General features: G+C 38.5%; 3 protein-coding genes and 1 long non-coding RNA gene across 7 annotated transcripts; 3 read left to right on the forward strand and 1 right to left on the reverse strand.

Moving 5' to 3' along the window:
* Positions 1-7,933: 7,933 nt before the first annotated feature.
* TLK1 (tousled like kinase 1) lies at positions 7,934-75,050 on the forward strand. 3 transcript variants are annotated; one of them, XM_015634248.3, is made up of 21 exons: positions 7,934-8,046; positions 33,929-34,047; positions 36,342-36,413; positions 40,755-40,830; positions 43,353-43,399; positions 43,787-43,873; positions 44,947-45,036; positions 45,879-45,971; positions 47,256-47,366; positions 49,049-49,185; positions 50,476-50,664; positions 57,737-57,803; positions 61,412-61,509; positions 64,598-64,679; positions 64,937-65,028; positions 65,115-65,204; positions 65,817-65,986; positions 67,272-67,407; positions 69,864-69,975; positions 70,265-70,372; positions 73,300-75,050. In XM_015634248.3, the coding sequence occupies exons 2-21, from the start codon at positions 33,934-33,936 to the stop codon at positions 73,474-73,476; spliced, it is 2,148 nt and encodes a 715-aa protein (XP_015489734.1). In that variant the 5' UTR covers positions 7,934-8,046; positions 33,929-33,933; the 3' UTR covers positions 73,477-75,050. The 3 variants fall into 3 exon arrangements, with proteins under 3 accessions (XP_015489734.1, XP_015489736.1, XP_015489733.1); XM_015634250.3 differs by lacking the exon at positions 7,934-8,046 and adding an exon at positions 8,407-8,426; XM_015634247.3 differs by lacking the exon at positions 7,934-8,046 and adding an exon at positions 8,502-8,771.
* On the forward strand, positions 8,056-8,544 carry C7H19orf73 (chromosome 7 C19orf73 homolog). Its single transcript, XM_015633998.1, has one exon. The coding sequence runs from the start codon at positions 8,056-8,058 to the stop codon at positions 8,542-8,544; it is 489 nt and encodes a 162-aa protein (XP_015489484.1).
* A 1,454-nt stretch (positions 75,051-76,504) lies between the features above and the next one.
* On the forward strand, positions 76,505-87,242 carry LOC107207349. The gene is made up of 3 exons (XR_001522709.3): positions 76,505-77,548; positions 86,695-86,853; positions 86,922-87,242. It is a non-coding gene; the product is annotated as an uncharacterized LOC107207349 (long non-coding RNA).
* Positions 87,243-88,906: 1,664 nt separating this feature from the next.
* Positions 88,907-104,474, reverse strand: GORASP2 (golgi reassembly stacking protein 2). Of its 2 annotated transcripts, none has more exons than XM_015634252.2 (10): positions 104,351-104,474; positions 96,134-96,214; positions 95,218-95,421; positions 94,704-94,790; positions 94,117-94,247; positions 93,305-93,437; positions 93,058-93,181; positions 92,610-92,696; positions 90,631-90,726; positions 88,907-89,951 (listed from the first exon to the last, which is right to left on the reverse strand). In XM_015634252.2, exons 1-10 carry the CDS (start codon positions 104,411-104,413, stop codon positions 89,632-89,634), a joined length of 1,326 nt encoding a protein of 441 aa, XP_015489738.1. In that variant the 5' UTR covers positions 104,414-104,474; the 3' UTR covers positions 88,907-89,631. The 2 variants fall into 2 exon arrangements, with proteins under 2 accessions (XP_015489738.1, XP_015489737.1); XM_015634251.3 differs by lacking the exon at positions 104,351-104,474 and adding an exon at positions 96,636-100,552.
* Positions 104,475-110,480: the final 6,006 nt, after the last annotated feature.

Below are 110,480 nucleotides of genomic sequence, written 5' to 3' on the forward strand. Positions count from 1 at the left end.
TTTACTCCCTTTTCTATTTTCCAAACTGTTAAATGAAAAATTGAATAGAATAGGATGGATGAGAAGACCCCGAAGGATGTTACTGCAGTGCCATCCTACTCTGTCAGAAAACCATTAAATAAATACTTTTTGGGAGAAATACTTAACTATTTATGTGTCAACTGTTACTTGACTTTGTCTACACCATTTTTTGTACTGCAGGAAAAATTAGAGAGGAAGTAACTAAAGGCTTTGTTAAAGTACAGATACCACATTTACTGCTTCCTTCTTATTCAATAGGCCTGCTGCCCTTTCTAGGAAGGAAATTGAAGAGGTTTGACACAATAATGATCCTAAGATTACATTTTAAAGCCTTACTACCTAATTGTTTTCTACGTATTGTTCTCTTTATGCCTATACACTAACTGCCTAATAACCTATGACAGTATCTCTCAGAGATGCATGGTTATTTATGAGAGGTCAATGGCATTTTGTTTCCTAAGGAAGTATTTTCATCATTTCTAGTCTTCTTGGACCTCTGTTGTACTTCATGAATTCTCAAAAAACCCAAACCACAACAAAATACTCTTCCAGAACACCCTCCCTCTGCTTCCATCCCAGAATCATCATACAGAGATTATTTTATCTTTAAAGTGCTCCAGGGTAATTTTTAGCACATTTTCCTATGGAAACACAGTTTATACGGTCCGAAATACGACTAGTCAGGCCACACCATGCCTTTTGAACTTGTTGCTTACTCTCCAACTGAACTGGACTGAGTGGTTGCGGTCTCAGAGATACCACATTTCTACAGATTTTGTGAAGATAAGCAGGTAAATAGAGAGCCTTCCATGGCAACAAGGAATTCAGTGTAAATGAAACCCTGATAGCCAGCAGTGGAAAACTCACAGAAGATTGTTATGAATATTCCAGCCATAAATTTCAGCCATCCTTTTTGCTCTGGGCTAATGCAATCAGGAGACACAAGGCTACAGGGAGGCTGGCTTTGTCCACTGCTTTCTGAACTACATGTTTAAGTCATCAGGATAGGAAACTGGCATTTCTTAATATTGCTTAACACATTTCTTCCCTTTTCTGGTCTGTGTGTTTTAGACATTTGTTAAAATTAATTTCTTTGCATGTCTGACACTAAGATATTTTGTAGACACATTAGGCAAATAATCATTGAAAATTTCAGAATTCTTTGTGTTGCATTATTTGCTGTCTTTTCTTTAGATACTGGACTTGAATTTTTCTTTGTTTCCCTTAGTTTGTGTGTATGTAACCTTCTATTGGCTTTTAGGTCCTTTCCTAGATGAACTCATATAGCTTCTTTGCCTTCATCCTTTGTTCCTCGTGTGAGTTTACTATTATTTTTAACTAAGTTTTAGTCATCCGTTCTTGTTTTCACTGTTTTGCGTGATTCCTTCCTGTTTTTCAGTTAACCAAAAAGCTCCTGATGAAGCCTTTGCTGCTCTCTGTCAGTGCCTACTTTACATCAGGGTAATCTGCTGTTGTGCCTTTAATACACTTTGTTCAGTAACTGTTGGCTCTCCTGTGCTCCTGTTTCCTTATGAATTTCTTCCAAAAGATCTACCCACCCATTCATTCTGCAAGCCAAGAAAAATCCACTTTTGGAAAGCCATACTCTTTCTGTCACTCTATGCTTTCTTTGGCATCATTGATTTTATTGTTTTATGATCAGTTTTGTATTCATATCTTCCACCTTTGTCTCATTAGGAAGCATTAACCGATGAGCTAAATATGCAAAGCAGCCTTTCATCTCTTATCTCCTCAACTGTCTGAATCTCAGTACCCTGAAAGAAAGATTGATCCAAATCTGCTGACTATGGGATTGTTATCTTTTTTTGGAGGTGTTCTTGGACAGAACAAGGGATAGGACACTGAACTGAGTGGGTGTCAGAACAGCTGGAGCAAAGCAGCACCCCTATTCCCAGCACAGGGGGCATTCCAGAATGATGCAGCAGACCAGCTCATCTGGAGCTGGAAGGGAACAGAGACACAGAATCTGTGATTAGAACACTCTTATCTTAGTATCTAATATTTAATCATCTGTCAGGCTTATTGCTGGTGTTTTATGGCCAAAATTTGAAAGTCTTATACAGCAATTACAAAAACCCGAAACCAACAACCCTAAAATGGTAAGACTTTTGCCTGAAAAAAGCTTTGAGACATGCCCCATTGCTATTGGAAACCACATACAGACATGGCTCTCTGCAAACACTGTCTGTCTCTAATGGCTTAAAATCAAAGGCAACAAAATAAGCTCCAGGCAAGACAGATACTTCAGGAAAGGAGATATAAGGTGTAAAGAGTGAGACAGAGCTATGAAAGATGTGTGGAAAAGCATGAGCTTAAAAAAACATGGAGAGGAAGCCTCTGACAGATAAGAGGGGCCTGTTTACCTGGGAGCAGCATTGTAAAAGGAATAGTCTGAGTGTAGAAAAAAATTGCAGGGAAGAGCAGACGAGTAGATTGCAAGGGACATGGGAAGAAAAGTAATATAATAAAATGAAAACAGACAGATGGGAATAAAGAAAGTGAATGTAGCATCCATCAAGATTTTTTTTAGGGAACATTTAAAATTAAATTAATTTTTGTTAAAATGACAAAAGCAAGAAGATTGTAAAACTGTCCTTGATTCTGACTGGAATGTAGCTAATAATCAAAGTAGCTGGAGCTGCAGTCAAAAGTAACATTTCTATGGCAAAAAAAGCCCACAAATTCAGTTTAATTTTTGTGTTTTGTTTGATGGGAAGTTGTTTGGGCTTATTGGAGATTTGGAAAAAAATCATAGCAGAGGTGGATCACTGGATCTGACTAATGGTGATGAAATTAAAGGTATAATAAATGCAGTTTATGACAATGACATAAATGATAAAAATAGATCTGTGTTTACACAGTGTTTGTGTCTAGTTCTTATATATAGGCCTAATGTGATAATATTGTTTTCATTTTAGCTTCTCTGAATCTTCATAAGCTGGTAGGGAGGCTACTTTGCTAGTATATTATTTATGCTTGTTTTTGTTACCTTGCAACTCAGAGTTGCCAGAAAGTGCCATATTAAAAAAAATGTAAAACATGTAGTGTGGTATGTTTTAAGGATACAGCTTTAATTCAGTGAGCCTCAAAATTGATTTGAGTTCAAAATAACTTTTTCCTATAAAAGTGCTATTGCACTAAACCAATTTTAGAAAACTTTAACTGAACTTTAAAATTAATATTAGTACAATTGCAACATTCCTATTTGCTCATAAATAGAAATGCTTTTAGAGAAACAGGTGCAGAAGCTGTTCCAATCCGAGATGGTGTTCTATCACAGCAATGCACTTGCTGTCACAGTCACGTGGCATTTTACCTTGTAGTTGTGCCAAAACTGCATTCTGAATCTTCTGACCTACAGAACATGAACTGGAAGATTCTAGTCATTATCCCAACCCAGACTGGCCAGAAGCATATTGGTCTGATCCAGGGAGGGTCCATACATGTCCTCAGCTGTGTTAGGAGAAGGAAGGACAGAGTGGTCGAGCTACAAATTTCCAGCATCAAGCAAGACAGAAGACAGTATTTTTTTCCATTATGTTTTTGCAGCATATTACATTACATCTAACCTAGAAATGTCATAAATACATCATTTTGATGATGAAATAGTTTTGGCATTTTCTACACAGGCTGCTATACCAGTGTATTTATTTAGTTGCAAGAATATTTTTCTGCTATGCTAGTTGAATCAGATTGGCTACTGATGTTGGCATAATTCTAGGATGTGTGTAGGTCTTTCTATATATGGGATAGGTGAGTGCATGTGTATACATATTTTTAAGTATAAAATTCATAAATATTGGCAAATATACAGTGAGGCATACTGTAACAGCTTATGCTTTAAGAAAATACTGCCACGGGTCTATTATCCAGTGCTAGGCTGACAAGGAACTAACAAAGAATTTGAAACCTCCCTTTGACTGGCATTACAGATAATTGAGGGGATAAATCAAAGAATACTTAGTCTTGGTTGCTCTACTGTCTTGTGCCAAGTCCAAGATGGAAGAAAGCTACATGTAAGATAGATGCTGAAAGCATCAGAAGTAAAGACCCTACTGATCTCTGACTCCTGGCATTTCCCTGATTTGTAGCTGACAGAGCCTGAATTAAGTTTGGAAGCATATAGTTTAGCATATAGTTTAGAGCACATTGTTTACTATTTTCCAAGGATATTGTAATTTCTTGTAACTCTTGACTTTCATTCCTAAAAGAACCAGCCTGCTAAATTAAGTTCCTCTTCTACCTCTACGTCTTCCAATCATCTTGTGAATTGGAGGCCTTCCTTCTAACTACTGACATAATTTAAAAATTGTCTTATTTGGAACCTATATGTAAACATATGTTATTCATACAATCAGTTACCTGGTGTAGCCAGTTGCTACACCTTGGTATTGCAGTATCTGCTGCTTGCTTGAAACCTAAGCCAGCTAACAGCAAATTGACTTTGGTGGGGAAAAGAGAAGTAAGAGATATGTAGTTGTTAAGAACATGTATTATTTGATGTTATTAGATACAAATCTTTCATGAGGACACCAAAATATATTCAGTGCCTATGAATAATGAAGGTGAAGTTCTCAGAATGGGGAAGAAACTGCCATATCTCTGTAACTTATCCCACAGTCATAGCATATTCTTCCTTAAGAATATGTAAGATAAACTCAGGATTTCACGTGTAATATTTGTATTTATGTCTCTGTGTTTTCTAAAATGCATGTGGAAATTTTGCAATTGACATTTGACCTGAGCACACAGTAATCTTTAGAGATGCAATGTAGATGTCTCCAAAAACTCACTCCTGATGTAATCTTCCTTATTGTCACTATTCAGACCATTAATTCTTTTCTTTAAGCACCTTCCTTCGCTAGCTGGCAGTTAACTTCTCTTACTTCCTAGAAATTGTGAACTTACTGTGATAAAAGTTTCTTGATAAGAAATCTTGATAATTATCTTGATAGATAATTCCAGTGACAAAATTGAAAGCTCTTACAATTTTAATGCTTTTCAGGATTTTGTTGCTTACCTTTTTTTTTTAATCTTTAGAATAAGGAAAATTCCTTATGCTTTTCTGTTCTTCAGCTGTCCTCAATTAGAGAGTTACTACTGCCATAAACATTGCTAACTTTCATCTGACACATCCGTATGAGAAAAACAGCACTCAGGCTTTTCACTTGTCTTGTTCTGATCTGAATTTTGAGGTCTTCTTCCTTAGGAATTAGCAAAACCAAATTAGGAAAAACCAAATGAGTTTTCTGGCGCTTCACCTATAAGCAAGTTTTCCCATGTAAGTAAGTGTGTGGCCCCTTATTCATTGTTATCCAGAGCAATCCCACTGGAAGTTGATTTCCCTGTATATACTACTTCAAGTTATGCCTGATGTTGATATGCAGTGTTCACATGTACTTTGATAGCTGACTATTCGGTTCAAAAAAAAAACTAGAAGGCAAAGAGAAAGATTTAATATTTATTATATTAAAGAAAATAATTAGTAATACTTAGTACTATTTGAGGTGGATTTAGTATTTAACATTTTGGGCAGGGGATGCTGACTGACTGGTCACTGCTGTGAGAGAAAGGCCATCTCTCTGGCCACTGGATCATAAAGTGTAATTGCCAAATAAAGACAGGGCATTCAAGGAAGAACATTATGTACATTTAGATGCTATTTGATAAGGGAAGTATTTTGATATTTGAAATTTCTGAAAGGAACTAATGAAGGTTTTCTCTCCTGCCATAATACTATTAAATAGATAACACTGAAGCAAAATGACTTTACAAATAAAGAGGTACATTAAAATCAGTGTCAACTCTAACTCAGTAAGAAAGTAAGTTTTCTGTAAATTGAAGAGGGGAATATACCCAGCTCCATGTATTCTTGAAATTATGTGTGTTGTCTCATCTGGAGATGATCCATATAATTCACACTCTGCTTTCAGTCTCTACATCAACAACTCACAAAACCAAGAGATACAGCTCTACTATGTTACAAAACAGAGACTCAACCCATATTTTGCAGCAGGTACTGTGCTCTGCTGGGAAGTCCTTTAGTACATGCTCACTTACTCCTGGTCCCTCTATGAGGCATTTTCTAACACATGGCAAAGATCTGATTATTGTTTATAGTGTTAATGTTTGAAAATACAAAAGACACTTCAGGCATTTTTATGATATTTAAACTGCATGTCTGGAAGTAGGAAGTAATAAATGGGATCTTCTTCATGGTGTCCTGTTCCCCTAATCAAAGCAAGTAATGCTTTATTTAAACAAGAACTCTCAACTGTGTCAGTGGAATGATTTGTAGGTAGCAGTTTGTAAGCAAAACAGGCAGACAGAATGCTTCCTTATATATAGTTTTGTAAGGATAGCAGGGGTTTGTATTAAGTGGATGCAAAGGGCTATAAACAAAGAGACAATTTCTTTCACTTACTGTTTTTTACTTGGCAGATTTTCAAAACAACATGCTCCAGCAGGACACATTAATCAGGAAACAAGGTGCCTGTTCACTTATGCTATCGTATGAATTGTGGGATTATGAATATGTTTTAGTTTTAACCTAGCAAGAATATTCTATAGCAGTGGTTAAGTATTAATATTGCAGTCAAAGTGAACTAGCACTGTTTTACTTCATTCCCAAATACTGGAAATTTCCTGATGTAATTTGCTTCCATGAAGTCTGAGAAGTCTTTAGGATAAGGCCTTAAAAGTAAGTTCTTGTTGAAATATCAGATAATTTCTCTCTAAAAAAAAAATAGAAGAAAAAAACCCAGTATAGCTGTTACTAGATATATGTCCTGGAACAGACTTGTTTAGCAAGTAAATGTACTAATTTTTACTTTAAGTTAATACCAAATTGCAAGGAAACTTCCAGCTATGCTGTATACTTGTGGGAGGTGAAGAAGATCTTGGATAATTTGACAGATGTCACTTTAGAAGGAAGAGACAGAATTAGTAATATATGCGTTGTGCAGAGAACTGCAATCCAACATTAGTAATCTATTCCTGTAATTCTCAAATAGAGGGGAAAGTAGGTTAGTAGATGGCCAAGATGTCTCCACACAGCAACCACAAAATAAGTGACATGCCTGAATGATGAATATATTCTTCATATACACAAAATGCAATATATCTGCAACTTGTGATTTTTTGTAAGTAATCAAAGTCATTGTTATCCCTGTTTTATATAAAAATATATAAAAAATGTATTTACCAGTTGCACTGGTAAATTAAAAAGGCTTTGTTTTAGAAGTGACTTTCCATATATCTCACGTTCTCAGTCATGACTATGTTAATTTTAAGGAAAGAAAAACTGAAAAATTCGGCTAAGTTTGCACTTAAGTCTCTAAACTCGGGACAGAGAGGAACGGTTTGAAATTTGCCGGGTCGGCGTTGGTTCCCAGCTGGGAGCTCCAGCCTGGTGGTCGAAGCGCGTGAGGTTATGGGCCTGATGCATGGCTTCTGCCCGACTTCCAGTTCATCCGATGGGAGCTCCCGCTCCTCAGCGAAGCGGGTTGCGGCTGGCGGCCAAAGCCTTCTCCCTCGGGAGATCAGCTTCTCCCGAGTACCCCCGGGTCTCTGCTGTCCGGGAAAAGAACACCGAGAAGCGGCAGGCGCCCGAGAGCCCCCGGAGATGCTGCCTGAACAACGTTCACCTGGCCCGCGCTGGGAAGAGTCCGCTCAGCGCCGCCGCTGCCGGCCTATCTCCCGCAGCAGCGGGCTGGGTTCGCTCCGCGCGGCCGCACGCCGGGGAGGTGCCGGGCGGCGCGGCTCCGGCCCCGGCCCCGGCAGCCGCGCGTACCGTCCCCGCCGCCGCTCCCGCCCCCGCCGCCCCGCCCCGCCACCACCATGGCCGTGGCGGCGGGGCGCGGGGGAAGGCGCGGGGGTCGGTGCGGGGGCACGGGCGGACCGTGCCGCGGCGGAAACCGAGACGGAGGGGGACGCCGCGGCCTCAGGGGAGCTAGCTCCGGCTGGGCCGGGGCGGCCAACGGAGGGCCGCCCGCGGGGCGGAAGGTGCGCGCTATGGGCGAGGCAGGGAGGTATCGCCGCGGGACGGGCGTGCACGGGGAGAAGGGTCAGCCGGCGGGCGGCTGCGAGCCGGCACGGAGGCGGGAGCAGGCGGCGCGCTCGGGCCGCGCGGCGCGATGGGGCCGGAGGCAGGTGCGTGCGCGGCTGGCGCCGCTCCCGCCGGCCGCCCCTGGGCGGCTCCGGCTCGGCGGGGCTCGGCTGGGCGCCGGCGGAGCGCGGCGCTCGCTCGGCTCGCGATCGTGTTTGCGCATGACCCCTCCCCGCCTGCGCCCTCCCCTCCCCTCCCCGGCGGCAGCGGCGGCGGCGGCGGGGAAGGTTGGCCTCAGACACAGGCGGCTGCTCGGCGGCGGCGACGCAGTGCAGAGGTGCGGGCAGGTTGCGCTGGCCCCGCGCCCCGTCTCTCCCGCGCCCCGCCTGCCTCCGGAGCTCGCTCCCAGCCGGCGGCCTCCCCGCGCCGGTGTCGGGCCGGCCCCCCGGCCATGAGCGCGGCGCTGGGTGTCCCCCCGCCGCGCCGCCTTCCCCGCCGCCCCCGGCGGCTGCCGGGCTCCAGGAAAGTAGCTTGATGAGTGTCCAAAGTAGCAGTGGAAGTTTGGAGGGGCCGCCATCTTGGTCCCGGCTCTCCACGTCCCCACCGAGCCTGCAGGGCTGCTCCGCGGCGGCGGCGGCCTCCCAGCTGCACGGCGCGCCGCCCGGCAAGCCGCCCAAGGAAGGTAACCAGCGCGCCGCGGGGCTGCGCGGGGGGCCCGGCCCTTGGGGAGGGGCCCAGCCGCCGCCGCCGGAGGCCGGTCCCGGGCCGCCGGGAAGCGGCGGCGGGAGAGGCCGGTGCCCCCGGCGGCGGCGCGGGGTCAGCGCTGGGCCCGGTGGCGGTGAGCGGAGCCTCGGGCGCTGGGCGAGCGGGGCCCCGCCGCCCCCGCCCGCTCGTCAGCGCGGCGGCGCCTCGTTGTTCCCCCCCGCGCCGGGCCGCGGAGCGGGACCCGCCGTGCTCCCTCCGTCCCCGGGCCGTCCGCCTGCCGCAGCAGCTCGCGTCTCCTCGGGCGGCTGCTCGCCGCGTCCTCCCCGTAAAAGGCTCCCCTCCGCCAGCGGCTAAGTAGAAGTGCTGCGCCGGAGGATGCAGCCGCTGTTGCTGGAGGGAGTTGGGCACTTTTGGCATCATGGAGGTGGGAAGGAGAGGGGCCGACACCGGAGGTTCGTCCCCATGGGGAAAGCGCCCTCGGGGGCGGCCGGTTTTTGCGGCCAGAAGTGACAGGGCGCCTTGCGGCCGCCACGGAATGACTGCAACTTTCTCCTGTCCTCCATCACGCCTTCGATGATAATATTTTTCTCCTCCCTCCCCTGCTCCTCCCCTCTTGTGTTACACCGACAGCGACAGCAGGGTGTTGTGGGTGGTTGCAGGGAATATCTGTATGAAGGTTATGAGCAAACAAGTCCCTTCGCTGTTCCCTTTCGGGTATTGTCTGCTTTTCTTCCTTGTGTTGTGTTGCCACAAGATGTAGCAGTTATACAGCTAGTGAGTTGCTCGGCGCTTTTAGCTAAAATAACTACTTGCTCAACGCCAGTTAGTGGCGGAGGAGAACTTTTATGCACAGATACTTGCATACCGAGCAGTTGTATAATTTTAATTGATTTGCCCCAGTTTAATGAATACCATTTCTTGTAGCATCTGCAAAACGTCATCGCCCAAGCAGGAAACTTGCTAACTTAAAATAGAAATAGTTGTGAAGATGGGGAGTCTTTGTTTTTAAGTCTTCCTGTAGTTGCTTGCTTGTTTTTTGGGTTTTCTTGGGGTTTTTTTTTTTGGTTTTTTTTTTTTTTGGTTGGTTGGTTGGTTTTTTTTTTTTATTGTTGATAAACGATGTAGGGATTTGACATCCTGAAAATGTATAATGCAGTCTGGTTTCTCCATTTTCCACACCAGTAGTTGTCAGACTTGTATCACTGTGTGTCACTTTTGCACACGCTCCTGCAGGTAGATTGACATGAAATGCTCTAGAAAATACCTGGGAAGAAATTATGGTATATGTTAAAGATGCTGAGTAAAGTGGCAGGCATTTTGTGCTCATCTTCTCTGGGAGGCCAAAGCTGTTAGAAAAACGACCACCACCAGCCAAATTCTTAGTTTTAAGTTTATTGAGAGTAGGTTTCTTCACAGTTGCAACTCTTGTTATGAATATGCATGCAGGTAATACGTAGGATTTTTTTAGATGTATTTCAAATACCTGCCATACAAGCTTGAAATGATTATTGCAGTATAAATTATGTATCTATTTATTTTAACAAAAAATGGTGGTCCTTGAGTACCGCTATTGAGACAAGCAGAATATTTTTTGTGAAACTCACAATATAATGATTATGCTATTTTCATTTTTCTTTCTTACAACTCATGCTGTTGGATTTTTCTGGGTACTGTAATTTGTATCCTCTAATACAGATTATGGGGTTAAAGGTAATCAAAACCTTGTTGTTTTCTTGGTACTGTAATGTGTTGCATTTACATGGTGTTCCTGGGTTACATTTAAATTTTGTGTTCTCACTAGGTAGCTCTCTTTGAAAATGAGCGTAAGCTGCCATGCTTGGGTTTATGTTTTGCATTCATGCTTGTGGGATGTTATCAGCGCATCTTGCTTTATGTATATGCGTTTTATAGAGAAGTATCTTGCCGGAAATCAATAGGCCCTGAAATACAAATACATTAGTATGTTCATAGACATTGGTTTATATATGTGAAAGATTGATGCCAGATTAGACTAATAAGCATGGAATATTTACAGTGCAGTGTGTTTATGGGAGCCTGTGCTGTCATCAATTCTAAACTTGTGACACCTTGTGATGTTAATGGAGCTTGTGAGTTTTGGAGCAGCGCACAAGGCTGCCGGCCCATACTGGATCACAGCTGCATCGCTGCTGGTGCCAGTTTTGAGTGGGTAATATTTACCGATACAGCGCATTTGGCACTGGAGCAGAGCTTCTTTCCTAGCCTGGCCTTCTTGTTTGTGGATTCAAATCCCTTTGGTTGGCTCCTGTGAGAGTTATGTCCTGTTACCTTTGGAAGTTCAGACCTTCACAGAGTGTACCCTGCATCCTATGGTTGATCTGACCTCCCTTATGGGGGTCTGGTATCAGCTCACATGTCTCACATGGGCATTTGAAGATTCTGGTTTATTAAGAACAGAAACCCTCAACACCTTGATTTAGGAAGTTAAAAAATATTTTTTGAATCTGTAATAGGAAAAAAGACAAGCCCTGGCATATATAATGGTTACACAAATGCATTTTTTAAAAAATGGCAAGACCTTGTTGATATCAAAAGAGAACTACTTGGAAAATATGGGTGAAATTAGAGGAAAAAATATTTTAAAAATATTATATTATTTATAATATATATAATATTCTTTAAAAATGAACTGCAACATTGCAGCAACATTTTCCATTGGATGTTATCTTCTGTGTCTTTATCTAGAATGGCCTCATGGTTTTGCTGTATTGATTTGAATTTATGTTTTGAGGCTTTGAAATGAAAAGACTGGGATGGACTTGAACACAGTTACAGCTGTAGGTTTTTACTATGTAAGAACTATCTTGTGTTTGCATTTTAGTGTAGCGTGTAAATGTCTGTCGTTCTGTCAGTTGTTTTATATACCCATAATTTACGTGTGGTATATGTGGTCACTTAAGAGCCCTGCAGTAGATGTTATCAGGAATTTAGGAGGACTGTTATGCGGTATTATTTTACATACTGTATGTGTGGTTGTGTGACTAAATCTTGTGCCATAGCTCACATAATTTCAGTCACACAATTTCCTGTTTGAAGTTTCTTGACTTTTGTCTGCTTTGTGTGTAACTAAAAATATTAAAGCACATACCTGCAAAGGGCTGTTTTGTAAATAGAGAATGTTTAGGCTAGTGGTGACAAGGCAGAGTCAGAAGAGATTCCATGGATTGCCTTGGGTTGGAAGGGACTGTAGATGAAGGATCATCTAGTTCCAACCCCCTGCCATGGTCAAGGACACCTCCCACTAGATCATATTGCTCAAAGCCCCATTCAGCTTGGCCATGAACACTTCCAGGGATATAGCAGGCACAACTCCACAACTATTGGAGGGTCAACCTCTTCCAGAGTCGCACTATCCCCAAAGTAAATAATTTATTCCTAATATCTAATCTAAATCTATTCTATATCAGTTTACAGCTGTTGTTCCTTGTCTAGTCCCTTCATGCTCTTGTAAAAAGTCTTTGTCCAACTTTTTTATGGGCCCCCTTTAGGTACTGGAAGGTGCTGTATGGTCTCCCTGGACTCTTACGTTCTCCAGGCTGAACAATGCCAACTCTCTCAGCCTGTCTGCATAGCAGGGATGTTCCAGTCCCTCTGATCATCTTGGTGGCCTTTGTCTGGCTTCTTCCAGCAGGTCCATGTCATTCTTTGCTTTCCAGACTGGAGTAAAGGGGCAGAGTCCCCTTCTTTCACATTCTAGACATGCTGCTTTAGGTACAGGACAGGACATGGTTGGCTTACTGGACAGTGCTGCAGTGTCTGATAATTAAGCATAATGCTTTGTAAGTTATTTTTTGTATGTGCTGTTATCTTTCAATACTCTGCTAAAAGGAAAATAGAATGCCAAATAGAACTTTGAATTAACTCAACAGGAATGCAAATTTCAGTTTTCAAATTTGAGCCCAAATTAATAAATGATGGCAAAATGGTAAGTAAACTTATGCCATGTATTTGACAGTCTTTGAAGAAGTTATGTTATGGGTAGCAAATTTTGTCGGTGACTTTTTTTCCTAAAATTTGATAAATGTGTATTGTTTGTATTTATCATGAAATGTGGTGGTAGCTGTGTGTCTGAATACAAAGGTACAGTTTATTTCCTCCTTAAGTTTTCAGTCTAGAAAATGTTTCTAGATGCCAGGTTGTGTCTGTATGCTACATACAATATATTACTCCATGAACATGAAAGCAACCTGGATCTTTCTAAAACTTCCAGAGTTGTTTTCTCTTGTTTGCGTGTAGTGTAATACTTCAGCTACTTTATTTGCTTTAACAGGAAATTCTCAGTAAGTTTGTTGGCTTTTATCATTCAGCTGTAGATCAAAAATTGTATGGATTTGGCCAGTTTATATGGGAGCAGAGAAAAAAGGAACACTTTTTGTATTTAAAAATGTTGCCATGTTTTTACTCAGAATGAGCACAGCAATCATAGAAGGTTATTTAGGCTGGCTGTAGCATGAGCAGGTGTTGTCTGAGATTAATGTCATGCCAGTGACACACACAAATTCTAGCTTGTGATATTATTGCTGGTTTTGTTGAAGATGTGATTCTTGTAGTAAGCTGATGCTTATGCCAAATTCTTTGGAGATCTTGTAACATGTCCAAAAGAGAAATGGGAAAGGAAACCCTTTTTAATACAGATCCTTGTTTGAATCTGGTTTTCTAAAAGGCAAGTGCTGTAGCAAATAGAGTAAATTAGTCCTTGGCCAAGGACTGTTTTGTTTTAATTCTGTTTTATTCTGCCTGGAATGGAATTTTCTATTAACCTATTCCATTTTAAATGGAGAGGGAATCAATATAGGGACAGGATGTTTTTATTTATTATCTCCATTCAAATGAAATACTTGTTATTTCTCTCATTCCTCTTTCCCCCTCTGTGTTTTTTTCTTGTTTTTTCTTTTGGCAAGTAATTTTTTTCTCCACCAAGCTGAAGTAAACTTGCTTGTTAGTAGTAACTGTAGTCTGCAGTTAGTCTTGACATTTCTTTGGATTTTCTTAGAGCCTGATAATCCTAAATTATTGCAAAATACTGTTGTGACTGCTGGGAAACACTACCATATATATGTCCATCATAATCAAAGTTCTATAAAATTTTGGTACATTAAGAATTGAGATTATGGAAATATGACAGGCTTAAATAATCCTTTATACTTTTTGTGTTCTTGGTGTCAGGTTGTGTTTTGAAGTAGTACTTGCCCTCAATCCATTTACTTCCATACTAAATTTTTTGCTTCCATGCTGAGTTTTTTTACACAAGAAAAAATGTTAAGTTAGTAAATTGTTTTTATGCAGTAGAGTAGTTCCTGAACTGTAGCTAAAAAACATAAAAGCACACAAGTGGGAGGAGGAAAACCTTTATGAACTTCTTTCTGTTTGGCTTGGTGTGTTTCAGCTATAAAAGAGGAAAAGGGAAATTTGGGTTGCCAAATTGCTCTGAGAGGATATGAAGGTGGGTAGGAGAAGAAGAGTGGTCAGGGTTTCTGTTGAAAATGCCAGTACTTCAGTTGTGATCGTTGGAGAGCAGTTAAACAGAAGCTGGCCACCATAATATAACCCAGTTTTTCATGTGTTGCATGTGGAAAACTTCTAGTAGTTGCTGAAAATAACAAGGAACAAGTACTGCACTTTATGTTCAGTACTTAAGGACAAAGTTCGCTAGGAATAGGGAAGCGTTAGTGAGCATCAGAAGGTATTTTGGATCCTACATTTCCCATCATCTTGACTCCATCCTTATTGAGATGCTTTGTTTGGGATAGGAAGTAAAGGTTTGCTTTTGCTCCTTCCCGGGCACCTTCTCTCTGGAGGTCTTACTCCTCGCTTTCATTCCTGAGCAAAGCACTGGGATATACCAGCAGAAAATCTTGGCACCTAGGCTTTCCCAGGGAGGATGTGGTAGGTGGCAGGAACATGACTGTTCCACCTCAAACTTATTCCTGTAGGAAGGGAGCAGGAGGTCTTAAGTGAAGTTGGACATGCTGAAGATGCTGGGGGAAGACTGGGACTGTGTGACCTTTTGGGATGGGTCCATGCTGGAGGGATTGACTGAAATCAGAGTGGCTATATTATTAATTTTAATCATGACTTAAATCAGTGAGCAGGAAACCCTGATTAAATAATTGTTTTTAATTTTATTTTGCATTTGTGCTTAATTATTTTTCCTAAAGAAAAGTTGATTCTAATTGGTCTAATTTGATCATACCTCTTGCTAGGCAGGAGGGGACACATCTATATGCATTTATTTAAGGAGTTATGCAGCTTAGATTCTTAATATTTAAGAAACATAATTCCCCATGCTTTGGACAGCTTTTAGCTAACTTTGTTAGTTAAATAAAACTAATTCTAATTGTGTTACATACATAATAAGGAACAAATATATCCAAATGTGCTTTGCATTTAAACCAGATAAAGGAGAATTGTCAGTAGTTTGTGAAATGAGTCAATCACTTTCGGTCACCATGCCTTGCAAAATTTGGTATTAATAGGTCAAATCCAGTCACCAGTCTTTCGTGTTCTTCACTTGGAAGAGAAAGCCAGGCTTTTATGCTTTCAAAGTTGTCAGTTGCCCTTTAGCAGTTCTGAGAAAACCAACTGCTGAAGTGGTTGGACAAATGAAAATGGCCGAAGCAGTTGCTGGTGAAAGCTGATCAAGTGCTTTAAAACTCCATTTCAGGCAGCTCACCCACAGCTTCCAGTGATGTGATGGTCTGTCTGCCAGCAGAGCACTGAAGTTTATAATGTTTGAATGTATTTTACTCTTTTATGAATTTAATAGATCATAAACCTTAAACCTCACCATAAATTCTTACTGCTTCAAGCTTCAATTAAACATTCGGTGCTGAAGCGTATTTTTAAAAATACACAAAGAAAAATTACCTGCCTTGTGCTCAATAGCTTTGTCTCTGACAACTGTCCTCCAAGGATTTAGAGGGACAGCTAGTGATTGTTGATTGACTACACAACTGTGACAGGAATCTGGTCACTTCAGAGTGGGAAAGTTAATTTACTGGAGCTTTTATGTGAAACTGGACATCACAGAGAAGGTTGGTATTCCCTAGGACCACCTCTGCTTGCTGAGATGTGGCAGCAGGAGCATTAAGCAAGATATCTCACCTCATCATATCTGCAGTTTTAAGTAGGTGGAAACTTAAGGCTGCAGTGCTTTCTTTATGATGTCCTTAAGAATAAAGCATTCTGAACTTCATATTTTAAGAAACGGGGATGGTGATAAACTCCAAGTGCCTTTTACAGGAAATGAAGCCTGACCATATTTATTTGGGGGATTGAGGACTACTGCAGTCCATTTCTATGGACTTCTAATAGATCTATACCTGTACGAGAAAAATAACAAATTTTTTTGAGAAATAAAGGAAAGCCTAATGCTTTTAGAAAAATCTGTTGTGCGAAGTCACACATCCCCAGCCTTTTAGCTATTTAATTTTGTAAGTACCTTGAAGTGAAAGCATGTAGATACTTCAAGCACCGTGTCTTGCATCTGTAACTTTTGGTGATTGCTTTTTTTTTTTTTTTAAAATAAGTGAAGAAATTTCTGAACTATATGCTGGAGGACAAGAAATTGGAAAGTAATCTTACAGGCAAATATGAGTTTCATAAGTCCTGCAAGTCTGAAACAGTATAATTTAGATCCTGGTCTCCTACTGTGGGACTGTGATGCTCTTGGGATCATGTAGACTGACCAGCAGAGTTGTTTCCCATTTCTGTTCTCCACCATGGAACTCTTCGGCCTCTTGGTTCTATGGAGACAAACTCAGATGATGCTACAAATAGGATTTGTAATACTTTGTTTCACTCCTGTGGTTTAGACTAATCCAACCTGTACGCTGCATAGCTGTATTTGGTAAATACTGTTTTTTTTCTAGTTAATGCTATGTTTTCATAAGTTCCACAGTTTTGTTCTAAATTTTACAACAGTACTTTAGCCAATTTTAGTGTGTGCCCTGATGCCCTCTTGCTAACTACTTTGCCTTTCAAGGATGTTGTAGCCTATGTTATTTCTTAGATTTTTCTTAGTAAAAGTGATGAGAGAAGTAGTGTCCTTTAAGAAGTTGATATTTTCATTATAAAGCAATTGAAAATAAAATCCACACGTTATTGATAATCATCACTTTAACATCTGTAGAATATTCAAGTGTGGTGGTGGTCTAGGGAGTGTGATTATCTTTGTAAAGCAAGTATTTTATTTTAACTGTGACAGCAGTGATTATGTAGAGTGGTTTTATTGGTATTACTGGGGGTTTTGGGTATTTTCTTTTTTTTTGGCAATTCAGTTATTTCTTGAGCTGGTAGCTGTTTGGGAGTGTCTTTGATACATGTTTTAGAAACTTCTTGACTATTAAATTAATGTCATGGTTTAGTTTCAGTAGTTTTAGTCACAGTACTGAGGTTTGGTAAGAGGCTGTCTTCCAAGCTCTCCACAAGCTTTAACTTGAAAAAAGTGGAGTAATTCTTCTTACAGTACTTGTGTTCTTAGTCTTATGAGGGGTCATTATGAGGAGTGGGATTTTAATATTTTAAAGTTACAAGTAGGATTGAAATAGAGGTAATTCCTGAAGATGCAGGTGTAGAATTTAAAAATGAGATTAAAAAAGCACTTTCTGCTGCGCATGTTATGGCCTTAGTATGTGGTTGCTTTTTTGAAGGTCACTGCTTATTTAATTTACTTTTACAGTCAGATTGTATATTGTCTCTTTGTAATTAAATTGTATTATTAAATGATCGTGATACAAATAGTGCTTAAAAGGAGTTACACCAGTATTCAAACTGAAAAGCAAATGTCATGTTGGTCTTCCTTGTTAGGTGGTACTTTGGATTCTGCATCCATACATGATTTTTTTTCAGTTGCTTGCTTGATACATGCTACCATATCCAAAACATGCAAGTGGTGACTATTAAGGAAGCAGCATTTTTATATGTCCTGAATGTACACATTTTTATATATACACAAACCGTTGTCTCAGTGAACAATTCTATCATTAGAAATACTAATATTGCTGTTAGGACCCTGCCTTTCACAAAGTAGTCTCATAAACAAGCTAAATTTACACAAAGATTTCAGCTGCTTTTTATTTAAAAATTTCTAAATTCCTGTTTATTGTTACATACCTCTTAAAAACTTGTTTCATTTTTTCAAATGTGTAATTTTGTTAAATCTGATTATGATTGCAGATAGTACAAAGTTTGGCCATTGAATTAATCATGCTAGTTTTGCCATATCATGAGTTTTAGTTTTTGGTATTGTTTGCTTTTAAACAGAACAGAAATGTGTAAAGTTCACAACAGCCTGTATTAGATGATACATTAATATTGTGTTTCTTGTATTTTCTCCCTATTTGTTATACTAGCAACATATATCATAATTTGTGTACAAAATAGTGAAGCTATGACAGTGAATCTCCAGTAAATTACCCTAACAGTGACAGGGTTTGGGTTTTTCCCCCCTTTGTTGTGTGATTGCTAGTTGACCTGATTTATTCTTTTGGCTAAATCACAACGTGCTGTTCTCTGAGCCTTTCACTAGTTTTTTTCTTCCAGAGAAATGCAAACAACAGGCACCAGTTTCTGCCAGCGTCTGACAGCACCTTACTGCTGTTTCCCTTAAATCTTTCTCTTCAAGTTTGTTCAAACAGGAAAACAACAGCAACAAAAAAAAACCCCAAACCAACAAACCAACAACAACAAACCCCACATAAAACAAAAAAAAAGTATATTTTTACTGCTATTTTTACTATTTTTTTGTATCTTGTTCTTGTGGCTTTGAAATTCCATCTTTCCAAGGGAAACAAGCAATGAGGCAGCAATACCAGTGACTGTCAGATGCTGCAGAATTTTGGAGCGTGCCACCATCCCTGGGTGGGATGTGTGCTCTCTCCTACATCACCAGGTCACTCAGCCTGCCTTCTCCCACTTTCCAGTTTTCCTTCCTGACTGGTGCTGGGCACTGCAAGGGTGATCACCAGTACCATCCCAATTCTCTAAGCAGTGGTCTTCCTGCTCAGTTTTCATTTGTGCTTGCTGTTGATACTGCTGGCAGGGGGGCAGTCTTTAGATACAGGGAGTGGATTGGTGCAGTAGGAGCAGGAATCTTCTGGATGTTCGACCTCCCACGCTCAGCCAGAGGTGTGCTCAGTGACACAGTGGTGCAAGGATGTCCCCAGGAAGCTCCACCTGTGTCCCACATGCATCACCATGCAGGAGCTCTCCTGTTGTAGTGCTGGCAGCAAGGGTGAGTGCTTTGTGCACTTAGGATTTCCCAGTCACGGGCACCTGTGTCTAGAAAGACTGGAGAGGAATGAGTGTTTATTTGAGGTGTCAAAGTTGTCATCACCAGTTACCACTTGAGAAAAGGTGAAATGCAGTTTTAAGGTTGTTGTGGGTAATATTTCAAATGAGAGGTTTTTGGGAAATAACAGATGTTTCTAGTGTTTTATCAGTCTTTAATGAAATTGCTCATGCTTTTTAAGGTTTAAGTTAAGACAGGTTGTTAAAAATGCTGTTTGTTACATTCATTGAGTCATAAAATTTATTTGGTTCATTGTATCAATGATCCAAAGACAGTGAGTGGAAGAGCTTATTTCTGAAAAATAAGCCATATTTAGTGGAGTTTTCTCATTTGGTAAATAATCTTGTTAGCATGTAGTATCACAGAACGGTATTTTGTTGTATGAAATCAGTGAATCAGTGTTTCAGTTAACTACCACAATAGGTAGTGTGAGTCTCTTTTAGAAATGGAAAGGTTTTCATTAGAGACTAGAATGATGCTATTTTAACAGTTAGACCCAAACCTGCCTGATGTACTCGGTTATTTGTGTTATTTGCTACCTTGTATTTAAAAGTTTTCCCATGGTTAGACTTTATCATGTCTTGATGTTTACTGTGGCAGTGCAGGAGCCCAAAGCTCTGGCGGCTGCCAGCGGTGGTAGCTCCTGCTGAGCACAGGCAGGGCGAGGAGGCCAGCTTCCAGCTCAACCTGTTTGCTCCTCAGGGAACTGCTGTTGGTGAAACTTTCTCCTTACTGATGTGTTTTTATTCAGTTGCTTCGAATACTGCTTAAGTTCTTGTCACTGAGACAGCTAAAGCAGCAGTCTGGGGTGGGGGGCGTGGTGCATATGCTGGATACCCCCATGCACCTGGAGACTTGTCAGGGCCTTGGCCGTGTCTAACTGTAAGGCAGTGGTCTCATTTGGACTCGCTGTGTTTTCTTACTGATGGAGGTAAGCCATCTCACTGATGGTCTGGTTCTGGGTCCTCTCTTAAGTCCATCATGTGTTTGTTGATTGATGCATTCAGTTTTAAAGCATTTTCCATGTGGTTAGCTGGTGCTTAGTTACCCCAAAGTGGATCAGTCGTGTTAAATGTGCGCCAGATAAAAGACTTGCCAATTTTTCAGATGTTGGTAAGGTGTGCTGCTGCCTCCCAGTAGCGTGGTCTGTTCTGTACCTGTTAAGTCGGCTGCAGGAAGTAGGCTCCACAAAGACCGCTTTAACCATCCAAGGGATTTCATGGTACTCCCCTGCCTCTGGTGTGAGCTATTTTAAGGAGAAATCCTGCTTTATATCCTGTCAGATGGGGAGGAGAGGTTGGATTTGCTCCTTTTTTTTGCTAAAATTATGCCTACAGTGGTCCACAGAAGGCAGTGTAATATCCTTATCCCTTAAGAATAAAAAGGCAGTAGTACTGTGAGTGTTCAGGTACTTCTACGTGGTGGATGATGTTAGTTACGGATAAGTATTTTTACTGGCATCTTGAAGTATGTTTTGAACGTATACCTGAAAGTATTATTTTGTTTCTCAATTTGTGATATCAAAGACTTATAACGCTGCTCTTTCCTAATTTCTGGTTGCCCTTAGGGCTTTTACTGCATTTACGTTTTGAAGTTTTATTCATGTGATTACAGACTATGTTCCACGAGGTTTGCTTAGCCAGCAAGATAGGCAGTTCTTAGGAAGGGACTGTGTTGAAAGGAATGAAAATCCCTTCTTTTTTTTTTTTTCTTCTAAAACTTGAATGAAAGTGATAGTATAGCAGAAAAGAAAGCTGGTTTAAAATTAGGCAATGAGCTTTGGATAGGAGAAATGGCTGTAATGCAAATTTCTTTAATAATAATGCTGAGCAAAACTAAAACTGAATTTTTGACAGATGATTACATAGGATGTTTCTTTGTATGTGAACTGAGTGGGTTTTAAATTTTTAAAAATGTTCAGTACTCAAAGTTGCAACTGAATTCAGTGTATACGGTTGGTATCAACAGGCTTTGTAGCTGCGCTGTAAGCAGTAAAAAGCTTGAAATATTTCCCTCCACCATAGCCTTAAACTTAAGTTTTTTACTGATTCATGCATCATTTAATGCAAATATTTCTTGATCTGTAGAATGGAAACAATGCAGCAAGGTCCCGGAAAAATGTAGGCGTAGTCATTAATATGCCAGCTCTGCGTGTGTGTAATTTGTCTAGCCATGTTCTGAGAGTCTCATCCCTACAAGGGACTTTGAGGAAATGAGTTTGTTCCCATGTTCAGTGAAACTTGGATTGTTTAAGATGTAAATTTAAAAAAAATCAAACCAACCAAGGTTTGGTTCCAACCTGAAGGAACAGTAGCTAGTTGCTGGCTTCTCTGAGCACCGCCTAGACAAGGTGCCTCCAAGAGAAACCGGTGCACCATCTCACAGGTAGCATGGCCCTCTCAGTGTAGGGGACAGGATCCCTGTTGCACAAGCTGTGTGGTGCTGTGGTGGTTTGTGGTGGATCTTGTGATTCTGCAGTCTAAATGTCTTATATACATTATTTTTGTTTCTGTTTTTTGTGATTTCTATGCTATGGTATTTTGAAAAAGGAGGAAATCAATGGTGTTACTGGTGGTTAAAGGTAACTGGTGTTACCTTTTTCTTAAAATATTGTAGTACAAAAGCCAAAATATTTAATGTATCTTGTAATTACAATTAGCGGTGAATTTACTGTCCTAGTTTAATCTTAGAGGTGTAATGAGCTTTTTTCATGTTGGATGTTAAAATTGTATGGAGGCTGATGTTCTAGTTGATCACAGTGTAATAAGTGAAATAGATGAATATGTTCTGAAAGGCTTATGATTTGCTTTTTTTTTAGTTTCTTACTTATACCATTTTCTTTGCCATGTAAAACCAATATAGATTAAGAGCTAGGTACTGTGGTCAGCAGTTTGTCTTGTGTGCTCCAGGGAACAGAGCACTTGCCTCAGGGGTCAGTGGGCTGTCTGTACTTGGGAGATTTTGAAGATCATGAGGGTAGAAATGGCAGTAGGAGCTACAGAAGTAAGGAGATTAGGAAGTTCAGGGAATTAACAACTGAAATACACTTCTCTTAACACAAATGCAGCTTTCAGATATTAAATGACTGCTATTGTTACTCAGAAAAATAAATTTATTCTATTAAATTGTTGAGGGGTTTTGGCCTGCCTCTCTACCTTATAGGTAACTTCAAAATATTTATTTGGGGAAAAGCTGCAACATACTATATTTCTTCCTTCATAGGTTACTTTTTCTCAGGAGAGTGAGAGCCAAAAGCCCTATGGGAAGAGACATTGCTTGCTCTGTTCCTGCTCAAAAGGTGACCTCTGCTTTTAACTTCCTTTCCACTCCTCCTTCAGATAGCAGGAGCTACTGTTTATTTTTGATATGTGCAAAAGGCCTGTGCCATTTTAAATTCTTGCAGAACAGCCATTTTGTGGACTCGAGTGTTTAGAGCTCTTGGTTTGCTTCCTTATAACTGAATACTGCAAATAAAATATGTTATACTTTCTGGTATTTTTCTAGGTAGATGTTTCTTCTTCAGGACTGCTCCTGGCTTTTAGTCCTTTTCAGCACAGAAATAAATGGAGGGATGGAATGTAGTGAGCCTTTTGTTCAGAGTGGGATGCATTGGTGGGTATCACAAAACTGGTGTTATCTTGTGACCTGTTAGTCTGCATCGCCAACAAGTGACCCATGAACTTGCAGTGTGCTTCTCCCTGCTTGCTGCCTCTTCCCCAAGGGGACAGGGAGCGTCTGGTTTTGCAGCAAATGAAGCTGAAATGGGCAAATTTTGCTGCTCTCTTTCTGTTTGGATACCTTTTACACAGTTGCCTGGAAGCAAGAGTAATTGCTGCACATATCTCTACATAGATGAAGAGGGAGATGTAGAGATAGGCAGGCAGCACGTCACCCACATCTGTGCAACCCAGGCTGTTAGTTTTTATCTCTCTTGACATAATGTTGTGTTCGAGGCAGATGTTTGCTACGTAGACAGGCAGTCTTTTAGTGTTCTGCCACAGATGTCTTGCATAACTTTGGCCAAGACAATAGGTACTTTCTGTAAATCATAAATAGGTTTTTCTTACCTTATAGAGGGGTTGTAAGCATAAACTTGTCTGTGCATTGTGTATCTGTTTATTGCAGTGGGAGTAGTGCAGTGTACTACATCAGCATTGATCCTGCTCTATAGGACACTAGCAAGGACTTGTTTTGCTTTTTCTTAACAACTGCAGCCCAAAGGGATGCAATCATATTTTCTTTTAACCTTTCTTCTAACCTTGTAGCATACAGTCAGAAAGCAATGTATTTAGTGGCATCTTTTTCTTAACCAGAACACGGAAAGAAAAGTTGCTGCTTTTGACCTTGTAACTGTAGTAAATCTTCCCTTTCCAGGAAAAGACTGCATGGAACCTAGATAGGATTAAGACATTTTGGGAGACTTTAGAGAGGTTAGGATCACATTTATTTGTGCACAGACTATAGTGGACAGAGATGACAAGAAACACAAGGTGGATGTGTTAGCTGGCTATCCAGTTGCTGCCAAAACTGACAGTTGTCTGGAACAAAACTTTATTAAAAGCACTTTAAAAGAGAGCTTTGTATCTCTGATTATTCCATCACTGTAGCAGATGTTCAAGTCAGATGCTGTCATTAAAAATGAATTTTCCTGAAGATGCATTTGTTTTTCAGTATCTATATATTTGTTCTAAATGGACTAAATGCTTAGAGCAGTACTTTAGACAGTGAGAGTTAACTAGTTAATAAATCTGGTCTCCTGTGGAAGCACTTTCTTTAGCAGTGAAGAGTGCAAAATGGTCAGCGAGGATTGTGTTAACAAACCTATTTTTTTTCTGTTTCTTTGTAACATTTGGGCACTGGCAGCTTGCTATTAAGTGGTGGAAGTTTGTCTTGTTGAAAAAACACCAAAATCCTTCTGCCAAATCAGAATCTTGGTGGTTTAGAATAACATAAAGAACAGTTGCCACTGAGGATTCCAGACCTTTCAAAAAAGCAAGTAAATGTGACACTTGGGATGATACAGCAACAAATTTCAAAGAAATGGGTACCATTCCTTGTAATGCTCCGTAATCCTGTTCAGGATATCACCTGTGTAGTTTGTATATGTTCAGAGTGTTGACTTGTCAGGCTTGTTGTCATGTGTTACCAGAAACTTGAAATACCTGGTTTTAGCAAATTTTTTATTATCAAAACTCCTTATTGAGGACTATGAGTTCAGAATAACTCTTATAAATTAGGGCATTTCCAAAAGGGATATTATTCACAGTTACTACTTTCCCGTAGTGTATTTTTTATAGTGGCTTTTCTGTTTTATTGATAGAGGAGGGCTTTCATTATGAGGAAGGATATTGCAGACTGGGATTTTGACATAGGAAGTACACTCTGATCTTGCCCAATTCAGTAATGTTTATAAGAGCCTAGAAGGGATTACTGGACATGGAGAGCAGTTTTGGATGTGGGGAATTACTCTTCCAAGTGGACTATTCTGCAGTGGAGCACAGCATGTGTTTCTGTTACAGTGCCTATGAACTGATCTATTGAATTCAGTAAAGGTGTGCAAAGGAGAGGAGAGAATACAGTGATACCTGTCTTCAAAATGTAGCCTCCTAAGTGCCATTGAGGGGTGGCAATTCCAGATAAACAGTTTTATTTATTTTATTTATTTAGATCTATTAGTAATATGGAAGTATAGAATCATCAAGGTTGGAAGAGACCTTAAAGATCATCCAGTCCAACCATTAGCCTAGTGCTATCATTGAAACTATTTTATATCACTCAGATCCAGACACCGCTTAAATATCTCCAGGGCTGGTGAATCTACCACCTCCCTGGCCAAGTTATTCAAGTGCCTAACCATCCTGAAAGTGAAAAAAAAAAATTCTAATATTTAATCTGAATTTTCCCTGTCTCAGCTTAAGGCCATTTCTTTTGGTCTTCTCACTGAAGGCACCACAGAAGAGACCGGCCCCACCTCACTACAGCATTCCTTGAGGGACTTGTAGGGAGTGATGAGGTCCCTCCTGAGCCTTCTTGAGACTAAACAAGTCACTCAGCCATTTCCCATAGCACAGGTTTTCGAGACCTTTCACAATCCTTGTTGCCCTTCACTTGACATGCTCCAGTACCTCAATGTTCTTGTTAAAATGACTGGCCCAGAACTGAGCACAGCACTCAAGGTGTGGCCTCACCATGCTGGGTACAAGGAGAAATACACTGTGCGTTCTTTCAGTTGTTGTTTGTCCCTTCATTCATCACATTAAGCATTATTCAACAGACTCAGGAAGGACCTTGTCGTGGTTCTGTTGCTCATAGCAGTATTTGCTATGCTAACGCTTCCTGTAAACCATGCACATAGAGTTATATTGAAAGTCTGAGAAATGGGTAGATAGATACCATGTTGAATGTTCTGTGCTATATCTTATCTTTTTTTTATTAATTATTTCATTCTTATATCCTATCACTAATACAAAACTCCCCGACACTGCAAAAGTAATGGCATAATAATTTCTGGGGCAAGATGAGAAAAGTTTGATTGGTGAAGAATTCCTTCAAGAAAAGCTGCCAGAAGGGAAGATCTGGCTAAAAACGGACCTATTATATGGTTTTACATGCCAAATAAAACTAACTGTTGATTCATTTTCTGAATAATGAATAAAATTGAAATGAGACACAGCATGCCATTGTTTCAATGAGTATTGTGAAAAAAACAGCTTTCAGACCATCAGTATTGTTAATTTAGACTTCAGTCTTTAAAGCTGTCATAGGCATACCTGGTTTTATCATATTTTATGCTTTGTTTAAAGGTGCTCATTCAGTTGTGGCTTTTTTTTTCCTTTTCAGGTCTGTCTTTTACATTACTGTTTGTCTTTCTTGGGTACTGCACTGCACTTCAGACAGGTTATGTTTACACCTGTGCAGTTGTCGTCTGTGGAATTGAAGGGGAAGTGTAATTTCTTGTATGCAATACATAGGGGAAATACTGTCACTCAGAAATTTCTGAGAATTCTTTATCGATTCAGGAGGCCCAAGCATTACTCTTGAGCCAGGTGTGTCTTTGAGGCAATTCAGTTGTACCTCCAGGGGGCTGGATTAGTAGAGGGACTCGTCAGGAATGAGGTGTTGCCTGGGACAGGGTTGCATGCCTGGTTTAGCCCCAGTTACGACAGAAAAGACCCCGGGGATCTGTTGTCCTCTCTGTTGTATGAATCACTTGCTCCCTGAGCTCTGAATGAGCCATTCTGAGCTACCATCATTGTGGCATATACCCACTTGCATGAGTATATATTGTTGGTCTGTGGCCAAATTAAAGCATTGGTAGGCAACTTGTAAATTCATCTCTGCCTCTGCTGCCTACAGCCATCTGATGAGACACATAATCCTCAAGAGATCCCTAGAATATAGCGCCTAGCTGAAGGCAGAGAGAATTAAACGTTCTTAAATTGTTACCCACAAATGTCTCCTAGCTGGTCTTGGAGTTGGCCCAAGTGCTTTATTCATAAGTCTTTCTTCAAGGTGTTGGCAGGGGTTCCCTCAGAAACATATTTCTCTGTAATTCTCTTCTCTTTTCCAGGTTGTTGGCCACAAAATCAAAATCCAAAAACTGGCAGCGCAGACATAAAGTCTAAAGATTGTTACAATTTTTTTTTTTAAAGTTAAATAATTGATTTCTGTTGTAGAATGATTAGCAGAAAATTACTTATCTATCCAGCAGCCAAAGTTTTCTTTATTTAAGATCAAATTTCTGGACTGTTGAACTGTTGGGAAAAGTGAAATAAACAATGTTCAAGAGCTACAGTAATTTAAAAAAGATTTCTAAAAGGAAATAGACTGCTGCATCTTGGGAGAGAAGGAACATGGAATATTTTCCTGTTCTTTGGGCACCAGAAGAATTAATTTTGATTAATCCAGCAGCCTATCCAAAATGCATTTATTTGTCAACTTTTTAGTCTATGGGAAGCTGGTTAGAAGTTACGCTGTTTGGGGGTGTTTTTTCTCCACATCAGAAAAACCTTTAATTCTCTGCTTAGTATTTTAATAAGTTTCTATCCAGCAATTATAAACTGTAATCAGCATACATAAATTTATAATATTTGTCCAAAAGGCTGTCTTTTTATGTTCATATGAAAGATATTTTCTTATACTTTTAGATTTTCCACACTTGTGGAAAATTCACAGCTTTTTTAGGCCAAAATTTGGCAGTTAGATTATTTCCCTCCCACAGGTTTTACGTAGACCAAAGCCTGATCTGTCTGCTAATCATCTGTCTTTTACCCTTCAGTCCATTTTAGATTAATAAGAAAAGCCTGTTAAGTTCACCTAGGCACCTTAGCAGTGGCAGGGGGGGTGTCTGCTGTGTTATGTGCTTCAGTGTTCTCAGGTGCTGAGAAATACTGCATTTTCACTGTGCTTTAAAATGACTCTCGATTAATTAAATGGATTCTGTTTTTTCTTTACCCTAGGCTTAGATATGTCTCTCTGTCATTAGGCTTTTCTTACCTTTTATGATATTTTCAAAAGGCTAGTTTCACTTGAACATCAGGATATATTTTTATCCTTTCCTGTTTCATCTACTGCCACTGTTAGCTTCAGATACAGCTAAGGTTTTCAACTTGAATGTAGTACCCTGAACTTTTTCATGTTACCTGTTGTTTGGAGGTTACAGTAGCTACATAGTCTTCTGTACAAGAAGTTAATCTTGTTCCTTGGGAAGTCGGTGATTTTAAGCATTTCTAAACTCCCAGGGTTAAACTTTGTCATGAGCAATCTGTAGCTGTTTGTTAAGTATTTTGGAATAGCTGTCACCCTGGGGCATTGGTAAGTAGTGTCCTCTAGGCTTTGGATTGTCTAGACATAAATATAGTTCCAGAATTTTATTTTATTTGCTTTGCTTTAAATCTCAGAGATTGTCTCTTTTTCTCTGTCCTACTGACTGCTGATTTCAATTGAGTGGGAGCTTCTTGACTTCAGGATTGTGATTCACATTGGATGGTGATGTACTTCAAAGCCTTCTGCTAAGAATGGGCTATATTTTTGCTGTTACCTTGAAATTGACCTTGTCTCAAATTAAAATTGCTCGGCTTTATGCCATTATACTAGCATCTCAGCTTGATTTCTTAGCACATTAGTAATTTTCAAGGCTGTTTCCAGTTCTGATCTCTGTGATTCCCAAAACACACAGTGGAAGAGAGACTATTCAAGACATGGTTTTGCAACACAGGTCAATTTTGTGACTTTTGGGTTTGTTTTTCTATTAATTTCTCAACCTTGCTGTCCAAATGTTCTATTTTAAATGTAACAGGTGTAATTTTCCAACTTAGAAATCAAGATTTCTATTCATTCCATACAGTTTGACGTTAGTTGATTTGCCTTGCTTTTTCATTTGGCCATACTTGTATTTTAGTGCTGCCTCTGTTCCTCGACAATTTGTTCTGGGACACTATTTGCCATTGGCTTTTATAAGACACTGAAAGTATTATCTGGAAGAGACCCGGATCAGTGTTTACCCAACTACATAACAGTTTATTACCAAATAGTTTGTTCTCTTGGAGGCAGAAATATTAGCCTCATTAGCCTACTTTCCTCAAAATTAAAAAGTCCTTTCTGGTTGGTTCTGCAATAAGGAAAGCCCAGACTTTCAGAAAGATAGGGAAGAAGAAGAAAGTTGAGTGCATAGTTTGATTTGGTTTGGTCTGGGTTGGGTTTTTTCCCTAAATGAAACAAGAGAAGTGCTCACTTAAAAACAAATACATGTGGATGCAGATATGTATCTTCATGTTGGTGAACGGAGAAAAGTAGTTACGTTGTCTCATTTTTAAGAGACTGCTTAAGGATTTAAAAATCTGGGTAATTTTCTGTAGTCTGTTCTGCATTTGATATTATAAACTTTCCTTTTACCTTCTTGCTGGTAAAAGTGTGTTCTAGAATGACACAAGCTATCATACTCAATTGTTATGAAGTTAAATTATTGGAGCATCAACATAGTGGGATAAATACATATTTAAGATATTCCAAACTGAAGTAAACAGTTACTTAAGGACTTTAAGGATTACATTGCAGTGATGTTAAACAGTGGTTTCTGTATTTGAAATGGTTACTATGCTTAAAGTCTGGTTTGATACCTTTAAAGGAATCTTGATGAAAAAACAGATAAGGGAGTGAGGGCAAAAAAATCCCTGCTTTCCAGCTGCTTTTCCTGCTATTGTAAATGTGTACATGCCCTCCCTGCCTCCTTTGCCCCTTGCCCTTTTAGCTGAATATTAGTTAGAATTACTGTTCTAAAGGATGCTACTGCCATTGAGGAAGACTATATGGCACCAATATTGTAAATGTTAATGTGAAGTTTTCCTAAAAAAATGCCTCATGTAACTCTCTTACTGTGTGTGTTACCGTAAAATCTGAGTGCCTACTAGGAGCACATCAGGAAATTCAATTTATATTTGGGCTATTGTTAAACTGTCTTTTTCTATTCAACAGATAGATCTGTGTTGAAGTATTTTGCTTTGGCATTAAAAGCTATATGCATATAAATGCATTAAAGAAACCAGAACAAACCAGTTTGGCTTTCACTTAAGTGAAAGGTGGTTTGTACTGGCCTTGAATCCAGGAGAAGGGGGCCTCAATCTAATCTGGAGCATTGGTCTAAGAAGAATCTGGCTCCTGCATAATGAACTTTATCTTCATTGTAGAAAGCTGACAATGTGTGAAACTGTTGATCTTTCTTCACTTCAAAGCTGTAAATGATGACCAGATAATAAGAGTCAATTCGGGGTAATATGAGAGTCAAAGGTAAATACTGAGTTGTGGAGCTTGATTTCATATTTAGAGGAAAAGGAATAGTCTGATCTGTTAACCCTTTGTATTTGGATCTGCAATGCTGCTCTATGTAGTCTATGAGTGTTCAAGAGTATCACAAAAGATGCAGTTTTAGAAGGTGAAGAATAATTGCAGCTGCAACTCTCTGCTAAACTTATTCTACTGAAATATTAATTTTGTTGAGACCGAGCAAGTACTTGGTTAAATAAGTGGATCATTTGCAAGTATTTGTGTATTTGGTGGTGTAGAGCCTTGGGATACAGGTATAGTTGCACTTCACTGTTTTTTGGCCACTGGTTCTAAAGTGTTCTAACTACCATGGAGAATCCTTTGAAGCTTTACATCTCTGTTTTGCTAAGGTAGAGTATGATATAATGGATCATACCAAATGCCATGAAAAAGCTTGCAGATTGCTTTGCTGACTTAGAACTTTGACTTTTGACATACCCCATTGCTTAAGAAATTCTCAGAGGAATTTGGAGTTCTTTTCAAAAATATTCCTGCTAAAATCTCCTTTTCAGGACAAGATATCTATATATTTTACATTAGTTTTTAGAGAAGAGTCTCTCTATCAGTCTGATAAATTAATGTGGAGGATATCACCACTCGCCAAAAATACGAAAGTGAGAAAATGTTTATAATTAAAAAAACCCCAAAGAACTATCAGAAGAAGCATTCAGAATTTGTAGAGGTTACAAGAAATAAAGAGATGTAGCATTTTAGGACTCTTTCGTGTATTTCAGGTAACCTTCCAGCATTTTAGGACTCTTTAGTGTATTTCAGGTAACCTTCCAGGTGTTCTTTGGAAGATCATAGATGTTTGAATGGTGGTGGGTGGTAGCAATGCCAGTCTTTCTTTTCGCATTATGATAAATATGTTGTAAGTACTTGTGTAATGTGATTGAATGTCCCTTGAGTTAGTGAGTTGGCCTTCAGTTATAAGAATGACATTAGTTCAAAAAAAGAAATCTGGGTATATTTTTAGGACTGTAAGTTATGTCAGTCTTGTTGGTGTAGCAAGGCATTCTGTGAGCAGGAGAATTTATAAAGTCTAATGCTTAAAAGATATATGTCCCTTAAATTTAAATGTATTTTTTATATTTTTTTTTTAAAAAATTGTCTTATATGAAATGCCTTGAAACTGTCACTACCTTTAAAAGTAGGTACCTTGTGCTGAGACCTGAAGGATTGTACAGAGCTGTTTGTTTTTAATAAAACAGCTGTGTGTTTGGATGTGGATCATGTATTTAAATTACAACATGAATGAGGAAGGCAGTTCTTGGGATTCTTCCTGGGATTTCTCTCTGTTGAAACAAGGATTGAATTCAGCTTTTCTGTCTTGTCCTTTGAATCACAAGGATAGCAGAGTGCATGTTGCTTTTTGGTTTTGAATATTTAACAGTAACAAAACCCAAACCAAAACAACCCCCCCAACGTAATACCAAAAAACTATTTCAGCAGAAATAGTAAAGAGAATGCAGTGCGTTCATCAGTGTGTGTAGGATCCAAAAACTGAGTAGAAAAAGAAAGAGCTATATTTTATCGGAGCTGTGGGTTGTTCCTTTATGTGCTACACCACCTTTCTGAGCAGTGAGTTAACCCAGGGGTACTGTTCTCTTTAGTGCATTAGTATCTAAACACAGTACATGAGACCTGCAGTACTTCAGATGAGCCTTAGCTATCCACAGTGATTATTGCCCACATTTCATAAAACAAACAATGTAAGATATGGTAGTATCTATTTCTGTAATGTACACATGGTTTTGTAATTGCTGGAGTTACGTCAGTAATTTTAAATGATCACTGAACTTTTGTGGGCAGTGACTATCAAATACGCTAATAAATCAAAACATTGCTAGATGTGCTTCATTAAATAGTTCACTTTGCTAAACTAAAATGTTTTTTTTCAGAGTGGCATACACTGAGAAACTTCTACTGTTATAAAAAACCAAAAAATCTAAAATTTCTTAACAAATCAGTTGTGATTCATTTCTTATGTTTTTTCAGAGCAATGCTTTCCCACTAAGGTATAGCTTACATACATCCATACTGGGAAAGATATGCTGAACATGTCTGCTTTAAAAAAAATTCCTTACTGCACAGACCATAAATGTAAGAAGTATTTTTTATGCATATGAGAAGTGTTCAATTTGTTATAGAAACCTTTGAAAGCAGTACACAAGCACAATTTGGGGAGCAAGAGTTTAAAGAGGATACTTGATTGTTCTGCACTCAGCATACATATACATACACAAAAAGTTTTAAACCCAGGGAGTTTACAATCTAAAGGATGTAGAAATTGGAGAATTTTTTACTAGGCGAGTTCAGAATCAACATTACAACTGCAGAGAAGCCAGCTGCAGTTTCAAACTGTGTAATTCCCCTGTGTTGGAAAAAGAGGCCTCCAGCTCTATATATGGCTGCGTTTCGGTGTAGTAACAAAACGTGGTATCTCCAACCTGCCACTCGTGGTTTGATTTTTCAAAAGAAGGCTTTACCAAAAACACATATCATGAATGTTTCCTTACCAGCTGTTTATGTCTTGGTGTGATTTTCTTCCATCGGAAGAGGTCTGTTACCAGTTCCTGTGGTAAAGGAGCATTGACACCACACTTGCCATCATCTGCCTTCCTGTAGGAGCAAGGGCAACTTGAATTAGCCAAATAGCAGAACCAGTACTTTTCCTGCCAAAGGGGTTAGTTCTATGGCCAGGAGTGGCCAAAATGTCAGAAAGATCTGTCTAGGGCTTGAATGCTGAAGATTTTGATACCCAGGAGTCCTATGAGAAAGTGTTGTGTGACTTACTAATAGGGAGGGAAAAGCTATGTTGTTGAATAGGTTAGAATGTTTAGCTGATGGGTAGAGGCTTATAGCACCAGTTAAACTTTGAAAACTAGTTTTCACAAAAACAGGATTTCAGAAGTTTTTTTTGTGGCACCATTCCTTTCTGAGCTGCTGTGTTGTCCTGTGGGACTGAAAAGCACCAACTTGTTGTGTCTTAGTCAGAAAAAATTGAGGCTATTATACTATGTGGTACTTGAAGGATGTGCAATTGCAGTAATGCATTAAGACTTCAACATGAAATATCTTATTTAAAATAAAGCAACTGAAATGTTACCAATTGAAGATAAACCGAATGTTCAAGTAGTTGAAAAGATAAAAACACAGAATGCAGTTTGTGTAAATACGGAAGACGTATTTGTCTACATCATCTTTCAGACTCATTAAACAGCCGTAACTGATTTAAATACAAATTAGGAAGCTGCACATCATGTTGCAGCCGACTCATGTAGGCTGAGCTCATCAGAAACTCCTTTTGTTCCTGTATTTCCTTCCACCTTACTTTCCCTGCAGATGCCAGCAGCACTGCTTTACCCCATTTACAGGGCTCTGTCAAAGCCATCACCTCTGCAAGGGTCTCTGTTATTCTTAGTTCCTTTTTTATTGTGGATCCTGCTCCTTTTTTCTCTGACCTTTGGACCTCCATATAACTCTGCGTTCCTTTGCACGTGTTGAGGACTGCGATCTACCTTCTGATTTTCCTTTTTTCCCCTATAATTCCTGCTTGTTTATCTTTGGCATTGATAGTCTTAACGTTTAAATAATACAGAAAACAAGAGCATTGCAGAATGCATTGCGGAATTGGGAGGTTTTTTGCTGGAAAATACTTCGTTCCTGTCAGCTAGTTTTTAATCTATAAATAATTGCCTGGTTGGCGTATTGCATACTGCAGACTCTATGTCTCTTACATGCTTCTAACAAGTTCTAGTTTTCAACCAGAATTGACAAGGCTATTCTGATAACACAGAACTTGACACAAAATTTTTGTGATTCCTTGAGTGCTTTGGTTATTAGGTAACAGATGGTGAGTCATTGTCAAGTTAAGGGTACAAATCCTTCCTTTGCATAGGCCTGCTGTATATTTGGCTTGTTTGTGAAATATTCCACTGCAAATATTAGGAAATGTAATGAATGTATATATTTCTTTTTAGGAGCAATGGATGAACTTCATAGCCTGGACCCAAGGAGACAAGAATTGTTAGAGGCAAGATTCACAGGAGTAGTAAGTGGCAGCACTGGGAGTACTGGAAGTTGCAGCGTTGGAGCTAAAGTAAGTCCTAAAAACATTCAGATCTGCCATCTTTGAAATACTCATTTATCTCACACCATCTCATTTTCATGTGTTTTCATTTTCATGTTTCACATTGTCAATGTGATTTACTTGTAAAAGAATTGGGTTGAAAGAGGCTCTCAGAAGAATCCTTGTTTGTCTGTTATTTTGCTTTGAGATGGGATTGTTTATCCTGAATCTTTCTGTGATGTGGACATTGAATTGTTCTTGAAAACACTGAAGAATGAGCTTATACAGGCTCTTTCATGGTTTTGCTGTAGTGTACTTGTGATCAGAGATGGAAGGTTTTTCCCAGTGTTTAGGTGGAGTTGTCCCTGCTGCAGATGACCATCTACTTAGGGTTCCACTTGAAATAGACGTGGGGAGTCTGGTGTAACGTCCGTTTTTGAGGTTAAACTTTTTTGAAAATTAATACATATAGATAAATAAATAATTTCAACATTTCCAGACATGTATATCAATTTCTCTTACTTTCATTGTAGACTTCCTGTCCTTTTGTATCTAAGCCAGGATGCAATACTTGAGGAAGAACCTTACGAACACTCAATAATTACCTTCCATATATTGTATATTTCTCTTCAGTTAATACATGCGCAAAATAATTTTGTCTTTGTTGCATATTCTGTTCAAGTTACTAGCTTCAGCTTCCAAGACTAATTTCTGCAATACTACTGCCTAGCCAGAAGTACTCCATTTTTGTATTTGTGCATTTGAATATTCTCCATCAAGTATAGTACTTGATAAACTGATATTATGATGGTATAATACTAATTTTTAAGGTGTGTTTCCCTCATGACTAAATTTGCAGTGTCCTTATGTTTTAAGTACTTCACACAAACATGTAGCTTCCTGTGCTGTATTTTAGTTACTAGTGTAGATTACAGAACAAAGAACTTCATGATAGCAGACATTGATGAAATTTCTGAAGACGTGTCATGTATCGATGACCATTAACAAACTACACAGAACTGAAATTATTATATAGTGATCTTGTGTCATATCTTAATTTGCTTTGGAGAGTGACATGAAGGTAACTCACAAAACTGTAAAAAGGTGACCTACTTGTCCATTTAAACCAAGAAGTGAGTTAAATAGCCAGGGCAAGAAATGAGGTTGGATTGACACAGTGACGTTGATGCACTGTTTAATTGCCTTCTCATTATGATTGCAAAATTGTATGTTTGCTATATTTCATGCTTAGAACTAGAAACACAGTAATTCTGGCCCGTCTTTGCTTATTTATTCCTTGGGTTATCTGGTACTGCTTACTCCCCTAATTAACTAACTTATTTTAATAGCTCGGGTAGTTGCTTATAAATCAAATTACTATTTATCATTTTTATTACTAGATCTGTAGTTCTGCCGTCATTTAGCTTTTACTTTTTGATACAGCTGTTTTGGTCCCTTGCTTTGTTGCAAATTTTGCCTCATAATCTGTCTACTGCTGCATGTGTAATACATTTTTTAAAGGCATTATTGTGTTTATTGGGGTTCCTCTTCTTTGAATTTTGGTTCCCTGTGAGTCAATGTTTACCATTTCCATAAATCAGTTGAAGTCTTTTTCTTGTTGTCTGTTGTTCAGTTGATTTCAGCTGTTAGCCAAATTACATTCCACTTCCACATTCTCAGTTTGTTCTTCCAAGTTAGCCAGAAAAAGAAATTTAAAATAACTAATTTCCTTTTTCACTCCGCCATGGAAAAAATATATTTCTTGTCCATGATGCATTCCAAGATTTGTATCTCATCCAGTTTTTCCAAATGGATATTGCTTTTTGAATACTGTCAAATGCTTTGATAAATATTTGCAGAAGATGCTATTACCACTGTTTTCTTATAGATGCAGATTGTCATCTAAGACACTGTCATTCTTACCTTCTAGTCCTGTGATTTGTTACACTGTCTGTAAAAACACAATTATATCAGTTTTGGTTAATTTCTTTTATTTGTGACCATTCAGCATATCCATGCAGATAATGTGAAGTGTAGTAGCTGATCTGGACTGTGTTTGGGCAAAAATGCTTTTTAAAAATATAGTCGGTTGTCTTGGTGGGGGATGTTCAGACAAAAGCAATGGAAATTCAGAATTTACTATGCCTTGTCAAAATATCCACCTGTCAAACTTCTTATCCCCCATTCGAGTCACAAATGCTCTACAGTTAATCAGTTTTTCCATGAGAGCATGAGATGACTGTTACTTGTAACTGTGAGTAATAATAGTGGGCTATGTTTTATAATTACATGTATAATGTTGAGTATTTTATTTGTCTTGGTAGGCCTCAACAAATAACGAGAGTTCAAATCACAGCTTTGGAAGCTTGGGATCTTTAAGTGATAAAGAATCAGAGGTAAGTGTATGGGGCAGATTCATTATTACCTCAGAATTTTAATGCTAACAAGTAATATTTTTTTAATTCTACTTCGATGCCTTATTTTGTATAGAAGTTTTTAAAGTAAAATGCAGACTACTCAGACAGAAAAGAGCATAAATTACTGAAAGGGACTATATCTTGGAAGAGGAACCATGACTGGAAGAAGTCAGTTAATTTGGATTTTTGGTCACGAAACTAGCTGTTTCTGCTTCTGTTATCTAAGCAGTCATGGTCTGAGGCTGCATACAGCTTTTGGAGCTGAAAATGCTTACATAGTTTGCTGTCTTTTGTTTTATAAATAAGTGTTTCATCAGCACTGATAACTTTGACTGATCTTTGGATGAATCCTTGAAAATACTCTAGAAACTAGTTTACTATGTTTTCTTTTCAAGTACGGATTTATGCCAATGACAGATATCCTTAGTAGCCGTCATCTTTATTTGTAAAAGCTGCAGTTGTCACTGTTTATTTTCTTTCCTAAATCCAGTTTGTAATTCAAAAAAAGGATTAATGCTTTTATTATGTTTAAATGTGCAGAGCTCAGACTTCCCTTGAGTAGAATATTTTCCTCTTAGTGATGAGCATTCATATAGTTGCATTAATACTACAGCTCTCAGAATTTACCTATTTTGGGGTTGGTGAATCCCTCTGGCAGTTTTGCCTCTGTGTGTCACAGATTGTTTGGATAAGATTATACCGTTTGTAACCAAGAGTGGATTTCTAGCCTAGGCTAGACCCTGTGTGACAGTGTGTCATGCTGGAGAGATGGTTATTTGGAATGTGCTGTTGGTGGTATTTTCACATGTCAGAGCTTTACTTTGGGTCCTAATTTTTCATTTGCTCAGTTACTACAAGACACTTTTTTACTGGGCTGCCAGCAAGTGAATTTAATTGGTTCCCAAAGCTGATACCTTATAAATAAAAGTTCTGTATGTTGTTTTTCTTGTTGAAAAAAAGCTCTGCTGTGTTTTTCTTCCCCTCACCTTTCCCAGCTGGATTATGCATCCAACCGCATGGACTATTTTCTTAACCATAAGATTCTGTCTGCCTGTTGTTTTTATTCATGGCTTTTCCTAGAAATACTCTGGGTAGTGATGCAGTTCTGATGTAGGTGTGGGAATGGAAATGTGCTGCTGCAGCCTGAAGGTTATGATGCATTATTACAATTCCTTGTCAGAAAAACATGTCTGTGAGTAGTTGAGTGATCTCAGAACACTGGCTATACCTGTAATAAGTTTGTGGTGTAGGAAAATGTTATTCTACAGTTCTATACATGAGATACAGAGACAAAGCTTTTCCAAGGCATGTGAGTTTGAAAGTCTCTGCACAGTGTTTTTAATCTCAAGCCATGCTTCTGGGTAAGGATAATATTTTGTCTTTTAAATATTCTAAGACTTGTATTCTAAAATAGAAACTGGCTTCTTTTTCAAAAATGTCCCTGCACACAAATCCAGTGTGCTCCATTGCACAGTGAAAGATGAGTCTTAATGACGCTGAGTAGTGACATACATTTTCTCAACTCTTTTTCAGAAGTTACTTGTATTCACTTAAATTATAATTGTAATTGCAAGCATGTTAATCAATTTTTACAGTTCTTAAAATTACATCTGGTTACTTACATGCTAAAGTACCATAAAAAGTAAGCTGTAGATCTTAGTATTGCAAACAGGTTGTGGGATTGTTTTGTTCTGTTGATTTTTGTTTGTTTTAATAGAATGACCTTGAAGGTTTCATAGTACTAGTGATGGTAGTGTGGAAATAAGACTTGCTCATTGGGGAAGCAGTGCCATCATTTGATGTTGGAAGAGCACTGTTGTATTACAGTAGGTCCTGGAAGAAAAAAAAGTAGATATGCAAATCTCAGAATCATTCTAGCAAGACTGTCAATTTCTGATCAAACCCTGATACGTTCATGTCGTTACTCTATGCTTTCATCATGAAGTGGCACATTAAATCTGTGAATGTGAAGAGAAAACTTAGGGGAAGCACAGTGAAATTGAGGGGTAAACTAGGATCAAGACCAACATGTACGAGGCTTTGCTACTATGCCAAGCTGTGTGTGACTTCCATGTAACTTTAGAGTCTAGCATTGATTAACCTTTAAACTGTTTTATCTTGCTTATGAAATAGTAAGATTTTAATCTAAATCTTTGCTATACGTAAATACTTCGGCAGCTACAGAAAGTAGCTTCAGTCTTCATTTATCAGGGAGATACTCCCCAGCCCTATTAGTCTTCAGTTTCTTGTAATTCATATGACTCCATTCATTAAGAAGGATTTTGGAGTACATTTTCTAGTGATTGATGTTTGCTGTACATTATCATGTGAATTTTGTGCTTAGAAAAGGGGAACATGACCTTGTTGAGTAACCTCATTAATAACCTCATTAGTGTGCTAGTACTTTCTAGTTTGGAAGGTTAAATTAAACACTGAAAGAAATCAGAAGAGCTTAAGGAAATAGACATTTATGAATTACTTGAATTTTAAAACTATAAACCTCTTTAAATGGCTGGTTTTTAAATACAAGCCATAGCAGCTGGAAACTAGTTTTGGTGTGGGAAATCTTACATATTTTGTCATTAATTAGCTTTTAAACTTCTTTTTTCTTTTTTTTTTTTTTTACTACAGTAGAATGTAGCTGCAAAATTAAAAGTTGGAAAATAAGAATAACTTGAAAATGCTTGATTAATTAGTTTCAATTTAGTTTGTGGAAAGGTAACTTAATGTTACCTATTTACCTTGCAATTATTCCAAATTATTTAAGTAAAATTTCTAAACTATGCTTTCTGCTTTTAGAATCAATAGTTTTGAGGTAATTCCATTTCCAGGAGTCTTTGTTGTATACTTTGCTAATGTATGATAGCGCTGTAAAAGATGCAGATGTCAGTTCAATGAGTTTATTATAAAATAAAATATATTTAATTTAAACTTAATTTATAGCCTGATAATACAACATTTACACTTGTAAAACCTTCAGAGTTATCTTTATGAAGCTACACACAGAGTCAAAACACCAAAAATACATGGTATAGGTAAGGAAGACCTTTCTTGTCCTGCTGGTTCTTATAGACCAATAATTTTCTAGGCATCACAGGTAGCTTAAAATGGTTCTTGCCAACATAAATACTGTTGGATGTTTGTAGTAAATTTATATTTCAGCATATCCACACAAAGATTTTGGAATTGAAACGTCCTTGAAATGATTTTACTGATGGTTGAAATTAGAATGTTGATATAATTTTCTATGTTAAGAAAGTATACTTGGAGCACTAAATGACAGATACAATAAAATGATAAAATTATGGTATCATGAAATAGTGAAGCATCTTGTCTCAGATTTAGTCTGAGCCATTAAGGATCTTCGGTTTACTGGTAAAATAGTTCAGTTAATGTCTCCTATGCTTTCTCCAGTTATGTGTGGGGCACCATGAAGAATACCCACACACACAGCTGCAATGTGCTGAACAAGAGCAGCTTTAATTATTTAATTTGGATTGGGGAGACTAACTGGTTTGAATCCTCAGATCAAACAGGAGCAAATATAATTTAGAGATGCTTCTGATCACAGCCCTTTCTTGTTATCTGTTTCATACATGGTGATTGTAATTTCTAGGCAACTGTATAGAATAATTTATTCCAGGTATGTTAACAGATCTGTATTTTTTCACTTGCTTTTCTTTCTTTTCCTTGAGATAAAAGTATATAGGGAGGATGACAATTTTTAAGTGGATAGATATTAACATTTTGAGTAATTTTTGCTCTCTACTTTTTCCTGTTTTACTTTCTTTTTAATTCTCAGTGGATTCTAGAAATCTATATGGTTTTTATTAGCCTGAAAATACCTTTTGCACTTATGAAAAAGTGTAACATTATTGACTTCCTATTGAACTTTGCGTTTATGCTACAGCCGTGTGTAGAAAACACTATCAAGAATCAGATGATTACACTTAAGTATTAAGCTTTAAATCATCCACACTAAAATAGAGATCTTGGGAAAATATAGGCATAAATGAAGCAAAAATGGGTGTCCATAAACTTGGGAATGAATGAAAATGAGTAATTGCTTAACAATATGTGAAATTGCCTTTTGGGAAATAATTTAAGAATTACTTCTCACTTTGTTAACTACCTCTTCTAGCTTGTACCTGGCTGACCAAAGATCATATTATCTAGTTTAACTATGATCTGAAATTAAATCCCTGCTGAATTGTGAAATCATGTTTTATGGATGAGGATTTAAATTTATTTCACAATAATACAGCAATAATACAAATAAATAGAGTTTATGTTCCATCATGTTATTTTTGTTGCCTGTAGACTCCAGAGAAGAAACAGTCAGAACCTTCCAGAGGAAGAAAAAGAAAAGCAGACACTCAGAGTGAAAGCAGCCAAGGTAAATTAAAATGTAAATTGACTAGGTAGTGATTGCATGTAACAATTTTGACTGTTAGCCTTAAAAATTCTGTATTTTTGCTTATGTAAGATGGGTGTTATGTTTTGGATAATAAATTAGGTATTCTTCTCACCCTCCCATTTGTCACTGTAAGGGATGGGCAAGTAAAACATGGACTGGACTGGCAATTACCCAAAAGAATCATGAGCTGCTGCGTGTTTAACTCACAGCTATGATACAACTTTGTAATCTTTTTAAGAATTATAGCAATTCTTCTCATGCAAAATACTTTGTGGTTTGTATTTCTTTTCAGTAGATAAGGGGAAAAAGGGGTTACTGATTACAATATCTGATGCTTGTTTTACAGGTATATATAAAAATTGAATTTTTTTCTTCCTTTTCTGTGGAAGATTGTTGTAGTCTAGAGGGGTAGGGAAATCATGATGAGACTGATTTCTAATTTAATATTTACAAAGTTTAGTTTTTGTCATTCCTCTCTTTAGTATGACTTTTGGGTGAGGACTGGTGGAAATTTTACGTCAAGACAAAAATTCATCAGAAGGGGAGCAGAAATAGTTCTGATATGAGCTTTGTTTTTCATTCTAACAGAGCTAGAAAATATCACTTGAAATATAAAACAATGTGCTTCATATCTGGAAGTCTTCATGGTGCAGCATGCTATTAGTAGAAGAATCATGTTGTTTGATTAATTTTTTCCTAAGTGTTACTTTGTAGACACCTGCTTTGTTCAAAGAACCTGAATGAAATTTCCTCTTTTAATTGTTTTAGTAGCTTATCCTTCCTGTTACTAATGAGTGTTGAAATTAGAGATGATGAAAATTTTGGGGGACTTTTTAATATAGAAAACATTATTATAATGTCTTACAATCACTGTTTTACTGTCAGCAGCAGTAAAACTGAGTAGTCTGCACTATGATATTCTCAAGCAGCAGGCCTAAGAAACTGCAGCCTCCTGAAGTGGTACAGTACAGTTGAAGCAAAAACTCCTATTGTATTGGAAAAAAGAAACAGGAAATCAATCTCTTGTCTATTGCATACCCAGGATATTGACTTTGCAATATGTAAATTAATCCATAAATGTTGAAGAGAGGGATTGTTTAGAGCACACAAGTAACTGGAAAGTGATATAAATCAGTGTAAATCTATTCATAATTGGCTGTGCCAAAATAATTTGACATATTTCTTTAGTGCAGTTCTGTAACATGACATCAAATAGGTTTTTCTATACTGAAAAGGAATGCAGCCTGTCTCATTTAGCTGCATGAAAGCAAATTTGATAAAGTGATATATGAGAATTAAGCATGAGGACAGAAATCACTAGCAGAATTACAGAGTAGGTAAAGAATTGGCTAGAGGGAAGTAGCAGCAATATATATGTACAGTGACTGGGTAACTACTGGAGAAGTTAGCTGGGTGCTGTTCTAGGTCTAGGAAATATTTTATCTAAATATTTCTGTTAAAAGTCTTGACACAGAAAGGGCTGGCAAATGTTTCATGTTTTTTGTGTTACTTCTTAGTGACACAGCATTTTATGCAGCAGTGTCAGTACAGAGGTATATTGAACTACAGAGAATTCATCAGGACTGAAACAATAGAAAAGCTTGAAAATCTTTGCTAAAAAGGGGAAATTTAATTTATGGATCTATGGATTATGATCTCCTAATGTGCTGCAAAAATTTCTTTCTCTAAAGTAAAAGGCTTTGAACAATAGTTCATTTGCAAGATGTCTCTTAAGAGGTTGTTTGACTTCCACAGGAGAAAAACCCAGTCTTAAGATTTATTGGTTATCTTAGAGCCAAACAGAAGAAAACATTTGTGCATTCATTGGAAAAGGTATAGGTGCAATCTCTGGAATGCCACATATTTGGGTCAGGTCCTCCTGTTGAAGAAATACAATTCCTGTTAGTTCTTCTGAAGTCTCAATCTGTTTAAGAAACATTCTAATCTCATTCTCTGGTGTTTTATTTCCCTAGTTAACACTGTAAGTTACCCAATTCATAATAAGGTTAAGAGGACTGGAAATACTTTTCATTCTCTTTGCCCTCACTGTTACTGGCACCTAGGAGAATCCTTAGGTAGAATATTTGGGCATAATAACTCACCAGGAGTATATAATGTTAGTAGACTTGGTTAATTTGATACTTTGAGTTAGTTTTTGAAAAGGGGAGGGACTTAGAGCTACAGATTTGATCTGTAGGCTGAGAGATGAGTTTCCTGTTATCTAGAAGAGGTCTCGGGTTTCTGTAAAGTCTATTTTAAACTGGTTTAGGAATTGAGGATGACTTAATATCTGATTTCTCAATTAATGGAATATGTAAATCACTTTGTTTTGGCAATCCCTTAATTACCTATATAGGGACATCATGTATTACCACATCAAAGAAAACCAAGTGGTTAACAAGTGGTAAGATTTTTCTATAATTATTTTATACATAAAAATGTAGGACACGCCCACAAGTAATTTATTTAACCAGTTCTAATATATTATGTATTTATTGCAGGAAAAAATATTGGGGGACGTGGTCACAAGATAAGTGACTACTTTGAGGTAAGAATTTTGTAAAAATAGATGTTGGTTTTAAAATTTTCTTTTCAAATATCCTTTTAGCGTTTTTTTTGGATGCTACAACATACTTGGCTGTAATGGACAGGCCTCTTGAGAGGTTACTTCTTTTTTCTTTATGTTAGCTTCTAAGTATAAAACCTTGAAGTAGAGATGGCAGTCATCTCTTGATGGAGCCTGAACTAAAATACAAAACCCGTTATCTTTCTCATTGTTCTTTAAACAGCTGAAGGCTGCACTAATAAAAGGAATGCAATCTGATTTACAAATTCTGTGTACAGACGAGCCTGAGGAATGTACTGTATACATTGAGTAGATGTATAATGTATATTGAGAAGATTGACTAATTGGAGGTCTGTATATGCTCTACAGTACCAAGGTGGAAACGGCTCGAGTCCAGTGCGAGGTGTACCTCCTGCAATCCGCTCTCCTCAGAATTCACATTCCGCTCCTTCTTCTGTAAGTCTGGGAACTTCATCACTGCTGGAGATAGTTTTATATTCTAAAAATAGCAAAATTGAAAATAATCTCTATTCAAGGGGAGAGTTTTCAAAGGAATGAGTCCTGTGAAAGATTTTATTCTTCCAACAGGAAAAGGAAAAAATCAAATTAGGTATTAAAACTAAATTTTTCTATTAACACTGGATTATTTTTTCCTTACAGTTTTTTAAAATACAAAGTAAAGTGTTGAATAAATGTTAAAATGTAATGGCATCTATTCATAGGCCTCACTCAGAAGAGGAAGGGTTTTTTGTTACTTATAAGGAAACTTGGATGCCTAGCTGGGGACTTCAGAAGCTCAGTTTGCGATAAATCATAATTTTTTTTCAATAATTGATCCCTAATCTGCCTTTAAAATTCTCTTTGTTGGTCATGCTAATTCATTTTTTTCCTTCTCATAAGCACAATTTCAGTGCTCAGCATACCAACATATTGTTCTAAATGGCCAAACAAATTTTGCCAGTTACAGAAAAGATTTGTTTTCTCTGATAGCAGACCTCAGCTTTTATTCCATGTGCTTTCAATTTCAGGCATCCTCTTGGTCTTGCCAAAAATATGTCGTGTAATACAGATTTTAGAATTTGGCTTGAAAAAGGTCTCATTCACACAGACTAGGTTCATTAACAGGATTTGTGTTCTGATCTGCATTAGCTTCCCCTCTCTGGTTCTCCCATGAGAACTAAACACTCCAAAAATAACTCCCGTTATTCTTGATTTGTGAAAGCTTAGAATCAGAAAAATAAGTCTTTGTAAGACTGACATCACCTTATGTCAGTCTTGTATTGTCTTAAATCTTTCAGTCTGTTTCCCAAAAGTGACAATCTTAGTTTTCTCAGAGAATATATTGCATCCTTCCTGAACTGCAAGTGATATGTAATGCCATCCTGATAGCTCTCAGTGCAGTGCTCCAAGTAGTAGCTTGTGTAAAGATACCTTGTTTCTCTGTTCTTTGAGATGTTCCTGCCATGAGTTGTACCAAGGCTATGCTCATTACAGTTGTATCTAAGATATTTTGCTTTCATGCCTTTCAGGTCCGACAGAATAGTCCTTCTCCTACTTCATTAGCTTTTGGGGACCACCCTCTCACACAACCAAAGCAGTTATCTATTAAAATTACTCAGGTAACTTTTTCAGTAGACCACATTAGAATGCAAGGAAAAAGTAGTTATGTTTATTTCTTTGTCTTTTAACTTCTTTTAAATGCTTAAAGACTTTGAAAAGCTTTGCTTTTTAAAATTGCCAAAGCAGTTTTCTGTTAAGTCCAGCAGCTCATAATTTAAATATCTCTGGTGAGTTTTATATTCTGCACTTGCTCAGCTCCCAGTGTTGCACTTCATGGATATACATAGATGACCATGTCATCTATGTATATGGTAGGTTTTTGCTCAAGAATTTAGCTGTTGTGTGATTTTAGAATTAGAGGCTGCTTTTTCAGGCAGCATTTGAATTGACAGCTGCCATTGTCATACTGTTTTTAAAATCCAGCATTGAAGAGGAGAAATGAGATGGATGAGATGGCAATCAAAATGATCAACACACAATTCTGATGGGACTTCTAAAAGCTGAAATCAACTGTTTCGTTCTCTCTGCCTTTTCTGACATGATCTGTCTTTCACATTAGTCAGAAAAAGGTTGCTTCACCTGTTGACCAATACAGAGAAATTAATTAGTTGACATTTACATTCTTTCCCTTTTTGTGTTTTTATGAACAGTAACTTCTCAGTTGGTGATGAAATCTTTTAATAGTGTTAATGGTTTGTCCCAGCTGTTCACAGTTGTCCTCATGAAAAGGGAAAGTGATTTTGCATAAGAACTTTTCATGACACTTTGAAACACCTGAAAATAAGATTTACTGTCTTGTTGTTGAATGTTTTAAAGTAGTTTATTTCTCTGCCTAACAAGCATAAGAATAATGCTGTAGTTGTAAAAGGAAAGGATAAATATTTCAAAATGTTCTTTTTAGACTGATCTCACAATGCTGAAATTAGCTGCACTAGAAAGTAATAAAAATCAAGACTTGGAAAAGAAAGAAGGTCGTATAGATGACTTACTCAGGGTAAGTGTTGGACATGGGGTAAAGGTATTTATTCAGAACAGTAGACTGAATATGAGGACAGTGTTTTTAGATTTTTTAAAAATTTACTTAAAGGGTATAATAAGTTTTTAATTTTTGTATTTTTTTTTAAAAAATCTAAGAAGTCTATAAAATGAAATGTATAATGAAATGTTCTTCAGCTTCTGTGGTACAACTTGTTAATGATTCAGTATGTTTATAGACTTCAGAAGGTTTAAAGAAAACTGATGCTGTTTGCAGGCAGCTGATTAATTCCTTAAATTCATGGGTGGTTTTGGGTTTGTTTTTGGTTTTTTTTGGTTCTAATTGTGAGTAGCCATTATCTGTGGAACTACTATCTGGCATTTTTAGAATGAAGACAGAATCTGTGACAGAAATAATTACAGGCAATGAATAACCACTTTCAGTAAGAAAACTCTGCTATACTGTGCTAAGACCTGTTTTCAGAAAAAAAAATATTTAGGCTTATGCTCTTGAAGGAAGAACTGGAGAGGAGATATACAGAAATATGAAACAAACCTGTATTCACAAGTTGTAGTCTGTTTAGTGTTTGTATGTGTACGTACATACAAACAATGCATAAAAATATTAACCCATGCAATCATGTACTATGAAATTGTATATGTAGATTGTTTTAACACATGTTCAACAGTATGGGATAGACAACCCTAAACTATTTTTTTTTAAATTTTAATCAAAACTCTATTGTTGTGGGATTTTTAATTTTAAGTTAATTATAATTGGAACACAGGGAATTTATTAAACTTCCTACTCAGATCATTGAAACTTTTATCATTGTGAAATTTTTACTTTTTTTTTAAATTGAAGATGTTTGGATTCACATGCCTTCAGAAATCATATATAAAGATCTGAATTTTTATAATTCATACTTATAGATATAATCTGAATTTTTATAGAAATCATATATAAAGATGCTAAAATTTAAACTTCCAGTTTGAATGTAAGTGGAGTCCTCAGTGGAGAGCTGAACATGAGATTGGTACAGAGCTTTTATATAGTCTCATTATGCTGAATGCTCTGTAGTACAGAATGCAGGAAAATGTAAAGGAAATAAAAAAGAAGCAAGGCATCCTTCCATAGATAGTGACAGATCAGTGAAATTAAATTTTTATTTAGATAAATAGATGTGTTTATGGATGTATGTTCCTTAATTTAGTTAAAGTAGATATATTCATTTTCTGTGACAGCTGATTTAAAAAAACAGTGTTTCAATATATCTCTTCATATTTTGTATATATTTATTAGGCTAATTGTGATCTTAGAAGACAAATAGATGAACAACAAAAACTACTTGAAAAATACAAAGAAAGGTTAAACAAATGTATTTCAATGAGCAAGAAGCTTCTAATTGAAAAGGTAAGTTTACCGCTCCTAAAATCTTAGTGATAAAAGCTGAGAGATTGCAGTAAAACTCCATTATGCTTCCTTCATTTTCACTTCAGCTTTTTCCCATTAGTCACTTGAGATTGAGACTTCATATCTGTGGTCTCTATCTGGCAGTGTTTTTATAAACCTGAATAAGCTAAGTAAAATGTTTAGCCTTTTTCAGATCGTGGAAAATGTACCTGTTTTAATTTAAGGATTTACCCATCATAAGTAATTCAAAATAGCAAAGCATCAAAATTATGAGTTCAGTATATGGCATATTTTCTGGACAAATTGTAAGATCATAGTGGATAAAAGAATTTTTGAACATAATCTATTGTGAAGAGGAGATGGATAATATCTCTGTGAGACACTTAAGTGGCTAAGGTAATTTTTGATGGAAAATGATAACATGCCATGTTTGCTCAGAATTGATGGAAAAAAGGAAATTAAGATGGCTGCCTTCATACACTATTAATGAATTATTTTTTTGAAATTTCACACCAATTATATTTAAACTAGTAGCAATTTATTACAAGACAAGGATACCCTGTTTTTCTCTCTCTTTTTTAAAATAGCCTCATAAAAAAAAAAAAATCTTTAAAAAGTTCATAGCAAATCATGTTATTAGAAATGAAGGTACAAAAAAGTTTAAGATAAATGGCCCCAGTGCCTTTCCTAGTGCTAGCTGCTGGATCCTGCTGTCATACACAATGGCACAAAGCAAGCCATTGGAGGATTTAGGAGAGTTTTCGCACTAGTATGTTATAAATAAATTATTGCAGGTCTTTGTAAATTCCAGCATGAGGGGAATGCAGGGAGAAGATGCATCAGATCTATTGGGCATGATAATAAGTGCATACCTTCAGACTGAGAATACCACAAGCGATGTTTCCTGTGGAAGGCCCTTCTTCAATCTAGAAGTCTGTTCGTAAAAAGATCCTTAATTCTGACGACTTCTCACTTTTTTTGTTGTGTGTGTATGTGACTTTTGAGCCACAGACATTTCTTATGAAGCAAGCCTTTGTAACAATTAAAGAGGTTTCCTTGCATTAGGTGTTCATAGTGCTCTTTCTTTGAGGGAGACCAGGCAGACTCCGTCACATCCCAAGGATGTTTTTGGTAGCACTGCTGGTTCTAAGAAGGGCACCTGCTTCTGGCACTGCAAGTGGGCATCTGATTGCAGTTAAGCCTACCCACAGTGCATTGTCACACTGAGGTTCCTGCTCCAAGTCACCTTGGTACAAGCAGTAACACAGATGATTTGTCAAGGAAGTTTCCAGGCTATGTATAGGAAGTGCTTTCTTTATGGTATCTCAGTCGGTTGTAGTAGACATGTACAGATAGAATCTTAATTATATCCTCTATGATGCTGATACTCTAAATAAAGTGTTTTTTTAATGATGTAGAGCAGCAAGCTTTATAGCCAAACTCAGGGGGGTTTTTTGGTGCATAAATTGTCCTCTAGTACTGGTTCTGGCAACTGCAGATGCTTGAGTTCTGTAGAAATTAGAATAAATGGAGTAAATACTACAACATATTTTTGTTTACTCTCCTCTTATCCCTGCCTTAATAGGCTGTTGGAGGGAAAAAACCAAACCATGAGTTGTTTTATTGACTTTTTGAACACTTTAGTGTTACTAAATATGAAATTTTTTTTGTTGTTTTCTTAGAGCACACAGGAGAAGCTGGCAAGCAGAGAGAAGAGCATGCAAGACAGATTACGCCTGGGGCATTTTACAACAGTTCGTCATGGTGCTTCATTTACTGAACAGTGGACAGATGGCTTTGCATTTCAAAATCTTGTGAAGTTAGTCAATGCTATGTTCTTAAAATTCTCACTAATTGTTACTTCCCTCTAGTGGACTTTGCTATTACTAATGTTCTAGGATTGAAGCAGCTTTTCATACATTGTATTTTGCTTTGCCTTTTGAAGACTGAGAATATGGAACTCCATTAATCAGCTGAGGGAATGCTGAGGTTGTGTGTCTTTAGAAAACAGTTTAGTTTCACTTTGTTTTATTTATCTTTAGAAAAGCATTAATGTAGTAAATAAGTAGCACGTAGTTACTCAAATCAGCTCTCAGAACTTTAAAGGTAAATCAGTGTTTTTTCAGGAAGCTAACCATATATCACTGATGGTCATTGGGACAGATGAGGTCTGTGAACTTCTCCCTGGCTACATAGATGCTACCTGCACATCCTCATGGCAGCAGCTTTTCCCAGCTTCCTGCTCCATAGTGCTGTGAAGCCCGAATCTGGCAGCCTCAGATAGGGTCTAGTGCAAGAGGATGGGGGAGAGAAACCACCTGGAAAAGAGCTGCCATAGCAGGTGTTTCCCAGAGATGGGGCCAAGGCAAAGGGCTCTGCAGGACTCTGAGATGATGGTAAAATAATTCTGCAGTGCTTCCAAAGGAGTTCTTTGGTAATGAGCCTGATTCATTGGAGATACAGATAGATATATAGATAGAAGAATACATATATTTTAAAAAGTAATTCACCAAGATTTCAGCTTTTGAAGGGCAATATTTAGTCTTAGCATTATGGGATTGCTTGGGACACTGTTTTTCTTAACAGTCTTAAGAACAGTCTGTACAAGGTGTGTTTTGCATAAAAGCTGTAATCGTTTGCCATACAACCAAACTGATGATTTATTTGGAAATGGACAGATCAAATTCAGTATTTGGCCTATAAAAATCAGGTACTCTCTATTGATGGTATCAGGGGATGTTTTTTTGGTATAAAATAAGGTATCCACCAGCTCAGATCAATTCTTTTTTTCTTTTTCTAGTGCAGAAGTCATGCATAACATTTTCAAAAACAAAACAAAAAAAACCAAAAACCCCCACAAAACCCCAAAACATCAACAAAAACAAACAATCCCCCTGAAACCACCATATATTTAAAAAGTAAGTTGTGCCATAACCTTAGCAAAATTTTTCCACTTCATGAAGAACACTGGTGTTCGTTCTCCTAGGAAACATTTTCACATGTACAGTAAGTTTTTTAAAATTTCTAAATGCCTTATCAGTTAAAAAGATAGTTCTTGAAAAAATGCAAATTGATGAAACTTTAATAAAGCTTTTTTTGGGGTTTACAGGCAGCAAGAGTGGGTGAATCAACAAAGGGAAGACATTGAAAGGCAAAGAAAGCTCCTGGCCAAGCGAAAGCCTCCAACTACAAATAATTCTCAGGCACCATCTGCCAATTCTGAACCCAAGCAGAGGAAAAATAAAGCTGTGAATGGGGCAGAAAACGATCCCTTTGTTAGACCCAATTTACCACAGCTGTAAGTTTAACATTTCAATCAGTCTTTTACATAAATTCTCAGATATTGTCTCTGTGTGTTCTATTCAAATAACAGCATAAAAAGACACTCGGTATATTCAGCAGCTATATTCTCACAGAGGACTTGCTGATGTTAGGGAAATTTGCACCACTGTCTATGAAGTTGTTGTACAACTTCACTGTCTGTGAAGTTGTGGACAATTTGGTTTTGGTAAAGTCACCAGAGAATGGCCCATTCTGGGGATAGGCAATGTTCCTTATGTTATCCTGATCTAGAAGTGTCCTTATCCTGACTTCTCAGTCTTGTAATGTCATTGATACCGACTGAACTTTTCTTTATCCACATTGGTTTAAGAGCTTCTCTTCTAGTTGGAGATTTTTTTTTTTCCATATAACAGTATTTATTTAAAAAAAACCCATCTTTTTTCAGCCTTTAGTATTTGAAGACATGCCTTAAAACAAATGGAAATATCTTTTCCCCCTTTCTGAATTCTTCAACCTGTGACCAGCTGTCAGAAGTTACTGATCCCATTTCACATTTTGACTGTTATAATTTTTTATCATTGAAACATAAAAATTGAAATTTATTAAAGAACACTTTTTTCCTAGGGTCTTCTTTTTTTCCTGCAGACAGGGTATAATTCAAGGCACACAAAGATGTGTTCTTGACATTTAATTTGAATATTTTATGAAATTGCTGCTTCAAGATACTAGTTACAGCTCTTTTTGCTAAGAGGCTACAGCTGATAGAGTATCTGTTCCTAGTTTATTTTTAAGTAAAAAGTAAATAATTAGGCTTAAAAAGAGTAGCAAATTGATCTGTGTTACTTTGCAGAGTAAGCTGTGTTGAGCATGGTCCCCTGTCACCTCTCACATGTGGTGGCAGTAATTTATACCTCCGGGGATGGAGGGTATATAAATTGCTCTGCTTAGTTCTGCTAAATAAATACATTTGGACCATCCCCTTGAAGACAGCTGCATGTTTTTTGCATAATGCATCATTCTTAAAATTCACGTTGTGACGTTGTTTTACCGTGACAAAAATATCATGAAAATACAGTAGTAAGGCTGGCAATGTAAAGCAAATCTTGCTTTGCATTACTTGTGTTTTGGTAGAGAGCTGAAGAGTCATTGATCATTGTGACTCTTCAGTAATGCTTAGTGCCTGTGTTTCTTCTTAGGCCATAATTAATACTTCAGAATAGTACAGTAAATATTGCTGTTGTGTTAAAAATAATACTGCTGCGTGTTTGCATGTAATCCCTCCTGTTATTAAAAGTAACATTAAGTAACGGAAAATACCTGAAAATTCACAGAAATTTTTATTTGCTGACTCTGGCTGGTTATACTCCCATGATGTTATTGCTGAGATTTGAGAGATGATAAAATATAAATTGGGGAAGAAATACAGACAACACGTTCTAATTTTTAAGTAGAACAAGATAAATTCCTGGTAATAAACTTTGGAAGATTTTCTGGCATTACATGGTGTTAAATAATGTCCAATTTACTAAAGACTGCAAAGTTTCTTTTCATCTGGCTTAACCAGTTACATGTTAAATGACACATGAAAATGCTTGCTTGTTATGGAATTGCCAGGAGAACAATCAGAATTGTTGTTTTGTATCTAATGCTAGCAAAAATGTAAGCAGTTATTGAATCAAAACTGTGTTGCATTAAAGTATAGTAGTTCAATCATTATATAATCTAGATACGAGATTACTTGCCTGTATTATAAGCTTATAAATTTTGTTTCAGATCTTTGAGGAGATCTGTAATGCATCCTGAGATCACACAATCATTTAGCCACATTATGTTCTTAGGCCTTTACTTGAAAGGGGGTTTTTATATTTAGGATTTGTTATAACTTTGTGTTGTAGTGTTATGTGTTGACTCCTTTCTGCTTCTCAGTACAGAATTAATTATTTTGTGTATCTTGGTAAAACGTTAATTATGCACTTCCATTTTAGAGTAAATTTGTCATGTACTCTATGGGATTCTGTCCTATTACATTGCTTATCACTGTTTCTGCATTGCTTCGACAGTAATGATCTTAATTAGTATAGTCAAATGGAAAAGGTTCTGTTTATGTGAGGCATGAGGAAATGCAGAGCTGCTTGAGATTAATGAACTAAACCAGTAGTGAATTAGTACAACATACATGCCAGTGATCAAGCAGATTAATTTTAAACATATAAATTACTTGCTAGGAATTGTTACCAACAGGTGTCTTTACACTGCATTGTTTGCTTTAAAAAATATCTCCAGCTTCTGGTATTGACAAGACAAAATGTTCTATAGCTTTGTAACAATCAGGAGTACTGAAGCTTTTGCTGCAAGCAGGTGTCAACTACGTTGAAACAGACTGAAGGTGTTGCCTGAGGCATTCTTAATAAGGGCATTGTTTTAGTTTAGCTGAATATACTGCGGTCTCTGATAGGAATGTAAAAGCAGAATTTTGCTCTGAAGTTATTGGTATAATAGTGGCCAGCTTGCCAGTGTCTTGTGAGTGAATGGTGGCTTGGTGCTTCAAGTAACATGGAGCACATGAGTCTAAACACTGTCCTGGTTTTCCATCATTCTTCCCCTTTTTGTTGCCTAAGCCAAAACTAAAAGTAGTTTCAATTTTGAGAGTTCTATTTTCTACTGAGCAAAGTAATTTTATTTATCATCTTATGTGAAAAGAATAAATTTAAATGTATTTAAAGAAAAAATACTTATTTGAAGCAGAGGTTGCCACCTTAGCCCCAGAAAAAAATCTGTTTGAAAACTCTCTTCCACATTCTTTGGAGACGTGAGAGGATTCTGTAAGATTATAATGCAAGTCCCCACTTTTTGAAAGCAGCTCTTATTTCACAAGACAATTGCTTCTAGGAGCAATGTTTCACTTGGTTTAGATGGTGGAATCCTTCCTCTGCAGCTTCAGCCATTTCAGTTGTATTCACTTCCCTGTCGCCTCTTCAAGTGTTCCCAGTTTTCCTCCATGGCAGCCTGTATGCATTGTCCCAGCATGCAGTTTGGACTAGGAGAGCAGAGAGAGCTGGCAGGGTTTGTTACTGTGGCTGAACAAATGCATCATTTAGCAGGAGCATTCTGTTCTGTATGGAACAAATAAAAATATTTTCAGGAACTTTTTCAGGCTGAAGTGCCAACAATGTGTCTGGGCTCTACTGGACAAGTAAAGACAGCTCCTTTCCTGAGGCAGTCTGTTTCTAAGGCAAACATGGAAACAATGGGTGAAAAGACATCATGGAAGGTTTTTTCTTGGTTGAAGTTTGTTCATCCTTGTAGAAATTTGGGGAACTGGGGTGAGAATAAGCTTGGACCAAAAGAGAAAAACTTCAGAAACTGTAGCCAGAAAACTTGTATTGGATGTGTATATGGCTGTTCTGGAGCATGGCTGCATTCTGCTCTGCCTATGTATCCAGCACAACTTTCTAGCAGGGCAGAGATAGGAAGAGAGATGCTTGTAAATGTACCAGGCTTGATCATGGTGAAAACCAAGGAACACATGGCTAGTTTGGGTTTTTTGTCTTGTCTGTACAGACCAGTTAAAAGGATTTTGATTGTAGAAGGTTTTGTCTGCACTTGTGAGGAAGAAGTGAAAAGAAGACTGGTTATGTCTGCACATGTATATTGTGTCAAAACCTTTGAAATTTGGTGGTGAAAACATAAACCTCTGAAAGGCCTATGCTTTCTAATTTAAGAAAAAAAAAAGAAAAAAGAAAAAAGGAAGTTTTAATTGGTGGTGATCAAGCCTTTCAGACCAGGAAAGCCATCAGCTTTCTTCCAGCGTCAAGTAATAGTGGCACATCATGTCCCTATATGTCACAGGAAAAATTACGCAACATACACAGACTGTGTCCTGTACATTTTGGGGAATTTCAGGAATTTATTGCATGTGTTTCAGAGTTTATTTGGCTGCAGACAGTTAAAATACAGCATTTATTTAATAGTAATTTTTTGCAGAAAAGATCATGGTCAGGACCAGACTGCTGCCACATTAATTCATGCAACCTGTTCCCAGCTGCCCTTCCCCAGTGCTCCTCAGATTAGCCCCAGGCCTGACTATCCAGCTTAAGATGGCAGCAGCCTTGTTTCTGGTTGATGTCCCTATCCTGTGCTCCTCAGCCTTTCTCTCTCCACATGTGGTAAGGCCTGTGTGTGTCTTGGGATAGAGGAGCAACCCTTTGTGCAGGAAACTATGGTATCTTGTAGGTGCCTTGGATGGTGCTCTGAGCAACCAGATCTAGTAGGTGACATCCCTGCCCATGACAGGAGGGTTGGAGCTAGATGATGTTTAAGGTCTCTTCCAACCCAGACAAACAGAAGTTTTGTTTTTCAGAAGTAAATAAGCAAAATCCAAAGTGACTATGTCTGTGTACAGCTCTGAGTTTTATATGCCTTTCTCTGCAATGTGGTGGTCAGTAATGACAGTTTTAGATTGCTGTGAAACATGCTGTGCTTCTAATAGAGTTAGATTTGTAAGGAAATAGAAAAATGGAAAACTGTCGTTTATCGGGTTACAGCATAGAAACATGGAAATAGTGACTTTGAATCTTAATGTTTTCAATATGATGTCCAAGCTGTGCTCTGTGCTCAAGAGGGCTGTTTCAGGATTTTTTGAAAGGCAATACTTGCTAGAGCTGTCTAGGCTCTTTGTACCTCTGTGTGGACACCTCAGATTTTATAAAAAGGACCAGATTTTCCATATTATGTTAGTTTTTAAGGGGATCTTTGCTTTTAGGACTCTGAGTGTTCACTAAAAGTTCTGATAGGTCATGTCATAAACTTCATATTTTGAGTGTGTTTTACTGGGTCATAGACTTCATATTTTGAGTGTGTTTTACTGGTGATTCATCTTTGCAAAGCCACCTAAAACACTCACTCTTCTTCCTGACAAAGACAAACTTCACTATCTGTCTTTCTAGACATGCAGAACCTTTAATTTATACTGTAGACAAGAATCTGGAAATGACAATATTCAACCTTGTAAACATTGGCATTGGTCTTTTTTAACTGAGAACTTAATCCACAGAATAGGTTTCTGTTTTAATAGAAGTACTGAAAAAGTGTTTGGGATATTGTTTTAAGTCGTCTAGTGGTCTGGATTTCTTTGATAGTCCTAGTAGATGTTTTACAGCAGGAATTGGATCATTTGTTTCTTGCTTTTGCTTGGACTGTACAAAGTCCAAGTGCATTGCCAGCTTTCCTAGCTATGGAAACAGCCCCTTTCACATGTGCTTTAATGCCTCTTCTTTTAAGATGTAGTACACATTGTCTAAACCTAGAGGAGATTCTGCTAGGAAAAGATACAAATGTTAGGTCCCAAAATCTGGTAGTAAGAGACCTTTTGCCTTTCTTGGAGAGGAAAATTTCCTCCCTCCATTGCCTTCAGAATGTTGAGGGATATCTCTTGACTGTGATACAAGACTGCTCTGAATTCCAGTAAGAAAAAAAGATGCAAGGTAGCTTTGTATGACATATCTTAAAAGAAATGATTGCTTGCCTCTCAGATTCTGACAGGATGTGATGATGGGTGTTTTTGTCGCCTGAGTGTTTTCTGTATGTTACAGACCCAGAAGGCTGATGAAATAACTACGGTCTTGTGAGGCTCTTCCCAATTTCTTGAAAATTTAGATTGTGTGGTCAAAAAAAACCCCAGTAATTTCACTGAGATTTGAATCCATTGGTTGAATATATCCATTTTCTGTCCTGGTCAAACCAGAAAATGGGCAGCAAAATTCCATATTTATAACAGGAATGGAAAGAGCTCCATGAAAAGTTCAGAACTGCCAGATTTTATCTGAAAAAAAAAACCCTTTTTTTTCCTTTAGTTTAATTTAATCTAATTTAATTTTTTTATTTTTTTGAGATGCACTGAAAATGCAGGTGTTGGAATTCTGAAGACTGTGGTGAACTTGAAGTTTAAAAGGGAGGAAGAAGTCATATAGTCTATTAGATTTCTGAAAATTTTGTTGAAGTAGGTTGAGCATATGCTGTAAGAAAATCTGAATTAGTGTCCCTCATCTTTGGGAAAACTACTGGTGATTCTCAAGACATTCTAGTCCTCAAACTTGCAATATAAACAGCATGTATATAAACACCTTCTAACCTGCTTTGGATAATGATCTTCCCAGCTGATAGTTGAACCCACAGAAATATGGACTTTGTGAGAACATTTTATACTGTGAGTTTTAGCTTTATATCATGCAGGAAGTATTAGGTCTAGGCAAAACAATGAGAAGTGTAATTTTACTTTCATAGGGATTTGTGTGAACTCTTTCAAGGAGGCCATACCTCTTTCTCCTTCCCCATCCCCTGTTTCTCTTCCTCATATGGTGCATGGTTTTTTAATCTGAAGCTTAAGTCTCTTGGGTTTATTTTTTGTGTGGTTTGTCTTTTTTGTTTATCAGATGGATACTGCATGCAGTCAGTTCACAGGTTTCTTAGTTACTAATCTGTGCAAACAGTCCAGAATATCTTAATGACAACTGACTTTGAGCAAGTCTATAGACAGTGAGGGACCACTGAATTATTTTCTCAGCAATCAGAAATTGCTGAGAAAAGGAAGATGCAAAGAGAGAACAAGCAAGAGAGTCACATGTGAGTTGAAAGCTGAATTTGTGGTTTCATGCAAAATGTAGTGCTAATGAACTGGAGATGTATGGCTTTGCACTACTGTCTGTTAAATCACAGCTCAGAAATCCAGTGTTACCATTCTTGTCTAGTTTCTGAATGCGTTTGAGTTGAGAACCTAGCAGTGGATTAGCATCAGCTAAAATCTGGGATGGTGGCATGATTCAAGATGCACACAGGTAATTAACAGGCTGTCTGGAAGAATTGAAATGGTTCTGTGGGAGAGACAGTTAATATTGCACAATACCAAATATAGGCATTGTGTAAGTATGTTTTGACCCTGAAATGACAAATCAAAGATGTTCAGATGGTTCAAAAATGTACTTCTAGTGGCAGTAAATAAGATACTGGATATACTGTAGTTTTTAAGTAAAAATGCTGTTGTTTTGTTTGCCACCATATAAAAGCTATAATTACATTGCTTCATTTTTCAGTTTGACTCTTGCAGAGTACCATGAACAGGAGGAAATTTTCAAGCTTCGATTAGGACATCTCAAAAAGGTATGTTTTTTTAATCATGATGAAACTCATAAAAATTATTGCTATGAAAATGAAGAGATAGGTTGTTGAGAGCTGTGTGATTAAAAAACCTAATACTAAAATTGCTGTACTCCTTTATGCCTAATAGTGGCCTTCCTTTTGTTTCTGCATGTGCAACTTTTCATAAATGCTGGGATTACAGGGGAGCAATAATGAGTCCATCCAGTGTAACACTGTACTGGTTCCTTAAATCCTTCTAAGAGTGCTAACAGTGATGATGCCACCCATCCTGCTCTTCCCCTTCCACTTTCTGAGCTCTCGTTTCAGAGCTCGGTGAGCCAGCCAAGTTTGATGTATGGGCTTTTTATTTTTGTTTTTTGGCCTTTAAAAAGGTCCAATTGACAAGCATTGTACTTCTGAATTAATATAACATTTTCATCATCTGCACTATTCACTTCAGTTTTACCACTTGGTGTATTACCTATCATAAGAGTATATACCTTTTCTTCTTTCATGGAAAATCTGCCCTCTTATATGTCTTAAATTATTTTTGCACTCAGATACTTTATTCTAGTCTTTGACTTCTGAAAAAACTTTTTCTTGAACCCCATCATTCTACTAAATCTGTGTAGTGCTATAATTATTATATGAAGAAACTATTGCTCATTCAAGCAAAGATTTTGAGGAATAACCTGTAAAATGGAATGGCAGTTGATGGAGACAGAAATATCTCAGTAAGAGTGAAACAAAAGGACATACATGTGCTGACTAGTACATATAGTACTAGTAGTTCCCGAGTTGAGTCAAAACAGGTTGTAATGTTTTTCCCCTTGAAATGTTGCAAGAGTCTGTTTCAGGCCTGTTCCCTTCAAATGTACAAGCCACCTGTTATAAATTCTACTGTAATAAGCTGAACTGGGCCCCCTGAGAAAAGCTGCAGCTGTTTCTAAAGAATATGACAGGAAAGTACTTGAATCTGTAGTAGGAAATCTGCATATAATTTGCTGGCACTAGTGAAGTAGACTGCCCACATTGTTCTTCATTGTTAATGGTTTAGAAGCTCCAGCTTCACATGAAATTTGGTTGGGAAATTCTGTAGGTTTTTTTTCCATGCTTTAACTTCATGGAAGTCTAATGGGAATTTCAAATGATAGATGAAATAAACTGTTGAAGGGTTATTTAATACTGGAATTTTGGTTTCACCTTGAGCATCAATGCTGGAGTACTTCATAAAAGGTGGAAATTCCTTGACTAAATGCCAGGGGGAAACAAATGTTATTTTTAGCAAATCATACCTTGAGTATATCTGAAGAAAATAATAAAAATGCATTCTTACATTGTCATTAACTAAGAAAACAAATTTTATTACCTTCATCTTACATGGCTGTATTTCTTCCCTGTGCTTCTTTGCTATTTACATTTTTTTCCTCCTCAGTCGTTCAGCATATGCTGTTTTGCTGACTGCTCCTCTTCCTTTTCACTCTTGAGATGCTTTCCTGGTGCTCTTATTTTTGGTGCCCTGTACATGCTGCCACCACCAGTTTTTTTTCCTACTGCTACCCAGGAAATTCTTTTCCAGCTAGTTGCTTTGGTCCTGGAGAGAGGCTCTTGTTTTCTCACTTCCTTTTATATAGCAGTGACCTGAGGCAGCTAAGCTGGTTCATTCTTGCTTAAAGGTATTCACAGCCTGAGTGTCCTAAATAACAGCTGGAAACAATGCAACCAGCCAGTTCTCTTTGGAGTAACATTGGCCTATGAACCACATTTTGAGAGCCACTGAATTGCATAATATATGAACAAAAAGGTCCAAAAGAGGCATAACTGATGGATTTTATTTTTTTTTTTTTGTTAGCCTTTGGGAAGAACATAGACAATTGTGTGTATAAGTGTGTGGCCTTTTGTGAGGGGAGAAGGACTAAAATTCTTTATAAAGGAATACCGAATTATGAGGAACTGCCTATCATTTCAGGGCGTTTAACAGAGAACTGCAGGGATGCGTCTGAATATAGAAAAAAAGAGTTTATATAAACAGGAAAAAACCCAACTTGTATTTTAGGAAAAATAAATGGTCCACCCAGATCTGCTGTCAGATTAGTGCTACTTAGTCCAGGTTTTAAATTATTAGCAATTTGATTTTCATGTCCTCCATGGAGGTTAATCTCATGTCTTGTTTTGCGATGAGAAGTTTTTTCTATTGCTTATGGAGATGGTTTCAGGGTATTTACTGAAATAATCTAGTCCAGACTCCTCAATTCATTGGATATGTGGTCATTTAATTCAAGTTTTAGATCACACAAATAGAGTTGCTTCTTCAGGATATGGGTTTATGAAAATACTCTATCATTATGACATTTTCTCTCTACCTTGCTGACTTGTGCCTCCATCCCCTTGTGCCCATGGCTTGTTGCCCTGTTGCTTTTACCAGCACCACCAGGTTGTGCAGTCAGAATAAATTGGATTGGAGAACTAATCTAGCTTCTTTCAAAAAACAAATATGTATTTATTTTTCTTTGTGATGCTAGTTTGTTTTTTTCTTTTCTTCTGTTTTGTTGGCTTTTTTCCTCTTAAAGAAAAGATTGATTAGTATTCCAGTTTGATATACCATGTGGCTGTGCAAAAGGCTGTGCCAAAATAACAAGAGGTGATGATGGGTGCTGCTACTAAAAAAATATGTATCAGATGCCAGGCTTCTTTCCTTTTCAGCTAAAATGATTCCATAATTATGAGCTTTCTGATATGGACTAATTTTGTCTCCTCTTTCTTCAAATTTTCAAAGTTCTAGAGGCACTAACTCTGAAATCAATATATCCCTGTCTACAATATCTTTCAATTAGTATGTTTCTCAGTTTGAGTGTAGATACCTAGGTTTCCACAAATCAGGCATTGTCAAATCTTTATGATTGATTGATTGATTCAGAGGACCTGAATAAATAATTATTTTGTTGTTTCCTAATGCATAGTATAAAGATGAGGTAAAATTAAGTGCTGAAATCAGTTAAGGAATGTGCTCCTACCTGACATGCTTCTTTTGAAGTTGCACTTAAAATCTTATGCAATACACATTCTTCATTTGTAATTTTAATGAGATACAAATGGAAAAATATTTTCAAATTAGATTGGTTTTGGTGTCTTGTATCAGCACCTTTAAAATGTTTCTGCTGTAATGATGTGCTCTTTTATTCTTTTACTTGATTTGTACTTCAGCCTTAAAATATTTTACATGTCTTTTCTTAATCTGTCGGTTTGTACAGAATCTATAATTGCCCATATCTCAGTTTTTTCTTTTTTTGTACATCAATTTCAGACTGCTTCCCAGATAATTTATCTCCTTGGCTGAGGTACAAAACCCAGCTGCCTCTCATTTCAAATAGCATCCCTACAGTGCAGAACAAAACCACGAACATCCCATTACCTGTGGGTTCATGAACAGAAACATTTCTTGAAACAGGCTTTTGCCTTATCTTTCTGAATTTTTCTGGCTTTAAGAGAAAAGCAGTGCTTTCTTCTAGTTCAGCAGGGTTTTATAATGTAATGTTCCTCCATCACCACTAGTATTGATGCAGGGGTAAAAATACCCTTTTCAAATGGGAAGTAAATGAGCTTTTATATTTCCTTCTTTTCATTTGCAGGAGGAAGCTGAAATACAAGCAGAACTTGAACGTTTGGAAAGAGTTAGGAATCTTCACATAAGAGAACTGAAAAGAATAAATAATGAAGATAATTCACAGTAAGACTTTACTGTTTTAATTTTGCATGTGTTTTTTTGAAGTAATTCTCTAATATCATATTTTACCTATAGAAGAGAGACTTGTTCATAATTTCTTTTTGGTTCTCTATATTTATATATGTATTTTAAAAACCAATTTATTTAAACTTAACTAAAATTTCTTAGTTTGGTAAATTTATTAATGTTCTTGTTGAAAATGCAAGAAATAACATACTTAGCTTATAGTGAAGAGCTGAAACTTGCTAGACTACTAAGTTAAAAAAAACACTTGTAAGATAACAATGCAGTTCACTTAGTTGATAATAATGCAAGAAAATGGCAGGGAGGTTTGATGCACCAGCAGCAATTTTGTGCTGCACTTAAAATAAGTTTTGTGTTTATGGTACTGTGATTCCATAGCTACTAGGTATAGGTACCTAGGAGGAATATGCATATTATGTTGTCACTCTGTATTTCACCCTGAATGACAGTGTATCACAAGTTAAATTGCTACATAATATGAACTGTTACTGTGTAGTTTTGAAAGTAATAATTAGGTAACTTAAAGAATTAAGCCTGTTTTCCATGATGGCAAATACAGACACTACAGTTTCACCAACACTTTCAGCTGGTGCTGTTGCCTGAAAGGAACTGGTTCTGCCTGTCCCTGGCTACTTAGTTAGCCCTGTTTACTTTCACGTGCTTGCAGTGGCATTTCTGTACTGAACCAATGCTGGAAATCAATACAAATTAAAACCAGCTCCTGTGGTTTATTTCCCTGGATTAATTTTAATCCAGGATCAATTTCCTGGTCTAGTTCTTTGCCCAGTTGCAAAAATATTTAGGCTGCCATGAGGAGAGAGGGCAATGCAAGGGTGGAATGAGACAGGGGGAAGGACATGATAGGCCTGGACTTCTCACTTTTTACACATGTTTATGAAACAGTATCAGTAAGTATCCTTAAGTATCCTTAAGCCTTCAAGATTTTATTTTTTTACTTTTTAGACACAATAGAATTATACATACACTAAGGCTTTTAAATATTAAAAGAAAAAGATGTGAAATTGTGCCTAGCTGTTCTGATTACTGCCAGGCAGTAATACAGAAATTTTTTGTTCCTATGTGGCTTTAGTGCTAATTGATAGATAAATTGTTTAGTGTTTTGGGCATGAAGAATAATAGGTGTTGATACTTACATGTTGATGGCAGAGTATTTTGTTTTAAAAAGTATATAATATATTTTAAAATAAAAATATACAATATTGTTTTAAAATAGATGTCCTACAACAAATAAACAAGCAGGTTAAATGACAACCTTTTGAAATCTTCAGTGTTTGCATTAGGATAGGTTTAGGCTTTTTTAAAAAAGAGGATCCTTAAACAATAAGAAATAAGTGGCAGAGAGAAATGACAGGCTTTGACTATGAAAATACTGCATATTTGGGGCAGAGAATGTCCAAGTTAGTTACAGCTGAAAACAGTTACAGGACATGGACAAGCAGAATGGTGCAGCTTCACTATTCATCATCTGCAGTCAATGCTAACACATTTTGTGGTACAGAATGAAAAGCTTTAAACTGTGTTCATGTTTTTGTGGGAGTTTAGACAAGTATTTACCAAGTGGCCAAGCCATAGCTTATAGTCATCATGTGGAAGAGAGAAGCAATAGAGAAATAATTTAGGTCTTTAGCCCCTGCTCTCTTTCCTAACATGTCTTGGTGGCTGTTTGGTAAGGGAGAGAGTTCAGCCAAAGCAGCTGCTGGATTCTGACTCAAATCCTGTCGGGATTTCCGCTTCCAGCTAAGCCCATTTTCTTTTTCTAGCAACAAGTCCATCTACCCATGGGTAAACTTGTGTGTCTAGAACTGTGCTGGAATTATGAGACAAGTTGAGGGTACAGGTTAGGGCTTCCCTGTCTGGCTTTGGAGCCCACATGATGTTGGGGTACAGATTCTGAGCCATGGAGAGCCACACAGATTAGCAAGCAGTGGAGAGGGAAGGTGGTAAGATTCACAAGATTGGCCTTACTACAGCTATACATGTAATAGAAGAAACATGAAAAAAACATTGGGCTACTTGGTCACATGACATCAAATGCCTAATGATGCTGCTTCTAAATTTGTTTTTCTTCCACACTGAATATATTCATTGCTTATTAGTAATTAGTTTATGGTTTCTTTAAAAAAAAGTAGTGTTGAAATATATATTTTTATAGTGAATTCAGAGGAAAGTTTTATTTCTAAAAGTCGCACAGTAAGCAAGAATATGCATCTTCTCTCAAATACTTGACTACCTATGATCATACTTCAAAAACTGTAGAGAGTATGGAAGGATGGGATGAGCTATTGGCAGACTGGCCCTAAACTCTTCTTCGAAGTTTTCTATGGAATATAACTGGCAGCTTGCCTCAGATTTTTGCTGCGTCTCATTGTTGTACTAAGAATGTTTTGAATATTCGGATCCCTTCCCACTGATTGGATGGAAGAATGTCATTTGTCTTCTATATCTTTTAGGAGAGAGAGTATGGCCCTTTTTCTTAGTCCAGTAGCATTATTTTGTATTTGGAAGACGTGTTTTCATTTTGCTTCTGCTTAGAGTGTGAGCAGATAGTTCTTACATGTGTTTTTCCCCATAGTGCTGTTTCTGATTTAACTTGTTAGCATTATATAAAAAAGAGTCAGTAATATATAACATATCTGGTCATGTTTTGTGTGAAATTGGAAGAATTGTTGTCTGTTCCAGAAAGTTGAGGTGTGAGTCTTCTCTAAAATTTGGCACAACAAACACAGACCCATGTATCACATGTTTAAATTTAAGCACACTTTTCTTACCCTCAAAAAAAAAAAAAAAGAGAAAAATAACGAAATGTTTGCCAGGATTGACTGTGCTGACGAGTGTTGTGATAGTATGTGTAAACTAAATAGTCTAAAGGTACTGAAATTGGTCATGTTGTACAGTTGTGTCATAAGATTTCTTGTGGTGTAATGTTGCTCAGCATATTGCATGTTGTTTCTAAAAAGAAAACTTTATTTGGTAAGTAAATCTAAGAAATTTACATTTTAGGTGCTGCTTGTATGCACAGAATAAACCAATTTTTTTTTCTTTCAAGATTTAAAGATCACCCCACATTGAATGAACGGTATTTGTTACTCCATTTACTTGGCCGAGGTGGCTTCAGTGAAGTATACAAGGTAGAGTTTGTTGAGTCTGATAAATCTAATTTTTGAGCCATGTACATTTAATTTGGGGGCTGACAAAAGGGAATCTAATTAAGTAGAGGGATTGTAATGGACCAGGCTTCAATTAACCTGTGGAGGGGAGATAGCATGACAGTAGCCTTGTCAATAGGCTTGTGAATTACATGCCAGCTTTTTTCCTCACTTTATTGGGTGTTATTTTTAATCACCTTTGGTTATAACTTTGCCATATTCATGCATTTCTTTTTTAGGCTTTTGATCTTTATGAACAAAGATATGCTGCTGTGAAGATTCACCAGCTTAACAAAAGCTGGAGGGATGAAAAGAAAGAAAACTACCACAAGTAAATATTAATTACTTATGCTTCAAATGTTAAGCTTAATAGCATTTCATTGATTGTAGAAGGTTAATATATCCATCTTCTTTTAGACATGCCTGCAGAGAGTATAGAATACACAAAGAACTGGATCACCCCCGAATAGTTAAACTGTATGACTACTTCTCCCTGGATACAGATACGTAAGTAGAACTTGGCAAGGATTTTAGTGCTGTATATTAGATAAACAGAAATGAAGAGTATTTGAACAAAAATAACACATTTTCTTGCTTTCAGCCAAAACAGTTTTAAAAACCCCACACTAGTTGCAGAATTTCATCTGCTAAGTATTACAGGCCTTCTGTAAGGTGATGAAGAGAGTGTTTGCAACACCTGACTGGCATTGAAAGGCCTTAGACAATTTTCCAAGACTAAATGACATCGGGCACATTACTAGTCTAGGTGTAGCCCCTGGTGACTGGGCTGCACCTGTTGGCATGCAATTGTCACATCTTAAGGGATAGTTAACGTATTTTGATTTTGAGAAATGTGTCTACTATAAATAAAGAGGCTTTTCTTAATTTGTCATCCATATGGATGCATTCTCTCTTTTAGTGAGTATGAATGTTCTGATTTACATCAATTTTCCTAATTTAATTGTTACACCATGTGTTCTATGAACAATTTCATTCATATATTTTAATATTCAGGCAGCCATTCTTAAACTTGTCAGAATGAAACTAGGTTGTCATGTCTGTTTCTGATTGTGCAGTATGATACATTCTTTCATTTTGTCTCTCTAAATTCTACCCTAGGTTTTGCACGGTTTTAGAATACTGTGAAGGCAATGACTTGGATTTCTATCTCAAGCAACATAAATTGATGTCAGAGAAAGAAGCTAGGTCCATTGTAATGCAAATAGTAAATGCACTACGGTATCTCAATGAGATCAAGCCCCCTATTATACACTATGATCTTAAACCAGGCAAGTGAGAAATGTTATGATTGAGAATGTAATTTATTTTTTATACTTTATTTTGTTTGTAATTCATGCCTGAAAATGCCAGTGTTATCTTCTGTGTGTCAGGGTTATTGTAAACAACTGGAAAAAGTATGTATTTTTCTTCAGAATCTCATTGCCAGAATCATCTGCCTTTTCTGTGGAAAATATTTGTTACAGCTTTTCTACTTTGCATTATTTTGATTTGAATTTGTAGGAAAAAAAATCACATAGCTAATAGATACATGCATTGGTAGTTAGCAGTATAAACAGATAAGATCATTAGTAGACTCAATCCTGTCTGGTGATTGTGGAATGCTGATGTGTAATTAATTTCTTCCATATGTTTTTTTTAAACCTGTAAATACGTAATCAATCACTTTCAGTATCCCAGCATAAGTACTCCAAAACAGAACTTTACAGAGAGTTCTCTTAACAATGAATAATAAATATTTTTATAAACAATATTTGTTTTGATTCCATGGCCTTTGTTTTACCATCTTGCATGAATGATGCTTATATTCTTCATGTGCTTTAATCTGCTACACTTCCAAGTGGGGGGTTTGTAAAGTAATTCTTAGTGCCAGACTGTTTGCTTTCTGTTCTGTAATAAACTGTTCATACAGGTTTCTCTTGTCTTATGAAATTGTACAGAATGTATTCTTAGTCTCATTAGTTTTTGTTCTCGGAGGAACTTGATCAAATAATTTTTATATTGAGAAATTATGGTACAACTTTAACACATGGAGTAAGATTTGTAGGATTGCGGCAATTTCTTGGCACAATTTTGTGGCATGTGCAAACTCTGAAAACTGTAGTGTAGGGCTTGTTCTGGCAGAAAAATAATGGAACTTATTTGTATCTAGTTTTCTGCTGCTTTCTGATGTTTTCTCACTCATTTTGGTGTTTCTTTGCTGACCAGCCAGCTCCCAGCTGAGAGGGCCATTTCAGATCATGATGGTAATCTAGAGAGATGCTGAAATTCCACAGACACTTGTCATAGTCAAGTTACTCTATACTTGAGGATCTAAAGATTATGTTAATGTATCTCAGTTGGTTCAAGTGTGGTGCTAATAACAGCAAGGCTATGGGTTTGGTCATGGGTCCTTTTCAACCCAGACTGTTTTGTGGTTCTGAGTCTCTGATTCTGTAAAATTGTCATTTACCCTCATGAAGTTAGATGTTCTTGAAAACTGGACCAGGTGTTGAAAATAAAGCATTGTGTTATCTTTTTTGAAATTTGGTTGTTTTGTTTTTTTTTCCTGAATAGGTAATATCCTTCTTGTAGATGGAACAGCATGTGGAGAAATAAAAATTACTGATTTTGGTCTGTCCAAAATAATGGATGATGATAGCTATGGGGTGGATGGAATGGATTTGACTTCCCAGGGAGCAGGAACTTACTGGTAAGGCCTGGTTTGATTTTGCTGTTTAGACTTTGGATCATTGTTCAGATTTTATAAATGCTGTCTTATAAAGCCAATTTGGAAAGACAGCTAGGACTAAAAATGTTAACATGGATAACAAACAAAGGTCTTGTGCAGTGCTGTGATGTCGATATTCCCAAATGTTAGAAAAGTAACATTAACAAGTAAAGAAAGTGTGTGAGTTATTTATTTGTTTATAAATAGGTATATATAAATAAATGTAGAGGTGATCACTGTGATTTAGAAATGTGATTTTCTCTGAAGAAGCAGGTATTTAATCTTTGGCTCCTGGTGGTTGAGGACATTTGACAGAGCTATAATGATTAAGTGTGGGTGCTTAGTACTTGGAAATTGTAGAACAGGGATTACCAGCAGGTAATGTCCTTAGGACAAATGAGTATTCACTCTTCCTTCCTAAAGGTTAATGACAGCTCAACAGCTGTGATTTACTTTGTGTACTTGTGTGCTCATGCAAAACACTGGAGTTTTAGAGCTGCCAAGGCATAGGAATGATAATAAGCATTTCATTGCTTACAGAAAATCTGGTTTTAGAATTTGGTCTCTAAAGATGCAGGATTCTTCATGGCACAGTAGCTCTTAGAGCTCTGTGGCTTAGAGCCTGCTCTTAGAGGGTATGTGCTGGTTGTGTCAGGGTGGGTAGATTAGAAGTCCTGTACTGACCAGGTTGTTACAAGTCATTTGCTCTACAGAGAAGCCAGTGTCATTGCCATTTGCTTTACACCTCTTCCCATATTCAGGAGTTGTATGTAATAAAGTTTATTCCTTTTCCTTCAGAGTTTTTAGAAGAGGGAATACATACTCTTCCACAAATGCCACTGTGAATATGCTGTAAAAAAAATGATTACTCAAGTTGAAGCATTTTAGAAGTGTTAGGTTTTTGCTACTCTTTTTAATGTTTTACCAATTTAAACACCAGTTTAAATGTTTTATTTTAGGAATATATATCAGAAAAATTTTGGATTTTGGATTTTATCTAGAATGCCTCAGGCACTAGTGGTGCTACAAACTTAAAAGTAAAAAAAGATCTGAAATCATTATAGATTCATAATGAATCTCTGCATTTCTAATTCATGCTTTCTCTGAGCCCAAAATCTTCATTAGGGAGGGAAATACTTGGAGTGAGTTTGAGGCTGGGAATGAGTCTGTTCAGAGAACATCACACAAACTGTCAGCAGCATAGCCCTGGGATTTCCTCAGTCACTGGGTCCAGTTACCTGCCTTCCCAGGCAGTTAGTTTATATAATCTCTTCGGTAAACTTCTAGATGTTTATATTAAATTAGTTAGTGTTTTGGGCCCAGTAATCTGATTTGCAGTGTCTTCTGTAACCTCAGTTCTCTGATCATTAGAAACCTAATCCTCTAATTTACAGACTGTGTATATTTGTGGCCAGTTTATACTTGTTTGTTCCTGTGCTAACATTGTCCTCCCTCAAGTTGGTTGTGGCTCCTTTTCTAGTACTTGCTCCTTGGTGTTTTTGTAGCCTTCACTTTTTTCCCCCTGAGCTGTAGGCTATCAATTCTTCAGATCATTTTGGTAACTTTCTTTGCATTTGTATCACTTTAAGATCACTTGTCTTGATTGTGATAATCAGAATTGTAGACAAGTATTCCAGAAGAGAGTTTGTGATACTATTTAAATGGTTGAATTTGCATCTCATTTTTCTACCGATTTCTACAAATATTTTTTGAAAGTTTATATTTAAGTCTTATATGTTATTGACAAAAGAATGCCTGTTCTGTAGTTGCCCTAATAGGTTTTTTACCTTTTTAAGTTTTAGGTATTACAGTCAATAAAACTTGACTGCCCTTAAATGAATAAATTTGGAAGGTTTTGTTTGCTTGGTAAAGGAAATACCATTTTAACAGTTATTCTGTAATTCAGAAATGGCATGGGAACTTCCTCAACTTTCATTAAGTAAAGTTCTCTTTCTGCAGAATATAGGGACAGAAATAACAATCACCTCTGTCTATCATATACCACTCTGGGAAATGTTAATATTTTTCCTAAAAACTTGGGTAAAGGTTCTTTAAGCCATATCTGCATTTTCTTTGATTCCTAACCAGGTCTTGCTGTAAAATGCCCTATTTGACTTTCATCTTTTCTTGCTTTGATAGATGGCTTCATATTTAACCTGGGGTCCCAATTTTTTTTAAAAAAAAGATAATTGGCAGTTTAGGTAAAAAAATGTTTCTATTTGTGCTTCTGTGAAATAGACCCCTCTATTTGACTAACTGTACAAAAACTGTAATACCCATTTTGGTGGGCTGCAAGGTGTTGGGATGCGGATTGTAGGGCAACTGTACAGTTGTCAAAAGCTCAGAGATGTGTAGGTGAGGTGTTTGTACAGTTTGATAATTGAGCACATTCTAATAATGCCATACTTACAGACTGAAATGCCTGTTTTGATTTCCAGGTACTTGCCTCCAGAGTGTTTTGTAGTTGGCAAAGAGCCACCAAAGATTTCTAATAAGGTTGACGTGTGGTCAGTTGGAGTAATCTTTTTCCAATGCCTTTATGGTAGAAAGGTAAGGAAAACTTCAGAAAATCTAAGGAGTTTTAGTATAGGTGCCTGTTCTCAGTAGACTGTGAATTACATTCATAAAGACATGAATCTACATGGAAAATTACTTGTGTTACTTTTTGGTGGTGTATGTTGAGTTTGCAAAAAATCAGAAAATCTTGCTGTAACTTTTTTATTTGCAGAATAGTTGGCAGTTTGTATTAACACTGCAACAACTTAGTATAGCATAAATATTCATGAAATCAAAGTAGTTGGATAAATCTCCTGAAAAAAATCATGTGCTTGTTTTGCAGCCATTTGGCCACAATCAATCACAGCAAGATATCTTACAAGAAAATACAATATTAAAAGCCACAGAAGTCCAATTCCCTGTCAAACCTGTTGTAAGCAATGAAGCCAAGGTAACTTTTACTATAATCTCTGAGTAAAACATTAAAGGATTCAGCTGTAAAATTGTTGTTAACCCAGGAATGCTATGGGACATAATAACTAAGTGTGTAGAAAAACAAAATTGAGAACTAGTATTCGGATGTTTTTATTTAAGCAACCTTATTCTGGGACATCTCAAAATCATGTACTTCAAAGCAAAACTGTATATATATATTCCAGGAATTTGCAAGTGGTTTTTAAGTAGGCCACCTCAAAAATTGTCTGCTTTACTTTCTCCCAGAGGACCTTATGTGTCTCATTCAGGCTGTTTCACTAGAAGTTCTTGTGAAATGCTGCTGCTAACGGTAGCAAGCTCTTTCTGAAAGTAGTGGATGTTATTCTCTGCAGCCTTATTGGCTAGAACAACTTGACTACCAGGTGCCTGAAGGATATGACCTCTAATATTCTTCCCCTTGAAAGGTCATAGTATGTGTGTATTGACTTAAATCTGAGTTAAGAAATATGAATTTTTGAGATCAAGAATCTAGAAGATATTTTGATGCTGATTCAGGAAGTAAAACTGTCAAAATAGTTGCTCTCCCACAAAGGTGTCAATTCCTCTACACACACTGTCTTTTCAGAAACGGATTAAGGTGTTTCCCAAATGATTACTACTATAAGCATCTGTAACACAAATCCAATTATGTGAAAGTGGAAGAAAATATTATATGTTACTTGCTTATAAAAACTCTCCCAATTTTTGAAAGATATATTCATAACCAGATGCAATAGGTGTACTCGTTGAAAAAAAATGCCAAGATAATAAAATGCTTATTCAAGTTTCAGCAATTAATTAAACATGCTTAGAATTGGGACACAAGATGCCAAAAATTTAGGAATGTTAAGATTCAGCTTCTAAAGATTAAAAGGAAAGGAAATGTATTTCTAGAGGCAATAGCTTCCCAAGAATGTAAGTCTTTTGGGTACATAAACTTGCTGTTCCAAGTGGTGGTATATTTCCGTTCATTATATTTTCTAAAAGTAGTGTTAGTGAGAGAGCTACAGTTAAGGTTATGAAGAACTGGTTGATGAATTGTAGTTAGAATTGGGGGAGTGGGGATTTTACTGAGGTTTTTGTTTGCTGTTGGTTTTTCACTGGCATTTGAAGAAACTACCCCTTGAATGCAGTTGACAAATGCACATCTTGTTACTGATACCTTTACATAGTGAGAGTTTATATGTCTTTTAACTTCTCATTTCTTTGTCATTTGTAGTTTTTGTACATTTGTATAAGCTTTTATACAGAGAATGTTAGGAAAGAATAGACTGTTCAGCATGGAGAAATGGCAGCTTTTTACATTCTCTGTGTATTTGCATGCTCTGTTTGTTTGAAAGACTAAAATAAATTTCCAGTATTCTCCACTCATTAACCATTGCCATGATAGTTGTGAAGGAGATGGAGAAATTATTATCTGGTGAAAATTCTACAAAGCAATTTCAGACTAACTTCTTAATACAGACTATTTACAGTTACTATGTAGAATCCAAATTATTTTTCAGATTTATAGGTCTGGCAGTTGGAAGAGAACAGCTTGTAAACTGAAATTCTGATTTGGAAAACACGGAGATTAAATAAATACCGAACCTCAAATGACATTGTTAGTTAGTTTTCAGACTGTAACTGTCTTTTGATTCCTCCTCACTGTTTCCTATTTTGTGCAGTGGTTTCCTTTGCTTCTCACTAGTGTGGCTACAGTGCCACAAACTGTGAAGTACTTTAAAACCATTTTAGACGCAAACTGTTACTCTGAGGATCTTGCAAATAACTGTTTACAGTTCATTTGTTTTGAAAGTTTCACTGTGAAGAATTTTATTAAAATCTGTAATATCCAAGAACATGTGAATATCTACTAACATGTGCATGATTTTTATATTGTACCTTTTTCATGCTGGATATACAAATGATAGAAGTAAATTCTAACATGATTCTTTGAAACTTGTATCACAGATTTCTCCTTTAATCTCCAATTTTTTAATTGCAGCAGAGAACAAACAGCTGAGCAGATTTATCAAAGAAGCTATATGTAATTCTTTTAAATTAAGTTCTAAATTAAGTAATGATGTGCTAATCAGTTCTGTAGCAATAATAAGGATTTTCTATCATTAAATGTTGAAGCCTAGGCTCTCAGGAGACCAAATGTTCTGTGTGTGCTAGACATAAGACATGACAGAAACTTTCAGCACAGAATGATTGGCATACACCTTATGGACCTAAGTGTAGGGATGACATAGTGAATTTAGCTGCAGAGTTTTTCAATTGGTTAGATAATTTTAAGCAGGTGTGATTGATTTTTTTTTTCACGGGAAGAGAGTTTCAGCATGGCAGTGGTTTCCTAAATATTCTTTGTATAATGCCTATTGAGCATGACAGCCAGCAATATCAATTTCATGTTTTGCTATACCCTCATGACACATGTGGAAATACCTGTTTTCAAAAGTCAGCTAAAGCATTGAAACTCTGTCTTTGCATCGTCTCCCTATTCTTCCCTACTCAATGGTATTAGAAGCTCATTGGAGAAAGTAGAAACATCTTTTTCAATCCTCTGACACTTGCTCCTGGTTTTTGTTAGTCTGTTCAGGCATAAAACATGCAAAAATCTAATTGGATGAGATGCTAATGTTTTACTTGTAAATGTAGTTCCTAAACATGGAAATACATATTTGAAGTGTGATTATTCTAAGCCAGTTTTAATTTCCTGATTTTTTTTTTTTTCTGCCATGATGTTACATTTCTTCAGTAGGCTCAGCAGTAAAATGTTACATTGTCATTTGAAGTAAATTATTTAAGAGCAAGAATTTTGTTTAGAAGCTAGTTTAATCCAGGAGGATTTGCCTATTTGCCTGAAAGCAAATGTGAGTATTTAGAATGTTACTGTAACTTTCTACATTTCTCTTCTAGGCCTTTATCAGACGCTGTTTAGCATACCGAAAAGAGGATAGATTTGATGTCCACCAGTTGGCTAATGATCCTTATCTTCTCCCTCATATGAGGAGATCAAATTCTTCAGGAAACTTGCATATGACTGGCCTAGCAGCATCCCCTACACCACCTACTTCAAGCATTATTTCGTACTGAAATTTCTCCAGCTGAGGAATGGGATGATACCTTTGTTTAGTTTTCAGATGCAGACTTGAGCTTGAAAGCATTTGAGTGTTTTTACACAGGACAAGTTTGATAACTGTGTTTTCAGACTGCAGTCCTCCTACATAGTGTAATTTGTATGATTGGAATGGATCATGGACTGTGAATAAATGTACCCTTCTGAGAAACACCGTTAAACACTGAAGGATGAAGGATGACACTTCCTGTTACAAACTAACAGGTATACTGTGTTTAAGACTGAAGAAAAGGTTTTTAGTTTTTTTCTGGGGAACATTGTAAATAATCTTTTTAATAGTTTAAAGTACATTTGGTGGATACTGGAAAGTTCTAACATGAAGGGTAGTTTTTCATTATTTAAATAAAAAAGTGTAGTGAGCAAATTTGAAAACACAGGAAAAAATTTTGTGCCTGGATATAAACTAAATGAACTGCCATCTGTCCAAGACATTGATCTTTCGAAACCAAAGTAAGGAGTGTGAGACGGTGAAAGATAATTTTCAGCATCAGATTTCTCAAATAAAATTGGAGTATTTTATTTGGCTACTCAGGCTTGTACCTCCAAAAATGTGGTGGTGTTCCACTGAATTTAGATTGGAAGGGTGATACGGAATTCCTGGTACTTATTTCTCAAATAGATTGCTAATTTTGAAATCTGTTCAGTTTTTTGAAAGTACTTGCTGTGGTGTTGAAACTTGTGAAACCTTCCAGGCTTCTAATAAAAGCGAGCAACAGTATGAAACCAAATGCAAACAGGTCATGTATAATGTTCTATGCAGGAATAATGATAAATTCCCTTCTAGCTCTATTGTAAATTGTTGTACAGATGTCACATTTTCAGTTAAATTTCAGCAACTTATTCCTGTACAAATGTTTAAAGTATGGCTTTTTCTAATTGGATATTGTATTTTTTTTAAGTCTCCCTCAAGGCGCTTTTAATTGCTGCTAAATGATGTTGCTTTTACTTTTACAAGAGTCAAATGACCTCCTTAAGGTGCGAGTCAACTGTACAAGAGATTGAGAGCAGGCAATCCGTTAACAATCAAGGCATGTAAAGCAGATCTGTGTTGGCAATATACAGTACAGTTAAGTCAGTTTATTGCGTTCTCGTCCTGCAGAGCGCATTGATAATAGATGTAGAAGTTGCTCATGGTTATTCTCTATTTCTGGAAGTTCCTATCAACAAGGAAATGTTTCTTGTGGCTTGTACAGATATTTTAAAATGTGAAACATTTTCTAACTGCCTTGTATGGTAGAAACTTATTTTTCAGAACAGTGTATCTCTCTTCTGTTCACTATTCTTTTTACTGTCCCATTCTTGATGCTGAATTCCTATATGTAATTTTGTCCATGTTGCAGAAAGAGGAGGCTGTATTACCACAGGTTTTCATTTAGTATTGTACAGTTAAACTGTTGCTCTTGTTTCTGATCTTGCAAGCCATTTTGTTTTCATTGTATATAAAGAAATGTTAACTGTCTCTTTAAGATGCTGCTGAAATTGTAGAGAATGTAGCCAAAACAGTAATAAACAACGGCAGTTGAAATTTCAAGGTTTTCATAGTGTCTTTTTACATTTCAGCACAGGGCAAATCACAAAATCATCAGTGAGCAACATGAAAATATTTAAAGCAAACTCTTCTCAATTACATACAAAAAGCCAATAATACAATAATTAATTTAAGTGACACTGGAGGTGAAAGGGTGAGATTCCATGAAACTTAAAACTTCTGTCATGATGAGGTAACCAAAACTTCATTTGATTGAATAGACTGCACAGTAACAGCTTGTAAGTATTTCAGTGATCCTTTTAAAAATAATTGAGCTGTGAGATAAGATTAGTATAGAACTAATAGAAAATTAGACTCGGAATACTGGGACTCCATCCTTTCCACTCTACAGCACAAGACCGAGTGCAGAGTTCAAGAAGAATGTGCTATAGCTGTAAGTACACATTAGATTTCATTCCTTCTTATTCTGCATGTTGGTAACTGCAATTGAATAGAGGGGTCTACCCCACGTTGGATAGTGTGAACCGTGTTTTTATTTCGTGGAGGCTGGTCAATATTTTGACTTTCTGAGAGGTGCTGTTGTTGCTCGTGGGAAGTCGAGGGGTGCATGGTGGCAGTGCAGGCGCCGGAGCAGCGCGGCCCAGGGAACCCCGTGCCGCTGCCACCCGCCCGGCAGCCTGAGAGGTGGCCGCGTCTTTTAAAATCGGCAACCCCGAAAAGGATAGCATGTTTTGGAATTTAAAGCATCCTGCGTGTTCCTGCTTCAGCTTTAATGTCCTCCTGAACGTGCCAAAACCACGGGTCTGAGGCGGGTCCACGGGCCTCCCTTCCCGGTCCCACAGCTCCCGCGGCCCGGCGGGACTCGGCACCTCCAGCCTGGGGCCCCAGCAGCGAGGCCGCCTCAGCCACGTTGTGTGGCAGAGTGGTCGGCGGGGAGGGGAGTCGCCAGCGAGGTGAGAAGTGTCTTTTGGTCTTTTATTACTCTTCAAAGAGCCCTCAGGACTTGGTGCTCTTCTCCAGAACTGGGATGTTGCATTGAGAGGGGAGACTGGAGAGCCTGGGCTGGTGGGGTAGGGACCTGGGCAGCGTATCAGGACAGGAGCGCCTCAAAATCTGGAGCCACTGTGGTTAGAGTGTTTCTGATATCGATGTCTAAAATACTTCAGTCTCACAATTGCTACTGCATTTTTAAAAACTTTTTTTTTCTCCGTATCAGCTCCAGCCAAAATGAGGACTCTGTTTCCGTAGCTGAGGGATGGCAGGCAGCACGGGCTGGCGGTGTTTCTGCTGCACAGCCCCACACTCCATGTGCCAGCCAGCCCAGCGTGTCCATCTGCCACCACATCACAGGGACCAGGGCACTGTCAGCTCGCAGCACAAGCCTGCTGTGGGCTTCAGGGTGTAAATACCCTTCCTGAGGCCTGGACCATACCTGGCTCCAGGCAGCCATGGACTGTAGAGTTGAGGACTGTGTTGCCTTTGTAGGAAAGGTAAGACTGCACATTTTTCAGAGAAATAATGAATGATCCAGAAATCTCACGTCTCTCTGATCACAGATTGGTGAAGTGTAGAGAAAGAGGTGCTGTGATATTCTAGCACGTATCTTCCAGCCCTCAGACACTGGCCTTGCAGCGTCTAGAGCAGCTGATGCTGTGTCCAGCAGTGCTCCATTATGTCACCTTGCAGCCGTGGTACATGATGTGGGAAATGAAATGAAAATTTATCCTGAAATATGCAGTGGTTAACAACTGGATGGATGACAGAGGTTACTGTGAGAATCAGTGTAATAGTGAGGTGATGTGTGCAGGGCCTGAGAAACACTATTTCAAAACAAAGAGATGTATTTTACAGCATAAGCTCTTTCCTATTCATATACCACTAAATGCTTCCAGAAAAGAGTTGTCAAAATGCAAGACAAAGACAGGAGAGATGGTTACTTGTGTTTTGTTGTCTAAACTTGTTGGGATGCTCCTGGCTTCAGCAGGCCTGGAATGAAAGCTGGAAAAGGGAACTTATTGTCTGTTAGCACTGTCAAAAGCTTTGGAGGAAAGAGCACCAAGAACTGCTTACCTTTGTGCATTTGTGATCAGATCCAGTAGATCTTCTCTTGTCTTCATTGGTAGAACAGCAGTTTCCACTAAAACTGATAGAACTAGCAAAGATTTAAATGACTCGGAGAGGTAGAGCATGCCCATGCTCTCAGAATTTTTCCATCTACCTCCTCTGCCTTTGGGCTGAGCATGGCAGAGGAACAGGACTTGCCAAACAGCCGCATACACGGGGCTGACCCAGCGAGGTGGTGCAGCTTCTTTCATTCCCCTACATTTGTCCCTATAAAAAGCCACATGAAGAGTTGTTGCACAGCTTTGTATATTTGTGTAATGTACAACTTCCTTCGTGACAGACATAATCACCCTAACTACCACACAAATTGTTTGTTTCAGGCTTGCAGCTGTGGCTCATGAGCTATTGGCAGAGTTCTCATCACTGATTTGAGCACCACAATACATTCTCTGCATGCTCTTCTATTGCAAAGACAGGTAAGTAACCTGGTAGTTGGCAAACTGCACTTGCAATGGGTTTGGAGTATCTTGTTCCATTGGTTAAATGTCAATTCATATACATTTATATGATACCATTAAATCCTCATGCTGCTTGTAGGGTTACATAAGAATGTATCAGGTGCTGAGCTGATCTCATAAATTGTCTTCTTAGCACTGTCTAAAATACAATAAAAATACTTTTATTACTGAGTCCAAACACATTGCAGTCTAATAAATTACCATATCCTAGAGGTTATTGACCTATCACCCAATTAACATGAAACAGAATTACTTCTCTGTCATCCTTTAATCATCTGCCAGGATTCCTGTGTTTTTAATGACCCTCATCCTTTTCCACTTAGATTAATATTTTCATATATTGCTAAGATGAAAATCTTAATATCTAGGTACTACATTCAACAAAAAAATGGTCCTAATGGTGAAACCCATTCTGTAAAGATTGGTGTTTTTTCTCCTTATCTCAGAGACCACTGAGAGGAGTTCAATTGAATTACATTGCAATAGCTCTTTCTATCTGGGAGCGTGCTTTGATGGGCTCTGTTAACATGAGGCAGCAATGTGAAGGCCTCTTTTTTGTCTCCTTTCAGGTTTTACAAAAGATTAACTAGGTTGTAAAGAATTTTGCTAGTTTTATGCTAAGGAGCAACAAAGATGAGTACAGAGATCATGGGGAAAAGCCAGTATGAGCCATTACTATTTGAAACTGGGAAAAAGCAACTGAGAGTCAGCAGGGCAAGGCTCCAGATGGATGGTGTGACTGAAATAACACTTCAGCTGTACCCATTTAGATCACTAGATGTGTGTCCAGAGCACATTCAGACTCAGGCACTGTGCACTGGGGGGATAGAAGGTGAATTGCTGTAATCACTAGTGGCAAAGTTTTATGCTGTGTTTCATATTTAGATACACAGAAAGCATACCCAGGACACAAGGGGAAAGGTAGTGCTGCCTGAGCCAGTACAGCTTTATTAGCAGCACTTTGGTGCTTAGAAATCAGCCTCTGTCTAAAATCAGGGAGGTACATCAAAACTCAGCTTTCCAGTGGAGATGTGCATTAGACCTAGGGTCAGCAGCCCAGGAAAGGATGCACCCTGTTTCCCAGTGCCCACTGACAAAGCCAGGTGCTCTATTCAGACTGCTGAACATCTGCTTTACTTGTCTGCACCCCACACTGGCATGACACAGAGCATGGGAGTGGCAATATCAGAGCAGCAGATGCCTGTGACTGAACAGTTGAGACTGCTTATCCCTCTGGGATATTGGACCAAGGCTTCTCTGCGTTCAGCAGGCAGAGGATTTAAATACTAATGACACTAATTTTCCCAGAGACTGACATGGGATATTGGAATTCAGTAGCATTTGGCTGTACTTGGATAGTGATTGACTCAACAAATACTAAGAGAAGCATGTTTCTCTTATAGTTACGTAAAACTGGAAGGAATAGCTTGTAATACAGTGAAGGAAAACTTACTGCTTTATAGAATCCATCTGACTTGAAGCAAGAGATGAAATTAAAATCAAAGCTTCTGAAATGAAGCTTTACTTCTGTTTGGAGTTCACAGTAGTATTGTGGTACAGTGTCTAGGAAAAGGATCTGTGAAAGAACTTCAACAATGCTAAATTTTGTCTTCTTAACTTTTGTGTTAAGCCCTAGTCCTTTATTGGCACACTTTGGACTTCTGGCTGCTCAAATACTAAAATGATGAATCTATGAAATGCATTGATTGATGTTAATAGTTGGAAGCACAACTGATAAAAATATAATTGCTGGAAATATTGTAATTCAGCTCTTCTCTCTTCTCTGGACTTTATCCTTATTACTGCCATTATTGTAATTTGAAATTACACAATCCAAACTCAGAAGCCTTTTAAAGTATTATTTTGTAATGTTCAAGTCACACATTTCCTTGTGATGGTCACTGCTTAAGATTTCTAACATGTTATTTATAGGACAATGTGCTGATAAAGATGAATTAAGGATAGGAGGTAGATCTGAATTAATTTCTAATTTGGTGAAAGTAATAGTGATAGCTACTACAACATATAACGTGCAAGGGCATTTTTCATGTAAAAAATTATAATGTAGTAGTGACTAATCCAAATAGCATGGCTCTTCTGTTTTAGGTCAATTAAATATCCTTTTACTGTTAAAGATTTTGTTGTATTTGCTTTAGTTTTGAGGGCAGTAAAATCCTCACTCAATAGCTTTTATATGTGGTTCAATTAATTAATAGTATTTTTGAGTCAAAACCACTGATAAAGGATTAGAAAATATTGAGGCCATTGTAGGCAACATATTTGCACTCTGTGCTTTTAGAAATGTTTTCAAATCTTTGTCTTTTTAGATGGAGCTTCTTAACACTGAATTTTTAACTAGACCTAAAAGGAAAACAGATGTTTGCATCTTTTGTCCCTGCCCCATTCCTTCCTTTTAGAATTGTCTGGTGCAGAAGTGCTTATTTAAACCCCACTTTTCTCAAACTGAAGACAATTGATGTTTTGGACAGTTACTCTGCACATGCACTAAAAGTAGTCTTCTTCTGAGTGAGCAGAAATCTGTCTCTGGGGGCATTTTCTTCAGGGAGTAAGGGAGTGGGTCTTCTCTCTTTCTCAGCTGAACCCCTGGGAAGAGGTCACAGATTTCGGGTGGCTTTCTAGAATCTTGCTAAATCTACTTGTAATTGGACTGAGTCAAGTAGTTAGAAGTAATATTTGTTACTGGGTTAGTAGTAATAAACTGGTAAAGACATTAACTTTAATCTCAGAGAGATATGGGTTGGGTCAAGTGCTTGATCATGACTCAGAAAGTAAGACTCAAATTCCTGCAAACTTTGATGGTTTGCATTTAAAGAGATAGACAGAACATACACACATCAATGCATACACACAAGTGTAAAGGACCAGACCAAAGCATGTTTTGTTTCAAACATTCTGAGTATTGCTACAGGAAAGGTGATCAAAGGAGTGGGTCCTGCAGAGGTGGGGCAGCACTGTTCTGAGCCAGCTCTGCTCTGTCCTGAGGCTCATGCTCAGTGTCCTATCCTCCAGGTCCCTTCCTGGAGAAGGGCTGACTCTGCATCTGCAAACAAAGCAATGCAGAAAATCTAGAACCATGCACCATGTTAACTACAAAAGGATTGACCCACACTCCCCCTCTCTTTCCTGTCATCCTCTCTCACTCTTTCACTCTTGACCATCTATGCAGCAGGATCTAAGGACCAGTCACATTCTTTGTTTTCTTCCACTGCTTTCTTTGGTCAAAGCACAGCTATCATATTCTACTCTGCAATCCGTACTGGAGTTTATTGTGGGAGTGGGGAGCTTCTGGAGCTGATGTGGCTTGTGTGACAGCACCTATGAGTACTGGTGTTTTGAGGCTTGTGTGACACCACCTTTGATGAGTTTGCTGTGGGAGTTGAGAACTTACTGAGGTGTACAAAATGAAGGGCTTGTTAGCCAACTCCTTTGTGGAAGTGTATTGTAAGAATTTAAGGGCTTGTTAGCCAATAAATACCTTTTTAGTCTAAAAAGTGATCAGGTTGCTAGAGTTACAGCGACTGTACAATAAAAGCATAAATGTTCCTGACACCTGGAATGGTGTCTTTGTTCTGATAAGAATTTATAATGAACATCATGATGGGTCACAACAACAAGCATATGGAAAATATACTGCCTCTCCTTTGTTAAGAATATAGAAACCCATAGCAGGCACTGTCTCCACATGTACACACAGACCCATCACAGGAAGCTGAGAAGTCATCTGAGACCTCTGGATTTTCACAGCAGTGCAAATACCAAACATAAGCCATTGCTTAACCAACATTTTTCACTTGTAAGGGTTGAAGTGTCAGCATCTTTTCTATTTATGGCTCAAGCGGACAGGTCCTTAAAACTGTTGAACTCACAGGAGAGAGGCGTATTAGATGTGAAGAGGATTACAACAGGGGAAGCAAACACTTGCCCTTGTGAATTTGTATGAACTATATTTAGAATATAAATCCAAGCATAATTAAACAGTGCTAATGAGACAGAGGGACTTATCTTCATTTGGTGCATAATTGGTATCACTGATTTCCTCATTCATTTTTTCCTAGTTTTAAAGCCTTCTTGTTCCAGTGAGATTAGATGGTAAAAGCTACCCTGCAGAGAGAAAGTGTGCGGCCTGGAGGTAAAATTTAGTTGGAAGCCTTTTAAGGGATGCTGCTTTCTTGATAGCATCGATAACTGACAGCAAAGACACCTGTGAACATGTAGCCAACAGTCAAGCAAGGCAATCTTTGTGCAGTACCCTTGAAAAAAATGCACACAATTTTACAAAGACCATAATGGGGAAGAAAAGTTGACCCTTTCCAATAAGGGAAACAAAATACAGTAAGAGTTTTAGTAGTTGTAGGCATATAATTCACCACTATTAATTGAAGTTTGAATTCCTTCTCAAGAATATGCTTCAACTCATCAAGGAATGTGAAGCTTGCATAGGAATTTTTGGTGACATTTTGTGGCAGGGACACTGCAGCAGGTCTGGGTGGAAGATGGTAATGGTCTTGCCCACCTTAAGTAGCTCTCAGCCCATAAACAGAATTGCAGCCTCTGTTACAGCTGTGCGCCAATAGCTGATGATATTTCTGTGCAAAGGATAACAGCTACCTGCAGCTGCTCGACTTTTTTTTTACCTAGTCAAAGCCAGTAAAGAAGTGGGTGCAATAGGCAAAGTTCCATTTTTGCTTTTCAGTTTTGTCTTTGGTTTTCAAAGCCTGGATTCAGGCTCCTTTTAATTATGCCTCAAATTGATAAAATTTTTTTTGATGGTTTAATCCACATCTGTTGTTACAAACTGCAGCAAAATCAGCTGTTTCCTAAGGGGTAGCACAACAATGACTATGCCTGTACATTTCAGTGCTGCCATGCATGCCAGGGGTGCTTGTGCTTATTGACTGACAGAGGTGCTCAGGAGCATGAGACTGCTGTGCACCACATCCTAGTGGAAGTAGTTGCAGCCAGCTGGAATCTGTTCTCAGTGACTGCCTGTAAAGATTCTTCTAACTCTCCTCCCTCCAAAATGACCACCACTAACCAAATGCCTGTCCACCCACTGAGCCAAACCAGTTCAAAGAGGAGCACTACTAGGAGTGTCTGTGAGTAAGCTCTGCTGGATAGGAAGAGGATAGAGTGAGATGAATCCCACAAAAACAACAAATGTTTTTCATCATAGTCCAGTAATTCAGCACAGACTTATCCTTTGGGTTGCTGAACCCAAGACTTTGTTTTGTCCTTTTCTGGAAGGGGATTTGAACACTTCCCTGCTAAGACCGCTATGCAGATTAATCCAAGACATAGGAATTGTTACGAACATTTGGTCTCAATTTCCATTTGCTCAGTTTCACTGGACCACTCTGACTATGTCACCCTCTTAAATACTTCTCTCTTTTGGAGGCTGTCTCTTTTGACTACTTAGGGGCCTGTTTGCTGTTCCATAAAGTGGGATTTGCAGCTGTACTCCTGTTCATCATTGCCTAGCTAGGCTATTCAGTCAGCTCTGTCATTATTGATAGTCAGTAATACTGGGTTTAACTTTCCAGGGGAACAGAAAATTTTAGAAGTTGTTCTGCACCCCAAAAATCCCTTCATCTGCCTACATATTTCACAGAATGGGATGTCTGCTCTTGATTATTTTTCACAGTAACAGTCCAAGTGTTCAAGCTCTTCATGCTGCCTTGTGGTTGAACAGCATTGAGAAAACATCACTGGTAACCAGAATTGAGAGCTGCAGCAAGTACAGCTGCTCTGCTTGTGAGCAGTCCAGAGCCACAGCTACTTGTCCACTGAGTCCTGCTGAAAAGATGCCCTTTTTCAAAAGCAGGATTTCTTTCTGACTGAGCTGTGAAACAGAGGTCCCAACTGTCTACAGCCATAAAAAATCCCATGAACTCAAAGTGTCAGAGACTGGAGTCTTAAAAAAATTGAAAAGTCTAATCACTGCTTTCTGCTGCCTTAAACATAATTTTCAGTTATACTCCTTTTGAACCATCTTAGTTTAACTGCTGGGGAATCCCATTGTCAGGATTCAACAGATGTTTTATTTCCTGCTAAAGGTGGGTGAAATAATAATCACCAGCTCTGCCTCACTGACCGCCACGTGGTCTGGAAAGGCACCATATGCCCAGCACTCAGACTGCTGCAGACAGGAGGCTGGGGGCATTATTTATTATTTGCCTAATCAATTTAATACTGTATCTCTTTCAAAAAGTCTTTCTAGTCTTTATAAGGAGATGTGTACAGGACTCATCAAGCAATCTCCTCTAGTGAAGTGCATCTTCTGTTTAAACAGCCAGTATTCGGCTTGCACAACATATGGGGCTAAAAGCAAAGACCTTGCCCTTGGAGCTGCACTATGCTCAAGAGATGAGCTCAGCATCACAATCAGTTGTAGAGGTTGTTCAAGTTCAACCCAAATAACAACAGTTTTCCTTTAATACTTCTGAAGAGCTCTCCTTGAAGGGACTGTGGTGCCTCTCCTCCAGCGCACTTACGGTGTGGGTGGAGCAAGCTGCTTCCAGAGGCTGACCTGCCTCTGGAAAACTGCTGCTGCACCTTCAGTGACAGCGTGTGGTGTCTCAGGTGGCAGGCACGGGGAAGTGTCTCTCTCCCACCGACTGACTTCTGATCCTCTCTTAGGCCAGCCCACATCTTCCACAGAAGCTGTAGGGCCCTGAGCTGAGCATAGGCTGGGGCTGGATGGGTGGTGACCAGGGTGTGCAGAGTGTGTGTGGCACTGGATGTGGGTGGTGACTTCTGCTTGTTTCTTGGGATGTCCAAGGAGAAGCAGTTGAAAATGCATGGGCACTCCTTGCATGAGGATGGTAAATGAGGAATCCTCTGCAAGAGGTGACAGAAGGACCCCTCTGCTCCATGGAGTAGCCAAGCAGAGTGCAAAATGCAGTGATTAGTGAGAAGACGGCCATCTGGCTTGTCCTTTTACAGCTCTCTTTCACCATCTCTCTTCCTATACACCACAAGAAATTTCCCTGTGTTTTTGGCAACCCATTGAAGCCTTTCTGAATTGTACTACAAGGTCCAGTCTACAAATGACAGGTAGAGTAACATGAGGAGAGAAAAAGGAGAGGAAGATGATAAAGTGGACAAGAATCTGAGAGGCCTTCAGGCCTTATCTTGTATTATTACCTCAGTGGTGCTGGTTATGGCAGCAACCACCAAGGCAGCAAGTCCCCTTAGAGCAGGAGTTAGTAATGTACTTATTGAGGGAGGCTGTTGAGTTGTCAGAGGCAGAAGTGTTTAGACTGACAAGTAGGCATTGTGAAGACAGGAGTCAAGACTGACACAAGTACTCCTGTAAATTGATGAGGGACTGGGGAGCAGCCTATACTGAGCTCCAGCAGTGCATATCTGCAGGTAAGGGTGCACCAGCATGTGTGAATGACATATGGCAGCTTCCAAGGAATGTTTAAAAAATATTTGGTTCATTTCCTCACAGTCCTTAATATTTTACCCTGAATTCCTCCAAGTCTTTCTATTCCTTTATGATGCATACGAGGTTAGTTTAAGTTAGGTTAAAAGTATTCTGAAGCACAATGCAATCCACAAGTACATTATTTTTGTTACTTTTAGTAGTTAGAAATATAAACAGTCAGGAACTGGGATAGCAACAGTAAGTTCCTTTTCATTATTAAACAGCTAGTACCCAGACTACAAGTGTGGTTTTGGGTTGTGGGGCTTTTTTGTCTTCTCTCTGAAAAGGTGTTAGTGGTAAGACAAGTAAGAAACTGGTTTCAAATAAAAAATGCAGCTTTGAAACAAAGACAATTGTTTCACAAATTCAGTCATTTTTAGTACATGGCATGTTATTTGGCAATACAAAGGCTTCCAGTTGCTTGCCTTTTTTTTTTTTTTTTAGAAATTGCTCTCTTAAAGGATTTACCCAAATACTGCTTATTTCTACAAAAACATCTCCTACTGTCAGACTTTTGAGCCTTAGTAAAGCAGTGTCACTGCCTGAGACCACACTTTTTCTGTTCCATTTGGTTCATGTTGAACACATGAACCCAGAAAATACCAGTCATCTACCCAAGTAAAATTCTGGATTGCTAACTACATGCTGGCTTAAGGATAAACATGAATTGAGGTTTCAGGAAAAGGAGGTGTTTGTTCCTGGCTCAGCTTGGTATCTCTGTAGCCACCATCTGCAAATCTCTTAGATATTCCATAAAATGGCATATTACCATTGTTTAACTCTTTCACCAGGGCTGCAGGGCAGAAGTGCTGGAGATTCACATGAGCTAAATGCAGTTTTCTGATTGATTGAAGACATGGATTAGGTTTGGTTTATTTTGAGATAATAAACCAAAATAAGTTCTTCCACTTTAGGTTTTTAACACCTAACTGCCAGACAGTGTGCTGGACTGAACAAATATATATTAAGCTTTGCTACTACCTTGAAGAATGTACAGAGGAGGATTACAATAATGAGTTATGAACTACAGACATGTAAAAATGAAGAAACACTTCTGTAGTCTGATTCTTGCCTAACATTACAGGATTCAAATCTAAAATGAATCAGATTCTAGGTGTCTAAGTCCAAGAGAAGAATCAAAAAATCTGAGTTTGGTGCCAGCTAGGCCTCCATGTTACAGAATGATTGTGAACACTTGTTTGACTAGTACAGTCAAAACCCCTGTATAATCAAGGAAGCCACAGTCCCACAGTCAAACATCCCTGATCCTTATCTTGCCTCCTTCAACTTAATTCCATAATCAGCATTTAGATCATGGAGAGGTTGGAACTAGGCCTCTCCTTCAGCATTATAGTATCTCAAACAAGTCCTTGCCTATAAGGATTTAAGGATCCTATAAGGATTCCTCAAAACTTCTTCAAAACTTTCACCCAGTCCCATGGTTAGCTCGACTTAAGTCAGCACACTGCCAACAAAACTCTGCAACTTAGAAACAGCTTAAGCTCAGCCCCTTTCTGCCTTCAGATCAGTTGGTTTTACAGTTCCCAAGCGCCATCATTTTGCATCCAGCTGGCGTCCATTTGACTCCAGTTGCTGCTGGTGGGGGGGCAGGGACCAACCATGCTCGTTACTGAATCTCATCCTATGAATTCAGCCAAAAGAAACTAGTGCACGCCATCTCGTGGCCCTGCTCAGCTATTTCCTGGGAACGAATGGAGCTCCAGTTGCAACAAGAATGTTTGATGTGGACAGGATTTAAAAGATGGCTTTCAGAGGCTCAGACACAGCCCGACCGTCTGACCCCTGCTCCCAGGTATGTAACGTTCTAGTTTTATTAAAACGTATTAGTGCTTTGTCCACACTCCTGCCTTGACCTTGCAGCCTGAGCAGCTGTTTCCTGGAGCAGCAGCAGAACATCAAACTGCAAAAAGCACTTCTTCAGCACATGCTCACACAGCCATTGAGGTAACCCTGTCCTGACAACACATCCAGAGTGCCAGTGAACACAGCCCCCAGACCAGCCTTTGGTGGAACACGAAATTACTGTATTCATTTTAGAGTAGGACATACACATGTGAATCGTTTTTAATTACATGAAAGGTTGGGGATGTTCATGGTACATTTATCTTCATCTGCTGTCAGGACTTGTTAAAGAACTCCATGTGTCAATGCTTTAAATAAAGCTAATGTGCCTGTTCATAACTGTTCATTAACAGCTGAATCTATGAACTCATGAAAACAAGGTTACATCAGCTGTCAGTCCTTTGGTGTATCTTAAGTTCCTATTCCTCCTTACTCTCTCTTTTTGGTGGGAAAATCAAGTCATTAAGAGACCTTTGCCAGAAGTGATTAAAGTACAATTTCATCACATCGAGCTGAGGGAATTAAAAAACAGAAGGACAAAGTAAAATAGTATGACTTCAAGGCCTGTGTTTCTATTTTAAGTAGTGAGTGTTCAACTTCACAATGTTTATGACTTTTTAGCTGAGAAATTACAGCTTAAATCTGCACCACTGAATCATCTCCAAATCTGAAGTCGCATTATCTTCAGCAGAATTGCTGATGGTAACAGTGCCTTACTTCCACTGCTCTCATAGCTGTGAAAAGACTGGATATATAGTCAGCAACAAGGGACCTAAAATAGCAAACAGAAATGCAAAACTTCAGACTAAGCATCTTCTTTTGTCTGCTACCAGACACAAGTGCACAAGACCTATGAAAGTTTGCAGCTTGCTGTTGGAAAGCATAGAATTGTGCCAGAGACCACTGTGCCATACTGCAAGAACAAAAACATCTACCCAAGGACTCTAGTTCAAAACGTCTGATTACAATCAGAAATTGCTCTAAATTTGGTTTATGACAAACATATTTTTACACTTCTTGTGTTGGAAGTGTGTAACAAAGTTGCAGGAAAGGCTGTTAGACCTGTGAGGCTCAACGAAGCTTGATACCAACATACTTTTCTCTGTTAGAGGAAAGAAAAGAGGGAACATTCTTCTTCTCATGTCAAGGTTTAATTCTGAGGTATACCACACTGGATTTACAAAGGTAAATAAAAATACATTCTGAGAAACAGCAAGTGCCCTACTTAGCAAGGCAGAGGGATTTCACACCCCAAACAGCTGAGGAAAGAAACTGCTCACAGTATGAAAAAGTATTTGGGGGTCTGTCTTTGACATGGGCTTTTGCCAGAACAGATGACAAGAAATGTGCAACAATGGGGCAGAGGAAAGACAAATACTGAGGTGATAAGCCAGGACAACAGGTATTAGATAAGGCTTCCACTTGAACAAATTACTTGAGACATTATTGTTATGATCAGAAGTCAGATGCAACTACTGTTCCAAACACTGCTCAGGCAAACTAGATTGCCAAAATTAATTACACAGCTGTTGAGACAGACTTCAGCTCGAGCCTACTGATGATATGGGTACGTTTGCATATGCTTGTAGCAACCACATATAAATGAAATCCCAGTAATGTAGAAGGACTGGAGTGGTACAGAAGAGTTTTCCACATCACCTGTACCTGATAACAAAAGCAAATGCTATCACCTGGAGTACAGTAAACATAACAGTTTCTACAAGACTAACATCTACAGCTCATCTGCAATTTTTGTCCTAAATATGAATTTAAAAAGCAAAGTATGAATCATATGCAGGCAGATTTAATGACTCATTGCTGCAATGGATTTAACCATAAGTGCTGATCCTGCCTGCCATTAAGATGTCTGGCATTCCCTCTTGGACCCATTCCTCTGGAAGGGGGCCCTTTCATATATCTGTGCTAGAGAGAGCTAAGCGAAAAAATTAAATGAGACTTAGGGAATTTTTAAAAAAAAAAGTGCTATTTTGTCACGCAAAGAATAAAATTCCAGGAATTTATTGCTATATGTATGCTTAATCCATTAATTCATCTTACAGTAGTCATGAAGTGCCAAATTGTGTGCTACATTTAACATTCCATGTATTCCCTTCCAAATGCTGTTTTACAGTGGGCGTATGCAACAAGGCAGCAGGGGTCACGAAACATGGCTTGAGCATCTCTCAAGAGCTTGAAGACAAAGATTTGTGTACAAGCTGAATAACAACATGTCAATTAACAGGCCACTCAGCAATTTTAACAGAAATATCTTTAGGTGGAAGTTTTGCAGTGTTAAAATTCACAACTCAGACTAAACATTCTCATCCCCACTGTATAAACAAGATACTTGCAAAGAACAAGAATTATGGTACGTAAATGTCACACGCGAGACCCGCTTCATTTCTATCAGAAGCAAAAATTGCTAATTATAAGCAAGGACAAGCCTAGCAGGGTAAGGCTGTCAGCCTCTATTAAAAACATATACCTCAGAGTTTGGCAGTGGCACTCTATTTACCACCCTGACTTTTTTTGGTAACATACAAGTTCTTCCCCCGCCCCCCCCCCAACATTTTATAAATCCCCTTTTATTTTTATTATACCTCCATATTATTTACAGGACTTCTAAAGATTAAGTACAAACTAGTATGAAATTACTGATAGCTTGCTTTTCAAATATGTATCCCATGGCTAAATAAATACCAAGCCAATCCAACAGAGTGATCTGGAGTTATGATTCAGAAGCTTGTGTATCTGTGATTCCAGTTGTTTTCTCATTAGATGCAGAGGATTCATTTGATCTGTCAACAATAGTTGCCCTGGAAGCTGGAGTAGCACTATCCAAGGTGAGCGCAGAGGTCTCCTCTACGTTTTCAGTAGTGCCAGGGTTGATGGAAAAGCTTCCAGCTTGAGTAATAGAAGGAAGCAAATCTGTAGGCACTGTAGATACCTCTGTGACCAAAGGAAGCATAGGAACACACTTGGGTGGCATCGATAGAGGCGTTATTCCCATCAGATGCAGAGGTGGCAAGGGGGGAAGGGGTTGCAAACCTAAAGAGAAAAAAGGGGGGAAAAAAAGGCAGTGAGCTGCTGCACACCACAGACAGCGCAAAAGTGTTTGTGCAGCACTGCCTTAGCAGGCTCATTTCAAGCCTGATACTTTTCAGATTTCACAATTGAAGATTCAGAGTAAATCCAAGGTTGCTTGTACCTCCACAGAGGACTTGGTATTTAACGCATTAACACTGATGATTAGGTTTTTCTGGCCTTCACTGAAACTGCCAGAAATAAGAAGTTAATAAAAACCATATTCTATATAAGCTTCCAATATCTTTTAGCTTGCTTCATGTGCACCTTCAGCAGTGTTGCTGAATTCAAAACTGTAAATCTAGTTTAATTCTGGCATTCAGTTCAGGGAGTGCCAATCTCCTCATCTAGCTTACAAGGAAACACTTCATATTTTCTTTTATCCATAAATAATATAATTTCAGTTTTGGCATAGTATCTTCTGAGATATACATCAGGTAATAAAAAATGAAATATCTAAACACAGACACAGATCTAGTTTATCTGAAGACATATTCCTTGTCTACCTGATATGAGCACTAACATCCACTCCCATCTCAGGCAAACATTTAATTTATCCCCTTCAGGACTCCCCCAGATGGGTCTAAATTAGAGTGTCAAGGATAACTCTAGTTACAGAGTTTCAGTTTGCAGAAGCACATACCAGGCTGTATGATTTCTGGAACAATCTGTGGTGCAGGTAAGTTAAGTTTGGACAGATCAGTCAGGTTAGGAAGCCCTGCTGGTAATGGCATCAGACCTAAGAGAAGAGTGGAACAGTTACAGCTGAAATCTTAACATTGTGTTTTTCTAACTGTTTCTTGGATCTTGTTGAGAATTTAAAACATGCTTTATATCTTGATTATAATTTTTACACAGAAGAATGCAAATGCCCCCTTGAATTTGAGCTTTTAAGCTGCACAGTGAAAACAGATACCTATTGTAGGAAGTCTGGACTACCAAATACATAATCCCAAAACTTTCAGATTTTTCTGAGGAAAGCAGAATCTTTTTTTGGAATTAGAAGGTTTGCATTCCAAGTTCAGCTTTCAACAAAAGTAGTTGTTTCATCACAACACTATAATAGAAGTTCTCCATTCCCAATCTGAGTGGCAAATAATAATTATTAAATACACAGTATTCCCTGGTCCCTGATATTGATCACTCTATTATTAGTCTTTTCTACTTAGTTCACAATTAAAACTAATCACAAAAATGTGTATCAAAAGGCAAGACAAAGGAACTTGGAAAGTCAGAAAGGACTGAAAGTAGAAGAGAAACATACAATGAATGCAACACATGCTCTTCCATCACTGTGTTTGCTATAGAACATTCTTCTGCTCCTGAATTTTCCACTTTAGAAGAGCTTCATTTCTGGGACAAAGGTTCTATTTGTACTTTGTGTTTAGTTCAGAAAAGGCTAATTTAGAAATAAACCACTAATACTACAGTATGAAGACAGAGAGGAGAAATGTCTTAAAACAAGACCACTGTATAGAGATTTTGATTAAAACCCAGCCATCTTTACCGACCCATGAATTCATTTGCCATGAAAGTTGACATAATCTGACTCAAAGAGCTTTCGGGTCAGCTATATGAAAATGTGGTTTGAATTTTTTTTCTATCTGAACAAAGCTGAACTTCATACAAATTCACTCAAATTTTAAACCTCCAGTATATTTAGTAAGAATAATTTCACGTGTACATGCATGAAAATAGCAAGAAATATTTTAATTTTCTTTTTAAAAAGCAATGATACTATTCAGAGAAAAAGGTGAATGGAAAATTTTTATTTGCAGAGTTTAGGGAAAGGGTGGATTAGGTGGCTGGGGAAGAAAAGGACAATAATCTTTTTCTGCCCAGAGAAAACAGGAAACTACTAACAAGTTCAGCTTCTGTGAGAGTTCTCTGCCCTTGTTTGCATACACTGAGCTCTACTGTACATCTTTTCTGTATTAGGGGCTGTACCTCCAAGCATTATGTAATGGCCACATCTTTATCTACTTGTTTCATAACAAGCAAAACATAAAATACAACTCCTTCAGTGTTTTGGAAAGCACAATTGAGTCCTGTACCAGCACATCGATGCCACAGCAAAATCCTATACAAACCTTATTTTACCCCTCGTGAATACCTCTGTAATAGTAGTGTTACAAATGTTCATTATTATCAGGAAACAACCATGCTGTAGAAAGACTCTTACTTGTATTATTTCAGTTTAAATTCCTATATAATTCAAAAACAGCAACTGCAACATAAATTCTATATTATTAGCCCTGTATTTATACCAGGAATAGTGATCAAGCTGTGTATTTAAAAATGGGTTTCCAAAAATGTTGCAAATAGCAAAGCAAAACCTTCCTGAGAAATTCTGAATACTGCATCCCCTGTTCTGGGAGCCCTACAAGGTGAACTTGTAACTCTTGTTGCCATGTTATCCTCTGTGCTACAGATATGCTGTGAACATACTCCAAGAAAAATAATTTTTCACATTGTAGAGGTTGTATAGAGAGATCTGACATGAAATGCGTAAGTTGGGTGAAATGATACCTTCCCCAAAATACAGTGGAAAAGACAGCTCTCTTCCCTTGCTCCCATAAGATTTTTGTTTCAGAAATGTTTTAAGAAGTTTTATCTACTCACCTGGTAATGTAGTTGCTGGGTTAACTGGTGGCACAGAGGTAAGGGACTGACTGACTTGTGGTGGTAATAATGGAACTGTTGGAACACCTGGTGGGGTACACAAGGAAACAACATTGATTTCAATTTAAGCATAAAACACTTCATCTTATTTCCTTACGGAGTACAAATAACTGCTTACAGGAGAATTGCTATTTGCCTTAACATTAAAATGCTGATAAGAAAAATAGTATTCTAAGTAATATACATGTTTTTCTTAACAGAAGTTGTATGCAATTATTTTGTGAGAAAGTAAGGCACAAATCCAGTACATTAACCTTCTTTGTTGAGAAAAATTTAAAAGAAAGTTTTATTCTCTCTTCTGTCTTCTATTCAACTAATTAGAAACATCGGTGAGAACAAAAAAGTCAGAAAAGCCATGTGTTTCGGGTCGGTTCCTTCCAATACCAACCTGTGCTGAGAACATTACTGACAGTAGTTGAAGGTGAGCTAATAGAAAGTCCTGAAAGGCTCTGCTCAAGGCCTGCTGACCCAGGAGGGAGGGTGGCTGAGGGATTAACTGATGAGAGCTGAACCTTATTGAGAGAGAAAAGACAGTTGCATCATTAGGGTTTGTTTCTACATGAACCAAGAGAAGCAGAAAAGCAATAAACATCAACATCCATTTCTACCAAGCTGAAGGAGGGACCACAACTTACCTCTGTGAAGCCATCTTTGAGGGGACTGAGAGATGCACTAGGCAACTGTCCTGGGAGAGAAATTTTCTTTCCCTCTTCAAATGGGCGAGTAGGTATCCTATGCAAATATCCATAACCAATGCCACATCCTAGGCTTTTAAAATATGAAGATTTTTAAGTCAGGCAAGTGACTTTACAACTACAGACTATAGCAAGCAAAGCATGAACAACTCAAGACACCAACAAGTTTCAAGGTAAATGCTGTAGAACCTTCCCCTCCTGCCCCCATGTTGCCTCACTTTCTATGGAGAAATAATCAATATAAAACAATTGAAAGGAAATTCCGTAGCTTTAGCAATAAATATTCAGCACAAAATAAAATTCATTATTATTTAAACCAAGCAACTATACCAGGTATACAGCTTGGAATTCAACTCACAGTTGTTACTTGCAGTGCTCTGTTCTGGCTACTCACAATACTTCAAGGCTATACCACAACCTAATGACTATTTGGAATTTAATGCAGAAAGCAACCATTGCACTTTATGCACCTCTGCACTAGCTAATTTACTGATTTACATCCCTCTCATTTCCACTTTAGAAGAGCTTCATTTCTGGGACCAGGGCTCTATTTGTACTTTGTGTTTAGTTCTGAACTGTAAATGCTTTAAGTGCATCTGAATTTCAAGTAAATACATAATTTATCAGAGCAGAAACACTTTTGATATAATAACACTCTTTCCCTTCCTTTGTAGAAAACTTAAACCCAGCAGTTTTCAGGCTGGTGCTATAAGAAAGTTGCCCCATCCCCCTGTAACACACTGTCTCCTTACCTGCCTTCTCCACCCCAGGCAGAATTTGGAGTAATCACCACTTCCCGACAATTATCTGTGTCTGTGTTGTACACGTAAAGTTTTAATGGCTTTGCTTCATGCGTTTCAATAAGGGAAAAGAGGTCTTCAGACTGCAAAAAGATAAAAATGAGTAAGGGCTTTCTTGTTCTTATTTTACCATTTGGTATTAGATTAATCACCCTGGTGCTGACTTTCTGTAATGGACTCTGATAACAGCCACATGTTGCAGTTGTTGCTGTGCTGCTGTTTTATCAGAAGGCCAACTTTAAGATGTGTTTTGCTAGCACAACTCAGAAGATGTGGCACAACCCAGATTTCAAATCTGCTATTCAAAATACTAATTTTAGAGTACAAAAGTTTGTATCTGACTTCATGAAGACATTTAAGAGCAGTTCTTATTTCCAAGATTGCCTTTAAGAAGAGGCACCCTGCCAGAGCTCCCTCCCCTTTGCATTTGATTTCCATTCAGACTGAATAGAGACAGAGCCAGGGATGTTCCAAACTGCCCTGGTACAATTGGGTTTTTAGTTTTTAAAAAAAAAAATACTTTATTTTTATATACTTACCTCATTCATGACAGTATCTGCTCCAATGATATAGTCACTATGAGGTCTAAGTCCAGCTAATGCAGCAGGAGAATTCGGCTCCACTTCCTAGTTTTAAGATGGAAAGTTACAAACACTACATAAGTGTCAGGGTGTAGCAGAACAGACAGACATGCACTTCACACAAGCTCTGAGTCAGACAAACTGGTCAAGTTTTCAACACAGTAATGAACTAATGAAACAGGGGCTCTATGGCAGTCCCTTTCCACATGGTTCTAGTATTGTACCAAATACAGCATCTCTGAGTATTGTAAAACCTATTCATTTAAACACAGGACTTGATAATATACTCACAAATACATATTTGTAGACTACAAACTACATTTGTAGTCTTCCCCAACTGAAATCAATCAAAGCCAGTTTGATCAATGAGACCAGTTTGATCTCATAACTTGTTAGCTACATCTTGTGCAAGTTATTTTCAACAGAAAGACAGGAACAGCAATAATGAGAATACTTCCAAGTCCATACATACCAAGACGTGCCAGACGTTTTCATTAGCCCCATCAAAGCTGCAGAAGCGAATGCTCACTCCCAGGAGGCCCTGCCCACCCCACATGTTGCTGGGGGTTACTGATGTTTCTCTCAGTTCCAGTGTTTTGCTACTGTACACAAGCATTTTTACAGGTTTTTCAACATTTGCTTTCAGCAGGTCCTTGAGAGTGTCATTGTCTTTATTCTGTGAATGTTTAAACAAGAGCTTGGGTCAGTGTTGGACAGAACATTCAGTTCTAAACCAACACTTGTATTTCAAAGGTGTTACACTGTGCATTACCAGAACATGTACAAACAACTGCTTTGTAACAAGTTTCCAGTCCCTTTACAACTCTAGAATACAGCTCTGGAAAAACCCTGGGACTTCACAGTAACAGGTCATACTTCCCAAAAAATAAAACACTTCAATTGGTTCAGAGGCTTTCTCGAATCCACACAAACTGGTGCAGAGCTTCCCACAGCTGTTTTTTTCCACTGCTATGATGGTGTGTTGTTTGATGACAGCTCTGCCTGAAAGCTCCTCCCATGCCTCCTACCAGCCAACAGCTCTGACAGCAGCTTTTCACTCCACCTGTTTGGGCTGTGTGAAGTTTGTGAATTCTCTTGGAAGCAGACAGAACTAGGAGAGAACTAGACAGCATAAGCCATGAGGCATGGATCAGCAGGCAATTCTGTCTGCAGAGAGCATGTCTGTCTTATTCTCCAGCTAAACTCTATGGAACTGTTCCTACAGGGTGAAGGAAATCAATTCCTGATGCAGATTGCCTTCCTCATTTTAAAGTAAGAATAAATATTTTATATACATTTAAATAAAACAAATCCATTGGTTTACCTATAAATATCAGATTCTCAACACATTGTTTATACAAAATGTTATAAAATAGCAACACACTTACCAATCTTGAACCGTTAATGGACACAATAAAATCAAAGAATGGCTCCAATCCAGCTCTATGCCCTGGTGAGTTTTCTTGTACCTAACAAAGTTAAACAGGAATTTAGTAAAAGTGTTCCAATGCTGATTCATAGAATAGAATTATATTTCTATTTGTGCCAACTGTAGTTCTAGAAGCTACTAATGTCAGTATGTATAATTTTAAAATATTCAAATATAATCATATAATCTATAAAACCAAAAAAACCCTCTCTTACAAAAAAATAAAATAGAGAGATTTCAAAAGAAGTAGTAATTTTTAAATTGAGGAATGACACAGCAGTAGCCACTCTCTGGGAAAAGCAGTGCTTAACACTTGCATCAGATAAATTGTATGTATTTGTTTCAAGAAAGGAGATTATAGTGAAAGGACAAGGTTAATGAATTTTGAAAAGGTTGGTTAAAAAGTACTATCTTTCCACAGTAGTATCAACATTGGGCCTTGCTTTTTATCTTACACTTACTAAAGGAATAGGAGAGTCACATCTGTAAGCACAGGTTGTTATCTCATGATTACACATCACCTGGTGACATTCTTGAGACACAGAGGGCATCTGTACAACCAGTGATTTCATTAACAGACCTTCAAGTTGCAGGAAAAAAGACAAGCAATTATGCAGCCATGGCAGCTCAAATAATTCAACCACTCCACTAAGACAAGGCCTAAATTTTGGATACACACTGCTCCCAGACACTAAAAGTATGCTTTTAATTCCAAATGGAGTAACATAGAGACACTTTGCCAATGTTATTTTTTTCACTATTGCTTGCATTGCTGACAATGAGAAGTAACCTCAATATGGCTGTCAAGATTTTTCCTACAGCTTTTTTAGCAAAGACACTCTTTTTCTGTGTGGAAGCTGATTCATTTTACCCACTGGCTTTTTCTTTTATGTACTACCTTCCAAAAAAATTTAAAAACCCTTTACAGTGTGGTTCCTTACATTATATGTTGTTCTACCTGAGCGAAGTGGTAAAAATGTATTTGATTGTTCAATACTGGCATGATTCTGCAGGAACTGCATTTTCTTATGACTTAACTAGAACAAAATATTCTAACAGGGAATGTTAAAAGTACTTGATTACTAATAAAATGGTTCTTCTTAAATTTTATTTATCTCTGCTCAACACATTCACAAAATCAGAACTGGGAAAAACTCAATATTACTTGTGGGTAACAGATGCCCAAAGCTTAGAAATTAGTCACATAACCTAAGTCTGAAATTACTAATTCCAGAGTCATATCACACACATTGATCATTGTCCAAGATTTGTAAAGCAGCAAAAAAGTATGAAACCAACAATATCCCAAAGTAATAAGAATCACTGAGGCAAGAGTAACATCTCCAAAGTCCACATTTACAATTTCTAACTATAGAACTTGAAGTGTCTTCAAAAAAGTGTCTCTTTGAGATGCCTGATGCTTCTTGGAAATCATTTCCTACAGCTGGGGTGCAGGTATTCCCCTCTCCAAGTATTAAGTGTATGGAACCACATCTCTCAATCACCAGATGTCCTGCAGTTCCTCTAACTAGATCCAGACTACTGCCTTCATGTTACTTAACCTGTCTGATCAAGATGCCTCTCACCAAGAACAGCCAGAGATCAGACACCAAACTGCACCAGATAATACAGTAAAAGTACAAGTTATGGGGCAGACACCCTGGCTCCAGCTGTACGGAAATTCCCAACATTGTGTATGTGGCTTTGGCATTTGTGGACTGTTTCTAGAGCTCATTTAACTGTAGATATTCAGGCTTGCAATAATGTAGGGCTACCTGAGAACAGCCTCCACAAACAGAAATTTTAGGTTAGGAGAAAAGCCACAAAGAGGCTAAAACTATATGAATTATTCTTCCCAATAATGCAGAAAGCACTTACTTACTACACTGAATACTTGAGACCTCCCTGACAAAGACAGGTTAAACAGTTTTGTGAGAGGAGAATTAAAAAACTCTGGTTTTCTACAAGACATGATCCATAATGGTATTCTCAAACTTGCAGTTCCTCTTGTAACCAAGTCATTCAGAACATCCTCCCCTTTCCTGTGTTTGAGTAGTGAATATAGGATAAGTTTACACTGATTGTTGGTTTTCCCTCAGTTTAGAGAAGTGACACAACAGTATTCTAATAACCTCTCTCTCTCTCTCCCTCTCTCTCTCTCATATTCCACCACGTATTGCACAGGTCATATGGGAACTTACAGTTTGTGTTTTTAATAAACCTCACATATAATTTTATACCAAAATTAAATCAGCAGATGGTTTCAGAACTTTCTGGGAAACCAGTTTTAAAGACAAAGCATGTGTTAGTTAAACCTCAGCATTAAAAATCAGTACATCCAGCATAACACATCAGATTTTTGGGACTGGATATGTGTTATGCCCGTGAAATTATGAAAGGCCAGATTTCATCTCATTCAGAGATTTTCCTCCATTTCTAAAGGAACTTCTTTGAAATAAAAAACCAAACCGTACCAAAATCACAACAAAACCCCTGCATCCTGACAATATCCCTCTCTAATGACCTCCAAGAGATTTTTATCCTGAATACTGTGAGCCAAGAGTGGCCAGCATTCAACAGAGAAACTTTTTGAAGTAAGATGGAGTACATACAATAAATGAGAACTACATATGTTCAGTATCCATCAATGTCAAGCTCACTGACACCTGGGATATATAAATAATTTACTTACAATACCAAATCTGTGTTCTGCCCCAAATTGACCAAGGGGCTGAGAGAGTTTCCATGTTCCAAACAATTAGTTTGCAGAAAGTATCTTCAGATGTTGAACTCCTTGCCCCAAACCCATCACAATCCTGAACATCTGTGCATAGTTTGTTTTTAAGTGGGCATGTAAAAACTATCAGCAAGCTGTAGCTATAAGAAATCAAGCCCTTATAATTGTGTCAATCACACCTCAGAAGCAGGTATGTGCAACCCTTCTGTCCTGTCATGCACAGGTTGTCACAAAGTTTTCTGGCCTACCTTCACCTTCATAGAAAAGCATGTTTACACCTGCCAGTCCCAGAAATGCCACCCAGATATTCCAAGTCCATTCCACATTAAAAGTCTCCTCCTTAAAGAAGTGATACACAATCACAACAATCACACTGACCCCATACAGATTTTGTCACACCATCTTACTCTCAGTCACTACCTGCAAAAATCATCACCATCACACTGTGCCAAACACACAATACAGCTCTCTGCTCCAAGCTCTGTGGCCATGATCCTCTTCCAGAAGCTGCAGCAACAAAGGATAACCAGGGAGCTTAGAAAATACAAGGGCACAAATTATTCCACCTCTATTAACGGAAATAATAAAGATTCCATGGATATGTACATAAACTTGGTGCCTCCTGAGCAGTTTGGCTTTATGCAGCTTTGCTGGGTGCCCAAGTAGGTATTTAGTAACTTGTCTTTGAAACTGAGTAATTGCTGAGAAATAACCAAGTAATATAATTTACAACAGATGCTACTGCAGGCAAGATACCATCCCTAGCAGCTTGGGAAGTCTCATTCTCTCAAAGCTAGCTGTTATTTCAGAAAGTCACAGGCCCATATGGGTAAATGCCATGACTTTGTAACAATAGACAGAAACAGTGGCACGGAAAATGCAAAGAAGCTGTGGCAATGCAACACCAGAGCTTTTTAAAAGCAAATGAAGAAAACCTCTATCAAATGCTGAATATCAGAGGGCAGAAAAGGGCCTCACACAGTGCTGCAGGGTTTCAGCTTCTCACCAAGATGACAGCAGGGCTGCTGAGTACATAGATCACACACTGATTTAATTTTTAATTCACTGTCAAGAATTAAACAGGAAAAAGGTTTCAAGGTCAATACACCAATTTTAATTAGCAGTACTGAAAAGACTTTCATGGTATATACATGAAGATTTTCTTTGCTGAACACTGTTCCCAACACTATCATTCTATGCCTACACAGTATACATTGCACATTACACATTTTAAGAAGTCTGCTCAGCAGCACAATGGTCACAAAGCAAAGCCCCAAGAGAGCAGTGCAACTGCAAATGAAATTAGGCACTGAAATGTGGATTTTTCAGAGACAGATGAAAGTTCTGACAACTTCTGAAAGTCACCTACCTTATACTAGTTATTTAACTTCCAGAAGCTTAGCTTCAAGCATTAAATACATAACTTCCAAGGCTTTCTTTTTTTCCCCATATAAGAAACTCTTCCCAGTATTCTACTTTATTAGCAAAGAAATACTGAAAGGTTTTTTTGTAGTTCTTCCACCCACTCCATAACTGGCAGTAAAATTTCATTACGTATCATATATAAGCAATTCCTGTTAGACCTGACAGAATCACTTTGATTTCTGCCAGTTATTTTAATGCATTACATTGTATAACTGAATTTAATTTCTTGATGAAACACAGTTTTCAAAAGAAAAAACTTTGTTTTTTGTAAGAAAAGATTCTATCTATGTAGATAATATTTTATTTTAGCACAGAGAATTTATCTCAAGTTTTTAAAATGTGAACCTCTCTTAAAGGTAAGTCATCACTTCATTCAACACATTTGTATCACTATTACAACAAACCAAAGCACTCAAACAAGAGTGGGAAATCTAAACTTTGGGCACTGCTGCTCAGTATCTTTTACAGAGAACACCACATAACATGGTAGCAATACAAATTTCTCACAGATAAGAATTCTTACATAGAATCTTACAACAACTTGGTTTGAAAAAGACCTCTATAATCATCGAGTCCAACCACTAACCCAATACTGTCAAGTGCACCATTAAACCTAACCCAAAGGCCACATCTACATGTGTTCTGAATGTTTTCAGGGATGATGATTAAACAACTTCCCTGGGCAGCCTATTCCAATACCTGACCTTTTGATGAAGTTTTCTTAAAATCCAGTCTCTGAATCTCTCCTGGTGCAACTTGAGGCTCTTTCCTCTTTTTCTATCACTTGTTACTTAGAGAAAGGCCAACCTCCACCTGGCTATACCCTCCTCTCAGGGAGTTGTACAGCCATGAGGTCTCCCCTGAGCTCCTCCAGCCTAAACACTCCCAGCTCCCTCAGTTGTTGCTCCAGAGCTTTTCGGGACCTGTTCCAGCACCTCAATGTCTGTCTTGTGCTGAGGGGTCCAGAACTGGACACAGCACTCGAGGTGTGACCTCACCAGTCCCCAGCACAGGAGGACAATCACTGCCCTGGCCCTGCTGGCCACACTATTCCTGAAACAGGCCAGGATGCCACTGGCCTTGGTCACCTGGGCATGCTGGCTCTGTTCAGCTGCTGTCAACCAGCACTCCTAGATCTTTTCCACTGGGCCACTTTCCAGTCACTCTGCCCCAGCCATGGGGATGTTGTGACATCACCTCCTAGCTGAAGAAACTGTAAGGTCATTACATCAGCCAGGGCAAACTACAGCAGTTTCACACTGCTGAGCACAAAAATGGCTCAAAATTTTCCTTCATTCTGTTTTGAAGAACAGAAATAAATACATACTGAGCAATACACACAGTCAGCCACTTGGTCTAATCAGCCACACACTTTATGATAAAGGAAACTTGAGAAGAATTGCTTCAGACAAATGACTCATTACTAGGTCTACTTATGAAGAGACTTGGGCAACAGAACACTTGGCAACTTTTTCCCCCTCTTACCAAAAAAACCAAAACAAAAACCCACTACATTTTAACATATAAAACACCAACAATGCAACCCAGAGCAACTTCTGCTGTCAAGCATGCATATGATGAAATCCTTTTCCTTTGACAGCGTTTCAGTCTTGGAGGATTCCTAATTCCCGTTACAACTGTACTGCTGACAAAGCTCACAATGAAAGCAATATTGAACTGAATATCAGCAGAAGTAGCCAAAAGAATTAAGTAATCTGAAAATCTTACATTGAAAATTAATGATGGTAGTGTTCACTTGCTGTGATACATATACATACATATATTTCTGTTCCTGTTTACTAGTTCTGTGGGGAGGTAGAATATACAGTCTAAAAGTCTCTCAGTAAAAAACCTGTAACTTGCAACAGTCTCAGTCTGCTCATCCCTCCGGCAACTTGTGCTTGGCTCCTACAGTCACACTGAACAATGTAAACTCTGTTTCATGGCCATTTAACACATATTTTCATTCATGTGCCTTACCCAAAAAAATTCTTCTAGTAATTGAAAACTTTTTCTGACATTTCTCTAATTTTCTCTCATGTAATGAAATCTTTTAAACAATCACTTTACATTATTTACATAAGTTTCCTGTTATCAAAGAAATCTGATCTCACTCGAATTAGATCTAGACTACTGCTGTTTTCCTTCTACCATTCTCATTTACCTAATTAAATTCCTGAGCTCAGAAAGAAAATGTATTTGACAGTAAATTAGAACAAAACAGCAGTTTTGCTTGACCCCATCTTCTACTGAAGGTCAATCCTTGCAGACAGAGCACTTGTGCAGAGCTCCTCTAAAAGCGTGAGCCCAACACTGTTTGTAACAAACTTACTACAGAATAGCAGCTGAAAAATTAAACTTGGAAAAACTACAGAGGGAAATTCTAGTCACATTCATACATGCCACATGGATTTCAATAAAAAAGTATCTCAAATTATAATTGTTATGCTATTATAATTGTTATGTGATTCAGTTTAAGATGCCTGTCCACAAAGAGTAATCACTCATAATTGTGGCGTCTCAAGATATTAGTAAGAAGATAAGGCAGGGAAAAATAGAGATAGCAGTCTGCTTAAAAAAGCAGGCAGGTCCTTTCCTGCATTTAATATAAATAAGGAATGTCGTGCTCTTGGAAATCAACTTCTTTAATGTGCACCTCTCAATTACATTTACAAAGACTGACCTTTACAAAACAAAAGGCACCAGATCCAAACAAGATTATAAGAAAAAATGTGTAGATTCTACTTCATAAAAGAGATTAATCTCTATATATTAGCATGCTTTAATCAAACAGTATGAACTCATAGATCTGATGTAACTGATGTAACTGATATTCTAACTGCAAAGTACATACTGGTTTTACAAGTCTCCAAAGAAAGTTACTGAAATTTACACTGTACTATGCTAAAAAAAGAAGTCTGCCAGTTTTACCAACTTGCGGATTAGTTTTTGTGGGGGAAATGGAGAAGACAAAGCGGACTGACATAAGTTAGTAACACTGGGCCCTTATATAACATTAATATTAAAAGGGAGGAAAAAAACCCACTGTGACTTTAGTCCATACATAAATTTTAACAGAATGTTCGGATTTGATCAGAACATCAGTATTTGCTTCTCAAAAGCAGAGGTTATCCAAAAGGCTCTGATTCCAACAAACACACCGACTCAGCCCAATACCCAGAGTGAGGGCACTCAAACACTGGCTACAGGGGCAAAGGCACCGTGGTGTGGGCAGGGACTGACTCCAGCCAAGTGCCTGTACCTCAGTGCCTCAGATTCCACAGCACGACCTGGGAACCGTTCTGCTCACTGAAAACAAAAGAAAGGGCATTCGAAAGGCTGTCCACAAAACCTCAAGAATGCAGCCTAATAAGGTATTTTCTATTTCACATACAAAACCAAAGTTTAGCGGCCACAATGTGAAGAAAACCAAGGTAACTATTCAAAACAGCACTTTCACCGGAGTTGCAGCCTTCAGATGTGCTGGCTGTCATGTGAACACCTTGATCCGACACCCATGAACTTCCGTGGAGGAGCAGCAGCTACAGTCCAGTCCAGCCCATGATGCAGCCACCAGGACAAGCCTGGAGCGTTATCCGGGAGCATCTGTGCACAGCCCAGACTCGCGGGCTGGGGTGTGAACAGCGTCTGCTGGAGGAGAGGCCGCCTCGCCCTCAAAGGCTGCCCAAACCCAGCATCGCCTCCCATGCGCCAGCCCACCGGCCTGGTCATACGGAGGCATAGCCTGGCCGCACGACCCGGCCCAGGGAATTGTTCTGGACCAATTCTTCCTCCAAACTTCCCAAATCCGGGAGCGGCGGGTCCGGAGCACCTCACCGCTCCAGCGAGCCGCTCCGGAGCTCCGGCGGCCCCGCTGCCCAAGCGCGTCCCCGGGGCCGAGCGGGGAGCCCCCGGGCCGCTCCAGCGCGGCCCCACGGCTGGACAGGCCCCACGCCCGCGGGCCGCCGCCGGGCTGGGTGCCCGGGGCGCCCGGCCGGGCCGCGTCGCCCTTACCCGCAGGACGTGGTAGCCCTCTGTGCCGCCGCCGGGGATGTCGATGCTCTGCGAGGCGCCCATGGCCGCAAACGCGCCGCGACGGGGACGTGGCACCGCGCGCTGCCCCCGCCCGACGCCAGGCGGGGCCCTACGGCGGCCGCGAGGGGCCATGGCCGCGCGCTCCTGTCGGGAGCCGTGTCGCCGCCTGGCGGCCGAGCGCAGCGGCGCCATGTGCGGAGCGGCGGCACCCGACGGTGCTAGACAGGAAGAGGTAATTAATTTATTAGTGTTAGCTTCATGAATAACGTATAGTAAGTGTGTGCACAGAACATAAAGGTGGCAGGTCATAACCTATGCTGCCTTCTCTATTCGCACAGCTCTCTGGAGCTCCGAGTGCCGCTTCCCCTGCGAGGCCAAGCCGGTCGGGGCTGCCGGGCGGCGCCGGGAGCGCCAGAAGCTGGCTGGCAGCTGGAGCTGAAGCGGGAGGAGCGGTGCACGGGTACAGAGAAGCGAGAACGCTGCCCAAGGGCCGAATTTTTGGACTAACCCATTTCAGGGCACGCACCGCAAAGTTCAGCGCGATAACGGGGCCGATCCTCGCTGCCGGCGGTGTCGCCACACGCGGCGGTCGAGACCTGTTCGTGCGCGGAGAGCCGCTGGCTGCGCCCCACGGCCGGCAATGAAACCCTGCCCTGAGCCAGCGGGATGCCTCGGTGCAGCTGGAGAAGGCGGACGGTGGGTTATCAGGGATACTACGAATCTCAGATTCAGGGTTTCCCTCTCCGAGAGTTATTTGTTCTTGGAAGGCTTTTTCACTGCCTGCCCATGCACATCAGGGCGTCCTGGTTCCGATCCCGCAGATCTCCAGAGTGGTGACCTCTTTAAGGAATGCTGCTGTCACCGGCCTTCTAGCTATGCAGAAACACTATTTATTAGTGAACTGCAACACAGTGTTAAAAAATTCTTAATGAAGCACGGAAAGGATATTCAGGTTAGCATACCTCACTTCTTTTGGACTCATTTCCCTCTGTATTCTAGTGCTTCACTGCTTAGTATTGAAAGCCTCTGTGCACTGTGCTTGGGATTTACCCCAATGCGGCCTGCAGAGATGACAAACCCCTTTCCACCCTTGACCACCTCACTGTGCTCAGCTGTTTCCACTGGAGCAGACAGACAGTGTTTCTCCAGGCACTCTTGTCAAGCATGGTCAGTTTTGAACTCCATCTGCAGCCAGTTCAGGCATGTTTACCTCCCTACACAGTGTCTCTCCTCATCAGTACAAGAAGAAATCAACTCTAGGATATCCAGAGATTGCAATACAAAATAAGAAGGCAAAATGAATAATACAGAAATAAACTATAGCTTTCAAGGATTTCTGTGTTCTTAATGGAGTACAAGAAATTTGTTAATGTGAACTGATAGTCAAAAAACTATAGCAACTTAGGCAAATTTCATGTTTCTGTGCACATTCCATTTTGATTCAGGAGGGAAATCCCAGGCTTGCTTTCTTGCTATCAGAGGTTCATATAGACAATAGTATAACAGAGTGTGATCCAGTCAGTAGCTGTGATTCACCACCCTTTATCCAAAGCTTCCTAAAAGATCCATAGCTGATGGCATACTACCAGCCACTGTCATTCTTTTGCTCTCTTGTGGCAGAGTGGCTCCTGTATGATACCTCTTATTATGCTTCTGGATAGGTGCTGTCAATTTTGTGGGTTGTTTATAAGGTTTTGTTGTGTCCATGAGACAGATGCTAGCCAGATGTTGTCCTCGTGGCTGACTGGCTCTGTGATGCCGGCCCATCCTTTGTTGAAAACTGACCGACCCATGGGTGAAAACATGTGGTGAAGGCTTCTCTTGAGTGTGCTCAATTTAATTGCCTCGCCTTTGGACTGGGAGACTTTTGAATTATTGTGTTACGAAAAAAACCCACAACTCAAGCCAGTCTACAATGGGTTGCTTCCCTCCCTGGGCAAAGTCACATAAATTCCAGAGCACTTTTAGACCACACAGTAAATTTCAGTGACAATTCTGTTTCCCCAGAAATTATGAAGAAGTGGCTTTGGTGCCAATAAATGTTTCATTAATGGCAGGCATTTTCTACTCAGAGTTTATGTTGGATCAGATATTTGTGCTTCACTGAAGACAGGAAAGCCTCACTTCAGCACATGTTGCACTTCAGATGTTGCACATCTCATCCTTAAAAAGCAATCTCTGGGCAGAGTCAGCAAAATAAACACTGCAAAATACCTATTGGAAGCCCTTTCCTATGTCATTAAAAACTAAGGAAAAGATCTAAACTTTTACTTCTTTGGAAAAACTGGAAAACCTTTATGTTTCTGCCCAGCAACACCAGGACCAAAACCAGTAAATGTTTTGCCATTAAAACGTTGCCACTTTGATGAATATGCATTTGAAAATCTGTGATGTGAATACTAGCCTTTCACACACTTCCATCTGGCCTCTAAACTTGTAAACAGCCTTAAAACTAGGACTGGCCAAATTCGACACTGCTGATTTTATAAACCTAACTTCTAATTGCACAGTTCCTAGTAAGTAGCAAAGCCAAACCCACCGTGTACAAACTTAAAGGTGAAAAATACCCCTGTCTTTGGCAGTAACACTTCTGTGGCTGAATTCTGTTCCTGTGACCATTGAGAGGGATTTGTGAGGAACTGAGGAAGAGCACTCTGGCAAATTGCAGCAGCTATTGCATCCAACTGTTTGTGAAAGGAAATACAAACTATATCTACTCTGACTGCAAGAGTGAAGTACTATCAAAGGAGGAATGCTCTTCACATTTCCTAAAGGTGCTAGAGGTGAAACAAGGCAAAAGATTTTGCAGCTCCTTGAGTCTGCTCAGACATTACACCCTCTGAGACCCAGTCAGTACCATTGCACTGGGACTCAGTTTGTCTTATTTTCACAGCAACAAAGAAATTCCATTTCCGTCTTCCTCAGGAGATCTGTAGAAGTTTCATGCCTGCATGTGATGAACTAAAAAATAGGCAGCTATGTTTTGTTCTAACCATCCACTAAGAAAATAATTAACTCTATCCCAGCCAAACTAGAACAATCACTCAAGTCAACCCTTTGGAGAAGTCTGAACTTGGCCCTTTACTGGAGACATAAACTACATACATCACTGCAAGACCTGAAATTCTTTTCCTTAAGAACTTTTGCCTTACCACAGCATCTCAGCTTTCCATCAAAGTGCTGTCACCCTTTCTGACATAGCTCCACCTCAGCAAAGAAAGATGCTACCTGCAGTTGTCCATCAATTCCCATTCAGGGCTGAACTGAAACACACAGGTTTATTTGAAGAAATATCTTTGAATTTGATCCGATGTTCTATGGCAAAGGACTAGTCTGTAAAAAAACAAACAAACTTCAGAACCCTCTTAGATAAAAAAGACAAATCTTACCTAAGAAATAGGGAATGAGATTGCCTGAAAGTATCACTTAAGACCTAAAGACAACAAACCCCATTTGCAGAAATTAACTAACAAATATAACCTACCTGTTCTTTTACATTTGTATCTCAGCAGCTGCATTTCAAAAGTAATTAAAGTTAATGAGCTGTGCTTTATGGTAGAACCATGAAAACTTAATTGGAATAATTAGTTGTGAGATAGCAAGTCCTGGCTAACAACATGTCATCATTTGGTAAGAATAATAATGAATTTAATAAATAAAGCAGAGCCCTTCTAATATGTTAATAAAATAATGAAGTAGAAGGCACACATGTGCAAATGATGAATTATTAGTTTGGAGACTGCACACAATTGTCTGAGGAAGATGGATGGGGAAGTGGCCTTCTTGAAACTGTCAGCTACAGCTGCTGGCTGAAATCCAGTTTGCAATAGATGAAGCAGCCACGCTGACCTTTGCAGAGGGTGTGCTGCAAATGCTTCCAGCAGGGTCAGCATCCTTCTCCAGAGCAGGATATGCAGTGGATCAAGAAAAGCAACTGTGCTTTCTTTTCATCTCCTTTAACCCTTCTGTATTATTGTTGCTGGGCAAACAGGAATTAAAATGGACAGAAACCCAGGCATGTGTGGCAGGAAGAGAGCTACAGTGAACAAATCAGTCTATTTGACCCAAATCACTTAGAGGCTAAGACAAGCAGAAAATGATGATTTATTGCAGAAACGGTCTTAAGCTCAAACATAGACATGCATACCACAACAAAAGCTTCTGAGGCATTATTAAGAATCAGTAAATAGAATAATTTTAATTAATGGGTGACTTTAAAATTAAATTCAGTGAATACTGCCAGAGTTATGGAAAGGCCTACAGTAATAAAAGGAATTGTCCCAGTAAGCAAACAGTGAAGGAAGGCTACAGTCTCAGGTGGAAATAGAGCAGCAGTGCAGTGACTAAGAAGAAGATGGGTCATAATATAGCTCTTAGTTTTGTCCCCTAATCAATGTATGACCTCATTCATTTCAGCTCTTAATGTATTGCCCGATATGAGGAATTGCAGTTCAGAATATCTGCTTGTTGACTTCAGTCCCAGCAGAGCAGGACTGGGCTTGGTAGGAGCCATAAAGAGTCTGATGTATGTCTAAGATAAACTCATCAGTTAGCAGTGCCCAAGGAGATTTTATCTCCTTTGCAAGCACACAGGGAACAACCTACTGCTACTTGGAAGGCATCCACCTGGCTGTGCACCCACAATACTTAGAACTTCCCATTAACAGAAGGCCTAAAGCACAGACCCTTCAGCTCTACAAAAACAAAAATGTAGCTCTAGCTCACACAAATGGCTGGTAAAAGCCTGCTGACACAGAGAAGCCATACACCCATCCACTGGTGCAGGAGTAGTCACAAACACTCTCCATAGCTTTAGGCAATGGAGACCAGGAGCAGTAGGTGCTTTGGAACTGAGGCGATCTGAGAAGAAATGAGTAAGGTAGCAATGGCCAGCATAGTGCAAATGTCAGGGGGTGTGAGACTGAACCTGTTCTTGACCTGCTGCTGGGAACAACTGTTCAAAGATCAGAGCACGTGTGAATGTAAGGATAAATTAACAGTGAAGCACTTTGAATGGAAGCTAAGCATTAGTGAGTCTCTGACCAAACAAACCCCTTAAACTCTGCCGGTTATAGTTAAATACTACAGTCTGATGCTCTAAAAGTTGATTAAGTACAGAAGTAATGTGGGGCTTTTGTAAAGCTGGTTTCATGGTCATTAATTGCTACAAAGCTAAACAAGGAATGAAGTGCGAGGGAGAAAGGCACTGGCTGGACAAATTGTTCTTAGGCAGTTTTCCCGGTGAGAATGCTGCAGGGCTGGTTCTCCCCTGGTGCTCCAAGAGGCACAAAAGACCATGCCAAACTCAAAGAGCCTAGTCTTGACCACTTGGTATTTTTTACCCCTCTAAATATCTATCAATTTCCATTGCATTATGGCTGATTTATATTAATGCATTAGGGAGGAGAAGCAGTTTCACTGAGACAATTAAGAGTGACTTGTATCCAGCAAGGAGGGAGCTGGGGCTCATAAGCCTTCAGCTGAAAACTAAATTTGTGCTATTGCAACACACAGCAATCTTCTTCTGCAGTGGGAGGGAAGGGCCACCATGTCTCAGGATCAGCCTAAGCACACTGCATCTCTAAGGGGAGTGCTCTGTGGCAGATAGCTGCCAGAATTGCTCTCTGATTTTTCCCCAGAGCTCCCAGCATGGGCACATGTTAGAGCTGTAGTCAGTGTTGTCATGCTCTGGTTACTATCAGGAACAATTCCTCTGGCTGTTGTAATTTGCACCAAGGACTGCAGATGCCATCAGCAGATCAGAGAATTGTAAAGGTAATCTACAGCTCTCTTCCCCAAGTCAGTTGAGACCAGAATCAAGGCTTTTGTTTCAGAAACCACTCAGCAAAACAAATTGGTGGAGGTTCTATTAACAGGACACAGGAAATTACCTAAACCCTTCATTAATTTAACTTGAAAAAGTGATTGACTTGGCTGTACTATAGTTCAACTCTGTCTTCCCAAAGCTGCTGAGGACCCAGTAGCTTCGAGTTAGACACTGGTAAGTAGTTTTCACACAGATCTGAGAGGCACAGCCTTGACTATTAAAGATATTTTAGCCATAGGTTTCTGACAGAATGTCTTGTTATACAGTTTTTTGCTTCCTATA

This window comes from Parus major, chromosome 7 (assembly GCF_001522545.3).
Source record: "Parus major isolate Abel chromosome 7, Parus_major1.1, whole genome shotgun sequence".
NCBI lineage: Eukaryota > Metazoa > Chordata > Aves > Passeriformes > Paridae > Parus > Parus major.

What these genes read in the sequence shown, in the direction of transcription:
- C7H19orf73 (XM_015633998.1), top strand. Translation starts at nt 8,056, where the DNA reads ATGGGCGAGGCAGGGAGGTATCGCCGCGGGACGGGCGTGCACGGGGAG.
- GORASP2 (XM_015634251.3), bottom strand. Translation starts at nt 96,944, where the DNA reads ATGCAAGCAATAGTGAAAAAAATAACATTGGCAAAGTGTCTCTATGTT. An exon ending in CAGATACTGTCATGAATGAG is followed by an intron (nt 94,248 to 94,703) that starts GTAAGTATATAA and finishes ATCTTTTTGCAG; the next exon opens with TCTGAAGACCTCTTTTCCCT. An exon ending in CCCAGCAACTACATTACCAG is followed by an intron (nt 90,727 to 92,609) that starts GTGAGTAGATAA and finishes CTCTTCTCTTAG; the next exon opens with GTCTGATGCCATTACCAGCA.
- TLK1 (XM_015634247.3), top strand. Translation starts at nt 8,624, where the DNA reads ATGAGTGTCCAAAGTAGCAGTGGAAGTTTGGAGGGGCCGCCATCTTGG. An exon ending in GTTGCAGCGTTGGAGCTAAA is followed by an intron (nt 34,048 to 36,341) that starts GTAAGTCCTAAA and finishes TTGTCTTGGTAG; the next exon opens with GCCTCAACAAATAACGAGAG. An exon ending in AAGAAAGAAAACTACCACAA is followed by an intron (nt 65,029 to 65,114) that starts GTAAATATTAAT and finishes ATCTTCTTTTAG; the next exon opens with ACATGCCTGCAGAGAGTATA.